The sequence below is a fragment of the Epinephelus moara genome, chromosome 15 (genome assembly GCF_006386435.1).
Source record: "Epinephelus moara isolate mb chromosome 15, YSFRI_EMoa_1.0, whole genome shotgun sequence".
In the NCBI taxonomy this organism is placed as follows: domain Eukaryota; kingdom Metazoa; phylum Chordata; class Actinopteri; order Perciformes; family Serranidae; genus Epinephelus; species Epinephelus moara.
The window spans coordinates 5969001-6110432 of NC_065520.1; the positions used below are offsets into that span (position 1 = coordinate 5969001).

Below are 141432 nucleotides of genomic sequence, written 5' to 3' on the forward strand. Positions count from 1 at the left end.
ATGCTGCTAATTGAATTGAAGCTAAAGCTAAGTGCTTCAAGCTAAATGCTACTATAAAGATGTCAATGTCAAGCATGTTTGTCATCTAAGTTTAACATGCTAACATTGCTATTTAGCAGTAGCCGCAAAGTACAGCCAAGGCTTCTTGGAATATCATTAGTTTTGCAGGTATCTGGGGCCTCATTTATAAAAGAGTGCTTAGGATTCATACTAAAAGTCGACGTGCGCCCAAAAGCTGAAAATGGCGTGTGCCAAAAAATAATCTGATTTATAAAACCGTGCGCACGCACACTTGCACACAGTGTTCTCTTTATAAATCACAGACCTCCTGGAGTTGTGCGCACCCAGATCCGCCTAATATTCCGCCCTCTACACGCCCTAGTTCAACCATAAATGGTCATGCAGATCACCTCATGAATGCGATCTGCATATAAATAAGCCGGCATGCGAGTGGTCTCTCGTTGTGAGTCACAGCGACAGGTGTGAGAAACGAACCAGAAAACGGAATTTCTCCGAGACTGAGCTCGAGACCCTTTAACGGGAGGTGGAGGACTGAAGGAAGATTTTATTTGGTGGCCACAGCAGCGGGATCACTAATAAAGAAAGCGAAAATAAGTGGCAACACATCAGCGCTGCTGATGCTGTCAGCTCTGTCTTTGGGACTGCACGGACAGTGCCATCTTGCGCAATTATGCACGAGGGTCACAGCAGTATTTATATGTTTATGGCAATTAGTCTGATCAGACTCCCGGCCTGAATTACAGCATGAACCAGTGGTATCCCTGTCCCAAAATACAATGTGTAATGTGAAATACAATTCAAAGATGAAAGTGTAATAGGCAAACACGTTTCTTCATGCTGGTTTTGTCATGAACAGCAAATGTCTTCGTAGGGCTGATGAAATGAGTGTAATGGTTGTGCTTAATGGCTGTATTTCGAGACATGATAAATGCACTGGAAATATTTAGCTAAATAAATAAATATATTCCATGCAGTCGTGCCATCCTCTCCCCCTCCTGTGCTCACAGAGTGGACAGTGAGATGTTAGAGGCAGTGCGGATTAAATACGTATTTAGAAAGAATTTCAATTCAGGATTTGAGTTGGATTTTACAACGTTTTTATGGAACAATTATCACTCACTCCAAGCACAAAATAAGGCTGCTGGATTTAATTTCAATGATAACGTGGATCTAAGGTGGATATAGTGTGACATTAAATTTGTGTGAGACATCAATAAAAATCTGACTCCACTTCTCCACCCCGCTGTCTGCGTCGCCACTTCCCAGTGTCTTCCAAAATGTGCGCACGCATGACTCAGAGTTTGCTTACAGGTGCGCACATTCTCCCGCCAAGTTTATTTTTATAAATCACAACCTTTGCGTGGTAAGTGGCGTACGCCACTTTCAAGCCCCGTTTTGTGCGTAAGCAAGCTTTATAAATGAGGCCCCTGGTCATTAAACAAATCAAAAAGTGTTGGACAAATTAATCAGTTGTAGTGTATTATCATTCACTCTGAAGCTTTGGAACAGATGACCAGTAAGGGGCTTAGGGTCAGAAGTATATATGGTCAGGGTCAAGAAGATATTTATGGCCCAGGGTTAAGGTTTGGTGAAGTCCAACTAGGGTGACTCTCTGTTGTCTGTTTGACTTTGTCTCACATTTCACAGAAACAACCGCGTTTATATAAAGCAGGGTATTTGGGGCTGTTTTTCAGAGCAGTTCACATTGGCCGAGAACCTCTCCAAGCATCCTGGATGCTTGATAGATGCTGTACTTCTTGCAATAAACCTTTTCTTTATGCAAGCAAGACGGTGTCATCGGAGTCTCCTTCATTACCTTCACATCATCGCTATTTAAGAAACAACACAGTAATTTTGACCTGATGATGGCAGCAGATGAGATTTAATTGTCATGTAACAACACATTATGTTCATCAGTTCATTGTAGAAAAAAAATATTGGTATAAGTAAACTTAACAAGCAGCAAGCTTGGGGGCTGAAAAATGAAACCAATGCTGAAATGCCAAAAACTGCAGTTCTCTGAATGGCCACCATGTTTAAATGCCCAAATTTACAGCAGACATTAATGTGTACAACCTGGTACAAAAAACTATTTTGTTTTGTGAAGATAATTTTTCCTTTCATGACAACTGTACAGGGGGTACATTTTACATAAATCATGCATTTATATGTTATTAAGGCAAAATTTTCCACGATTATGGGCACTGACACATTTATTGGCAAGTCGCTACCACAGCAGCAGCATTGGTTTGGTGACCTATCCATGGTGTAACCCCAGATTCACAGAGTAAAGGTGTAGCTGCAGCTTTTGCTATTTCAGTGTGTTTTCAGTTCATAAAAAATAATTGTAGCGTTTTGTCATTGTTGTCATCATTGTCATTATTTGATTGATTATTGGTTATTTTATCTGAAAGAATTCTAAATGGCAGTAAGTTGCAGCGCCTTTAGTTTTTGTGTACCGTTAATATACACATACATGGTCGTAAGGGTGAAGAGGGGGTTGTGCTTATGGACAGTAAAAGGCTTGTTCTGTCTCTGGTGTATAACATTAGGAACCTTTTTGAATGAAAAGGACACAAATAACGCTTGTTTTGCTGATACTGTGAGCGGTGACCCCTGGGTCACTAGCACACTGTGGTGTTTTGATGAACATGTGAAAACTGGACAACAATAACTCATCATCACACTGTGGTCCGTCGCTATACATAACCAGATCTGTGTTATAAAACCTATTTGGATGACAATACTTTATGCTGTGCCATCACACAGCTACTTAATATAAAAGGACAGCGGCGTGGAGAGTGTCTATTGAGCGCCAGTCTGGCCCCCACTAATGTAACAATGGGAAAGGTAAGCTCATTATGCGTTACTGAAAATACAGAATTCAAGCATGTTAGATGGTTTTAACAGTGGGAGTTGATCATTAATCGGTGCTTCGACAAACGTTTACAGATCATATTCTACGAGGACAGAAATTTCCAGGGTCGGCACCATGAGTGCGTGAGCGACTGTGCTGACCTGCACGCCTACTTCAACCGCTGCAACTCCATCCGGGTGGAGAGCGGCTGTTTCATGGTGTATGAAAGGCCCCACTATTTGGGCCACCAGTACTTCCTTCGCAGGGGGGAGTACTCCGACAACCAGCGCATGATTGGCATCAACGACTGCATCCGCTCCTGCCGCATGATTCCCATGGTAAGCCTAAAGATTGTATGAAAGAGGTATCAAGGCAGTTAATTAGAATGAAGTTAGTGATCTGTGTGTGCACACTGATCAGAGGTCAAGGAAAGAAAACCAAATGGTAAAACAGAAAAAACAAAAGCAAAGCAATCAAACACAAGCTTAACATTTGGTCTGACCTGTATTTTAATGCTTAGCTCAAGGAAGAATATGTGACAACGTTGTACAACTAAAAGAAATAGACTTCCGTGGATATGTACGTAGGTTTACATAAACATACTGAGTGTCTACATACTACAGTTCAGACACAAAACTTTAGCAAAATTGAACAGTAGCTAATATTTCCTTTTAAGATTGTAAAAACCAAGCTACTCAAATCTGAATCTGAAATCTGAATCTGAAAACAGTTTTGCCTTAGCTAGACGAAACTTTCTCTTGAGACTCGTTTAAAGGACTTTTGGGGGGGGAAAATCCTCAATAAATGATGTATGAATGAATTTCTTTATCAAAAACATCCTACTAGATGGAGATCAATACTTAAAGACTATTCATGGTTTGTTTTTTATCTTCACAATCACCAGAAAAGTACTACTCTACTTAATGGCCCGTAAGTGAGACAAAAACTGTCTGACTCATGAATGTTCTTCCTGCAGCACCGTGGTTCCTACAAAATAAGATTGTATGAGCGTCCAGATATGGGCGGCCAAATGCAGGAGGTGAGCGACGACTGCCCCAACGTCCAGGACCGCCTGCGTATGTCTGACATTAACTCATGCAATGTGGTTGACGGCCACTGGCTGATGTATGACCAGCCCAACTACAGGGGAAGACCCTACTACCTGAGACCTGGCGAATACCGCAGATACAGTGACTGGGGCGGCGCCAGTCCAAGGATCGGCTCACTCAGGCGAATCACTGACTTCAACTAGAAGTCTTTTGAACCTTCTTCCTCTCTCTGTTCTCAATAAACACTCTGGGCTTTAACTGTGTGCATGTGTCTCTTTTTTTTAAAAGATGTGAAGATGGTATGTCTCCACCATGTTTGTTTTTTTAGCATGAGTTTTGGTCCCTTTCCTGAAATATTTGATCCACTCATGAAATTTTAGTATGGCTTACAACAGTTTAGTTGTGCACCATTGGTCTTAGCCTTTTCGTGCTATTTTCTCCACTTAAAAAAAGCAATATACATAATGTACTGCCTCAGCAAACCTTTCAATCCTCTGACCCCCTAAACTCAAAGAGCTCAAAGAAAACAAAAGCAGCAGTTGGCAGAATACTGTTATTGGATAGATTTATTGACAGTACTTCACATAAACAGTTTCTGTACATGAGCTGTTCTCACACAGTAATACGTCTGATGGATCCCACCCTAGGACTCATGCTTCCCCACTCATTAAATCTCCTGTATTCACCAGGGCGCACCAGGTACTGGCGTCCCCTGTAATTGGGATGCTCATAGAAGATCCAGTGGCCGTCCCTCACGTTGCAGGAATAGATGTCATTGAAGTGGAAGCGTTCGTACAGGGAGGGAAGGTCGTCGGTCAGCTCCATCATCTGTCCTCCGAACTCTGGGCGCTCATAGATCATCATTTTGTGAGAGCCTTGGTGCTGCAGAAAAGACGAGGTGATTTATAAGCCTCTAGGTCACTGAAGGGTTATCAAAAGAAAACACTTTTTGTGAGGTGAAGCCTACCATAGGGATCATACGGCAGGATCGCACACAGTCGTTAAATCCCATCCAGCGCTGGTAGTCTGGATAGTCACCCTTCCTCAGGAAGTACTGGTAGCCCATGTAGCTGGGCCTCTCATACACCATCCAATCACCACTGTCCACTCTAATGGAGTTGCAGCGGCTGAAGTGGGAATGCAGGTCAGAGCATTCGCTGCTGCACTCATAGGAGCGACCCTGGAAGTTCCTGTCCTCGTAGAAGATTATCTGTAAAGATCAATCAAGGGAATTTCAAAAATAAAAATGAAATTGCCTCTAATGAGGAAAAGCGTGCATACTATACCACATAAAAGAAAGCTTCCAGTTCACCGGTTGCGGCTGAACAATCCACGCAGATATGCAGAAGCACAAAAGGTACACAGAAAAACAAGCAGCCTTACCTTACCCATTGTGCCAGCTAACCTTCGTCACACTGTAGAAGCAGCCGTGTGCTCCGTGCTGCCTTTATAACCCATGGATGACCTGTGTCATTGTGATTCAGAACAATGACATTGCTCGTCAGCTCTTTCTCAGAGAACAATATTTTGCTTTGTTATGTGTGGTCGATAAAGCAAATCAGCTTTTCTGAACAGAGGCCTCCCTTTGAATTTGCTCTGAGAGATGATAGGAACACTTGTGGATTCAACAAATAAACCAAAAGTAAATCTCCAAACATACATATAAAGTGGAGTGGACTCTTATTATGCAAGATTATGAAAAACACATGAAAGCATGTATTTGTTTATAAAAAGTTTATTTTTCTATCTCTTAATTTACATATCTAACATATGTCATCTGACATTAGAACATACACACATGTAAAATCCAATGCAGATGATTGTGGCACAGTACATACTGTAGACTGTATGGAGGCTGTAGTGACCGTGTCTGTTTTAGAAAGCACAACATTTGACAATTTAACATTTTAAACGCTGGAGTGAATATTCTTCATCGCTTGAGGTGAGCACAACCACTGCTTTGCCTCCGTAAACAGCTGCAGCTTTTATATGATTTACAATTCAGAGAGTTTTATTCATGTCAGCACAACAACTTGTTTTATGTAGTCACTGGTTCTGTCAGTTCTGCTTTTGTTGGCTTTCAATCCCCCCATATTGTGATCATCACTATGGACTAAGCTCTAGAACGGCCTTTCAGTGCAGCCTGCACGTGACCTTTTTTTTCTTTTTTGTACTGTAGAGCTGCTCAACTTGGAGCAATGACAACATCAAGTGTTTAGTAGTTGTTGAACACACATTCATGGGGTGTAGATATTGGGAGGGTGGCAGGGCACATGTCCCCCTCAGTATTTAGAACATGTGCATTTGTCCCTCCCAGTAAACCATGAAAGTAGCAGAGGACTTGTATTTTGACAAAATTAAAGACATTTACACCATAAATTGATGTGGAAAAAGGCACAAATCGGTGATGAAAATTCCCCAGAATGCAGGAAAGTTAGTGTTTGATGCTCAAAATTTTCTGGCAGAGGACCCCCAAACATCCGTTTCATGTGTCCCCCCAAAGTTGAAACAAACCCTATGCCCTTGTGCACATGTATCAAGCTAATTAATTAAGTTATTTATAGTAAAAGGCTTTGAAAATATCAGTGTAGTATCTGCCCTGAAGTACATGTGAAAATCTCGGGTCCCCTAACATTTAAAAGTAGTTTTTACTTTATTTATTTACTTTATTTACATGCATGCACAGATAGACCCATGTATGTCTGCTGTGCAGTGTGCACCTGAACTTTAAACTTTATGTGCAACTGCCTAAGCTTTAGTGAGATTAATAATTCTTAATTCAAGGTTTCATCAATGAGTCGGCAAACAGCCTACAAAATTAAGGTTGCCTTCCTCTGGTTAGGCAAGCTGCACAGCAGTGCACACGCCTGCCTGGTGGCAGCCATTTAAAGGCTCTGTGTCATCCGGTTCTCATTCCTAGGTTGTCAAATACTGATGCTTCATCATGCCCCTCTGTGTCTGATAGCGACTCACAGGGCACCTTTTAATATATTTTTGTGACATATAGCCGAAACCCATTGTAACAATGTTGTGAAACAGTTGAGGCTAGGTTTAAGCAACAAAACAGCTCGGTTAAGTTTAGAAAAAAGATCATGCTTTGGGTTGAAATGAGTACGTTTGTTAAGTAATTTAATATGACATAAGTGCGTGATGATCATACGTAAATTCATTTCAAACATTACATTTAAACAGCACCTCTCCTGGATGGATTTTCTTGCTCTTTATATAACATCAGTAGCTCTCAGTGTCACATATTGCAGTAGAGAGTTAGTTGAAAGCCCAATTTATCTCCTAAAGATGCTAAAGGTTCATTTGGCTCCAGTATCACACACCAAGGGGCATGACAAAGCGTCTGTATTTAACAACCTGGGAATGAGAAAGGGCTACTTCTGTAGGACATGGTGGGGTCCTGTAAAAAGAGGTGAGCTTTATGAAGCATTAGCTAATCTTGCAGAGAGATCAGATAAAACATTATTAGCTGATATGAGTTCTTGGCCTTTCATGTTTTTCCATCAACAACTAGCTGGAGGCTTGTTGATATAACAATTTAAACTAGCCTGAAGCCTAAGGTAGCCGCTGTTGTGCTCCCCTTCAGTTGTTCAGATGGATCCATATAACTGCCTTAAGACTAAATTGAGCTTGGCCTTCTTAACGTAGTAGTGTTTATGTTTGTATTTTTGAGACGAAGCCGAGCCTGAAAGCAATTCAAAGGCCATGTTGTTTGCCTTACAGTGTTAGCTTCATCTTTTCCTTTCTACTTTGTCTTGGTCAGCTGATGTTATATGAGCACACTCAGAGGTTTGCACAGAAGTATTCAGGCTCCTTCCCTTCCCTTCTTCTTCTAACGACCATTCATAGTTTTACTAAAGTGTTATTTGTGGAAATATACTGAACAAAAATTCATGTGCAACACTGTTGTTTTTGCTCCTTTTTTTTTTTTTTTTTTTACAATTTTAAGTTAAAGATCTAAGACATTTTTCATGCTCTCAATAGATAACGACTCCACCAGAGCTGTTGTCCATGAACCGAATGTTCATTTTACTACCATTAGACGTCTCCACTGTCATTTCTGTGAATTTGGGAGTCCATCCAACCAGCCTCACAATTGCACACCATGAGTGACCACACTAGCCTGGGACCTCTACATCCAGTGTCTTCACCTGGGAGATCATCCGAGACCAGCCACCTAAGCAACTGATGCAACAGCTGGTTTGCACAACCGAAGAATTTCTGCACAATCCATCATAAACTATCACAGGGAAGCTCATCTGCGTGCTCATCATCCTCACCAGGGTCTAAACCTGACAGCAGTTTTATCATTGTAACCAACTTGTGAAGTTGTGAGGTTGAATTGATATACTGCCAAATTCACGGAAACAACATTGGAGACGTGTTAAGGTAGTAAAAGGAACATTCAGCTCATGGACAACAGTTTTGGTGGACATCAGGGGCGTTGCACCTGTGGGGGATGGGGGTGTTTTGACACCCCCACTTTTACAGCAAGATGATTTCACCCCCCCCACATTTTCACCCCCCACACATTTTCCAAAGGTAAACCTGTTTGCCCACCCTGGCAGTGCACCAGCATACAAAAATGGAGCGTACCTCACCCCCCCTTATGCTGCATGAAAAGGCATTGGTCAAATTGAACGGACATTCACCCANAGTGCACCAGCATACAAAAATGGAGCGCACCTCACCCCCCCTTATGCTGCATGAAAAGGCATTGGTCAAACTGAACGGACATTCACCCAATCACGGCCACCGGCCGCCGGCCCGCGAAATTTGAAGTTACGTCAGTCGGAGCTTTTGTCACTCACCAATGGCTGACATTGAACAACACTGACACACAACAGAGAGAAGAAGGAGGCAGAGATGCCAAAAAGGAAGAGGCAGCAGCAGAAAATTTACTTCTTTTTCAAGTCAAGTTGTCATGTAAGTGAATGCAGAGGAAACCGGCTCTCCACCGCCCCCTCAAATCAACATCATCTCTCTGTCGGCGGAGACCCTGCTCTCCCCCGCAGCCCGCACCACACCACACAAAGGAACTTAATGGGGAAAACTGTGATCAGAAGCTTACTCTTTTGGCGATCTACGGTGGGCTCAGGACAATCTTTTCGAGAAAGTTTTCAATCCAGCCGTTAAGTGCAGAGATTTTTTTTTCTCTCCCATGAACCTCGTAGCCTAGGCTACAGTAAATCCACCGTGATAACTCCACGATAGTAATTAAATATTACATTTTGTGATTAAAAACGTGTAAATTATGATACCCGACCTCCATTGTGAGGCTTGACCTTTTTTATAAACAGTCTATGGGCTTGACATAAACAATGACAACTTCTGGTCAGTCTCTCGACCAATCAGATGCTACTATTTCTTCTTCTTTTGTTTTTGGACGGTAGCATCCAATCAGGAGCAGCCAAAGATCAACTTGAGGCAAGATAGTTTTCTGTCAGAATTGAAAAGAAAGGAATAGCCTAATAATCCTCCATGATAAAATAAAGATAAATTGATAACTGTTGATATGTGTGTTTTTTAAAAATAAAATTCTGTGAAATTCAATTCCCGGTTATTCATTCATTCATTGATCTTCTAACTGCTTCATCCTCTTGAGGGTCACGGGGGGGCTGGAGCCTATCCCTGCTGACATCAGGCGAGAGGCAGGGTACACCCTGGACAGGCCGCCAGACTATCGCAGGGCTGACACATAGAGACAAACAACCATTCACACTCACATTCACACCTATGGACAATTTAGAGTTATCAATTAACCTAGTCCCTAATTTGCATGTCTTTGGACTGTGGGAGGAAGCTGGAGTGCCCGATGAGAGCCCACGCTGACACGGGGAGAACATGCAAACTCCGCACAGAAGGGCTCCCACACCCGGGATCGAACCGGCAACCCTCTTGCTGTGAGGCGACAGTGCTAAGCACCACACCACCGTGCCGCCCTCAATTCCCGGTTAATTTTTTTAAAAATTTTTCTTTTGTTTTTGTAGTCATATAACTTTTAATCCATTCATGTGACATCATTAAATGATGTACAGTGGGACAATCAGCCTCCGTCTGAGGAGCAGGAGCGGGACGCTTGAAGCCGTCGCCGCACCACTTATATGTTTACTATGTAGGCCTAATTCAAACTATGTGATGAAGAGAGACTGTAAATGCACCCACACACGGAGGTAGACCTCACCAAGTTCATCCAATGGATCAATCAGTTGTTCACATGACACCTACTGTGTTATGACTCCACGCTCCATTTATGTGAGAATTCACTGTTCACTCTAAAGTCATACATATGTCATTTTGGGGTTGTGATTGATTGTTGCAGATGTTTATGTGTGGATGTCTTGTCTCAGTTCTCAGGTAGCCTACAATGATATGGTTTGGTATATGTTCATATTAAAAATTGATAACAGATTAAATTTGTTTTAATAAATATGCATGCTCATAATGAATGACTCTCAGTTCATAATGACCGACTCTATGTTGGAAGAACCTCTGAATACTGTCTGGGAGCATTAATTTTGGAGAGGGAAACAGCCAAAGGCAGGCAGGATGTGGTGCTCATGTGCCACCCCTGGAACACCCCCACATTTAAAATCACTGCTCCACCCCTGGTGGACATACTCTACCTGCAGTCAGCTGTTTAATCAGCATCTAGATATGAAACACCTGTCAGGTGGATGGATTATCTTGGAATAGGAGAAGTGCTCACTGACATAGATTTTACCAAATTTGTGACCAAAATTTGAGAAAAATAAATCTATTGAGTGCACAAGAAGTCTTAGATCTTTTACTTAAATCTATGTAAATGGGAGCAAACACAAAGGTGTGTTTAAGTTTTTGTTCATTCTTGTTGTGCAAAATTTGTTACAATCTAAGATAAATGGGCTAACAGCTGATAATGTAATTATTTGGTTTAGAGGGCCTGTAAAGGGAAGCAATACATGCATAGTTGAAAGACCCAGTGCTAATATACTCTGTCAACACTCATGGAATGTGTCTAGTCCAATCAAATTACTTGGTTAGAAGTAGCTGTTGTATAAATTTTGATTGTACTTTCTCATGGTAAAAGCAACAGTTGCGTTATATACCACTGACTGGGCCAAATAGTTATCACAAATTTATTTTAATTTAAAAAAAAAAGCCACACAAAATATGCATCAAATCATTTTATTGTGCGCATCACACAGTTAAAGAGGTAAATTCATCGTGGCTGGATTGCACAGTACAACTGGAACTACATGCAAACAGTGCACAAATCACAGTTTCAGGATAAAAACAAGGCTCCTTTTTGCCTCTCACTTCGACATCTTGTTAATGTTAATAAAACAAAGCATCTGCAAAACCTATTAGCTAAATAGAAGTGTTTAGACAGTTAAGATTCTGTGATGCGTCTGACTGAGTTGAACCTCACATCGTCGCTGCCGATCTCTGTGAGGTTCCTGTACTTTCCTGGCTTCAGATAAAACATCCTGCCTTCATAGTTTGGCTGCTCAAACATCAACCAGTAGCCGTCCATCACGTTGCAGGACTGCATGTCCGGCATGTGATAGTGATCCTGGATGGAGTCGCAGTCGTCGGTCAGCTCCTGCATCTGCCCTTCAAAGTTAGCTTTCTCGTAGATCCTCATCTTAAAGGGTCCCTTGTGCTGTTTAAATACAAAGTTTAAAATAAAATAAAATATATGCATGAATTAACAAGAGCTGTGGTGTTGTGTAGTTTTAGCTAGCTGCTGTGAAAAGCTAAAGGACTTACTAGGAAATACGAAGTAACTGTAAGCTAACTCTGTTGAGGACTGTACTTGTTAGCATGCTGAATGAGAAGTTAAATATCAGTTTACTCCTCATAAAAGTCATCCTGTTTACAAATGTGTGAATAAAAATGCAGCATTTGCTCAAGTGTTAACAATGCTTGCAATACTGGAGCAAACGCTAGCTAGCTAGCAATACATGTAAGGGTATTGCTTGCTAGCCCGCTAGTTAACAAGCGAAAACAGAAGACCGCTTTAAAAGAAAGTTGATCCATGTCATTTTTAGAAACAGTAGTTTGCAGAAAAACATTAACCTTCACCCTTTTCAAGAGCTTTCAACCACATCCCCAAAACTTAAAGTTCAAAGAAAGTATGAGGACTTTGAGCATTTTTTCAAGCTTCTAGTGTTGTCATAAGGCGCTTGTTCTCATTTCCAATGTTTTTTTTTTCTAATTTAGCAGTTTCCCCTCTTTTCTCCTCTTAAACACATCCTAGAAATATCAACTGGAGGCACAGAGGAAAAACATTCTCCTATTTCTGGGTAAGACAGCAACCAAACATATTTCTCATGTCCCTTTACATTACTGACTATCTTTGTCTCCTTGATTAATAATGAAACTTACCACAGGGACGACGCGGCAGGACTGAATGCAGTCATTGAAGCCGATGGTATTCTGATACTCGGGGTACTCTCCCCTGGTCAGGAGGTACTGCTGGCCAGTGTAGTTGGGCTGATCATAGACCATGAACACACCGCTCTCCACCTTGCAGGAGCTGCATCGGCTCAGATGAGAGGCGATTTCAGAGCAGTCGCTGACGCACTCATACGAGCGGCCCTGGAAGTTTCTCCCCTCGAAGAAGACGATCTAGAGAGAAAGACACAGATTGTTTTATGCATTAGAAAACTTCCAGAGCTCAATGTTCAAGTGAGTTATCTGATTATTATAAACACAAATCACACTGTTTTGCATGGCAGAAGTTATGTGCAAAAGTATTTGGGCACATTTACAACATAGAATTATGATTGAGGCAGTGTGTGCATCATTTAGTTGGCTGGTGCAGTGATCTGCACCCTTCATTACCTTTCCGCTCATGATCACGCTATTTCATTTCTGTTGTTCTTCTCACTGGCGCGCTGCCTTTTATGCATCATGTGACATCAAAAGAATCTGCCCCTCAATTGTACAAAATAACTGAGTCAGCTTATCTGCATGGAAGTCCCTACTGTATTATGCATCAAAGCTGTGAACAGATTAAACAGTAGTGGTGCAGCTTTCACAGTGACAAAGCAAACTCTAGTTATTGCATTACTTTTGTATCTTTGTGCCATCATTTTCATAATAGGACACATTTATGTTTATAGAACAGTATGCAACAGATCGGCGTGTCAACAGGGGCAAGATTATATTAAATGCTTTGATTTAAAGTGAAATATGTGACTTTTGAAAGCAGAAATAACACATTACATTAATCACAAAATGTAATATTGAATTCACCAGAAATAAAACACACTGTTGCTCAGTTAAGTAAACTCAGGATGTTTGCTGCTACAGCCTTACTTGGTCTGGTATAACCAGGAGCTTATGGTGGCTACTGTTTGCAAACGTTGTGATAGATAGATAGATAGATAGATAGATAGATAGATAGATAGATAAGTGCCAAAGAATTCCAATGTCTTTTGTGTTCTGCTTATCTTTCCTCCTGCGTCACCATGAGGCCAAAATGTCCACTTGTCCAAATTGTAATTGCCAGGTCACTCTAATGCTTTGTGAGCATGTTCATGCTCCTCAGAGGATGAAACCTTTGTACTTAGGACACATATGCATCCCTCTAGCACCACCCTCAGGACAAATTTCAGCTTTGTACACAGAATATCTCAAAATTTAACCTGCAGATTTCCATGAAATTTACGGAGTACATTCATGTTCTCAAGGGAATTATACTTTTTAAATTTGAGAATCACATGACCTTTCCATTAGTGGCACCCTCAAGAGAGACTTGGCATGTCAAGACCCCCAAAATAAAAATAATTATCACTTTGTTGTTGTTGTTGTTGTTGAAGTTGCGAGTGGTTCCTGTGAGTGCTATCCATCTACACTTACATTATGTATCAGTACTGAAGATTGAAACAAAACCCAACATGGCTCATACTAAAATTCACTGAATGCCATCCAAATGTAATAATTAATCTCACAGAAAGAAAAACTGCATTGTGAACATTTCATTTTTAGTTTTGGTAAAGGTGAAATACATTAAGAAAAATATATTATAACACCATTATATATGACATGTTTTTCCACTGGAAAACTATCTTCACAAAATGACCATACTACTGTGGTCAAAGTTGAACCAAGAAGTTGTTCTGCAATGCTCTAATGTAAAGATTTGTAATAGATGTTTACACTGGACAATCTCAGTAATAGATTAATGTCATAAACTGAATGAGAAGCAGTTGTAAGAATGGTTGGTGGAAAAAATCTTGGGAACATTCAGAATGGAGATGTGATGACTGCTGAGCATAGTACATAGTAATATTAGCATAATTAAAACAAACAAAACAAAAAACAACTTTGTGGTATGGAAGGACTCAGCTGCTGTCAAAGAAGTTTATATTTATATACTGAATGTACCAGCATAAACGATCACATAATATTAATATTCATATTTTGGGAATCTAAATTTCAGAGTCTCCATCTGACCTCTGTAGGGACAAATTGTGCCCCTTACACCACTGTCGTCATACCCCAGATAAAGAAAACTACAGAACAGCAGAAAAAAAATTGAAAATATAATTTTTATTTTTCATCCACAGTTTCTTTAATTTAACAAGAATCAGCACATATCCATGATGCGCCTGATGGAGCTGACCCTCATCAAGTTGCTCGCCCCTGTGTCTCGGAGGCTCCTGTACTCCCCGGGCCTCACGTACGTCATTCGGCCTCTGTAGTTGGGGTGCTCGAACATCAGCCAGTGGCCGTCCATCACGCTGCAGGACTGCATGTCGGACATCAAGAAACGATCCTGGAGAGACTCGCAGTCATCCATCAGCTCATGCATCTGGCCTCCGAAGTTCTCCCTTTCGTAGATCCTCATCCTGAACTGCCCCCTGTGCTGTTGGAGGAAGACAAGACATGATGTAAGTCCTTTGATTCTCTAGAGTACCTTTCTTAGTCTGGAGACTGTTCTGGAGACTGTGGGTGGAAACCACAACTACCAAAATGTCTTACCATTGGCACCACGCGACAGGAGCGCACGGTATCCAACATACCCATGCCCATCATGCTCCCCATGCGCTGAAAGTCAGAATACTCCCCTCTCTTCAGGAAGATCTGATTACCCATGAAGTTAGGGCGGTCGTACGCCACAAAGCACCCATTTTCCACCCTGCAGGAGTTGCAGCGGTTCAGGTGCATGTGGATGTCAGAGCAGTCGCTGCTGCAGTCATAGGACCGGCCCTGGAAGTTCCTGTCCTCATAGAAAATGATCTGAAGTAGAAAAACAATAGGAAACTTTGTCATCAGATGAAATACTTAAGCATATTTGCATCATACATCTGTAAACTATAAATTTATTATTATGACAATGGCACCGGATTTTTCAACATGATACAAACATATGATAACTATTACCCTGCCCATGGTGACACGTTTAGTTTTTGCAAATGATGCCAACCCAGCGCCACTTTTATATAGAGTATCAGCTGCAGACCACCTTGCGCACCTTTGTGTGAAACATCATGACTCATCACGAGGTTCACGTGGGCCTGCATTCATTTTTTACAGCACACCTCAATAGTTATTATTGTATGTTGAGTGTAGTTTTTGGAGGTCATGTCAGGTCATAACAGAAGCAAAACATTCCTCAAATTATGTATTTTTAATACATCACATTTACATTTCACATCCTACAAGGCCAAAGCTTTGTTTTGTAGTATTTGTTCAATTCCTTTAACCATAGACAATAACCATAAAGCTCAGACTCATCTTTTGATCAGATGTGCACACCACATAGATTTATACACAAAAGATACGAATTAAATAGTTGAAGTTTCTGGAAGCACATATAAAACCCAATATTGACAATAACTATTGCAGATTCTGACATACAGTGAAGTGTGTGCAGCACTATAGGGTGGCTGCACTGTGCCACAATATAGAGTGATGACTCAAAGGTTTCAGCACAAGCCATGTGGAAATAGTACGGCCGTGCAATGTATAAAAAGGGAAAAGGGTCGATGTTGAAGCTGTACACCTGAGATTAGCTCACAAATATCATGACCATGGGGAGGGTAAGTGAAATTTTAATAACTTCTGGCACACAATAACATTAAAAAGATGAAATTTCACAGACAAAATGTTAATCAGGCTCTCATCCTTGTTTGCAGATCATTTTCTACGAGGACCGTAACTTCCAGGGTCGCTCCTATGAGACCAGCAGCGACTGCCCCGAGCTCACCTCCTACCTGAGCAGGTGTAACTCCTGCAGGGTGGAGAGCGGCCTCTTCATGGTCTACGAGAAGCCCAACTTCATGGGCCATCAGATGCTGGTGAGGAGGGGCGAGTATCCAGACAACCAGCGCCTGATGGGAATGAGTATGAGTGACTGCATCAGGTCCAGTCGCATGATCCCCATGGTAGGTTTATCAGTTGCGTTATAGCCCAGTCATAACACAAATTATTGGAGAAATTCTTTCACGCATCTAAAAAGACTTACCAACCAGGCAGTAAATAACGCCCCAAAGAGGGATTCTGTATATTGATATGAAATGTACACTCTTGTCCATGTTGGACAACGTTAAAAGCAGCCTGTCTATTGGTTGACTGCATAAATTTGTAAGTTGAGAAGACATCTGTCAAAAAATATAATGAACTCAAGGTTTACACTTACAAGCATTCGACCTTATCTCGCAGTCTCAAGTAACTGAAGTGCCAAATTTCGATGACATGATAACTCCTGTGCCTTTTACGTTTGCTGAGGAAGGCTGTGAGATACGTCTGGAAGCTTCTGGAAAAGCTGGGACCTTGAGTTTTGAGATCCCAGTGATACACTGATTCTATCCAGAATTTGGTGCATTTTATATTTGCAAATCCACTTTGTGATTGAAAAAGTTGAACATTTTAAAAAATGCTCCTGTTTTACAAAATATTGTAATAACTTTTTGAGGTTGTTGGTATGGAGGCCAAGAATGGCCGTTATCTTAAGATGACACGTTATTACTACAGTTGTTTTTTCCTAAAAACGGGATGATTACCTTGATGAAACAAAAAGTCGTTCTCTCGAGATCATGAGATAATCAACTTGATTACTTGATCGCAGTCTCAATGTAGCCAGCCACCGTTATTCGTACACCAGTCTCTTCAAACAAGTGTCAAACCACAGCTGTGATGTGTAGATCCAAAGGTTGTGTTGATTTTCAGTTCAGAGGTCTACCGTCATTTCACCAATATTCCTTCATCCACAGCACAGGGGACCCTTCAGAATGAGGATCTATGAGAAGGAGAACTTTGGAGGCCAGATGCATGAGCTGATGGACGACTGCGACAACATGATGGATCGCTTCCACATGTCTGACTGCCAGTCCTGCAACGTGATGGATGGCCACTGGCTGATGTTCGAGCAGCCCAGCTATAGGGGCAAGATGCTGTACCTGAGGCCAGGAGAGTACAGGAACCTTAGAGACATGGGGATGGACAACATGTCGAGGTTCAGCTCCATCAGGCGCATCATGGACGCCTGTTAACTCTAAATGTACCAAGTGGAAAAATAAAGCAAGTTGATATCCAGTGTTCCTCATTCCTGCCTGTCATTGTGGTGCTTCAGAACCATTTTTTCTAAAATGAACAGTGACTCCTACTGGTTGGCAACCATTTACTTTCACTTCATGTTGGTATGTTGTGAAATTCTTACTCTGGTGCATTTATGGAGACTCTGGCATTAGTATTTGAGAGTCAGGTATGAAAAGCTTTACTGTTAGAAAATCTGTCCCACAGGGCAAACAATTTGCAAACAGGATGGTTTGAAATAAAGCATCATTGGATAATTTCCTCAAATAAAGATGTAAGCAGCTGAGTATCTCAATTCAAATTAGTTTCCTACAAGCATTTCAAAACACAGTTTTCAAAACAGTCACTAATGGCAGCACTTTGACTTAAGATTTAAGTTTCTGCAAGCTAAACTGAAACTCCTGACCTGGATGACAAAAAAAAAAGCTGAAGTGAAAAACCAAAGAAGAACAAAGAGATATATGGGAGGAAAATTGTTAGCATTCATGGGGTTTGGGTCATTACTTTACTTGCTACCATTTGTTTGTGGACTACCATTTTGAGGCTTGGAGTTTGGCATTTTGGCCATTGCAATCCTGGATTTTTAGAACGACTATTTATGGATGAGAGGTTGGTAATAACCCTCACGTTAACTGCTGTCATGATTAACAGTGCATTTACAGCTATGGTTAACTGTGATAATGGTAATGCTAATTTTTGCTAGCAAAAAACAGGTTTAAAATCATTAAAACAAATGTACTTACCAAAAACTGAATATCCGACTCCTTGGAGCTTTTTAGTACAACCATATTACCTAACCAAGGTTGCTGCAGTGGTAGAGATTTATCAGTGAACGGCATCCACCTGTCACTCAAAGCAGCTGTGCCCTTCATTGTTGTGTATGTTACGTTATATTACGTTACGTTATGTTTCAACAACGCTGTGGTTACATGTGATCTGGTTTGGCCCCAAAACTACTTAAATATGCTTAGGAACAGATCATGTTTTGGCTTAAGACATCAGCTTTTGGTGGCACAATCGCAGCAATGTCTTGGTAAAAAATCACCAATGATTGGTGCCTAAAAAGCTGCTGGAAATGCATAAATAATTGACTAAATCCCAACCAGTTTTGTTGTTTGTTGGTATTTAAAAGTGGTCTGCAGCTTGGCAGGCATCTCACCAAGGTTTCACACCATCAGCTATCTCTTCCATCTGTTGATATGATACGGATGAAACGTGCAAATGTAATGATTTGTGGTTTGCAGAAACGTATAATCCCAACATTTATTCTGGCGACTGGGCTGGGCCAAAAAGTCTCACTTCTCGTCAAAAACAGCAATTGTTGTCCCTTCCTTTTAACAGTAAATTCAGAAAGAAAATCTCCCATTGATTCCAGTCAATGTGAACATATAAACTAGACATTTTTGCAGACTCAATTTTAAACTGACAGCTTTTATATGAGGAGCATGACAGCAGAGAAATAACAGTTAAATTGTAGTTACAATGAACTAAAATTATATGTATTATTTAACATGCGACAACATTGCTTGCAACAGTAGATCAAAATGACAGTTTTTACATTACACATGAAACTATAGGTGTTTACATCTGTATTAAAATGTTTCCAAAGGAGAACCAACGTTCTGATGTTTGGGAAGTGTTTTAAACAAATGACGTTTAGAAAGCAGGGCAATAAAGTTAAAAGTAAGAATTTAGAAAATAAAGTTATTTTAATGTTGTCATTTGCAGCTGTCATGGATATACAGATCATTTAACACTGCAGAATCATTTCTTTCCCTCCCCGTGTGACTCTGACCCTCTGCCTTCACTGTTCCAGCATGGGGTTGATACAGAGCCATCATCAGACTGGAACAAAGGCAAATCAAACAGCACCAAGCCATTTTGCTGATATGTAAATCTACCTCATTTGGGTATCAAAGACTTGCTGCACTCTGCACATTTTGTTTATCGATAAATACTTTGATGGGGCTGCAGCAAGGAATGAGGTTTACAGTGCATCCAAATGGGGAAGGTAAGATAAAACCCACTGCAACTGGTGTGCTTTTTAAAAGTCCTTTACAGATATTCATGTTCAGAAAATACTCACATTGTGTCATTAAGGCTCTTCCTCTTACTTTCACAGATCACATTTTATGAGGAGAAGAATTTCCAGGGCCGCTGTTACAACTGCAGCAGCGACTGTGCCGACCTGCACACGTACTTCACCCGCTGCAACTCCATCAGGGTGGAGAGCGGTGTGTGGGTGATCTATGAGAGACCCAACTACAAGGGTTTCCAGTACATCCTCAGCCCTGGGGAGTACGCGGACAACCAGCAGTGGATGGCCTTCAGCGAGAACGTCAAATCCTGCCGCACCATAAAGAATGTAAGGGTCCTCATTCAGGGCAAATACAACAAAAGATTTTAGGTCTGTTTCTGGATAGTTAGAAAAAAAGTGTGTTTAGCGAAACCTTTGGCAGTGAGTGTTTTAGGCAAAATGTAATCTGTGACCTGAAGATACTGTTTTTCTAAGGACATAGCAGTTATCTCACACGTGTGATTTTGGAAGGGATGTAAAGGACACATCCCCTGCAATATTTAGAACATGTGCATGACAGTAGCTGCAGTAGCAAGATGTACTTTACAATTTTGTGTACCAACCAATGTCCATAGCACATATCTTGTGTTTTTAGGCTTATGGCACCACGTGGAAGCTGAGGCTGTACGAGAGGCCAGACTTTGGCGGGCAAATGGTGGAGTGCTCCGATGACTGTCCTTCAGTGTATGACACCTACAAGATGCGCGAGGCGTACTCCTGCGTGGTGACCGATGGCGCTTGGGTGTTCTACGACCTCCCCAACTACAAGGGGCACCAGTACCTCCTAGAGCGAGGCGAGTACCGCCAGCACAGCGACTGGGGGGCAACCTCGCCCGGTGTGGGCTCCTTCCGCAGGATCACGGAGTTTTAACTCTACCTCCGCTTTAGCTTTGACCAGATAAGATTCAAGATCTTTCCAGATGCCTGACGCGACATATCAATAAATGAGAAGCAAACTCTAACTTGTCTCATGGATTTACTGTAAATATGTCTCATGCTAGACCACTGATTGTAATTATTGACATAATTCATCATATAATTTGATACTAGTTTGAGGTAGCAAACACCAAAACTCATAATCACGACTTAAAGGTGTACTACAGTAATTTAGTTATGCACGTCTGTAAAGTTGGGGGACTTGCAGGAGACTTATTAAAGATTAACAAAAGATTAATAACCATGGTCAGAAGAGACAGAGGCAGAGATATCCCAACTTTTAGTCTTCCAATATTGCAAATCACCAGCCTTTTTGTTAGACCCTCCGTGCCTGGTAAATGCCCAAACCTTCAAACTCCATGACTCCAGTTTTTAACACTTCCTGTTATAAATTTGCAGGTTTCGAACTCAAACTAATAAATCAAAGACAATGGTTAAAATAGGTGGAGTGACTCTAAATGTCTCATTATCTCTGGTTAAGATTTGTTAGTGAGTTTCACCATGAAGGGATGCCTTTCGATCTTGATAAGAAGACAAGAACAGAGCAAAAATGAAGAAAAAGAATATAATTCATTTCTGATCACGAGATAAGTGTTTGATAACTTGGGATAATGCAATAATAAAACTGTCATCTGAGGATAAGTGGCTAAATAACACCAAAGGTTTTCATTCCAAACATCATTTTAAAATTTGTATAACTGTGACAAATGCACAATTCACGGCTTTTGCGGCCACTAAATCTGCGCAAACAAGACAAAAAGAAAACGTGTAAAGCACCTGCAAAGGATGAAATGCACCCCTAATTATGCCGCCATGTAAATAGCGTCTCAGTGTTTCTGTGTTGTTTGTATCTTTCTAAATGAGTATATGCAGACATTTGGCACAAAGTTGACCCCTTTTTATGCAAATAAACCTCACCGCAAAAAACAGTCCAGTTCACAAAGATTGGTGCTAACAGCCACACGCCATTACAGCGAAATTATTAGCATCTTCAGAGAGTTTGAAATTTGCCCCAAGTCCCCACTAACAGACAGTCGCAGCCGCAATGTTCATTACACTCTGCAGTATGAATATCAGACAAAATTAAGAGCATACTGGTGATTTACCTACAGTATTCTTGCACTTGCAAGTTTCACCTGATGGAGTAAGATATGAGGTCATGGAGTGTCCTCTCAGGAGCATTAATGTGCTCGGTAAACATCACTGCAATCTGATGCTTCGATTTTTATATTTCCTGTGTACCACTCCTGACTATGGCGCGAGAGGACAGGTCATGTGTGGGTCAGCAGATACTTTGTTGTCATTGCTTAACTTGACAAGTACTGACCCTTTACCTCTAGGGTTCGTCCTCTGGGGACCACAAATATCTACAGTATATGTCTCAATAATTATTTGAATGGATTTTTAATGTTTTTTTTGTTTTGTTTTGTTTTTTTTAATTGGTGCAAAGGGCAGTTCACAAAACCAAGGTTGTACATGGGGGGAATATAGACAAAATGAGGCAAAACAAACAAAAAATTAGGAACTAACCAATCCGATCTCTTTACCAGCTCGTGAAATACCGACACCTGGTCAATGGCGTCAGATACCGATGCGCAGAGGTGTCCTTAGCAGTTGTATGAGACACACCTAGTGGCAGCATTTTGTGACGCCCTGGGCAATTACTGTAGTATAAAGAGCAAGAAACTCTGCATTGGGCAAGTGGGAGAAGTGGTGGATGGGTAAAACAAACGTGTCCCGTGTGAAACCAGAAGTCAATCGAAGTCTTTTAAAAGCAGCGTAGTGTGCTAGCATGTGTAGCATACGACACTGTGGGCATGTCACTTGATGTACATGACCTTACATCACGTAAGTAACAACTGTACTTATTTTAAACCAGACCATGTTTTTTTTCTTAATCTCGCCACTTGCTTTTGTTGCTTAAACGTCTGAACGTAAAAAGTATTTTCACCTAGATTTTAATTTTATTTGAAAAGAGACTGCATGCGTTTAATAAGCAAAAACTGTATGTTTCCTGTAAAAATGGAATTTATTTCAAAAAGACAATTCATGTAACAAGCGTAAATTGACACGCCGTCCCTGTACGTGGAAAATTGACGCAGGAGGGGTACCTAGCATGTCATATTTTGACGTGTCGGGCCAGTGACTAAGCGTCAGAGAAAGGATGTGTTGCTATAACAATATTCTTGCTGCTATAAATATGCAAACCAGTCGTTACTGTGCTGAGCGTGGTTATGTCTGGCCAACGTGTGTATGAGCGTGTATACATTTGTATCTGATACAGAAGAGACATAGAAGAGGACTAAATATGCATATATATATATATACATATATATATATATATATATATAAAGAAACTAAGAATCATGAATAACAAAATTAAATTAAAAAAAAATACAGGTTTGCTTCCATAAAGTAATACATATATTTTAGTACCTTCAGAAATTTGACCCAAAAGAAAACTTCACTGTCGACTTCTTCAGAGTTTTTTCGAGGCTGTTCTCATGGAGAATCATCATCACTGTGACTGTTTTCAGTGTAAAACTATTTAACCTGCTATTTCTAAGGTCAAGAGTGCACCTTGTTTGATATAAATCAGTTATGCAGTGTGTAAAATCACGACTCACTATGTCCTGTAAAGTCTCTGGAGCCTTCCTGCGGTGTCACTGACTCAGCTCAACATGTTTTATATCAAACCAGATGTCCTGCAGTGCCCTTGTTTTTGTCAGCACGCTGTGCAGCATCCAGTGGCTTTGGGGTGCTTTGCACTTTGCGTTTGCATTGTTTAGGGAAACAGGATTCACTGCTTCAGAACAATGTGATAAGCCTGGATAAATATTTGAATCGCCAATTGAATAATCCAGTTCACACAAAGCAAACCATGTGCTTAGTTTTATTGTTCTTGTTCTGTATAAAGAGAATATTGGAGGTGGCTGCTTTAATGTTTTATATCACACACCAAACCAATTGATATTAACTATGGAGAAGGTACATTTCATTTATTTATTTTTAATGTGGCACAACTTAGCTTATATGGTATTTAAAGATAAACGAATGCGAACTATGTATTTATATTAAAACGTGCTGATTCAAAAGCCTCTTCACAGCCTTAAAGGTTTAATATTACGTTTATATTCCTTTTCCAGATTATTTTCTACGAAGACAGAAACTTTCAGGGTCGATTTCACGAGTGTGACAATGACTCGAGTGACCTGCACACATACCTTAGCCGCTGCAACTCCATCCGAGTGGAGGGAGGATTCTGGGTCATCTATGAGAGACCAAACTACATGGGCTACCAGTATGTGCTGAGCCCGGGAGAGTACCCAGACTACCAGCGCTGGCTGGGCATCAACGACACCATCCGCTCCTGTCGCATTATTAGGAACGTAAGTTAAAAGAGTAGTTCTAGATGTAGGGATTGGTAATCTTGACTCAAGGTCCACTTACTTGCCTATACCAGAGCTTTCAGCCACATCTCATGGTCTTTATCGGAGGATAAAGTCTACTCAATTATCCTAAAGATCTTCAGTTGCCATGATGTCCTTAAAGTCACTTGATAACAGGTAGTCATACACCCAAGCTCATATGCTGATGAAGGCCATGAGCTGTAGGTGAAAGCCCTGGAAGAAGCAAGTGATCCTTGAGTTGAAATTATTATGTCAAAATATGTTAAAACAGTTTTATGCTTTTGAATATTAGCCTTTTAGATTTAGCTTTTGGTTTGTTTCAAGCGTGTATATCTGTGGACAGAAACCAATTTTTCTTCTACAGTCGTTCATTGTCGCAAACATTCAATGTCCTCCATTTCTTTCTTCCAGGTGGGGAACTCATGGAGGCTGAAGGTTTGGGAGAAGCCCAACTTCGAGGGCCAGTCAATGGAGGTGACAGACAACATGCCCGTCTTCCACGAACGCTGGCACAGCCGCGAGGTCCACTCCTGCAAGGTGTTCGAAGGCGCCTGGATCTTCTACGAGCATCCCAACTACAGGGGGCATATGTACCTGCTGGAGAGGGGCGAGTACAGACGGCACACAGAGTGGGGGGGCATGCAGCCCATTGTTGGATCCATCCGCCGGCTTAAGGAGCATTAGCCATGTAATTTAGCAAAAATGTGTGATGAGGCTGAAAAATAAAGTCATGATGCAAAATTTATTTGCCATCTTCCTTTTTTTGAAACTAAAAACCTGCATTATTAAACATATCACGTCACATATTTATTATGTTTCACTTGTTAATTACGAAGTCAGTTATTATTTTGCCACTCATGCAAAGGTTCCTCGATAAAAGCACACGTGACGGTTCATATGATACCCTATGAATTAGCGCCCCACAAATGATGCTACATACTTAATGTAAAGTTATGTAATTAAAGTACAGTTACGGAGGTTAAGTTAAAGCAAGTAAATTTACTGTGGTTAGGTTTATGAAAAGAAACATGGTGACGATGCACCCTAAAACAGTGGTTGCCAACTGGTCCACCCACGGGGTCCAGATTTCTCCTTAGTCATTAGTTCAAGGTCCCTGCAGTTCATATATTCAGTGTCATATTTGCGTTCGGCCATGTTGTCAAGCTAGTTTGCTGTACTTCACTCACTGTACTTAAAAATAAAGTGTGTTTTTCACAAACTTGACACATTATTGAGAATGGACCCGTGACCCACCAGTTGGGAACCACTGCCCTAAAATAATTCAAAGCTCACTCGATTTCAAACACCGGTCTCCTGCAGAAAGTCCCAGTGCATTGGATACATTATTGCAGCCTTGCAAAATACATGGGTTATACACAAATTACTGGCTCATGATGACATGGGATATGTACAAATTTTGGTGCATTACATTTGTAGGAGAACAGCCTGCAAAATCATTCAGAGCTGTGACTGTTCCGACAGGTGATATTTTTTATCTTAGGCACACGAGTTATTGTCTTGTGGCCCTTTTGGGCCTTCGTACACTTACACAATGCTAACTTGGATATTTAATTGAATATACCATATAACTCTAAATGTTTGAAATGTTGCAGTGATTACATACGTCACACAGTTTTATAAAATTGACTAAATGGTCTTTTTTTCTTGTTTTTGTTCGTAGCTTAGCATAGCTAAAGAGATTTGACTTCAATAAAGATTTCAAATTCAAGCCAACATTTCATGGCCATAATGTACTTTAGATCTGAAAACAATCTTTAAACACATCACAGAATATGTTTTAATATTCTGTTTTTAAACTGCAATATCTTTATGTCTGTTTCCGTATGGTGATTGGAAATAGCTAATTGTCAGAGAGTAAAAGTATGTGCAATATAAATTATGTAAAATTAGTGAAAATGTATGTTATGTATTGCATACAAAAAGTTACAGCATGAACTAGTTAAACATGGTGACACCATCCAGTCCAAATTTCCTGCATCACCACAGGAGCAATCAAACCGAGGCCATGTACTTTAAAACAATTGCAGCATCAGCTAATATGTCAAAGTTAATGGGGAGCTCATTTGAATGACAATAAATCCACTGGCAGTGCATTTCATCAGCCTTTATATGAAAGTGGACCATCGATGATGCAGCGTGAATGAGGGCTTTGATTTGATGGGGTGAGGAGGAACATAAGGTGACTATGGAGCGCATGGGGAAAGTGAGTACTGTAACATAATAATATCATGATGCACCTGATGCTAACTGCTAAATGGTTGCATATAACATTCAAGAGCTATGTGCTTTGAGTTTAATGCTGAGATTGTGTTATAAATACTATGTGGTAGCTTTAGTAGGGGTGTTATTTCATTAACAGTTGGTCCTTCTTGCAGATCTTCTTCTATGAGGACAGGAACTTCAAGGGCCATTACTATGAATGCAGTAGTGACTGTCCTGAGCTCAGCTCACACTTCCAGCGTTGTAACTCCATCCGAGTGGAGAGCGGGGCCTGGGTCATCTATGAGAGACCCCAGTACATGGGCTACCAGTACATCCTCATGAGAGGGGAGTACCCCAACTACCAGAGCTGGAACGGCTTCAGTGACACCATCCGCTCCTGTCGGCTGATCACGCATGTAAGTCCTGGAAAAAAGCTTTTGACACAAAGCCAGAAATATCTCAAGCTAAGCATATGTTTCCTTTTTCCAACTATTTAAATCTGTAGATGAAGTAGCTGGAGCTCAGCAAGCCTCAGGATACACTTGGTCGTATCTGGGGTTACACTGAAGCCCGCCTGTGGTAGATAGACAATTGATACCACTTGCATATCTGTCTGTTAAATATAAAGCTAGGGCCAGGAGATGGTTAGCTTAGCTTAGCGGAAAGACAGGAGACGGGGGAAGGTTAGCCTGGCTGTGTCCAAAGGTGCCCACCAGCACCTTTAAGGTACGAAGGCCAAGAACAGCCATGTTTGCATTTTTTAAAATGCTTTATCTTGAGATCACAAGGTAATTATTTTGTTACCCTAAGAAAACAAGCTGTGTTAACTTGAGATAACACACAATATCCCATAATCAAGTGAAAACAATAGTTTTTTTGGTTTTGTTATCTCAAGAAAATGAGCTTTGTTGTTCGGAGATAACAAAATGATCAATCAATAATCACTAGGAAAACAAAGGGTCATGTTATCTCGAGATAATGAGATAATCAACCCATAAACAAGAGGTTGTTTCCTCTCATTACTCAAGATGTTTATTGAGATCAGGAGTGTCATGCCAGCATTGATGCAATCTTGCCAGCTGTAGCAGCTGATGTAGGCTGAAAATCAGATCAAGGACTAATAACTGATCAGAGCATCAGACTGTACTTCAAGCAAGATCTAACGCAGGCAGAAGTTTCATTGTGTCTTTCTCTCTCTGTTAGAAATATTATGTAGATCAGACCGAATCATTTAAGGAGAAGACTGGCTGAAAGAAGGCTGAAGTCAGGTGTGATGAAATGAACAAGACACTCATTTTTCTCCATAATTATCCCATGAACATGAGAAACCGACCTTTGCTATCTCATGAAGATAAAATCATTAACTTGTGATATTTAAGAGCATTAAATGAATACTTGGCCGTTCTTGGCTTCCATACCAGAACCTGCTAATGACCATGCTGTGCTTGTTTAATGTTCAAGCAATTTAGCGTGCACAGGATGCGCATCTACGAACGTCCAGACTTCAGCGGCCAGATGCTCGAGTTCAGCGAAGACCTGCCTAATCTGATGGACCGCTGGCGTTACCGTGACGTTCACTCAGCTCACATCCAGGACGGCGTCTGGGTTTTCTATGAGCATCCGAACTACAGGGGACGCCAGTACCTGCTGGAGAAGGGCGAGTACAGACGGCACGCAGACTGGGGCGCCCTTCATCCGTCTGTGGGCTCCATTAGACGTGTTTTGGACACATAAACAACATCGCTTCCTGTTTCTCACCTTCCTCCTCTTATTACCCTGAACTTAACTTATCTGCAAATAAAAGTGCACAAACTGCAACAGAGTGGGAATGATTTTATTGCTGTGATAAAACAAATCAGAATGGAGCAAATATATGTATAAACAAAAGAGAACAAGTTTTTTTTTATTTTTGAACATGGGCGTAACAGTGTAAACGTACAGGGTACATCCTCTGGGGAGCATTACATTTAATGACAACCTACCCATAAATGTTTATATTTCTTGTTCACACTAGAAACTTGGCCTGCTATTGGAGCTAGATGAAAGATCAGGGAGTCACCAAAAACATTACGATCCACTCTGGGGGAGGTGACTTTACATCTGGTGGCTGGCGAGGACCTGGCAGCAAAAGCCCAGTGATGATTCAAGAGAATTCACCAGCAGGGACCCATGGTATGCCGGCAGCCATTGTTCTTTAGATGACAGTCTGTGTCAGAGGAAAAAACAGCAGAACGGTCCAACAAATCCAGCAGCCAGCTGGTGCACAGACACAACAAAATTAAAAGATACAGTTCACCCGCTGGATTAGTTTGCTGATATTTGAAGCCACTTCTGGCTGCACTTGTTTTGTCTTTTTAGAACGAGTTTATTAGGTAAACTGCAGTGGATTGTTTGACCTCTGACCTTCTGTAAAAGCGCTGCAGAGCATCTGGACCAAACTCCATTTAACAACTGATTAACATTTACGATTAAAGCCTTTACAAAAGTCGATATCAATGTAATTTTTAAGTACAAATGGCTTCCTATCTTTTGCTGCGGGTTTATCAGAAAGTTAGAAACCTGTGACCCTAATTATTTATTTAATTACTTCTTTTTTTTTAATTATCTAATTAAATTATGTATTAAATTTATTTAATTATTTATTATTTATTAACATCCATACATGTATACTGTTATTTTTATTTTTTATTTTTTAGCAATATATGTATGTACATCCTACATCTCTTCTTAATCTCTTTTATGTCCACAAAGAATAAAAGTAGAGAGGACGAAAATAAGCAAGAAACATGATAATGATATTCAAAAAATAAAAGCACTAAAAACAAAAAAGGAAGGAGAGAGAGGGACAGAAGAAATTATTAGCTGTATCTTATTGAATCAGAAAAAAAGAGCAGATTTTTTTCAATAAAAACTTTTGTAAGAATTCTGAGACAATATTCTTGTGAATTAAAAAAAAACAACAAATAATATTCGTCTCAAGTGAATGTATTGCTTTTTTTGTAGTATTCATATATTTTGCTTAAGTCAAATTATCAATCCTGCAATTTAAAAATATAAGCTGCCCTGCATTTCTTGAAAATATCAAAGGTAAAATAACTCATATAGAAAGTGGTCCACACTAGTGTTTATATTATATTGTTGGAGTATTATTACAGCTACATGAACATGTACATTCATGAGTACAGGAGTCATTAACTGTAAGGAATGCAGGATGAAGGCATAAGAGCCACCTAGTGGTACGAGCGTGTCATTACACAGGCAGAATCTGGACTTTGTATGGAGTCTTATACTGGAAATATGGAAATAGATATAGCATTTGGGGTAAAACAAACAAAGCAATCTCAACAGCATCTTATTAAATCGACTTAAGTCAACATTATCTATATCTAACTTGCAAAAATAGATTAATCTCACCCCTGAAAAGTTATCTGATGTTTAGAGCTGTAAAGATGTAATTTGGGGGATGATGAGAATTGTAAGGTCTTAATTTATAAGTATGAGTCATAGATCATTATCGTGGATCAGTATTTCCACCTTTTCTATGAATTTGGTTTCTTTTCCTTTTTCTCTTTACCACTTGTTCACACTAAAACTTGTTACCAAAAAGCAAGTAACGTGATACCACAAAAGATACACACTCGTAGAGCTTCAGGAAGGAACAGAGGGAAAAACATCATAAACACAACCTGCAGACACGTTTGATAAGAAACTATAAGACTCCAGTGTGTAATTTCCTCACACAGGATATGTTGGATCATATCAGGCTTGTCGATCTGCCAGAGCGGATGAATAAAAATCTGTGCTGTGATATGTACACAGTAGTAGACGCGTGACGGCCGAGTAAACAGGAGATGTTGCAAATCAGTAACAGAGCTGCTGAGCTCAGCTGATGTTTGAACTAGAACTTTTATCACCACACAGATCTGTTCTGGCATCTCCCAGTGCTGATCGAGCAGTTTCTCAGGACACAAACAATCATTGCACCCTGCAAAAGGAAAAAAAAAAAAAAACTGAACCTGAACAGGTCAGTCGGTCTGAAGTCACAAAATGGGACTTTGAATAGTAAGAACCAGCAGTGGAGTTTTACAATGCAAATAAAATGACAGCTGCAAAAATGGGATGATGCAACCGTATTAAGGTGTGGAAATAAGTGTTGTTGTGGTTTTTTTTTTTAATTGACTGGTTCAAAGATCCTCCTTTGTGTTGTGAAAAGCATGCTTCCCTTTATGTCAACAGGGCCTGGATATTCTTTAACTTGCATTGAGGTGATTGAAACGTTTCTTAGCAGAGTCAGAAGTTATAAAGGTTTGCAGAATTTTAGATGCATAGACAAAAAAGAACATAAAGGAGACGTAAATGCTGATTGAATATGTGTTAAGTAGGTGTTGCAGCAGAGAACTGACATCCGAGTTGTGGATTCAAGTTGCACTCGACTTGGACTTCAATACCAATGACTCATGACTTCACATGGACTTGAGCCTTTCGACTTGAAAATACTTGATACCTTCCCTCAAACCCAAAGATTCGGAAGCGTGCTATTGGAAAATGTGTACGACGAATTAATTAATGTTCCTTTATTTCCTGGCTCAAGAAATGTTATTGTTATTACCAGCAAGTCGACACTCAATTCCCCAGATCCGCTTTGCTTGAACCAATCCAACAGCATCCAATCAACTTGCAGGAGAGAACCTTGACGAACTAATGTTACATAACTGAGCAGCAGTTAATGATAATTTTGTTGGAGTACAAAAACCATGTTATGGTCAACAAAAACAAATTGCAGTACGCAAAACAGACGGAAACGCAACGACTTCCAACTTTCCTATTTGAGTCCCCAAGACTGCAGTGTTCTATTACTGTNATTTCCCCCCGGGGATTAATAAAGTATTCTGAATCTGAATTCTGAATCTGAATCTGAACAAAAACAAATTGCAGTCCGCAAAACAGACGGAAACGCAACGACTTCCAACTTTCCTATTTGAGTCCCCAAGACTGCAGTGTTCTATTACTGTATGTTGTCTCACATTTTCAAGAACCATCAGTCCTCAGAGGGGCTCTGTATGAATGCCTCAATGCTGCCCTACGAATACACTGAATACCAGATTTAATACATAATTATGTGGCATGCTTGGTGATCTCTCTGCAGTAAATGTTAATGAAGTGGAGAGAGATCAAAGTGGAATTAAAAGTGGAGAAACTGCTCCGCCACCCACTGAGATGAGTGGACTTTGTAGCAGTCATGTGTTATGCTGGATTAAATCTATCAAACATGCAGCAGCTACAAAACTGCCTGTGTGTCTCTGGTGGCTCGTGATGACTTGGTAAAGGAGAGGAAGTACAGTATTTCTACACCGCAATGAAAGCATCCTGATTGATGTCACACATAGTTACACAACAAAAACAACTTCAAGTCTATTATGAACTGATGAAACATAGATGGATAATGCAGCTTCTTTACTTCACTTTACGTTAAGTATAAAAAGTAAGTCTTATATAGGGCTGCCACTAAATCTGTATGGTATATTCTATTCATCCAACCATTTTCAACTGCTTATCCAGCAGGCTGAGCAAAGCACCCCAGACGTCCCTCTCCCCAGCAACGCTTTCCAGCTCCTCCTGGGGGACCCCAAGGTGTTCGCAGGCCAGATGAAATATGTAATCCCTCCAGTATGTTCTGAGTCTGCCCCGGGGCCTCCTACCAGTGGGACGTGCCCAGAACATCTCCAACAGGAGGCTCCCAGGAGGCATCCTGATCAGATGTCTGTACCTCCTCAACTGACCTCTTTCGACACAAAGGAGCAGCTGCTCTACTCCGCGCTCCCTCTGGATGTCCGAGCTCCTTACCCTATCTCTAAGGCTGAGCTCAGCCACCCCACGGAGGAAACTAATTTTGGCTGCTTGTATCTGGAATATCATTCTTTTGGTCACTTCCCAGAGCTCATGACCACAGGTGAGGGCTGGGACATAGATGGAGCAGTAAACCAAAAGCTTTGCCTTCTGGCTCAGCTTTCTCTTCACCACAACAGTCCAGCAGAGCACCCGCATCACTGCAGACGCTGCACCAAACCATGATCCGTCTCACACTTCATTCTACCCTCACTCGTGAACAAGACCCTGAGATACTTGAACTCCCTTGCTTGAGGCAGCAACTCTCTCCCAACCTGGACGGGGCAATCCACCGGTTTCCGACAGAGAACCATGGCCTCAGATTTGGAGGTGCTGACTCTCATCCCAACCGCTTCACACTCGGCTGCAAACCGCCCCAGTGCGTGCTGGAGGTCACGGTGTGATGAAGCCAACAGAACCACATCATCTGCGAAAAGCAGAGATGCAATTCTAAGGTTACCAAACCGGACCCCTTCCTCCCCCTGGATCCTGTCCATGAATATCACAAACAGACTCAGAGACAAGGGACAACCCTGGCGGAGGGTATGGTATGTTCTTGGACACCATCTCGAAACCATGCCATTTATTTAGCCCTGCGATAGTCTAGACCTGCCTAGGCTGTACCCCACCTCTCGCCCTATGTCAGCCGGGATAGTCTCGAGCCCCAACTGGATAAGCGGTTACAGAAAATGAATGAATGGATGCCATTTATTTATTGCTATTTTTAACATTATTGTATTTGTTCATATACATTTCAAACTGGGATTTGATTTATTTAATTTAATTTCATTTCATTTTATTTTATTTTATTTTATTTTTACTTACTGATTTAATGGAATGGCGGTGCTGGCCCTTTAAGAGAGCTGTGGAACCATGAATGAAACGCAGCCATTCATAAAAAACACAAGGGACGGACGTCAGCGCAGTCTTGAAGATGATTGGCTGGCCCTTTGACTGACTTTGTCCTCCAGCCAATGGCAGGGCAGCACAGGGCTCGGCAGTGGATCCAGCCATCAGAGCTCTTCATTGAGAAAAATCCACAGCCGAGTTTTAATCCCAGGAGCTGCAGGGGATGTAGGGGAGGAAATCTGCGGTTATTTTTCAGACTAACAAGAAACTTCACTTCCCAGGTGAGTCCTGCATTGTTATTACATCACTTTTTACAAACAGAGTTCATGCGTGGGCTTGTTTTTGCCTTGTTTAGTTACATAAACCGTATCGTCGCGGTTTGTTGCTGGCTGTGAGGGAGCAGGTATGGGTTCGGAGGCGAACGCCATTTTCTAAAAATCAAAGGCAACATTGCGTCCATTTCCCCGCATCTGTCAGCCGTGCAGCGCGGTATATCCCTCTGCAGCAGCTGTCTGTACGGCCTGCTAGCATCGTGGATCTTAGCACAGAGGTGCTCTGTGACAAATTTCTCAATGGTGAGCTGGTGTGCCCCCCCCCCCTCCTCCTTCCCTCTCCTCCTGCCAGGATCAAGTTTCACTTCATTGAGAAAAACAAGGAGGCGCTTTCTCCCGTGCGTCACGCCAAACTCCATTCACAAATCTTTGATTTTTGTTTTTGTGCTGCTTACAGTCAACCTAACGGGTCGTAAACACCGCGAGTAAGAGTCATATGACTTCATTTAGTGTTTGCGTCATTACAGCAGATCAACCAAACTTTAATTACAATTTCTTTGTTGGTTATTTAGAGGCTATTCTTCCAACAAAATCAGTAGTAGGGAGAGGGTGTTGTTTACTTACGGAAACCACTGCTTTCATCAAAGGAATGTGACTTCCGTGTGCTGTGATACCATCCAACAATTATGAGATAAAGGTGAGACCTTTCATCTTATTCTGTAGCTTGAGTTTAGTCTGATTAACTTCTTGAAGATGGGCTTGGATTGTTTTTAAGCCTACAAAGAAATAACAAAGTTGAAATCTTGCTGGACCAGATTCAAAAGACTAAACTAGTGTTTTTAAGATTATAACCCATCTCACTGTCACCTGTGTGAATGGGAATCTTGTTACTGTCTGATGTTATAACAACACGTACAAATCTGAAACACTATTGAAGTTTGAAGTTACAGTATAATATCAGCTTTATAGCTTTACAGCTCCTTCTTTTCTTTCTTTGTCTTCCTCATCATCATCATCATGTGTTGATGCCTGAGCCAGCTCATTCACTCAAGCATAGGTGTAGCGCTCAGGGGGACACAAGAGACACATCCCCCTCAACTGAAAGTAGCCAAGGACTTATATTTTGATGAATTTAAAGACATTTCCACCATAAATTGCTGCAGACAAATGTCTGCATAGAAATCCACCAAAATGAGGAAATGAAGTGTTTGACGCTCAAAATTTCCTGGGGGAGGACTCCAAACTCTCCCATGTTTTTCATGTGTCACCCCCGGTGTTGAAACCAAACCTACTCCCTTACTAAAACTGTGAGTTGTGCTTGAAAGCTCAGAAAAAAGCTGGTACCTTCTGAGTTGAGATTATTTCGTCACACACAACAACGATTTTATTCTTAAACATCAGTTTTCTGTTTTATATTATTGACATATACATCATCATCCCCCTCCAGTACAACCAGATTAAGTCCAGCTGTGTTCCGGATACTCCCTTAATTGTGGAACTGTTCCTTTAACAGGATGTCAGCAGGTCCTTAAAAACGCTTAAAGGTCCAGTGTGTAGGATTTAGGGGCATCTATTAGCAGAAATGAAATATAATATATATTTTTAGCTACATATAGAGCGGGTCCTCTTCCACCTCGTCTGCCATGTTGTTCCTACAGTAGCCCAGAACGGACAAACCAAACACTGGCTCTAAACAGAGCCATTCATGTTTTTGTGTTGGCTACTGTAGTTCTCCTAAACCAGGGGTCGACAAAACATATTTGAGCCTCATAATAATTTTCCTAATCATCTCCTCAGAGCCTTTTAAGTTGAATTCGGCCTATCAACATCGCCAATAGATCGTAATAGGCATTTATTAACATGTTTTAGCACAAGGTGGCTATTCTGCAGTGGGCTATTTTTGATTATTTGGTACTTTGACTTTGCAGCGTTGCTGAGGAAAGCAGACATATTTGTCCACACACTATTAAATTCTCTATTTTCCCCTGATGCTTTTCCCTTTTTGGATTTGGAATCCACAGCTAGCCTAGCTAGGAAGACTCAAGACTACTGTAGACATGGCTAGTGATGTTTTTTCGGGGGGAAAAGGTGCCAGGCCAGCGACGTATGATGTATAAGCTACTCATTTTCACAGAATTAAAGAATCACTTTGGGCCCACAACAATAAATGAAAATGAAAATGATAAAAATGAAAATAATGGTTATTCATTTCCACATAATTTTCTGCCAAAACTTCAGGGAGCAACTGGAGAGGGGCTAAAGAGCTGCATGTGGTTGCCTACACCTGTCCTTGGCACACGGGAAAAGTTTCAGTTAATTGCAACCTGCGACCTCACCGCTAGATGCCACTAAATTCTACACACTCTGAAATTCAGTTTTATAAACCTTAAGCTTTAAAAGTCATTGTTCTTAAGTTTGAATTTGTAAAGTCTTAATTGCCGGAAATATTCAATCTAATTTTGTTTATCGATCTTTCAATTTCTTTTTGGTCAAAATGAGTTATGGTCTGATGTATGAAACAAGTAGGTGTGTGTGATAAACCAGTATTGATGATAACTGTGATATTTAGAATTGAAAATAAGAATAAAAGCACCTTTACACTGCACTTACCTGCAGTGCTTGAAAAAGAAAGATACTTTGTCCAATAATCTTTAAGTCTTAAATTTGGTTTAAAATCATCCTGAAAAGGTCATAAAATCATTAAATGTAAGTATCTGATACCTGCAGACACCTTTTTTATTTATCTTCCAATAAGACGATCTGTCACATCCACTTATTTCACTTATAAAATGCCTGTAGTATAATTTTGTTAACATTAAAAGAAAGATTTACTCCGTGATTAGTGATACCAGTCTGATGAAGTACACAGTAAAGTCTCCACAGTGCAGCCACACAAGAGGAAAATAAGAGACGTCACAGTTTATTAGATTATACAGCTGCTTTCTGTTTATCTCCTCAGAACTAGCATCACTTATGCAAACATGTTTAAAGGGACACGGCTCGTATTTATGATTTAACGTACAGGAGGTTGCATAACACTGTCACTGACGACAAGGCTTTTATAGCCACTGTAAACCCTGCTGTGATGTCATGGAGGTTAGAACAGCACAGAGATACATGGAAGAGGTGATAGTGATATGGATGGAGTAGTATTGGTGAAGATTAATATGATAGCTAGGCTAATGTGTTTTCTAATCTGGCCTTCCAGGGTGAAGACTCCTGCAACATGGACGGCTTTTATGACCAGCAGGTCCCTTTCGCAGTCCCCGAGAAGGTGAGTTCATCATCCCGTGCAAGTTGCCGATCAACCACTGATTACATTTTCAATTTGTGCTCACTGAAGTTTTTTAAACTTTTAGAAACGTGATGCCGAGGGAGCAGAGAGATGTCTCAGCGAGCGGAAAAGGAAGTTCATGGACACAGAGCTGGCTCAGGACACAGAAGGTAGACTCATCATGTCCACATGTGAAAGTGTTTACTGTGTCAGCTTTACTGGGCATCAGAGGGAGTGACATGTTTGTCTGTGAGAGGTTCGGAAAGTAACATGGTAGCTCTGTAAAAGTAATATTGACAACTAACATTACTAGTATTTTAATACAGTTTCATAACTGTGTTGCAGAACTCTTTCAAGATCTGATCCAGCTTCAGGAAATCTGGATCGCAGAAGGTGAGACCTGCAAGCATCACAAAACTAAATTCTATCTATCTAACTGTATCTGTGGGATTGAGTTGATGCACAGTATACAGAAATTCAGTGACGAGAGGAGTCCTTTAACATCCTGTTTTTATCCCTCTGACAGCTCAGGTTCCTGATGACGAGCAGTTTGTCCCAGATTTCCAGTCCAATAACTGTGAGTAGCTGCTTCTCCTCTAATATTTATAGAGAGCGCTCGGAGTGGTACGTCAGGGAGCGGATATTTTGTAGAATAACACACATGCTTTATTTATGTCTAGACATCTGAGTGACATCTGGAAATAGTCCTCAAGAAATGCACTATGTACACCTGTTTCAGTGAGCCTTACATAGAAACCTACGTGCTCGAGACTATCAGTCACAGATGGTGCTGACAATAACAAGAATGGCAGCTTTATGTCAAGTACAGTCCCAGTACTACAGAAATATTCCATACTCCAAATAAATTGTGGCCAGTCCCTAAATTTGGAGAAGCAGACAGGAGTACTGCCATGGAAGGCAAACAATGTGCTGCTGTGGACAGGGGCCAACATTAAACATATTTTAGCCAACAAAAAAATCTGTCAATTTAAGTGTAGCTATATGTAGATTATTTTCACTTTAATCATTTCACAGCTTCAATTTGTCAAAACCACCAGACTCCGCTGACAAAAACACTCATTTAAGCTTGCTGAACACAGGAGCTCCTTGTCTCCCACTGCCTCAATCAGCTATGTTTGTTTGTGTTGTTGTGTGATTTTGGCATTTAAAAGAGTTAGTTCAGATTCACCAAAGCCACACAATAACACAAGCAAACTAACCAGTCAAGGAAGTGGCAAAGCAGAAGCTCCCCTTTTCATCAAACTAAAATTACTGTTTTTGCCAATGGAGTTTGGTGGTTTTGACAAGAGCATAGTTGGGAAACTGAAACTGTTAACAGATTCCCTGTCAGATAGAGCTGACTGACGGAAAATTTAAGTGGTGAAAATATTCTAAATATAGCATAAACCTAGACTGGTATTGTTTTTTTGTTGTGTTTTTTTAGGTGGGACTTTTTTAAGGTGGCTAAAATGTGTTTTGCTGCTGACCCCATCCACTGCAGTGCATTGCTTAGCTTCCATGTTGGTACTCCTGTCTGCTTCTCCAAAGTGGGGGCGTGACGACTGCCTTTTACTGTAGATAGTAATTGGCTATGGATAAGTACCTCATACAACCCCACTTCAAAAAACCTGAACTATCCCTTTAAGTATCACTCCTCATGCAGAACAGCCATTTTGAGAGCGATTTTCTGTTTTGTTGGATTAAGATTTCTGATTCATAAACAGTAATTGAGCATTAAGCAGTATTTTGATGCTGAACATATGTTTTAATCACATAATTTGAAAGTACAAGTACCTCAAACTTTTACATTACTGAGGCTTTGTACAGTTTTTCCTGCAGTCTGTGCGAATGAGTACAATCCATGTACTCTCCAGGGCCAGTGGTGTAAATATGTCTGTGTTTACTCTCTTCAAGTTGTCTGGTATTACAGTATATGACCCTCACACGGGCGGTGGTTCTCTGCCAATTAAATTATGGTAGTCAATGGTGCAGGAAATAGATGGGGGGCTATAAAATGATTTCCAGACACTGTACCTGTACCTTAAAAAATGATGTCACAGATAAGACCTGGGGAAATGGTACATTTCGTGCTGCTGCCAAACATGTGCTGCATGAATTTATTGCTGTTTGATAGCTGCCTAAACTCAGTGACTCCGGGTGCTGACAATAAATGTGGTGGTGATTGCGTTGTGGATGGAAACAGCGCTTCAGAGTCCAGGAAGGCTGAGATCAGATAGGAGGATTTCTTTCTTCTGCTCAAACACAAATCTCACACGTAAGCTGCAGCACTGGAACCAGAAATCATTGTTTAACCTTTTGTTTTACCGTCACATCTCTGAATGTAAGACACAGTAGATATTGTATATGATATATTGTGACAAAAATGCCCCGAGTGGTCAGATTGCAGCCTGTTTCACGGCTGCCGGCTGCAGCGTTCTTGCTCAACACTGGACCCGTTTCAAAAAAGGATGTTCCCATTAGTCACCTAGACACAAAAATATCAAAGTTTCCTTAATATCTAAATATATAATGTTTAATACTATCTTAAAATTCAAATAAAAACATATGGATAAAGTCAGGAACAAAAGAACAAAATTATTATTATTCATGAGTGTGTTTGTGTTCATGTGTGTGTGTTTGCAGTGATGTTTCATGGACCACCTGTCAGCAAAGTGAAGAGAGAGCCCAGTCCGTCTAAAGACCTGTCTCCCTGCAGAACGCCTCACCCTGACATGTGCCTTTATAGTTACAGGTATGAAATCAATGTTTTACATCAGTGCATCTTATGATGAAATGTGATCTCCAGGAACTTGACATCTCCCCTTCTCTCCTCAGTGCCTGTGACAACAAGCCAGCTGGACTCAAAGATCTGACTCCAGCCTCCACACCAGCACAGTGTGGCTCCACCCACCCTGCTGGACCTCCACCTGTACAGAGGCAGCTACAACATTCTGCCCCGCAGCTGACCAACAACTGCCCTCCAAGCCACGTTCCTGCCCTGAGCCCCTCCCACCACCACCGCCCACAGCTCAACCAAAGCCAGCAGTTTGCTCTGCCACGTCCCCCCGTCAGCTGCCCCAGTGCGTCTTTCAGCACAGAGCAAAGGTCAGACATGATTAAAACTTTTATATGATTTATACTGGAAACAAAGTTCAAACCCTCAAACCTCCTCCTGTGTTCTTCCACACTGCAGGTTTCAGCGGCAGCTGTCAGAGCCCTGCTTGTCTTTCCTCCCTCCGGAGAAAACAGTGAACTCACAGTACCAATCTGCGAGTCGTGATGGTCGACCGATGTATCAGCGCCACCTTTCAGAGCCTCTAGTTCCCCACGGCCCCCGAGTTTTCAAACAGGAGCTGGTGGATCCACGATATCCTGAGCCAGGGACACCCACTCCAGGTCTGGCCCGGCCCCAGACTGCCTTCAACCATGTCACGATCAAACAAGAACCAAGAGACTTTGGCTTTGACTCAGGTGAGTGTGTCGTCTGCTACACCTACTTACAGTTGCTACATTTTAAATGTACTAAAAAGACATAATTAAATGGTGCATCATTTTAGTCGAGAGCATTTAGAGACCAGAAAGCTTGCTTTGTGTCTTCCAGAGGTTCAAACCTGCCAGTCCACGTTTGGGAAGTCTTCAGTCATGTACCAGAATAACAGCGTTGGTGAGTTTATGTGTTTGTCTTTGCTTTGATGTAAGTTTTTTCTCAGCAGAACAAATGTTAACTCTAATAATATTTAATTTTTTGCCCCACAGCGTTTGGTCATGACAGAGAGCCACATTTGTACTATGACGACACTTGTGTTGTACCAGAAAGACTGGAGGGTAAGACAGGATTTGAACTCTAATTACTGCTGCTGATATTTAGAATGAATTCTGACAATATTCATGCCCAAAATGAGTACGAGGTGTCCTCATTGTGTCCTATTTGACTCTGTCAACAGCCAAAGTGAAGCAGGAGGGTTTGCCGTACCAGCGCCGCGGCTCCTTGCAGCTCTGGCAGTTCCTGCTCACACTGCTGGAAAACCCGGCCAACGGACACCTGATAGTCTGGACGGGACGCAACATGGAGTTTAAACTAATTGACCCTGAAGAGGTCAGTCGTCGCACAACCCCAGGGCTGTTTTAAAAGGCTTTTAAGGATGAAAATGAACCTAAAGTTGACTGGTTTGGTAAATGAAAAATTAAATTATCTTTGTGTTCAGGTGGCTCGGCTCTGGGGGCTTCAGAAGAATCGGCCGGCCATGAACTACGACAAGCTGAGCCGCTCACTGAGGTACTACTACGAGAAGGGCATCATGCAGAAGGTAAAGGCACGTTTCACCTCTCTCCTCCAGTGCTCTTAAAGCCCAGACACACCAAACCGACGAAGGCCTCAAGTCGCCTGTGCCTCTTCCAGAAAGTTGCATTTGAACTCACCGCAAAGACTACAGCCGACGGCCAACTAGCATGTACGTTCTGCTCCTGCGTGAGAGGAAATAACTCTCGTGAGCTGAGGCGAACTGCCAGTCAGAGTGATGTCATTCACCAATGGGCTCCACTATCCCTGACACCCATTAATAGGCTGAATAGGCTAAAAAAAAAGTCGACAAGGGCCGACAAGAGCCAATGGTGCAAGACAGACCACACACACTAGGGCGACAGATGCTTACTGATTGCATTGACCGATGGCCGACCATCAGCTTGGTGTGTCAGGGTCTTTGTATGTGCTTACTGGATAAAATCTGAGTTCATGTAACCAAAATCACAAAACTATTGAAATTTGCATTGAATTAATCACTTTAAATTCTTAAAAAACATCCTTATTTTCTCTCACCCCTGATTGGCCCATCCTTCAGGTGGCTGGGGAAAGGTACGTCTACAAGTTTGTGTGCAACCCCGAGGCGCTCTTCTCCATGGCTTTCCCAGACAACCAGAGGCCGAGCCTGAAGGCCGACCCGGACGCCATCCCTCCCCCCAGCGAGGAAGACGGCCTCCCCCTGCCCAGCTACGAGGAGGAGGGTCCGTACCTGGCTGAAGGCGGGGAGCAGTGCGTCCAGGGACTGGCTTTCCCCGACAGCTACCCATACTAGACTCCACAGCCTGGCAGCTGGAGGAAACGGGAGGTATTTCACAGGTGGAGCCTGACTTACTGAGCAGTGTTTGAAATAATCACCACGTATACCCACATTATGTATGTATGTCACAGAAATTATGACTTTACGAAAGAAGTTTTTATTGAAACGAAACGTCTGTTTTGGCAAATGTTTTGGTTTCAACTTGAAGCTGAAAATCAGAGATGCAAAAATGCAATCCTTTGTCTAAAACTATTGTAACTCTGATTTGGTTTAGTTGTTATAATGGGTTAGAGCCAAAAACAGAAACGTTTGGAGATTTCAAGAATTAACTTGTCATATTTTTTCAAAAATTTGAAGAAATAGTTGTAATATTTCAAGATGAAGTTGTGACATGAAAAACGTCATAATATTATGGGGAGAAGTCAGTAATTTTATGCAAAAATGTTATAATGTGATTGTCATGAAATTTTGATTAAAAAGTCACAACCTTACAAGAAAATAGTCGTATAGTTAAAGTAATATTGAAGAATAAAGTTTTAAAAGTCTTTCAAATTAAGTTGTAATTTGAAAGACTAGCTAACAAACTATTACATTATTATTATTTTATTATTTTGTAAATTTACAATTAAACATTTTCTGATAAGAATTGCAACTGTATTCTCAAAATGTTACATTTTAAACTTTTGCTCATAACATTAGGACGTTTTTCTCAGTATTTATATTCCCCCCGTCACACTGACCCTACAGCCTGTTTGGTTGTAGTTCTGTAGCATGGTTGTCGCTGTAGTCCTTGCGTACGTGAACTCTGGGATCTGTATTTCAACCAAAAAGCATCTCAAAACCATGAGCGCTCCTTTATTAATTTACTTCTAATTTTATATTTTTGGGGGGTAAACCTTATACTGCTTGAAAGGGACACACGTGTATTTTCAAGATGTTGTAGTCCTCCTATAAACATGTATATTGAAATGTCTTTTGTGTACTTTTTCTTGTTTTCAAAGCTAATATTTTTGGCATTATATGGACTTGTAAGTTTTTCCTAAACTGTTTTTTGACAAAGGTACTGCTACTATTTTTGATTCTGTAATACTGCCACTATGATGCTAATAATAATAATAATTATAAGCATGGACTTTCTTACAAACGGCTTATTGTACTGAGATAGTTTTCTGCATTTTGTATAGTTGATTTGCTTCAATGTGTAGAAAAGGTGTATAATTATATATGAATATATTTTTGTTAAAGGCTGCGTTTGCTTGAAGTCGTACTATGAGCTGCAGAGTTTAGCCTGCTAACGTATTGCATCAGTTTCAGCCTCTCCAAGGTGCATGACTTACACACTTTGAGTCCTGCAGATAGAAATTGTTGTGATGGTATATTTTGATATATGATGATCACATGGTGGTTTGAGTGGAGGCTGGAGAGAGATACTGACACTGGTGTGACGTCTGCCTTCAGATACTGTATGTGTGCCTTCTGTTGATCTTTACTGATCCAATAAACTATTTTACTCTTTTCTTTCGCCTCATGGTGAGATCATTTAAAGGCTTTTCCAAGCTCTGTCTCCAGTGAAGGAGCAGCAGCGTCCTCTGCTGTTTTTAAAGTGAAAAGATACAGCACCTGGTATTCCCAGGCGGTCTCCATCTAAGTACTATGTAAGTTCCCATGTAGAAGGGGTGGTGGGGCCTTTTGCATGCCCAGGGGCCCACTGTCTTATAATCCGCCCATGCCTTTAGACATATTATAATATCAGGTAGTGTTAAAATTTTACATGTAGATGGTTTCAAAACAAGACAAAGCATTTTACTAAGATAAAGAAAAGTCCAATATATACACAGTGTCACCTCCCTGAGACTGTTACACTGTAAAATCTGATATTAAAGGATTTATTATCACTGATGCATCACTATGTTAACAGCATTTTTATGTTGTGGCTGAAACTACTTTTAATTCCATTGGTATATACTGATATACTGATGCTCCTGAGCAGGTAAATGTACACAGTTGTTCATAATGGACATCTTTAAAGGGCCAGTCTGTATAAATGCTGTTGCTTATAGCTGTACCTCTCTGAATACACCCCATCTCACAAATTTAACAGATCCAGGTCTGGTTTGAACTTGGGTGGGAATAGGTGCTGTAAGGGTTTCACTTCTCTTTACAAACAGCAGAGGACGCTGCTGCTTCTTCACTGGAGGAAAAAAGATGGCAGATAATTTATTCACCAATAAACAGAGATGAGTAGAAATAGAAAAAAAATACTTACACAATTTAAAACAGCATAGTTCAGTCCATTAGGATTTTTTTTATTTTCAGGTGTAAAGTTACTTCAGTATTTCCATTTTATGTGACTGTATACTTCTACCCACACCACATTTCAGAGGGAAATGTAGCGTTGTCGTCGACTTCATTTAGACGTATCTGACAGCTGTAGTTACTAGTTAATTTATACACCCAGTGTATAAAATATGATGCATTTTTAGTTCTTTGTGCATTTGATCAAATAAAACAACAGAGAGAAAAAATATAATAACATAAGCAAAATATAAAGGTGGGATGATGGAAAAAATCCTTGAGGGCTTGTAAAAGGATACTGCCTTACGCTTAAATCAAAGAAAGCTGTGTATGTTAACCACTTCTTTAGAAACAAAATTATTTTTAATATATCTTTAAAAAAATCCAATCAAGTAATATTATTGATAATAAAGATAAGGAAAAAAACGTAATAGAGATAATAGAGAGATGGGGGAAAAAAGAAAGAATATAATTTCCAAACAGGTGATAGGCTACTAGGGATTTTAAAAAAAGACAGGGGAAGAAAAAGACGGAAAAAAATCTAGAGAAAAACTACTAGATAGATAAAAATAAAAATAAAAAGAATAAAAAAGAATACAACTTGCAAACTTCATTTAGGCCTATCTGAAAAAGACACATAGACTAAACTACAGATTATTATTATTACTATTATTATTATCATCATCATCATCAATAATAATAACAATAATAATAATAATAAGAAGAAGAAGAAGAAGAATGATTAAAAATAATTTTTAAAAGATATGATTTCCAAACAAGTAATACCAGAGATTTAATAATATGGGAGGGAAAAAATAAAATATAATTTCTACTAAATACTAGTGATTAAAAAAATATGAGTTCCAAGCATGTAATACTAGACATTAAAAACATCAAGGAAAAAATAAAATAAAATATAATTTCCAAACAAGAAATACTAGAGATAAAAAGGAAGAAGAAAAAACAAGAAAAAGAAAACAAGGATCACAATTATTTACATTTATAATATACATGATATGCACACTGTATCATAACTCATTAACACAGTACTGTGTTTACTCAAATAAACAATCTGAATACTTTTTAAATGAATATTTTTTGATGAAGGCACCCATGTTTTTGCAATGACACCACACAGCGGGCGACACCCAGACACCTCCTTCTTCCTGTGCTGATGGCTGAGCGCGGCTTACGACGAACTGACAACAACCTGAGCGGATACCTGGCGCTGATCTCGGCTCTTTACGAGGCTGCTTCAGAAAGACGTCTGCAGGACGAGATGTAAAGGGAGGTGAACTGGAGGGAAATGGAAGCACGTGGAGTTTGTTGTGAGTTATGAGGTCAGTCAGGGACACAAACAAAGACAAGGTCAGTTGCTAGCTAGCTTACAGCTAAGCTAACAGCTAAGCTAACAGGTGTACAGATGATACATTAACTGTTTGGGGTAAATAAACAAACGACCCGGCGGTAAATGCACCTGAATGAAACGAGGCGAAAATGAGACATTACTGTGAGAATTAACAAAACGTTTTAAATCGATTTAATTACAGTTTTCCTGCTGCTATTGTCAGAGTAAATCATCTGCACCTGTGGATGAGCAGTTAGCTTCAGACTCTGGACATCAGGAGGAAAGCAAGATGGCGGCCGATGGACAGGAAGCCAACAGCTATAGTTAGATTTTTGGATACACTAATTAACCCATTATGCGATCCTCATGTCTTCACTGTGAGACCCTGATGCCATCATTTTGAGAGCCTGATATTTTTGGTTTGTTCTCATAATGACATGATTATGACGTCAAATTAAGAGCCTTATTCCATTATGACATCATGATTAGTTCCTTATCCATTATGACATCATAATGAGGTCATTTTCGATTATGCCATCATAATTAGTTTAAACTTTCATTATGACATCATAATTAGTTCCTTTTTCCATTATGAGGTCATAATGAGGTCATTTTTTCCAATTTGACATCATAATTACTTCAGAATTCATTATGACGCCATAATTACTTCCAGATTCCATTATGACGTCATTATTGAGACCCATAAGCCATTATGTGATCCTCATGTCTTCACTGTGAGACCCTGATGCCATCATAATGAGATCCTGACTTTTTTGGTTTGTCCCCATAATGGCATGATTATGACGCCAGATTGCTTTGAATGTGTTCAACATGGTTCAACTTGAAACTAATGCAACTCAAAATTCTGATGACTACAACATATAAGCTGTTTAATCAGTGTGATTTAAGGAATTACTTTGTCTTCTTTGTTGTTTCCCACAGGAAAGACACAAGGTGTTGGTGGAGGAGCAGCAGACTGGAAAGAGAAGAGGACTTCAAGGTGAGGAGAGGTGGACTGGAAAAACACAACCATTTCTACACAGCTGCAAACTGCAACAGTCAAATGACATGATTTTTAAATTTGAATGATTGTGTGTCTCTTTTTTTTTTTTGCATCTCTGTGCTTCAGAAAATACTTAAGTAGCAGGTGGAGAACCACAGGGACACAGGCAGAAGCAGCTCAGTCGCCTCTGGGACAAAGTAGAAGACAAGCAGAGGATGTCGGACGAACTCAGAGTAAGCAGAATATTCTCCTGATCCTTTTTTTTAAAGATATTTATGTGGCATTTCAGCTTTTTTGAGTGATAGTTGATGGTGGTATGTGTCAAAACCACTTGACTACTTGGACATACATGTTTTAATTTTGATTTTATTTTCTTATTTGTCACCTTTGTTACCAAATGAATGGACTGATAGACAGTGAAGGTCCCATTTAATCATTGTGAGTCATTTTGTCACTTAAAGTACCTCAGATGTGATAAATCTAAGTCGCTTTTAACTCCTTGTCACCATCATACCAGGCTCACTGTGATTACATGATCTGATTGTCAAAGTGTGACCCAGTATACATCTGTGTTTTGATCTATCTTGCATGAAAACTGATACAAAAAGTCTGTCTAAAAATGGCAAACCAGGATCTATTGTTGGAGCAGGAGAGACTTTATATATTTTAGAAATGTTGGTGTAAATGTATCTGTTTTCTGTCCAGACTGCTCGATGAACAAAGGGACTAAAAGGGCCTGAGAGTGACGAGTTGGAGCACATGGAGCAAACATTTGGTAACTATCAAATCAACTAGTAGTTGTTGTAGCACTAGTTTTTGTAGTTGTAGAATTAGAAGTAGTTGGAGTCATTGTAGTCGTAGAAGTAATTGTTGTAGCAGTAGAAGTTGTTGTATTAGTTGTAGAAATATTAGTTGATATGATAGTAGATATTAAAGTTCTAGTGGTAATCATGAAAAAGTATAATATGCCATAAAAATGTGAAAATAAATGTCATAGTATAAGTCATAGTTTGACATAAAAATTGAAAAAATTAGTATGCTATAAAAATACTGAGCAATAGATTAATAAATGTCAAAGACTAATAAAAAAAGTCATAATATAGTATGTCAGTAAAAGTGTACAAATAAGTCATAGTATGTCATACAAAAATAAAATAAAAAGTAATTGAAAAGTGGAAATAGTATAATATGCTATAAAAATGTTAAGAAATAAATGTCAAGTCAAAAAGTCATAATATGGTATGTCAAAAAAATCATAAAAAAACAACATAATATAGTATGTCATAAAAAAAAGTTTATAAAAAAAAGTCAGTATACTATGTCATAGTATAGTATGTAAAAATCATAAAAAGTCACAGTTAAGTATGTCATAGAAAAGTAAAAAAAACAAACATAGTATAGTATGTCATAAAAATGTTATAAGAAATAAATGTTGTGGTATGGTATGTAAAAGAAAATCATTAAAAAAAGGTCATAGTAAAGCATGTTATAGAAAAGTTATGGAAAAAAAGCCATAGTATAGTATGCCATAATAAATCATAATAGCATAAAAAGTCCAAAAAAATAGTACATTAAATTAGTCATAGTAAATTAAAAAAAAAAAATCATAAAAAGTCACAGGATAGTATATCACAAAAAGGGGGGAAAAGTCATAGTATAATATGAATATATGCCATAAAAAATTAAAAATGATTGTATGGTATGTCTTTAAAAGTGACAGATTAGAAAAACTAAAAAAAAATAGTATTTCATAAATTAAAAAAAAAGATAAATCTTAAAGTAATAGTATGTAATTAAAAATATAGTTTTAAAAATGATAGTATATCATAATGAAATTAAATTTTTGTCATAGTATAGTACCTCATAAGAAAATGTCATGCATAATAGCTGTTACATGTCATAGTTTTATTAGTTGTAGTTTGTAGACAAGTATGTGAAGCAAATTCTTATACTGTCCCTCCTTTTCCTCTCCAGACCAAAGCTCAAGAAGACCCAGCATCAGAAGTCCACGTCTTCTTCCACTGTTCTGTGTGTCTCCTGTACTCATGTTTGAAACGCTTTTTCATTAATTAAAAAAAACATTTACTGTTCCATAATCCCTTGTTTTTATCTTGCCGAAACACCGGGAGGAGACTCATGTCTCAACTCCCTTTTCCACCTCCACAGTGGCGCTCTGGACACAGTGCCCTCACAACGGTGAGAACCAAACCCGGCTCTGGCGCCTTCCAAACCGGGAACTGACAGACCACGCCACCATGCCACGCACACTTGGAGCTGTTCTCTTCGTGTATTTGTCTTCTTCATTTTGAGAATGATGCCTCAAAATTCACCGCACCAAACAAGTATTGAACTCTTGAACCTTTGGTATGCAGAGCAGCCTTCTACCACCCTGAGCTGTTTGATCTGACACTCCAGCTGTTTCATAGAACTTTTGGTTTCTTCACTTTGGGTGTAGGACTTCAAAATCCACTGCACCATGTAAGAATTGAACCCACAGCCTCCAGTCTGCAGACCAGTGACTTATCACACTGAGCTATCTGATCTGACACTTCACATGTGTTTCTTTGAACTTTTGACTTCTTCACTTTGGGTGTTACAACTTCAAAGTTCACTAATAAGAGTTGAACCCTTGATCTTCACTCTCGGGAACATCCTTGTATCAGCCTGAGCTATCTTTACCAACATGTCATTATTGTGTCTTGGCATACTTGTCTCCTTCTCTTTGGGTGTGTGACCTCAAAAGTCATTGCAATACAAGGCTTGAACTCTCAACCACAAGTTACCAGAGGAGTTGTCTTTCACCCTGAGCTATTTGTCCAGAGATGTTCTGCTATTGTTTCATAGAGCCTTTGGATCTTCATGTTGTGTGTTGGACTTCAAAACTCATTGACTTGCTTAAGGCTTGAGCTCATGTCCTCAAGATATCTGACTAGAGATCAAACACGATGGGCTACAGGGCCATGGGCACTGAAAGCATCATTTGAAGAACCTTTCAGTCTTTCCTCTGCGTGTTGAATGTCAACAAAGTTCCACACAGATCCCCTGAGACGTTCAATCAGAGACAAGTCACTGCTGCTTCTTAGCATATTTGACTCTCTCCTTTTACAGCTTGTCCTCTAGACAGCTTTTAGGAGCAGCTTCATAAAGAGCCAGGTTATGTAAAATATCTAAAATTTTGACTGAAATAAAGGTCCACTCAAGTTGTAGACGTGTCTTCGGATCAGTTCGCCAACCCAAGCTTCGCCTCGGCAAGCTTACCAACACAGGAAGGGGGTGTAAGTTTCTTTCATTGTATGGTGTCATCATGGGTGTCATTGCCAAAATAGGGTCCTATCATCAAAAAGCTATCATCTATCACTTATCATTCATCTTGATAGTGGTACATCTGACTGGGTTGTGCGCTTCAGTTGTTGGTTGGTTTACAAAGGGAACGTGCAAACGAAAATGTGGACTGACCAGTGCGAATTGCAAACTTGAGTGAGAATCATATTTTAAGTTTTCTTCAGTAGTAAAATAATCCAGTGATAGATGTGTGGGTACACTGCACACACAAACTGCTAGTAAATAATTTGGCGTACTTTTAATGGTGCAAATTTGCCAAAATGTGAACAAATGTAGGCAAAAAAAGCGAGCTCAAACTGTCGCCCACTGCTAAATCAGTGATTCTAAAGCAACTGAGTACTTCCTGTTGACAAGTGTCAACAATAACAGGTAGTACATGCTTAAAAATGTAAATAAATAAATTATATATGTATACAAACTTAAATATATTTATAATAATTAAGAAAAATTAAAAAGTAGCTGCTTGACACTAAAGTTTAGAGTTCGGTAACTGATTTTATAGTGGTGCACCCAAGTCCCCAAATTTTTTTATTTCCTTGTTACTGACAACAAAAGTATAATTTATATTTTTCTTGGTTAATGATTTGAAACTCAAGAGAATACAAACATCAATAAAATACAGCACACGCCAACATTCATTGCAGTGAGAAAAAAAATAAAAATTGCCGTAGCCAACTTTAGAACGACTCTTTTATTTTGAAAAAGAAATGTTTTAAGTCACTTGTTGCTTTGCCTTAAACACAATCACCTCCAATTTCATGTATTTTTCTTTATTCCTTTTTATAAATTAGAATGGTATATTATGCATGCAATACCGCATTAGCCGCTTAGGTTTTCATCTTCCACAGAAAAGAAAAAGATAAAACACAAAAATCCCTTAGAAGTCCAGATGAAGCTGCTTGGAAAAGGGTGGTTGGAGAAGCCACAGCATGAAGCGATGTACACAGTTTGCGGTTGCATAGTACAGTACATGAAGTTCCTCATTTTAAAACAGCATGCCGTTTTGTATTGCACATTACTGAAACTTTGTATACTGGACCTTGCTGTCGTTCCAAGTGTCCCACATGGGTCGCCGTCGTCGTCGTTGTCTCATTTCAGCACATGTATACAGCAAATAGCATCTCTCAAAGACATTATGTACATTTATTTGTTATAAAAATAATCGCCAGCAAATATTCATCTATTACTTTTCTACTGGAATAAATATTTGTTCTTTTTCTTGTTATTTTTTTTTTTTTTAACTCTTTTGTTTTACACTTCACCAAATAAAATCCTCCCCGTAAATTCTGTATTTTGTGGACACCTTGAGATTTAATCTGTGAGAAGTAAAATAAGTCATGACTTTCATTTTGAGACAAAAGTTTGGCCATAGGTAGAGGTGATAAAGGAAAAGAAAGCCAGGACGGACAGTTTGTTTTTGAGGTCTGTGAGTGAGCGTGGCGTTATTTTTGCTCCGATCAGATTCCACGACTCAACGGGGGCGAACATCTCTCATCATTTTGGGGCGTTCACAAAGAGAGGGATGGGTGGGACGCTGGTCTGGAAATCCCTTCTGATTGTCTCAAGCAGCCCAGCTCAACATTGGTTGGTTTGATTTTGGATGGAAAATGGCTCCCTGTTCAATCAACCAATGGGATTGATGCTATGGGGCGGGATGAGACAGAGAAGCGTGCGTGTAAACTTTGAAACTCTCATTTGCAGTCATGTTTCAGTCCGTTAACAAACAGTGTACAACAAGGGGATTGTGGGCAAAGAAACTTATATATATAATAATCTGTGCCCTTGCACCGGATTCACATTACGGGAACAGTTGCTCAAAAAACACTGTCGTTTTTTGCTTTTTCTTTTGTGCTATACAAGTTTTTCCCCTTTCATCCAGATCTATACAAAGTGACCTATTAAGAGAAAGTACCTTACACCTATTTGGCATTTAAACCAATAAACTAAGAGCTGCTTTGCTCCACAGGAAAACATCTTGATGTGAGGGTATAAAAAGGAGGAGTCCGTCAACGCTTTTTCGGAAGTTGCTCCAATTAGGTCTCACAAATTAGCTCCATTGAAACTGTGTCAGGCTGTAAAATTCTTGGGGTCAGTCAAATGTCTCTTAAATAGGACAGAATTTACATCTTATTTCTGAGGATTCAAATCTGAACTATTTAGACAGCACTCTGTATAGATCTCAAGACAAAAAATATGTATTATAGCTCGTTGTATTTTGAGGGAATGGATCCTCCTTCTGAGCGTTTTCTAAGGCACCAAGCTAATCTGGTGCTGCAGCGGTCACGACTGTACATCACGTTTGTCAGGAGGGTTTCGGTGTTACAGAGTGGCGTCAAAGAAAACTCTCCTGACAAATATGCTTTGTTCTATGGTACAATTCTGATATCAGAGAGCAAATGAGGACAATAATTACATGTTTCACTGTGATTTCTTTTCCGATACAAACACATTTTTCCTGGCAGTGTGTTTTTGGGAAGTCTGTCTCGGCTGAGGCTAGAACATGAAGGTTTGGTCTTGGTTTTGTCAGGTTTGGTCCTCCTTGGAAGATAAAAGAAAATTATTATTATTTTTTGTGGAATTAAGACTGAAGATGAGCTTGTTCATCATTATATATACCTTCTTCTCATCAAACAAAGACACACTGCCAGGAGCACACATGAATCAGTGACACACACCTTTTAACAATCTACGGAAACCATGAGCATCCACAGAAAGCCCCATGACCAACTGTTCAGAAAACAACTTATGTTCTTGTGGCTTCATATATTTTTGTCCCGCTACAATAAAAATGTAACCATCTCATCATTTCAAGATAACAAATGTTGCGTACTCTCTCCTGGTGCCTTTTCTCTCTCTATGAACTATGGAAGACCTTTGTCCTGTGTAATAAGACAAAAAGCAAGTGCTCTATTCAATTTAAAGTTCTATTTAGCCGAATGTTATATTAATTCAAGCCTGAAAACGGGCTTAAAAGTAGCTCTCTAGAACTGTTTGTTATCTGGAGATGAGATAATCAAGTCGTTATCACAGAATAAGATATATACAGTGAATTATGGGAATGATAACAAGCCTTAAAACATTATTAAAGCAGCTTCCTGCTTCCATACAAAGTGGGTAAGGTAAACTTTTCCTCATAATAAACCTTTTAGCGAGGGCTGTAAGACAATTGTTTCTATCTTCTAACATAATTCTGAATAATTATTATCATCATGGCGACTCCTCTTTGAGTCATGCAATCTGCTGAAACTCTAAACTTTCAGAATAACACAAACCAACACTTTCCTGTTTAGCTGCTTCAGTGTACTGAGTAACAAACTGCAGGGATCCAGAAATCATTTATCTGTAATTTGGGCCATCTTTTCTTTTCTTTTTTTTTTGTCTATTTGGAGAGATGCGCCCTATACTTCTACAAACATCAACTTGATTACAGTAGGGTTCTATTTTACGTTTGGAGGGAACATGCTCTGCAGTCAGGACAACATGCCAGCTACACAGAGAATGAACATGATGCAACCGATCCTGCCATGTCTCATTTTTAATGCTTTAATCCCCCAAAAACCACAGGAAGGAACTTCAACGGCTGTGGACCAATGGCATGACTTCACCACCATCTGTACTTTTGTTTTAACGCTGTTCGACTTTGAGTTCGATGCTTATAAATGCAAAACAACCTGTAGTTTCAGCAGCAGATGCTTTGTTAGGTCTATCAAACACAAAAAAACTGATCCCGGTCCTATTCTTCACGCTGGCAGGGCCAAAAACTGCTCAAAAGGCTCTCACAGCATTGGTTTATGCTCATCTCAACAACATCAAACGGCATCTCAAGTAGTATTTTGCTATTGTATTTCACTATACTATCTCACAGTCACTGCTATTGCCTTCTCTAACTCTCTAAGTGCTAGCTGTTAACAACAGAAGCAGTATTGCCTTCTCCTAGAGTGTAACTGAGATCTGATCCCAGCACCATCAGTCTGCTCTGCTCATGACGGTGAGGGTCAAATGAAATCCTAAAGCTATGCTACAGAAAAGCTGGCCTTGCTCAAATCGACTTTCAAATAGCAAAATAGTTTAGGAATGTGAAGCACCAGTTTTCAAAACTAGCAGCCAGATATCATCTGCACACCCCCACACAAACCCACCGCCTGACGCCACCTAACCACACAATCAGGTGATTTAGAAAATTGGACCTCCGTATCTACACCTCATTAGAGGAGAATCCAGAATGCTAGGTACAAAATATCGATGAAGTGGAGTGCGGAGGTTGATCATCTATCAGCATGCAATAAGCTAAATGGTGAGAGGATTTATACATGGCCCAGTGTCTGGGTCAGCAGCCTTCAGCAGTCTGTGTGCAGTGGACTCCCCTCCGGCCTGGTGCGATGTCCCAGGCACTTAGAAGCCCGTACACCATCACATCTGACCACTATCCGTAATTAGCTTGCTGACACAGGCAACAAGCTCGATCTGCGCTGCATGTCTGCTGAGCTTTGTGTTAGTACAATCCCAAAAGGTCCCAGGAACAGAAATTAAAGGAATTCATTTTTAGTTAATGTTGGCATCCTGAACCTCTCGGCTACTCGTGCTGTTGATTGACGGGGGTTACCCTGGCAGCTTGATTAAAAACAAACACCTGATTTTGTTGGACTTTTAAAGAGAAAAATAGCCAGGCAGACAAAACAAATTAACAAACTGAAACAAAAAGGTACAATTTGGGACCGCCTTGGCTCTGTTGCAGCGTTTATTTTGGAATCTGGGCCATTTGAGCCCTGGTGGTGACAGGAGTGGGCTCAGAGCCGGTGCCGGGAGTCATGGCTGTAGCTGCCCGGTGAGCTGCGATTGCGATGTGGCTTGTATGCATCCTGATAGGGGTCCTGGTAGTCCTGGTAGGGGTCCTGCTGCTGTGAGCCAGAAGACATGCGGTTGCGTCCCTTGTGCGCCCGCTCGTTGTGGTAGTTTTCGTCTGATGTCATCAGGTTGCGTCGTTCGTTCGGGGTGGAGTGGTCTCCCGTGTGGTTGCTCTGTCGCATTCTTTGGCTCTGCTGATCAGATGAACAGACCAAGGACACAGGTGAGGCTGGAGACAACACGACTCATAAAAGAAAGCATCGTCAAAGCACAGTAAAATCATTCTTTCCCACTAATTCAGGCAAAGCAAATTCATTTCATTTGCCCAGATGAAATTATACAAACTGTCATCACCTACGAAGGACCAATGGCTGACAATTCGTGGGAGAAATCTTTTCAATGGAGAAACTGACACACATACTGAGACTACAAGAAGCACAACCAGGAAGAAAACGGGAAAATGGCAAAAAAGCAAAAAGTAAAATTCATAAAATTACCATGAAATTGAAAATATCCAAAGCAGTCAGTGTTCCTTACATTTGAGGATATACCTAACAGCAAAGCCAGAACATGTTTTGCATAGGAAAATGATTCTCTCCTCTTATCTTTTTCTCCTCACAGCTCAGCACAGATAAACAAATGAAAACAATACCCTAAACATCCCCTAGGGGGCCCTGGGCTGACTGAATGTGTACCTGCAGTCCAGAGATGCTGGTGGGGTAGGGGGTGAGGGTGGTGGGACCCAGGTTGCGTCCCAGCAGGGGGTTCAGGGGCGTCGCCATCGAGGTATGGGTTGCTTTCCAGTAGGCCTCGAGGTATTCGGCGAGATGCTCACAGGCGTCCTCCAGCTGGTTCTCGTCCAGGATGATGTCAAACATTTCCTGTTAGCGGCAGATGGTCAGAGGGAGGAAGGCAGGGATGGAGCTACTGATGGAAATGAGATGAAACGTGAATGATCTCCACACTGACACTGAAATATGTGAGGTCCTGTTGTCTCACTGTGGAAAGACTGTTGTTGCATAATAGCAGTATTGTACATGTTTACATAGTGGAAACATATAAGGTGAAGATTTTGGAGCTGATTGGTTGGACTAAATACCAGAAACCTGCTGTGATTGGTTGAAACAACTTCATTTTTAAACATATAAAAAATAGTTAAAGTAGGAGAACAACAAGTACACAAACACAGTATATAATGGACACTTACCGGAGGACACTGGGCCAATTTGTCAGCTGCCACAAGCTGCACATTCAGGTGTTTGCTCTGGGACTTCCCTCTGGACTTGACTAGCCTCTGCAGAACCTGGACGACAGGGTGGGACAGCACATGATGCTCCAGTTACACTGAACCAAAAGGATCGAAGCACTGGGTACACTCGTTTCAGGTCACCCAGTACTCTCCTCATCACACCATGAGTGCACAAATGAAGGGATTCTAGTTCATTATGTGCAACGAGAGACATTTTTTCCAAGTGACACATAAAACAACTGAGGACTGTACTGTGTGTGCAGAGATTTAATGATGCTATGTTTGTTAGCATAAATATAGAGGCAGAAAAAAGGAACGTTTTACACGTCTATTATGTTTTATTATCTTTATCTTTTATGGACTGTAGGTTGGAAATAAAGTGAACTGATTGATTACCCATTTAATCATTTACTGCCTACTTTAGTGCATTTGGGCCCAAAACTGAAATGTTTAATGTGACTTGACTACTTTTAATACTTCTTAAATCCTGTCCTTAATCTGTAGACTGGTCAGTCGTCCTGGTCAGCTGTCGTAAAAAGAGCATTCTGCATGCTAGGAGAGGTGTGGTGTTAAACAAGTGTGAGAGTCACCTGACCAGGTTGTGACTGCAATAAAGTGCACCGTTTCAATCAAACTTTAAAGACACATCTTTACTGATCTGTGGGAGTATTTGGGACATTCTCTGTCTGCTCTGGTCACTGCTGTAGTCACAGTGTAGAGGGAAGAAGTGCAGCAGATGTACTCTTCCATGCAAAGGTGCCATGGTGCAGTCTAAATTAAAAAGCCTTGCATGTTAGTCAGTGGCTTTAAAGAACAGTATTTCATGCTGGTTTTGTTGGCAACGTTGTGCTCGTGCTGAGCTGCTACACCAGTGAAGAATAAATATCAGCCTATGAAGACCATTACCTTTAACATGTCTAGGTGTTCTGGTTGTTTGTCTCCACCGACTGAATGACTCTGTGGGACAGTCGCTGTGGAGATTATATCACATGCTTAATTTTCTTATGCTAAGGATTGTTTCGTCCAGGCTCCACATTTTGATTAGCCTTTGTAACCCAGAAAATAAAAAGGGATGTTACCAGATAAAGACTAAATAGAACCAGCTGCTGAGTTTGTATTTACCATCAAAAATCCCTTTCAGGTGAACCAGCTTCTGAGCTTGTCACAGAGAGTTACGCTACATCCACACTAATATGTGTTTATTTTGAACTAACATGCCTATTCATGTACACTGGGCGTGTGTGTGCCAATGGGGTCAGCAGCGCTTTTAAATGTCTTTGTTTAAGGGTTCCAAAATGCCGGAGTACTGTAGGTGCTACATGTAAACTTTGCAATAGTTAGGCATATCACAATGACAGTATTAGTGCGGATGTAGCCTTAAACTGATCTGAGGTGTGTTCTTCATGTTTGGCTGTGTCCTCCCCACACTCGGTACCTTTGGCGAGGAGACTTTAACATGAACAATTATGGGGGCCAGCGAGGTCTTGAGGAGCTGGGCTGGGTGGTTGATGGTGTCAGCGTCCAGCACAACCAGCTGCAAGGAGCGGGCCAACTCAAAGATCCTCTCAATCTCACTTTGCACCTCAGCTGATGAGACAAGATACCATACAAATTATGACATTTGCAAAGTCCTGTGTAAACAATGGAAATAACTCACCCACTGACCATTATCAAAACTGTTTTTTTAATTCCAGTCCACATTTTTAAGTTCTACATGTGCCAATGATGTAGAAAAGAAGTACTTTTTCATTTGAAGCAGACTAAAGTTTCTTACCTAAGCTGGAGCGAGTGTTGGATCTTTCAATGATGGCCCTCTTACTGGGGTTGTTGAGAACAGACCTCTTGGCTAATGATATATCTGCCGTGACTCGTGTGATAGATATCCTGTAAAAATGGTGAGAGATATTAAGCATGTTCATACCTAAAAACAGATTTGCTAAGATGAATAAGATGGATTCTCAGCAGTGTGCAGAGGTCACTTCTATCATGATTGGCAGGTTGCTGTGGTAGCAACTTGTCAACCACAGTGTGGCCACACCCTTAAACTTATGACGCTTTATTGTCTTTTGTACTCAAAATGGGATCATAATTTACAAAACAAACATCATGCTGTGTTGAAGAAGTCTTGAAACTAGCAACTGAGGCCATAAACACAATGGGAACATGTTCACTAAAGTATTAAATCAAGTGAGAAGTAGGGCCATTTTCTCACAGACTTGTATATTATCAGTATTGCGCATGCGCGGCTTCTGGGTGCATTTGATTTGCAACACAAGACAATGAGAGTAAACTGACAAGAAGCGCATAATCGTTTTATGTCAATTATTTTGTTTTCATAATCGTTAAAAGCCCAAATCGTAATCTAGATTAGAATTCGATTAATCGAGCAGCCCTAGGCTTAGGGCACTTGTGCATTCGGCCTCAGTTTTCAGACATGGAGGTTGCCCCCTATAAAAAATATTGTAGCCTCTTGCTCTTTTCTAAACCTGCCAATACATATATATATATATATATATATATATATATATTTCTGTGGGTTGAAAGTGCCAAAAACTGCAGTTCCTCTAATGGCCACTTGGGGCTGGCTCCAAAAAACAAGTCAAAACTTTTCCATGACTTTTCAAGGACCCATAATAATAATTAAAAAAATGCCCTACTGGCTCAGTATTTTTGAAACGTATCAGAATCAAACTCTTTTCAAACATAATTTCAGCTAGCTGGCATACATGGATGAAGAGACAGAACTCAGGGAGAAAATGAAGAAACAAATGTGATGGTAAACAAAACACTGTCACACAATGCATATCAGAGCTACATTACGTCGACAGCTTCAGAAAATACATTTGTACAATGTTAGACATGTAAGATTACGTAAGATGACTGTAATAGTTTAATTACACACAACAAAACTCAATGACTTTTCCAGTCCTGGAAAATGTGATTGTGAAATTCCATGACATTTCCAGGTTTTCCATGACTGAGGGAACCCTGAATTAATTGATAGCAGCTATTAATGTTAACTAGCAGTCAGCTATGTTCATTTTATCTTCTACATTAGCTTATGTTAGCAGTTAGCTAGGTTAATCTTCTCTCCTAACTTTTTTTTAAGTCATCCATTTCAATTTCAATAAGGCTTAGAGCTACACATAATTGAGGGTGTGGCTGCTTTGAGTGACGCTTTGACCACTTGCGAGGCGTCACCACAGTCTACGAGTCACATCCACCCTTTGCTCCTCCACAGCTCCACCCTCTCGTCCAAATACGGTCACCTTGAGTCACCTCTGGCTCTAAAAAACTGATAGCGACGGCCAAAATACCAAACTCAAGGCTTTAAAACAGGAATCCACAAACAAACAGGTGACGTCAAACTGGCTACAGTTATTATTTTTATACAGTCTATGTTCTTAAGTGGTTGTAATTTGTGTTGAGGTTCATAATTCTGGGAAATTTTGTGTTAAAAATATGACAAATATATTTGCCAAACTATCACACAGAATCACATTTATCTTACCTGCCATCGAATCTGTGCTTGAGGAAGTCAAACAGTGCCTTCTGCATCATGTCTGTAACCTGCAAAGAAAAAAAGGAGAGTTTGGCAAAAGAAGCAAAAGAAAAAGAGTTGGTCTTTGTTACCTGTGTAGTTATTGGGTTCCCCTCAGCTCTATGGAACATCCCTTAATTTATTATTTTGGTTTAAAAGCCCACAACCTAACTACTTTGATACTGAGTTGAAGCCCCTCTTCCACAGTCCACGTCTTTAAAAATCCTAAATCTAACCAGTCGGCATCAGTTTTTCTAAGCCTCCTCCAATGACTATTAATAGCTCTTGTACTCCCCTCATCATCTGTGTACACCATGACAATTACAGTGCTGGATGCTGTCCCCATTATTTGGTGCATTACAACAGTAGAGGAAGCAATGAGACAGTTAAAGGCCAAAATCTGCCAATTACAAAACATATTTTCCTCTGACCTCTTAGTCTCCTCGTTAGTCTGGCTGCAATCTGGATGTTACGTGGGTGCTGACACACTCACAATTAACTGCGCCAACAGCGAGCTATTTTGGGGGACTCAGGGAAAGACGAGCAGGACTCATCTCCTTTCAGTAATCTTGTCCTTTTTGCACTGGTAAACATCGCATGTAATAATCTCTGTTTTCTGGGTGTCATTCAGTGGCGCTGAATCAGAGCTATTTATAGTGTTTGGACAACAAATCAGAGACAAAAAGTAAAAGGACACTTCCGTTTTTCTGTCCAACCATAAGGATTGGCAGCTCACCTCATAACCCTTGAGCGAGGGTCCTACCAGCACTACAGGCCTCATGGAGGGAACCACGTCATACGGGGGGATGTGCTCTGTCTGTTAACGCAAACACACTTTAATCAGCAGCAGTCGATTCATCACAAACAAGACAATGGACCAAAAATAACTTTGAACCAAAATATTCAGAGCAGACAGCTGCAATGGGCTGCTGAGTCAGCTGACCTTGAACTACAATCACATGTGTTACATGGTGCACTGCCATGTTGAGGCGAGTAGCAAATGATAATGTAACTTGTCAAAATGTACTGTAAATAAAACGGCAAAAATGAATTGATACAATTCATTTCTGCAAAATGTGAAAATGTTTTAACTTAAATATTTTTCCTGATAATGCAGCACATATACTTTATACATTATACGTGACTTAATTAACATATTTTGACATATTTAAAAGGACACGTTGTTACATTTTGACAGATTAATACATTTTTTTTATCATTTACTACATTGATGAATGGATATGATGGCTACTCTGATGTTGCAAAATAGTCACAAAACTACAGTCTAACCAATTAACACAATACCAGAGCAAGTATCACGATAAGAAGTAGCAGCACGACACCATGCCAAAGTGGTAACACTACATTTTACTGGATGTTATGTAGTTACACCCTGGACTGGCTATGTAACTGAGCACCAAGTTGTGAATTTTAATCACAACTAAATATTAATGTTGAAACAACAAATTAAAATAATAATGGAATATTTTACTTTGTCTGTATTAATGTAATTATTGTTTGGAATTTATAGTAGGCATTTCTACAATTTAGGTAAATTAAGCATATGATTAAGGGCCACACAGTGAAAGGGCAGTTGTGAGCTCTCCACCAAAATTTCTAACTTTAACTAACAGATTCCTGCAACACTCGTGAGGTGCCGCTGGTTGCCATGCGACCAGTACCCTTCTACGGGATATCCCTAACTTGACAGATGCTTGTTAGGGGGGTGCAGTTTGATGCAGTTTTCTTGGAATATATTAATTGTAAGTACTGAAAGTGGAAGTATTGAAATGGACTGCAAATTATTAAAATAAAATGCATGACTTTTGGGCAATAGTGGTTTGAGGTAATAACTAATGATTAATTAAGTTTTCATCTTGAATTTTACCACTCCAATTACAGCAACTTGATTTTTTTTTTGTATTGACTTAAATTTTTAGATCCAAAAAATGGCCAACTTAGTAAGCAACTTAAATATTTATTACTATTATTATTGTACAGCTATATCTGTAAATTCAAACCACATAAATTCAGAGGGATGTTTTTATGAGTGCAATACTTTTATGCTGTAAACTGACTGGTATTTCAGGTTCACCATTAAATATTTTCCGTATGTATAATATTTCATTTCACAATTAGGTATTTAATTGCGTTTCTTGCTTCCATAGTGGCTGACGGTACCTTCATCGTCATGAATTCTTCTATGGGGGTCATCCATTTTGATTTTTAGGACTCCATGGCCTTTCTTCTAGCATCATCCTCAGGACACATATTTTTAGTCTCACTGCTGGCATGGCTTAAATAACAGCAAATATCTCAGTGTGTTGCTTGTTCTGTCCAGCACACCTTTGCCCTAAACTCTCAACGGGGAAATCTCAAAAGGATTTTGTGGCTTTTGTATCCATGAAGTCTTTTCAAAGCACCCGCAAAGGGTGAAAAACTCCCCTAACTGCGCTGAAAAATTCTTTGCCTGAAGTTTTGAGGAATGCCTCTGCAACTTGTAATTGTTCTTGTGTTCTTGGCATAAAGACAGCATTTATACTTTGCCACTTGGATAACTGCAATCAGATGCAAAAAAAGGGGCAAACTGCACTCAGCTGCAGAACTTTATGGCCGTGTTTGCGCGAAATCTTCTGTGAATCAGACAGGGCAGATGTTGGCTGCACGTGATGCAAAAATCATGGCGCTTCCAGCAGCCGCTCCATTCTTTTTGAATTTGCCCCTCAGTCTTGTTTATATTTAATAAGGTTTCCTCTGATTTAAAAGAGAGAGTTTGACATTTTGGGAAAAACACTTATCTGCTTTTTTGCTGAGTTTGATGACAGCATGTTAATATTGCATTTCTTTCTTATATGTTCTACACTTGGGCTGAAAAACACCATCTGATATAATGGATGTATCAAGCAACTTCAAAAACATGTACTGCTTTCCCCCAAAACTTTAACAAAAAAAAAGGAAGTTGCAGTTATAAACACTTAGCGCTACAATACTTTGGCATCACAGGAATGGTGATGACTTGGCGCTGTATACTTCAGTAGGGCTGAAGTATTACGTGCCCAAGGACGTGACATGAAGTTGCAACTTTCTGCCAGTGCTACTGGTTCCTGTCATTTCATAATGGCGGCAGCAACAAGAGTCTAGAGGATGGTAAATGAGTGGGTTTTACCGTCACCAACTTACCACTTTCTGTTTCTGCTTTCCTGCAGGAGGGGAGAGAAGACAGTGACAGTGTCGTCAGTAGCTGCTGCTAGAGGAGGCGTCACCATAATATCTCAGAAACATTCAAACATGCTTCATATAAGCAATTTTTCATCACAGCAAATGAAACCTAACAACCGGCATTATAAACAAATATAAAAAGTATTTCTATTGTCCTAAGGTTATATTCACAAAGTCACATGAGTGCAGTTCAGGGGGGGTTCATAGTCTTGTCGTTGGGTTCACACTGTGGTAAGCCCCAGTCTCAGAACGCCTGCAGTCCTCAACTGGAGGAAGAGGAGGATCATGGGAAAATGTACCAGCAACTCTACGCAGTGAACTTATGCTCTATGCAGAGACATGGGAAGGCTTTAGAGTCTTATTCTCTCTATGTTGTTGTGGCTCAGGAAGCTTGGCTCTAAGCTGGCAGCTGGCCATTAACAGCCCTCTCCCCCTGTCCGATGTCCTCACCTGCCGAGGATATGAGGGGTCGGATCGAGGCAGATACCTCATCCTCTACACTTGAAGAAGAGTTCCCTCCAGACTTACTGAAAAAGACAAGAGGGGATAAAGAAAGACAGAAACATACCGTGGTATTAATGTGGAAAATGTAAAAAAAAAATAAAAAATAAATAAAAAAATAAAATAAAATAGCCAAGACTTAAACTGAGACTGCAGAGGAAATGTGGAAGAAAAATATTGTTTATGATAATTTTATGTTGCAGGGTTTACAAGAGCACAGAAAGTAAAAAAAAAATAAAAATAAAAAAGTGGTGTGCTCAAGTTGTGCCAGATTGACAGTAAATATGAGCTATCAGCTGCAAACTGTTCACGTCTAAAGGCCTTTACACACTGAGGGTGTCACAATTAAACCACACAAAACCGCATTGCGAATATTTCCCATCAAAGCTATTCATACCAGTAGCGATGTAAATTTGCACCAGTTGTGCTTTTTCAATAAAAGGATTTTGATGCAAATAGATTTGCCGGCAGTGATGCGAATTTGCAACGGCTTCTGGGATCCTATTGACCCAGCACAGCGTCTGGCAGTCTGTCTGAGGTAAGTTGTTGTGGAGCCGAAACTACTGTCAGCTATTTTACTGAGTTTCTTTTTAATGTGCTGCTTTTGTCGAGGCTGACAGGAGTAATTAAGTTTGCCGTCTTGGTTTGGACTACGCTATGGAGCCTCAGTGTAGTTTTATAAGCCTCATAAATACGCGCAACAGGAGTGGTTGATGTCTTGATTCACAGTGAGTATGCTCCAAAAAATGGACCTTGCTCTGAAAAATTACGTTCCCTTTTTTGCCATGTAATAGTTGAATTCTACATGAAAGCATCATGACAAAAACAGCAGTTTGAAGAAATATAGCCGATTAATGTACAAATATAACGCCCCCGGTGTGGAAAGGCCTTTAATTATTACAATGACAATTTTTTAGGGTGATAACATCTTCTACTTGGCATCACAAAGGTTTTCAACACAGGCAGTAAATCCACTGATGTCAGCAGACCATGGTCATAAAAGTAAAGTTATATTCACAGTAATACTGACGACCCATGAAGACTTTTCGTCTGTAATTCAAGAGTAATTATGACTGAGACCTGGGCTGGCTTTACACAGGATGAGAGAATGTGAGCAACATGCGGTGAAAAGGCCAAATGTATGTAAGGCTGAGTTCCATACAGAAGTTGGAAGTCTGAAATTCACAGCTGATCAGTTACAGTTACAGAGGACCATAATCCAGAGGATTTTCATTTGGATGATGTAAAATGTGCTCCCCGTGCAGCAACTGAGGCCGACAGCTGAGCTCTCAAGCAGAGCTATTAGCAAGGACAAAAACAGTATGAACTTCATTAACAGGGCTCCAGTCATTTTTTGTCAAATTCTACTAAAATAAATCCATAATCACTTTTGACTTTGGTCACTTCTCCAATATGAGGATATTCATTGTTTCAACTGCAGCTGCACATAACCGATGTTTGTATGACTTTTATCAAAATCGCAACATGGCTGACCGTAATTTTCAAATTGCAGGAGGAGCATTACTTGTTAAAGGCTAAATGTGTGTTAAAATACCCTTTTGAATTAAATTTTGTGAAGCTGCAGAGATGTCCTGGGTGATGTGTGACATGAAATAATGTGTTGGCTATGTAAGTAATGCTTGCTCCTAAACAACCTAAAGCATTAGCGAGCTAAAACATCAGTAAGTAGGGCAGAGGTGGGGGCTACATTTTTTAATACAGCACTTGCAATCAATACTGAGTACATCAGTAATGGGTGAAACTGCTTGGGGCTTGACTATGAGCAGAAAATGTGGTTTTCTCAACCCCTACTGGCTGTATTTGGATGACTTTTCCTTCTTCTGTTTCCATGATGGGTAACAGGATCATTTCACACACAGAAAAAAAATTGGAGAAAATAAAACCAAAAAATTAAAAGTAACATACAAGTGCAAAATATAGTAAAAACAAGTATTTTATGCAGCAGTGTGGGTGAACATAAATGTATATAAAAAATATATATACAAAAAACAACAACAAAAACAAACAAGAAAACAAACAAAGACAGCTGGTATCTGAGTCATGTTTGTTTCTCCCACTCCCTTTTGCATTTACTCATTTCAATTTATCATTTACCATTTTACCTTTTCAGCTGTAACTTCAAATTCTATCTCAAGGGGCTTTTCCATTATTATCATTTTTAATTTCAGACTTCCAAACATCTCTGGAAGGCAGCACACCTCGCGTACTGTCGGGCTACTGTTTTCCAGTTAAAGTGAAAATGTAGTCCTCGTTAATGGGGTTCAAATGGCTCTCCTCGTCTGTGAGGCTTGGTGACAAAACGCCACAGAAGCCAGGCTAGTAAGTGAAGCGCTGAAGCCCTCCAGTCTGGTAAGATCAGTGTTTAACTCTATAACAAGACTCGGGGAAGAGCACGTGAGTTACTGTACAAACTCTGGATGACAGAACCTTCAACACACATTATACATACACACACACACACACACACACACACACAGACTAGGAGACTGATAGGACCGCTAATTACAGCTACTGAAACTGTTACACTGGTACAGTCGGCATGAGCAGAAGTGATGGAGTAAATAGTCATGAGCAGACCTGGGTCGAAGTAAAATTCAAAATAAATTATAGAGATTTACAGAACCTAATAGCTTACAAGCTTTTACCAATGAGATATTGGACAGATTTTATGTTACTGCATCTGAATAATTTTTTTTGTCTATATCAGTGTAACTCAGGTTTGCTCAGGAGCTGCAGGGACAGACACTGACTGTGACTGTGACAACAGAATAGAGCTTCCATAGTGTTTGTTCTTCATGAAAATGTGTAAAAATGTCTATAAAATGTCAGAAAATAGAAAAAAAAGATTGGCAAATGAATTAATTGTCAAAAATAGTTGAAGATGAATTGCCTAATTGTTTAAGCTCTAGTTCAAGGTTAGTTTTTGTAAATTTTATCTCTCATCAATAATAATCCTGCCCATACAGTAATAGTCTGAAAGTCCTTTTTTAAAGTGTCAAAGTTTGTTTAGATTTAAAGGGGACCTCTTTTGCTCAATTTGTGGTTCATACTTGTACTGTAGGTTTCTACTAAACATGTTTATATGCTTTAATGTTCAAAAACACTTTATTTTGCTTCTAAACACAACTGGCCATCTTCCAGCAAGATTATGATCCGAAATTGGGGAGAAATTAACAATATCGGCAACCAAGATTAAACGTTTTCCTGACGTTAGCATGTAGCTACATGTAGAAGTGTTTGTAATGTCAACACTTGCAGTCGCATGCCTGGAGCAGTTGACCATGTAAGGAAATCCATCACGAGCTGACGTCAGCTTGTCTCAAAGGAAAAAAAACTTTGGTAAAACTGTAAAATATAAACTTCACTTTAAGTCGTTTAAATGTCCAAATTGTCAGAAAACAATACTGAGGAAATGACCTCAGTGTGCCCAGTGGTAGCTAAGGCCCTGTACCAAATCAACCAATAGAGTGCTGCAAGGATGACCTTTTTCTGCAGGCTGACACGGAAGTTAGCGTCCTCAGATTTCCTCGGAAAAACGGCTACAGGATTTTGCATTGGATTTTGGATTATTGCAGAAAATAAGCTCTGTGGCAAACAAACATTTATGATACCTACACATCTTGTTCAACAAAAATAATCTTCACGAATGAACGCCACTTTCATGATTTTTGAAGCGTAAACACAATCGCTAGAAGTAAAAAGCTTAAGTTAGTCTACAAAGAAATGACACTGCAGTCGCATGACATCAATGATGTCACCATAATGAGGCTGTAAAGCCATGTTTGGCATGATGACGTTCTGTAGTCTCATTTAGCTACTTGTTTGCAACCACATTTTTTAAGACACATAAAAGCTTTAAAGTTCAAAAGTGACATATTTACTGATGTATTTTATGTCATAGAACAAAACATGAAAGTCTCTTAAGCTTGTGTTAACCAAAGACCTTATTTCAGGCATCTAACCAAAACTCATTGACCTCACGACGCGGGAACTGGGAGTGCAAAATGCCAACTCATTTCTGGGTTTTAAGACGGATTCTTGCACCACTCTAGTAGTGGCATGTTTCTGTTTTCTCAATCGGACAGTGAAAACACAAATCAACACCCATGGAGTCACATGACAAGCATCACAAGAGAAGGTAATGTGATAAGGTGGAGGTTAAACTGTGGTACCAAAAGCTGCAGTAAAGAGCAAAGCATAAAATCAGAAGTTGTTTGAACAGAAATGTAAAACATAAAGCTTCAGCATGGAGATGAAAATAAAGGCAATGAAAGGAATGGTTGGATGTTATTTTTGACCAACTGCAGGGGTCACAGACGGTCACTTCAGCCAGCTATTTAAGAGCTGCTCATAAGCAAGCAAAGTAAAATGTGTCTCTTTTCCATGGAAAAGACAAACTAATTATTTCCTTCCTTTCAGTGATTCTTACAAAGCTTGTATACACAGTTTGTTGTACTGTCAGTACATGATATTACCAAATATTTTAAAGAATGAAACACAGCAGCTTATAGTCTTTTTGTGTGTGTGTGTTTATCACAGCAGTTAAGTGTGACCATAAAACACTTAATTTCTAAGACAAACTGAGACAAGGGTGTTTTTCTGTTACTTACCCTTGGACTCGTCCTCTCTTTTGCTCCTGCTGGAGCCGGATGTTCTCGAGCTTCAGAGGGCTGGGGATGAAGCCGATCTCACAGCCCTCTTTCACTAACCGACCGATCCACCAGTCATTGTTGAACTTCTGAACACCGTAACATAAAGAATGGAGGAATAAAAACACAAGAAAAATCTTTTAAATCAGTGAATTCCCAGATTTATGTGTCAAAAAAATAATCACAGCAGCATATAGAGTAGGTTTCATATTTATAAAAAGTGCACATGTACCTCTTTTATGTGGAGGAAATCCTTGGCATCAAAGGAGATGGCTGTGGCTGGTACTGGAACATCCTCATCCAGTGCGCCACAATAGCTGACGTTGGTCCTTACTGCAAATGCCACAGGTTTAGTCTGGAGGACAGAAACACACACTTAGTGAGTGACAGAAAATACAATAATGCCCTTAAGCAGAGGTATACTATGCACGAATTGTCCAAAATTATGCAGAACTCAAAGCCAGCCCCAGATTCACTCTCGTTTTGCCTAGCTATTAGGGATGGGCATGAGTGCTTGAATACTCAAGCACTCCATTTGGATGTCAGTATTGATTTAATATGTAATCGCCATCCAATCTTGCACGTGTAAACATGACTTTTATATATTTTTCTAAAATTTAAAATGGCTAAATCTGTCGCTCTCTCTGTGTTTATCATGAGACGAACTGTTAGCATCATACGGCTAACATTACTTAACATATTAATGGGTTTAATGACACGGTCAAGTCATTTCTGTGTTTTTTGGGACTGTTAAACCATAAGCTTGGGCTAACTGGGCAGGTGTAGAACTGACCCATCCCTTCTCGCTATATTTGTGTTTTTCGACACTAAGTTGTTTTTTTAGGAAAATCCTACATAGCATCTCTTTAAGGACCACAATAACATTGACTCCAGGGCGACCAATACCAATACTAGTCTGTGTATGTGTAAATGAACATAGCCACAGATGAATTTGGCTATATAGTGTCACAGGTTGGCCACCTTGGCTCTCTCCAGTTGAATGGCGGCCTGCTGCTCCCTCTCCTGGCGGCTCTGTCCCGGTCCTTGGCTCTGGCTTGGGCTCTGGCTCTGGACCTGGGCCTGCACCTCCCGCTCCTCCTCCAGAGAGACATCTGAGTCTGATGGTCTGCTAGTATATGAATCAGCTGAGCCCTGCAAACAGAGATCACACAGTTGGTTACTGGAACTGTAGAGCTGGGATTAAAACTCACATGCTGCGATCTGCTTCCTCTTTCATTACTGGCGATACAGACTTGATTATTAGGGGATATTGTGGGGGGTATTGGGAGCATTTGGTCACCACCGAAGTCTGTCTCTGGAGCCCTGCTAAAGGCAGTTAAAAATAGTCAAGACCTTCCCAAAAAGCACAGTGGGCAAAGCTGCATTTAGAGCAAAAGGAAATGGCTACAGTCCTGTAAATGTGTGATCAAGGCTAATGCAGATTAACAATAGCGCACTTCGTCTTCTAGGGTAAATTCAGTGAGACGTGTTTCAATATCAAGGACTTAAAGTCAGAAAAAGGGAGGACAGAATGACCCAAATTGTCTGTGAAAAGACAAAAGCACACAGGCTCTAACAGCATAAAAGGAGCATGCACTGTAGCTTCATCCCACGAACAGCCAAAGGACCAGCGCTGAAAAGCACAATGAGGTCCACTTAAGAAAAAGCTTCTTTATGGGACCATTGACTGTCCTGAGTTTGGGATTCACATCAACTTGCGCTGCCAAGTCCAGAGTGGAGGCTTGGCACTGTGAATGCAGAACAGGTGAAATGGATGATGTGGAAAAGAGTCGACTGCCAGGAGCATCTCAGACAAAGTGGAATTTCCATTCCTGTGCTGTCAGCAGTTTGTATGACCACACACAGCCAATCTGACACTTCCAGACAATTCGGAATAGTGACGACTTTGACTGTTGCCCCCAGGAAGGGGTGGACCAATTTCTGCATCTTTTGGACCAGGATGTTAAGTTTTTCTTCTCATGAAATGCGACACCGACACCACAGTACAGTATCCATGCTCTGTGCACATTTTCTACACATTACATTGTACATAATCACTGAGACTAAAGTGTCTGTGAACATCAACGTCCTGGTTAGTCACAAGATATGGAAGACCATTTCCGCCAGGGAAGAAAAAAAATGAATGATAAAAAAAAATCCCTCTCCCTTCATGCAAGTCAAAATTACGGGATATTAAGTCAAAGTTATGAAGTAGTAAGGGTGTTTTCCTTTTATCAGTAGGTACAATTGATTCGTACCATGCTTCAGTACAATCTCCCAATTCGCCTCCACTCCCCTGCCACTCAGCTTTCACATTTGTAATATTATCCCATACCTGAGTACACGTGTATTATAATTTACATGACATTTGATTATGTTGTCGCTACAGCTTAGAAAAGAGCACCAATCACAAGATCCCAAGCCCATGCAATGGAGTCTTTTAGAGAGAATTGTAAAAATCACGTACCAAGTGAAAATTAAAATATAGTAGGTCAAAATTGTAAAGCAAAATTATGCCATACTAAGCCAAACCTTCCACTTAGTATCTCACTATCTGACTTAGCATGTTTAACAGTTTTGTTTTTGTTTTCTTTTTAAATTATGCCCAGGTTTTAATTTATTATACTCTTTTATTTTCTTGGGAAAAATTGGTGGGTTTTAGATGCCTCCTGCTAACCAAAGCCGACATGCACTGAGATGAGCAGGTGCAGGTGTGATATGAACATACAAAACAGACACACAGTAGGACAGGATAGGATATATAAAGAAGAGAGATGTGTTTGAAATGTACCCCTTGGTGAAACCTTTCATCCTCGGGCCTTTCATTCATAGACTGGCTATAATTTGACCTGCCAATATTTGAATTTTGGCTTTATTTTTGGAGATTGTGTAGTATTTTCAACAACGCAAGTAATGCCATGATCCGATACACTGACATGCAAAACCCCAGATCACAGAATCGACGTTGGATGCCAGAAAATTGGATTTTTAACATTGACGCTACAAGTAGTTAACCAGTTGATTTACAAGCTTTTTCAATTACCTCAACTTTTTTCCATCTATACAATAAATAAATAAATATAAATAATTTTGAAAGCCTTCTAAATCAAAATAAATTGCAAATGATGGCACACTGTAGTCTAGACTGATATAAGTTAAAAATGGGCTAAACAATCAATGATATCCAGCATGAGTAACATTATGGAAGCAGGAATAGCAGGATGACAAAACTGTAAAATAACCAAGACTTTTATCATTCAGTTTTTACATATCTCTGTATTAACCCTACACAATGTTGGCCAACAAAGGATGCAAGAGAGGCACCCACAGTGGACATGAAAAATGGTATTTTGCGTCTTGTGCTTAGATTTTTGTTTTGTTTCCTCGCTGACCATTTTCTTGCACACTGTCAGGGATTTTTTTTTTATCACTTTAGTGCCTTGAGACATGCTAGACTTGCAGTAGTCCGGCATCCTGCCACACAGCAAGAATTCCAGTAATGCAATTTTTTTTTTTTTTTTGCTGGGACATGACTGGACCAAGTGCTTCCTTCTGCTGTGTTAATCTAAACAATCAGCCACTAATGATGATTCAATTAAGGAAGACCATTAGTCTCGAGAAGATCAATCAAGCTAGTCATCACAGCTAAGCACTTTTTTTTTTTTTTTTAACAAGCGAGCAGCAGTATGGTCTGACTTCAGCACACTGCTCGTCTGGATCGTGTGCACCCAATCACAGAGTGGCACGTTTTGGCAGCTTAAATGTTGTCTTAATTTTAGGAAATATTTAGCGCACTGGGTCTTTGCATAATTTTCAAAATTAAACAAGGTGCCACAGAGTGACAGATTCATCACTGCCATAGGTTAACAGTCTAAATGTTTCTGCTGGACTGTTCATGATGCCGCTGCTGTTTTTATTAAAGGGGCGTTCCACCAATTTTACACATCAAGATTAGTCTCCTCGTCATGATATGTACGACTAGAGTTTGTAAAACTGGTTGTATTGTGTCTTCTGTCTTGCACGATATGGGTGTCTACCAGGCAGGGATGGTCGAGGAAAATGATACTCAAGCTGCATTATGGGAATTGTAGGATTCAATGCTTGTATGGTTTAAAGGCCCAGACACACCAACATCAAAGAACAAGTGGCAATGAAGGCCGATTGTTGCATCGTCTCACGTCACCTATGTCTTGGCCAAAAAGTTGCACTTGAACACACCGCAGAGACTACAGCTAATGGCTAACTAGCACATACATTCTGCACCTGCGTGACAGGAAATAGCTCTCCACACCAGCAGGCGGCAGTTGTCTGTTTTCATCATTCAAAAAGAGACTAGCTAGCCAGTTAATTCATTTAAAAATGATGTTTAAAGAACAAATTATATTTACTGAGTGCCAGCAATCAATGTCACAAACAATTATGAACCCTTTCTGCCGAAGAGCTTATCCTAATCTTACTTAATATAACAAGTTTGTTTAGATCTCACGCCCTCTTCTTTTGCGCTGAACTGCCAATCAGAGTGATCTCATTCACCAACGGACCGATAGGGAACATGCTTCATCAGCCGAAAAACAGCCGACAAGGGCCGACTAGTACCAAGGGTGCGGGACACAGCAAAAAATAGGGCAATGGATGATCGCTGACGGCCAACCATTGGCTTGGTGTGTCCGGGCCCTAAACCGTAAAAGGAATTAAAAGTGAGGACATTTCGGCCTCTGCTGCTTCCAATTTGACCAGTTTTTGTTAATGTGTCTCACGTCAGTCCACCAGTGTTATGGAAATGTAACAGTACATTGCTAAACTACTACTTTTACAGTTGCCTATAAAAGTCTAATTTTAAATACAACACATTCCGATTTGTGATATTACATATGCATGCACACATGCAAGCATAAGAAGTGTTGACTCCAATTATACAACAATAAATAATGTAATTTTTTTCTCATGATTATTTTGCCTCCATTTTTATAAATCCTTCATTCTGACCCTCATTTGATGCATCTGTGTGGAAGCTTTGGGGTTGCACTGTAGCATCCGAGCTATTATCCAATGGAGTAGCTTCAGCATGTGACTCATCAACATCACAATCCACTTAATGACATCACGATGCATGTTTCTCCGAGCCTCAGCAGAGCCTATACATCACGCAGTCGCAGGGTCAGATAAAAAATACCCAGCTGCATTTTTTTTTAAAGGAATAAATGCAGAAATGTGACACATGGGAATTTAACATTAGAATGTGACCATATAAAGGGCCTCAGGGAGGAAATGGGTGATTAACATGTTTCCATCTTCCTCTTTGAATCACGGCTCAGTCCATCTCTGAGAGGTACAGAGTGTGATGAACGCTAAATGGCTCCTCCTGGCTCTGGTGGTCTCCTGGCGTCCGTTCTTACAGGCTTATAGGCAGATACCAGCCACATACACTGAACCACATCGCATGCACATACAGATACAGAGAGATACATACATAACTGTGTGAATGTCACACGTCAGAAGCCATCTGCCTAATGTGCACCCCCCCCCCTTCACACACACCACCAACACCCACCCACCCAACCCCCTTCCAGCCAAGCATAGCCCACAATCACGCTACGCTGTACCGTTGGCTAACCCATCAAAGGCCTCCTATGTGTGTGTGTGTGTGTGTGTGTGTGTGTGTGTGTACACAGCTGAGCTACTTCCATCAATAAACACACAGCGAGGGAGCGCAAAAGCAGATTCACACACGCATCCAAACACTCACCGCCTCCGAGTCTTCAAATCCATGCAGGTACAAATTGTCATACATGGAGGTTTGATATTCCAACGAGCACCTCTAGAAGAATGAGGGGGAAAAAATAGAGTGGAGGCGAAGGAGGAAGGAGGGGGCACCACAGAGAAAAAAAAGGATGGATGGGGGGATGACGACAATCCCTTCTCTCCACAGCAGAGAAGAATAATTTTTTTTTTTTTTTTAAAATCTCCCCTCCCGTTGGATCACGCTCGGTCCTCCTGAGGCCCGTCGCTTGATGGATGCAGCTTCTCCCTGATCTCACAGTGCTGCTGGCTGGCTCACATTATAGGCTGGAGAGGCTCTCCCTGGAGGTAGCCCAATCCTGGCATTTCATTTCATCAGGCTTCCACGCACACACCCACACAGACACACACATATACATGTACACAACGAGCAGCAGAGGTGGCGGCAGCAGCAGCGGCGGCGGCAGCAGCAGAGCAGTGGATCCTTCCTCAATATCCAAGCCTGATGACAGAGCCAATGTGCAAGGAGCTGATTGGCTGGCTGGCTGTCCACTCAGCTTGGATGAGCGCTCTCCTTGATTTTTTTTTTTTTCTCTTTAGTGCAGGGAGGTAGCGAGGATCGGGGGAGGGAGATGGAGGAGTAAAACAGGGGAGAAGCATCCTCCATTTCCCTGTTAAAGCTCATCCTCACTCTGCTTATTTATTCTCCAGAGAGAGCAGAATGATACATTCAGTGTGGTCCTGATGAAACAAAGAGGCCTAATGAATTTATACACTGGATTAGATGTATTTAAAATATGGCAGTTTAATTCTACTGGAGAAGAAAATTATGAATTATTTTTTGTCTTTCTTATTGATTTTATTTCTCTTTGTTCAATTTTGCCTTTTTAATCTATTTTCGGAATTTTATTAATTGTTATTACTATCATTATCATTATCATTATTATTATTATTATTATTGCTTTTAAAATCAATTTTATTGTATTTCACTGTCATCATTTTTATTCTTGTTTTTCTTTTTAATCCAATGTATCTAGTCCTGTGGTCCAGTCTTTATTCCATTTTGTTCTATTACTACTACTATCATTACATCCTTTCATTGTCTGTTAATTTTTTTATTTAATTTAATTTATTTTTTGTTCTGCCTCATTAATGGCTTGTTATGCATCGTGAACTACTATGAACTGCACTAACCTGTATGAAAGGTGCCATACAAATACATTTTGACTGATGATTAATTGAAAATGTACATACTACTAAAGTAAAATTTCAAAAGTCAGGCATTACATGTTTTGGTCTCGACACGTACACACGTATTGATGTTTTAGGGATATTTAGTGTAAATAAATGGGAAACTTTGGTCCAGGACTGTAGTCAGGATTTAAGAAATACTGAAATCAAACTACCGCCACTGCACCCCACCTTTATGTTTTATTTATTTATTCAGATTTTTTATTATTTATTATTATTTTAGACTTCCAAATCTAAATCATAAATCTTTTCTGATGTTAGGATTTCATTAAGGCAAAGCCCCTTTTTTACTTATGACACTGATGATATCTTATTAAATAAAAAATCATCAAATAAATGTTTCATTTCCCAAGAGTAGAGTATTGTATTGACACCTCCTCTTAATGCTTTATTTATTTTTATTTTGTTGGCTAAAATAAGTTGAATTTAAGTTCATCTACACATGGTGGGATAAACCTGTGAAATAACCACCATGTGACAACTGTGTGATCACATGGTTACATTCACATTGCTTTTTAAAAAAAAATCAGATTAACAGTCCAACACTTCAATTATACAGTACTAATAAATAGAGAAAAGCAGCAAATTCTCACATTTGACAAGGAAGCACCTTGTTTGGTAAGCACCTTAAAGAACAGGTCCATTATTTTTTCAGTTTTTTAATGTCATTCTGTAGCTTCCCAGTAGTGTGCCTTACGTAATCAAGTCTGGACATTCAAGGGTCAAAATTCTATTTTCCAAGCCCTGCAAAAAAAAAAAGTTTCCCACCTACCTCCCTGATGTAGGTTTCTGCAGCATGATGCTGCTTCATACTATAAACCCAATAGCCCGCTCAATATGCCACTACATGACTAAGTCAAACCTTCTTAGACAACTGTGTCATCAATCCTCCAAGTTGGCTTTATTCCCCTAACCTGCTAACAACCATGGAAGCTAAACAAAGTACTGCTGCACACGCCATGTTAGTTCTGATCAAAAATGTCACAAAATAGCACAAACATACTCATCTATTGAGGTGGCGGTAGACCAGCAACTCCTGTGTTCTGTGAGGTAAAGTTACTGTTTCTGTCAAAGGAGTCTGGTGACTTTGAAGAGAACAGATAACGGCATCAGTTCCTCACGCCCCTCTTCAAACTTGGGGTGAACTGACTGCCATCTAGGTACTACAATGACTCGGGATAAATTCCTCATAAAAGCCATGTTAAAAAATTTGAGCGATTCCTTTCAGTTATTTTTGTTATTATCTGCGTTCGCTGCTTTAACTGATGTTACTGCCTCTTACTAACAGTACACTTACATGATTTTTCTTTTGAAAAACCCAGAAAAGACTGCAGATGAAATCGACCTTTAAAGTATTAACTGATAATCAAAATTGTTGATTATTTATGTGACGACTGACTAATCTCTATGTCATCTTTACACTTTACACTAATATCTCAAATAGCTGGTTTGTTGTTGTTTCTGAAAATATATGATTTCGGCTAACTTAAACAGAATACAGTCATTTTATTTTACAGTAATTTTTGCTTATAACACACACCTGCTGTAAATGTTTAACTTTTCTGTATGCTAAATCTTAGGGACAGCTCGTGTTATCAGGAATACTCCTGCTGTTGCCCTTAAGCAAAGCACCAGTCTCAGAAGTGAAGTTGGTTGTTAGAGACTGCCCACTGCTTCTCAAATGTCAGGGGAAAGATTCCTCAATGAGGATTAATAAATAACTTATGTCACTTTAAGGGACGGTTGCTTAAATAATGATACTAGATATAATTAGTAGCCAAGGGAAAAACACTTACATGACCTCAGCAGCTCAAGCCATAATGTCACAGCAAAAAACGATGATGACGAAACAAGATGTGACAAAATCAAAAGAGGGACCCAGATTCGAGTCTAACTAAATGCCAAACCTTTGTGCAATTAAGCACAATTAAAGCATCATCAAACAGAAAGCCACAGCAACCATTTGTTGGTGCTCTAAACCATCCTAGAACCCATTAAAGTCCATTAGTATCTGGTAAAACGTGTCAAAGACCTTTCCCAGAGGGTTTTCACTCACCTTCTTTGGATACTACTTATAAAAACCTGTAAGAAATGGCCATTAATTAAGCAGAGAGCAAAAGTCTCGCTCTTTGGTCTCTTCACTGGAGCACTGTACTTGACGTCAGTAGCCAGGGAAATAATAAAAGCATGTTTTTCTAATCTAAACAGAGAGATCACCAAAAGATAAATCTGCATTTAACCTCACTTCTACTGCAACATATTTTATATGTTTTGGGCCTATTTTTCATTTGAAAAATATGTGCAATATGTTTTTCTACACTGATGTAAAATCAATTCTACTTATCAAGGAAAAATCCTGTGTCAGTGTAAGACAAATCTTTGGGCTTGCAGTCTTCCTTGTCTCCTCCTTTACTTGCACTTGCTACCTTCTACTGACAGCAATTTACTGCCCTCTGCAGTCGACAGCCAGCAGTGTACATCACGTCACCCTGTGCTTGAGTCATGCACGCGCATAGAAAATGCATACAGCTCTGAATTATGCTCATCTAAACATTGCTGCTCAGTGCCGCAAGTGGCCACCAACTCCACAGGGTGCCTTTAACCATAAACAATGTGCACAAAAGGTTAACTGTCAGTGACTGTGTCTATGAACTTACTATGGTAACATGGCCTGATCATTAAACTCTCAAAATAATGACATGTTTTTAAGCAGGTCGTACACTCCTCTCAATGAAGTTACCAGCTGAACCATGGAAACAGTTTCAGGTCTCCCAGCTTTACCATGGCATTGAAATAAAAGTCATGAATTTGTTTTTCCTATGAATATAAGAACCTTGTCATCATTTCAGTTGAAAACCAATGTGTAATAATCCTAAAATTGAAGCTATAAATGTATAAAATCATCTGTCTTTCCTTAACTGGAATAAACACTCAGAAATTCCATTGACAATCCACAAATTTCACAACCAGTGACAGTCCCTGCTTTCTATTTTAGATCCCAGTCTTTCTTTGGATTTCAGTACCTGTCTGAGGATGAAACTGGTGGAGGTGGTGCTGCCATCAGACCTCTTGAGTCGACTCCTCCTGGAATAAGTCCCTCGATTCACCTGTATGGAAAAAACAACAACATTTCAACCTGCAGAAACACCTTTTTATCTACATGTGTCGCTGAGGTTTTCTTCATGACCTGTTACATCTGTAAGTTGTCACAAGACACATGTAACATGACCACACGTGGCTTATACTGGATGTTTTCGCATTATATGTTTGCTTTGCCTCCTTACTTTTTTCCAAACCGCCTGACTTTCTCGTTCCCTTCTAAATAGTCCAAATATGAAGTCCAAATATAACCAGCAGAGTTCATCTCTGGGGAGCCAAATTAATTATCTGCCAGTGATTTGCCCCATTTCTGTTCAAGTCTCCAGAGTTAATGACAATGTCACTGTTAAAAAGTCAGAGCCTACTTCCCTGAATTTATAAAACAGGGCCATTAATCTGGGTCACCATCTCTCTCCTGTCTCTCTCAATTCAAGCCAACAGCCAAAAGCCAAAAAGAGATATGAAGGATAAAGTTGGCGAAGTCTATGAATACCTTGCTATTAATACCAGCCTGCAGCCTCCAATGATCAATCAAGCTGAAGAAACACGAGTTATCTAGCAGGGGCTCATACATTCACATCTCTTTTTTTTACCTCTGCTAAAATCTACTGTGAGACACTCTACACCTGAAACAACATTTAAGCCCTCATAAAGATAATGTTTAAATACTCAGGTATATTTGGCACACACTGAGGTCCACCTAGCACCATTTGATTTCAATAAAATGTCAAATTTTTACAGCTGGTATTGGTCACTAAAGCCCACCATGGTGCTGTTTCTGAGGAAGAAGACTGTAACTGTTTAACCAACTGTAACTGAAGTGAAAATGCAGACTAATTCAAACGTCTGTGCGCATTTTAGTCCTCAAGTATAAGACTGATTCTGTCTTTTGAGACATCTAGTCAATTAATACCGTAACACTTTAAACTATGATCATAATAACTTCCATTATTTAAAAGACACCTTTACAAGATGCAGAAAATTTAATGTTGCCTTCTGAATGTCAAAAGATCAAAATAATAAAAGTCTAATGCCTCCCTTTTATCCTCTTGCTCCCCTAGACAATAACAATTAAACAGTTTAGAAAGGGTTTCGATCCCTGAGCCATATGCACTACTGTACCAGAAACATTTACAACAACTGTACATAGAAATCCTTGACACAAATTTACATATTTATGTCTGAGGCAAATAGGTGCACTACATCCAGTCATGGCAGCATCGACTTCCTCAAGTGTGCACTTTACTAATTTAACTTTTTGGTGTTTTTGAATTATTATTTTTTTATTATTTTAATACTCACACCTCTAACATAGTTAGTAACAGTAACTCTCTGCCTCTCTGCTATAAAATGCAAGATTTACACCAATTTAACAACAGAAGTTATGCCTATTTATTACTGTTTTTATGTGGAAAAAAAGTCTATTAATTTTATCTAACCTTTATTTCAGCAGCTTTTACAAGAGTGTCCTCGCCAAGACAGACAGACAGACAGACAGAACGCATAGACCAAAAATACAAAATGCAAATATGCAACTCCAAAACAAGAAATATAGAACACAAAACAAGAGAAAATTAAAAAAATACTGTACATGCATGCAGCCTCCTCCATTTTACGTAGCCTTGATTCATGCATCTCTGCGTTTTATTACAAATGCAAAGCCTTACTCATCACTGCATTCTTTGTAATTTGGTGGGTTGGACATCATTGACCACTCAACAGCTATAAAGCAATATTAGGTAAACTTCCAGCCTACCTCTGCTCCCTTCTGTGTGTCAAGTCTGGTAGTGGTTGCTTTTTAATGTACCCTAGTTTAAAGAGATCTGGGGGACATGGAACAATCTTCAAAAAGATCTGAAATTAGGAACACTTATATCCACTGATGAATTTAAGGGCATCATAGAGAATGTGGTGACAAAGACATGTGCTTGTGTTTCTTGAGAGGCCACCATGTTTGAATTGTTGTTTAATTGTGGATTTTTGTATTATAAGTTGCATTTGTTGCATCTTAATGTGTTTTAATGGCTGCTACCTTGGCCAGGTCTCTCCTGTAAGTTAAAGTTAAAAGACCAGTTAAATACTGAGACTCTGACATACTGAGGCACTTTAGCCAAACACTAAGTCTATGAATCAACTGAGACCCGAGCTAACGGTCAGGGCAAGTTGTCACAGGGAGTCATGGCGTCGTTTCTAGCTAATAACTTTTTTGTACACGGTGTTGAAATTTAAAAATGTACTACTTCTATCTAAAAACTTAATAACTGTAACAGGTAAAGTGTGTTAATACACGGGATAAACAGTGTTCATTAAATGTGGTGTGTTCTTGTGTTTATTTTCTGCCGCTAAGCAGGTAAACTCTCATATTTTGTAATTAGCATAGAAGCTTAGCTAGCAGGAGATGACCTACCTGAAAGATGGGCGCTTGGATGCCCTCGCCAATCTTGTTCCGTATGTAGATGTGTCGGGACATTTCGGCCAGGACATCGGTCCAGAGGGCTGGCTGCTCCGGTCCAGTCCAGCGGTGGGGTGGCGGGTTCCGGGCTGCGTGCTCCAGCTTCACACCACACAGCAGAACATGAGCGCTCGCGAGCTGCTGCTTCCTCAACTGTCCACCTCACGAGACAGGTGTTCCGCTGGCTCCTGCTGGCGCGCGCCGGGAGGTTGATCATGCACACTGCTGCCGCTCGAGCCACTCAAAACCAGATGATGGACGGAACTATTTTAGAAACGAAGGGGGGGAGGGAACCTTAAATTAGCCTGAGGAGTAGGATAACTGTCTTAAAGAGGAACAAGGTAACTATTTTAGACTGTAAGAGGAACTATTTTAGACTGAAACCACCAACATGGAGTGATTAAAGATACACATTTAAGCTACTTTTATTATAAGAATACAGACATTGCTAACCTGTAATATAGAGCAATGGTTCAAGTCTGTCTAACACAGATGTTTTGCTGTTGATGGTCACTGGCTCCCAAACTTTTTGGCTTGAGACCTCTTAAAATGAAGCAGCCCACTGTCAAAGGTTAATTCAACTAAATAGAAATGTAGGTATCTTAGAGGCAATATTAACCAGTAATTTACCAAAAAAGCAAATATTAGAGTAAGGTAGCTTTTTATATTCATATGTTGTCTGTTCCTGTTGTGTTCTGTTGTGCTGCATTGTCCTGCATCCCCTTAAAAGTTATTTGTCTCCCAAACCCCTAACCCGCAGACATGGGCATACAAAGAGACAATGGGACCCTGGGCACAGATATGTAAAAGGCCCCACCACCTCTCTTACATAGGGGCAAGACACACTAACATTTTTTACACAGAGGTCACGCTATTGGGCTGCTACGAATTCTACACAGAACCACACAATGGCAGCATCATTCAACCCCTGTGTGTGATTTTAGATAGCATGCTGGCATCACGGAGGCAAAAGAAGCGTGACGGGCATAACAAGTGAGACAACAACGTCAGCATCGAGTGTGACATATGACATATGCTTGGCAGTTCTTTATAAACAAAAACAATGGCATAACACGGCAATAACAATTACTCATTCCTGTTATATGGCGGTTGATCTCATCACTCAGAGAGTAAGGAGCTCGTGGAGCTCACTGTTTCCCAATTTGCGGACATTTTCAGCTGCTGTTCCTTGAGTTAGCTGCTAATTGCTACCAGCTACTCCCACGATGGGTCATGCATATAACATGTCATCAAAATGTCACACCCGTGCCGCCCATGATCCCATCCTGGCATCCTGTTTTAGGGCTGTTACTAACTCTGATGTTGGCTTAAAGGCGAGACAAGTCTGCGATTGTGCCTTTTATACAGAAGGGTGAGGTGGAATAAGGGCAAGAAATTCCTGCCTTGAAGAGGCAGTGTAAAAGGGGCTACAGGCTTTTTTGTTGTTGTTGTTTGCATCTCTTTGTAATCGTTTTATGTCTCATTTTGTGTCTCTGAGGTCATTTTGTGACTGTATCTGTCGTCTTGTGTCTCTGTGTTTGTTTTGCCCCTTTTTTGTAGTTACTTTGTGTCTCTTTAAGGTCATTTTGTTTCTCTTTGAGGTAATATTGTGTCTCTTTTGACCATTTCGTGTCTCTGTGGTTATTTTGCCCCTGTTTGTAGGTTTTTTTGTGTCTCTTTGCATTTCCTTTGCATCTCTTTGCGGGCAATTTGTGTCTCTTTAAGGTGGGTACATGTTCATTTGAGAAACATTTTGCAAGCAAAGGGCATGGGGGGTTTGCCACTTTGAGCCCCAGAGCCTATGCCTGGTAGGCCCATTCAGTAATCCATTCATGCCTGCAGGTTAGGAACTACTGGTCCAAGTGAAAAGACAACTCTTGCAGGAAATAGAATTATGCATATATGCAAATCTTAATCCACTATTACTCATTAGGTGCCTAATTTAAATAATTGAATATTACAGAAGCTGTCAAGGGACACCTCCAAACACCCCAGCCCCCGAAAACAGCTCACCTGAAACAGAAAATATCACTAATTTCAGGAGTCAGCTTCTTGAAGCAGGCTTACAGTTGCATTATGCTTCCCTGCCTCTCTTCCACTCTGAATGCTGCTAGTTCAGAAGTAGGCAATTAGGTCATGCATGTTTTGAGCTCTCACCGCAGGTTATCTAAAAAATCGTACTCCTTAATTAGTTTATGTAGTCCATGATTTATTTTTAGTTAAGTTTTGTCTTGTTGTAGCAAACATTTAGCTGATGTTTTACCCTCACCAGGAATATATTCTTCCCTTAACACATGCACAGTTATTCCTGTACCACTGGCGGACACACAAAGCATAATAGATGAATCCCCATGCTCAATGGCTGCCAAGAAGTTCTTTTATTCAAATCCTATTTTTCCCTAGACACACTGTTGGTGAGTGTGGCCAAATAATTCAGCTGTTGTTCTATCAGTCCCCACAACTTTGTTCCAAAATTTCCAACACTTTTTTTTCTCTGTGTTGAGATCACTGGCGAAGTTTCTGTCTGATGGTACTTCCGTGCAGATTGTGCTGTGGACAGTGGACTGTGCAGAACCTTCCTTTAGATCTTAGGAGCATTTAAGGTGGCTTCATTTTAGTTGCTAATATTCATGTCAGTAACAGAGGACAGTCTCAGTAAACTCCATGCTGTCTCTCCCTTTGCCCAGCAGATGGCAGCATTATCAAAATAAAAGCAACAATAAAAGCAGCTGAGGATGTTACTGCCCTTTGCATATTGCAGGACGAGGTGTGTTTTCACTGTTGCAGGTATAGAGGGAGATGTTGTTCCTTCATGGGCTTCATAAAGGTCCAGTCTCTGAATTAGGGCACACTAACTTATGCAGAACTTGAAAGCCCACAATCTATTGTTTGTCTTATGGAAGTGTAAGCCATCAACCTTGCTCACATTATCAGGACATTTTTTTGTGGTACAGAACATTTCTTTCGTGTCAAGAAGCCCTGCAGGAATTTAGCTACAGACACATTTTTTTTTTTTTTTTTTACATTTGAGCAATTTGTAGCTCTGACTTTTCTATTTCGAAACTTCCGGTGGACGAGAATAACCAAGAACACTTTGCCGTTGATCTGGCAAGTTCCTCCATCCATCTTCACTACTGAGTGCTTCTCTTCTGCTTTTTCTGCAAGTTACTGTACCTGAGTGTCTCTGCACTCACCTGGTCGACCAAAGCAGTGAGATGGACAACCTTTAAAATATCTAATGCTTTAAATAGCCATCTTCTCCTGTTGAACTTGTGTATGTGAAGGAATGGCCCACATGCAAACCACTTTGTTGCCTGACTCTGAATGAATCCCAGTTTAGACATCCTCATGGTCCAGTGGCACGGATAAGAAAAGTAGGCAGAAACTTTATTTGTGGCTTATATAGAAGAAGCGTGATATCATCCCAGAAGCTACAAATGTCGTGGTAACAGCTCTATATGTCTCTGAGCACTTTTATACATCGTTCATGGAACAAATGAAAAGCCCCTACTTTGGTTCATGGACTTATGTCTTCATGTATTCAGAGACACTTTGATCAGGCAAATCTCCTAAGGGTGGATGTAGTGGATTAGCTAAATTTAAAGAAGGAAGGATTAAGTTGTTTTTCTCTCTTTTTAGCCATGTCAGGAACAGGGTAGGTCAGTCGGTCCACTACAACTGGCTCCTTTATGAAATACATTTACTGTCATCAAACTGGAGCAAAAAACTATTGTCCTAGTAGTTTAACTGTAGAAATGGTTATGTATTATGGTACAACATTATGTTTAGGTAGAGGTTAAAGGTACAGTTCAGTCCAAAGTCATAGCTGTCTGCCTTCTCTTCAATGTAATTGAACAAGATGGCACTCAAACACCAAAAAATACCCTTGAAAAAGTCAACAGCAATGACTCTTTGCACAAATCATGACCCAATTACTCGAGATAATCCACACACCTTGTTGTCTTGTTGTGCACACTTTCATGTAGGAACTATTTTCTTTCTACCAAAGTACACTCGCCAACAGTATCATCGAGCAAAAGGAAGCGTGCATCTACTCATGGACAAGAGGCTTGTGCACAGTCCAAGATGTAAACACGTAAGCTAGCTCAGTTGTGTTCACAGTATATTGAACTGTAAGTTAGAATAGAAAGTAGATGCACACTTCCTTCTGCGCAGTGATTCGTCAGTGGGTGTAGTTTGGTAGAAAAAAAATAGTTCCCACATGAAAATGCTCACAACCATTAGGCCATTAGTTCTATTATACTGGAGAGAAGGCAGACATCTCTACTGCCGATATCTCCAACACTCTGCAACTCAAGCTAAATAAACTCTTTAAAAACCCTCTGGGATCTTCTGGAGAAAGCGTCGTCACAAAACTGAAAACAGGGCTGTTTTTCTGACACCATGAAAAGCTGACCTTTTAGAGATTCGTGGTTCTCACGGGACAGCCACGCTACACTACCCGTCAGTATATAAAGGAGTTAAAATTAGCACAACCTTAAGCATCTGCAGCACTAAAATGCAACGTACACATTAATGCAGCAGTAATATGAATCCAAAAACATCAGGTATGATGGTAAAACACTGAAAGGGAGCATTTTACTGCACAATTAATACTTTTTTCATAATATAAGTACAGTAAAGTTCTGAATACAGGACTTTTACTTAGAGTGGAGTGTTTTCACTGTGTGGAATTAGAACTTTTGCTTAAGTAGAGGATCTGAATACTTCTTTCACCCATGGGAAACACTCCCCAAAACTCCAGGCGTCAAATTTGAAGGGGAGCAGACTTTGTTGGGGGATTTTCTTGAATGCATCTTCTGTGTTATGTGTAATATTTATGGGCTTTTGCTCTATTTTTCCCCCGGTTGCTAAATGGAAGGGAAAAAAGACATTCAGTTAAATAAATAAATAAATAAATAAATATAGTGCATGGGTGACCCAGTGGTTTTACCAGCAGATTAAACTCTCAGATAGCAGAGCGGTGCTGCTCACTGGGCTATGAACAATAAACACTGGAGTGCAGTCTGTTCAGAGCAATGATGTGAGAACTAAGTGGCTTGAAATATTTGGCAGTAGATGGGCAGACACTGTTGGGTTTTTTTGAGTGAAAAATGTGGCTGTTAGTGTCGGGATTGGGCTGCACTGCTAAACCACCTGCCCAATGTCAAACAGAAACACAAACAGGATTACAGTCCCAACCACGGAAAGCAGGATTTCCAAGAACTGAGCCCAACAGTGCCCAGGGGCGTAGGTTATGTTGCAGTGTTTGGGAGGAACACATAAAACAGAGGGGTTGGGGGTTCTCCCTCAGGAGATTTTGAGCATCAAACACCTACACCTACTGCATCCTGGTTAATTTTCATACACTAATTAGTACCTTTTCTGCATCAGTTTAAGGTGGAAATGCCTTTAACTGGCAGTAAGAAACTGTATTACCTCCTGCAGAAATCATCCATACAGTATGAAGACATCTATAACACAGCATATATGTCTATGTCAGCTCCATGCGTGCCTATATGGGTTATGGGGCCAAGAACAGCAAAGTGGAGACTGTGTGGGCATTCATCCTAATGTACCCAATGGGCCCCCTGTGTCTATTTACAGTATAGTGACTATGGATTTGCAAAAGGTAGGGTGGATATCTGTTTGCTTGTGTGCCATTTTAAAAGATAAATGAGCGTCTTTGTTGTTGCTTTACACATTGTTTCTTCCAATCCCAGCCAAACAACTAATTAACTAATTTATATGACTAAATAAATAACAGGTAACTGTGTTTCTCTGGTTGCATCTACTCAAACTGCCCTTCCATCCACCAGGTGCTTCTATTATTCATCAGTGTCTTCTTGACCACATGAAAAATAGAAACATGGTATAGAGGACAAAATGGTGGACGTGACTTACCTGCATGTCTGTCTTCTCTCTTCTCAATTATTAAAGACATAAGGGAAGCTGAGGGAGTTAAGTCACTAAAAAGAGCACCTTGTAACCCTTGTCTTCCTGCTCGTGCATCAGTCAAACCACTTACTGTGAAAGACAGAAAAAAAAACACCTTAAACAACATCTGACTTGACAAAAAGCTACTGACAAAGAAACATCTCCGTGCCCATGTTGTTTGTTTGTCGCTTCTCAACTGTGAATACTTTTACCCTGTTGGAAAGTGCTGTCAGAGATACTGAAACTTCCCCTACTTTTAGTATAACTGATTATGCTTTGATACACTTTAAGTTATCTACAACCAAAGTTCTCTGGTGCAAAGATTAGGATAGTTAAAGCTAATGTGCATGTGTTCCAATACTTGTGATTAGGAATACCAATATATATATGTATGAAAAGCTTATCTTAAAAAGCTAGTGACTGCTTGTGGTGTGAAAAAAACTTCCCTTTCTCACTGGACAAAAAACCTCACTGACACCCACTAACATCTGGCTTTTGTATATTTAGTAGAAGAGGTTATAATCTGCACCAGCACGCAACGACACGCCTTATCATTGTATTGTAAAGGTACATAAAAAAGCCACTGTAATATTCTCACTGGCCTCCATGTTGCTTTCTATTGCTAATTTCTTATTGTTAACCTGTTTTCTGGCACACATTCGTCAACTGGAAATAAGAAAGGCATCTGCTACCTACTTTTAGCGGGGTTTAAAAGTTCAGTGTTTAAGATTTAGGGTGATCTGGATGTATTTAGTGGTGAGGATGGCAGATTGTAACCAGCTGAAACCTCTCCAAGTAAGAATTCAGTCAGAATTGATTGTTCGGGAGGTTTTTACTGGGAGTCAGATTATCTGCAGAGGTCTCTTTGTCTCCAAAACAAACTGACATAGTGATTTAAACCATGCAGTAAAAACACTTAATAAAGCAGTTTTGCATTAAAAAAAAAATCAGTGTTTTTCGGCACTCTCATCACAGAGGGGCTGCTAACTATTGTGGCCAATGCGAAAATGTGAAGGCCTGGTCTAAAGCCAGTGTTTGGTTTGTCTGTTCGGGGCTGCTGAAAAACATGGCAGTCAACAAGGACGTGCTCCCTACATAGAAATAAACAGTTCATTTGAAGATATTGGAAACATGAAAAAAACATGCTTATTATATCATATTGCTTTTCTGCCAGTATATCCCCCTACATCCTAAACACTGATAATTTAAAAAACCTGCATATACTTGCTAATTTTAGTGGAAAGAAAGGGCATTTGTAATTTTTTTCATTAAGTTTATAGCATGGATAATCAAAATATTGACACAAAGAATTGATTTATTCATCTTTTGTTTGTTTTTTTACAGTGTACATTATACAAAAATATAGAGTACCAAAAGTTCACAGTGTCCAAAAGGCAGTGTTTAGTCAAATTCACATCATATTATAACAGCAGAAGTGTCTCTTGGGAGCAAAACAAATCCATTTAGGGGCCCGTTTGAAGATATTTAAATACAAAACACAACCTTTTTTTGCCACAGCACAGGCTGAGGGTGCCTCTTTAAAAATTAATATTTCATTGTCTGGGCCAAACACATACGAACACATGTGTACACTTTACATAAACATGTACTGTGTATTCGCATAAGAGTGTCAGTGCATGCAGTCGAGCACCCAAACGTGAACACATATTATCAGGGCTGTTTGTTTCATGCTACATAACACTGCAGATGGTGAAAAACACCTGGATTCATTTCTTGGTATTTACAATTTAGAAAGAGAAGATATGCAATATACATTTTACAGCACGGAGTAACTTAAATATTAGCAATACTGTCCTGTTTTAATAGCCCACTATTTTGGAGCTATCTCAATGTAGAGCTTGTGAAAATATTTTATTTACTTCAATATGTAATTTCAGAATAATGTCCAAGACGTATCCTGTAAAGAACTATGTCATTTTGGAAAATGGAAAATGTTTTAATCAAGGACATTCCCCTATAACTTGTACCAAACTACAATGTTTTATCCAGGATATTTTTTGAAATTATTCTGAAATTATTGACCCCTAAAAGAAGGTGATACTAAAATTTGAATTACAGGGGGCATGTAAAATACTTGCACGCATAATGCCTCCATAACGACAGAAATATGACAAACATATTTATACAAGCACCAGTAATGTCACCTCGTACACAACACATATAGACAGGCAGCCATTCACACTCACTTTCAAATCTATGGGCAATTTAGTATGGCTAGTTCACTGAACCTGCATGTTTCTGGACTGTGGGAGAAAACTGAAGCACCTGGAGGAAATCCATGCAGATACAGAAGAATGTAAAAGGTCAAATTTGTTGTGTTTTTGTTCTTGCAAATTTTTACACATTAGTAGTTGTATTCAGAAATGTAAAAAAAAAACAGTTATGGTCCTCCATGCTTTTCTTAATTGTCAAAAAAACAGTGTTTGCCATATTTTCATCTATTAAAACCTCAGTTATAACTTATTACATTAATGCAGAACATTTTCTACATACAAAAGCTTTTCCTGCCTTGTTTTCCCTGCCTTTGAGCAGCCATTGTTCCCCATTCATTTCAGTACACTATAAAACAAAATATAGGGACTTGAGACCTGCTTGAGCAAGTAAATCCATCACAGTTATACACATGGTTGAGTTAACTTCGTGATGCATGGCACTGCAGTTGAAAAGTTTGTGTCTGATTTATGGTGTGTTCATGCTCTGGTGAGAGGCTCTGTAAAATACAGGTACAGCTGCATTATATTTGGTGATCTTTGAACAATAATCTTAAAGGGATACTTCACCCGCAAAGTGATCGTTTGTGTATCAATTACTCATGGCGTGTTACCTCAAATTCTTACAGAAAACTTTGTTTTTCTTGCATGCCTTCATGGTGAACGAAGAATCCAAAAAAAGGCGAACATTCTTCATGAAGTCATTGGGGTCCACGTTTGACAACAGCAAAACTATATTAAAAACATCAATTTACAAACTGTCACACATCTCTAACAGTATAATCCAAGCCTCATTTATCCAGTTGTATACTCAGTACTTCCCAAACACATGCTAATTTTCGCTAATTGTTGTCCCTGTTCACTTTGAGTAATGAAGAATGTTCGCCTTTTTGGATTCTCCTGTCAACGTGGTGCCACGCGAGAAACAAATCTTCGCAAATTCAATGTAACTCGTGTCGAGTAATTGATTAACAAACAGCCATTCTGCTGGTGAAGTATTCCTTCAATGCATTAACATCCAGAAAATATGAGTGTGACTGACAAAAAAATAACCCACATGTTCGCAAAATTAAATCATTTTTTCCCTCAGCAGATACAGATACAAATACAAACAGTGACATCTGTGAATACACCTAAAATAACTCATATAATCTGCTGTCAGAGAAGTCAACAGACGTTCATTTTTTTAACACAGTACAGTACGTAGTGAGGTGTGTCCGAAATGTCCTCTTCAGTGTTGTTGTGGTTTCTGCTAAACATGAAAATTAAAGCAAATAATTCAGAAGTCTGTAAGTCTCTGTTTGTTTCTTCACTTCATTCACATCACTGTCTTTTCTGAGGCAAACCCACACTTAAGTGTCCAAGCTACAATATCTTACAGTGTCACTGAGTCCTCCGAACACACCTGCTGAAAATGAGGAAAAGGAAAATCCCCCAAATAACAACCAGCAGATGAGTCTCTTCTCAGTCCAGTGGAAATCCAGGTACGCACATTGTCCAGGAAGTCTACCAGAAGGCCTGGAGCTCTGGGTCCTACCCTGCTCTCAAACTGCCCTGAGCACAAACAGAGCACCTCAGGGTGGGTGACGTAAGAAGGAGGGGGGGGGGGGCACCTGAACTGTAGGTGCTGGTTTCATTTAGAGAACAGATGAAAACATGGGGAGGTAAAGGCTGCTGCATACCTTTTGTGTTGGTTGTGGCTTACACGCAGATGCATCCTGAAATTTGAAACAAGGACAGTGGTTGTCCTGACTACACTCCTTGTTACTAAACAACTAAAATGACACCCAAAGTCACATTAATGCTACTGAATAAGATTTAATGCAATGATAAATTCAAGAGTGTTTCGGTGTGTACCCAAGTCTAACTTTTGTCTCCCCCCTCCGGAAGTAACAGTAATTACACAAACACTATTGACGCGCTTATGACGTTTGCCTGCAGATGAGCTCCCGCGATCACTTTCTTTCTTTTTTTTTTTTAACTTAAGTCCATTCTCTGAACATCAAGGTTTTTTTTTTTAATGGGAGCACCCAATCCAGAAACTTTTCCTGGGCACTTCTTAGGATTTTCTGCCACAATCCTAGCTGCTGCTCTGTCGCTATGGACTCTCCCCCTCCCGGTTGGGTACTAAACTTGGTATTTTTGAGGGCCCTGAAACACCACGCTGATGGCTGGCCGTTGGTCAATGTCAGCGCAACGGTGAGCGTCTGTTGCCCTAGTTATTTTGTTGTGTCCTGCGGAACGGAAGTGAGGACAGCAAACAGACAGCCTCAGTCAAGACGGCGTGAGATTAACACAAACTTTTTATATCAGGTAAGATATTTTTTTTTAGCCAGTAGGCTATGTATTTGTTTGTATTTATGTTTGCGAGTGCACAGTAAATATCATTTGTTCTTTTAACAATGTGTTGTGTTGTTAATGTGCTAGCTGGCTAATTAGCATCTTTAATCTGTCCCGTCGGTCCTCTGGTTTCCCTTTTTTTAATCACAAATAGAGACTACCGCCGCCTGCTGGTATGGAGTTATGAAACACATTACTCCCAGTGCGCCAGTGTGGCAAAGTTGCCACAGACACCACAGCTCTGCTATAGTGAATAATACAGAGAGCTTTACCAGACGGCATAGGCTTGATGAGCACTGTGTGTGAAACAGACGTTATTTATATGTAATAGTCCTGCATTCCCGCTTTAAACTTCTCTGCTGTCGTGACTCACAAACGAAAAACTGCATGTAATGTAGCAACTGTGCATGATGGAAAGAAAACAATGTTTCTGGAAAAGATGATGAATTGTTTTAAAATGTAATTTTTAGTTGATGTCGGCGCAAGAAACGAAATTCTGGTATCATAGCACCTGGGCAAATCAAACCAAAACCATCTGCATGGCAAGATACCACAAAAAATAAGTGTAATTTGGGTGAAGCAAGACTTTAAGATCTCATTAACAGATCCAAAAATTTGTGAGGAACATGAGAGCAATTTCAGTGTTTACTTCTGGAGTAACAGGATCAAAAATCTTGGTGTATTCTTTGAATGAGGAAACACTTCAGGGTGGTGTTTGGGTGAGTGAAGAGGGCTGGTTTGTTTTCAGAGCCTGGCCTCCTCTCAGCTGTGCATGTAGGTCCTGCAGGGGGAGTCTGGATGGAAGTCGTACTTGCTCAGGCTGGGTGGGTAGTAGGTGGTGGTGAACATGTTGCTGGAGGGCAGCGGGGAGGGGAAGTGGTTGCACGTCTCGTCGTTCACGTGGAGATTGTTCTTGTTTAGAGTCTGTAGTGTGGAGACATAAAGACAGTTTGGGTCCTTAGATAAAGGCACAAAAAAAAAATCACCTTTCCAAAATGGATTCTTCCGTAACGGTCTAATGAATGTGACAGGAGAGTCATGACACAATGGAACCAGCCCACCTTAAACTCCATGGGGATGTACTTCTCATTCTTTGGCGTGGCGTTGCCCTGCTTGTTGTAGGTGAGGTGGTTGGGTGTGCTGGGGTGGATGACCGCAGACTCTGCTGATGGTCGGTTCAGCTGGTGGCAGTAGGTGTAGGCCAGTGCTGACAGTAATGCTGCTGCGAAGAAACTGGCCGAGCCCACAGCTACTAACTGGAACAAAGTAAAGGCTGGGAACAAAACAGGGGGGTTGGAGGGAAAGAAGACAAAGAGAGAGTTTAAGACAAACACCAATCGTCTATTCAAATTTTTATACTTCTTGTGTACAGTGGAAGCGGAAATTGTGGAGCGAGTAAACACAGCCTCCCTCTTTCATTACCTCAACCATGTTCTCAAAAAGGTCGGAGTTGCAATATTTCTGCATTTCCAAAATTCTTTTGGTATCCAAGTTTTTCATAATGTTTAAAAGAAGGTGTGTTTCTCCTCAGACCAGAAATGTGGGCTTTTCTTTAAGGCATGCATCTCGACCACAGCCTTGGTTTGTGTACAACGTATCCATGACAACAAACAGAGCTGACTATAAACAGGCAAGACACGCTGTCTAACGAACTGCAAGAAGTCCAACTGTGATGCATATTCCAAATGCACTGTACACGTGTCCAAAGAATGCTCCTAAAACCCGAATAATATCATCATATCCCACATGTTCTTAATCAGAAAATGCTACTTTCAGAAAAAGGCCTACTTTGCAGTATCTAAACTAAATATGCACTGTAACCAAACTTTGTAATCTGAACAGTATTTTAATGTAATATTACAATAAGATACTGTGAACAGTACATACAGTATGTTACTGTAAATAGCAAAGCATTGTGGGGAAATACTTGGTCACAATTGTAATTCTTGTCTACCGTAAATCAATTTACAATAGTATGCCTGCCCACAAAAAAAACACTGTGCACGGGTATATTCAAAAAGTACTGCAATTGGATATTTTTTTACAGTAACATATTGTCATTTCTCAGTAGAAACTGTAATTTCAGTCATGTACTGTAAATTTGTTAAAAGATAATGAAACTAATTGTAAATAACAAAAAACAGTGATAATACTGAAGTTAAAAAACAGTTAAAGTGCTGTAAATGAAAATACAGCAATGACACAAAATTAAATTACAGTATTAATACATAAATTATGTATCAAATTTGTATTATGTCATATTTGCAATAATTGTGGAATATTCATGTGCATGACATGTAGTCACTGTGATTCATCCTCTGGGGACCATGAATATCCACAGCAGATGTCTTCAGGGTTCTCGCACATTTTCATGTTCATGGACAAATTTTCAAAACTTTTCCATGATTTATCAAGAACACTTTTTTTCCCCCCCTTGCCCCGCTTGCTGGTTATTTTTCAAACATATCAGATTCAAATTCTATTCAAACATAATGTCAGCTAGCTGGCATACGTGAAGAGGGGGACAGGGAACGCAGGGTGAAAATGAAGAAACAGATGTGACAGTAAATAGTATTAATAGTAATTCCATGACTTTTCAAAAACTATCAATGATTTTTACTAACTCCATGACTTTTCCAGGCCTGGAAAATGTGATTGCAAAAAATTCCATGACTTATCTAGGTTTTCCATGACTGTGGGAACCCTGTGCCTTACTACTCTCATAGCTTTCAGAGGTTTTAAACAGGGAAGCTTTTGTCAGATGGTGACTCCAGACAAACTTTCAGGGATCAGGGGGTCAAAGCTATTATGAGGACCCATCTTTGGGGAGCCATGCTTAACCACACCAAGAATCACTACGGTCCGGCTAGTAAAACATGAGATGTCTTGCCTTGAACTAAAGTCAAAGAAGGACAAAGTGCTGGACAGACGTCTGACAGTTATTGGCATCCTGAGGACCTGCTGCCAGTGATGCAGGACAGGAGAAACCACCATCATAATTTGACTTGATGTCACCATCTGGCTGCTATCTAACTTTATCAAAAGACCAATACTAATCCCACACTTTGCCCGGTCCCATGTCGTGTTGGGGAAAAAGCCACAAACAAAAGTCAATATTCTACCAGCTGTGTGGGACGCATCAGGTGATGAGGAAAGCCAATAACTTTGCAACAGTAACTTGGTGCTGCTACATGCTCAGAAACTGCAATTAAATCAAAGTGACATTGATTTACTGTGGATGCAGGAGGACAGTGAAGGCATAAAACCCGACAGAATTTAAGTGGAGAATTGAGGAGGTGTGTGTGTGTGAGCTGGGAACAAAGAATAATAACTCTAGGAGATTGAATAGAGACATCACTTGTTTTCACTCACTTCCACAGCTCTGGTCCTCCTGTCCGGGTAAAATAACTGAGAGGAGACAGAAAGGAATGAAAACAGAGAGACGGAAAAAAACATCAATGTAGTGAAGTAAAATCATTACAGCTCCGAGAGATCAAACAACAAAAAGATCTGTTAATTTCTCTCAAAGGCTTCACTGTTCTCGAGGTAGGCAGAATGCTGACATCTCCATTAATTCATCTTTTTAATTTCGACACAGAGTGAACAAGTCAGCATTTACTGTGTCTGATTAAACTTTTGTATAACCGGATTTTTCCAGCTTATATCAGCAACAGTCCGCAGCAATTTACTATATGCAGCAAATTTGTCCCAGCAATTTATTAACAAAAGCATGTGCTTACCTGGCACCTCGTGAGGCTGGCAGGGCCGGGACTGGGTGATGTTACCCTGGCAGAGGCTGGCCTCAGCCTGCTGGTCCTCGCTGCAGCGACGAGTGCGATGCTGCCGACCGTCTTCATCACAGTCCCCCCACTCTGTCCATTCACCCCAATCTGATGAAGAGTGGATTTGCACATTGCATTATGTTGTTGGCTGTTGCTTTGCAGTAAATCCAGGATTTATTTTGGGCAAAAATTCTAATTTTTCTTCTAATTTAATGTCAATAAATTAGTGTCCAGCCTGTTTTTAATACCTCACTCCTCCAACGACCATTTGTTGATCACTTTTCCCCGTTATGTTGAATTTGCCAGACAAAGCCTTGATAGAAACACTATAAATTGTAAAAATGCCTGAAAATCTTTTGGCTGAGGTAGAAAAGTTGACATACTCTTAAATATAACATGCAGGACGCAGATGTTTTGGGACCTGCTTCTGTGTCTCTATCTCCCTGTTTTATTTCCTGTAGTATAAAAGCAGCATCAGCATGTCACTATCAAACAATTATGAAATATCTCTCCACTTCAAAAGAAAGTCCCCAGGATTAAAAAACAAGGGATTTAAGAATGTAATTAAATTATGTAACCAGACCCGCTATCTATGACAGGGCTCAGGAAAAGCAGAAGGTGTTTTTTTTGTTGTTTTTTTTAACTTCAATAACATAATATTATTCATGTCAGGATCACCAAGTGTGCAGGACTGCAGGTTGAGAAATGTTGGCCAGGGCACAGTGGTCATCATCAGTCAACCACCAGTCACAGTTCAGCCTCCTTGTGTTCCTTTGTTTATTGAACAAAACCTTAGAATAGATGAGTAGTTGATGACACCAATCTGCTTTCCAGACCACAGAAAAATGAAGGTGCACACAAGTTGCATGCCTCCATATCGGGGTGAATAATAAAAAATTCAGGCTACTTTATAAGCTGTCTTTTTTCCTGTTTATTTTCTGACTTTCATCCAATGCATGCTGGGATGGGCTCCAACAACCTCAACCCAAATATTGATTCACCATTTGCTGTGTAGGGGAGATTTCCCACCAGTACCCATACAAACACCATTATTTAATCTGGAGAGACAGGGTGAATCTCTGGAGTGTATTTATGGTGTAACAATTATGATAAATGACAACAAACTTGAAAGCACTTTTGGAAACAAACTTACAAAGTACATGACAAAGAAAAGCACCAGAGCAGAGATTAAAGGGATAGTTCATATTTTTTGAGGTGGGGTCGAATGAGGTACTTATCCAGAGTCAGTGTATCACCTACAGTAGATGGAGATTTCTATCACGCGGCCTGCGCAAAACTGGAAGAAAACAAACATCTGAGGGTGAAGAAGAAGGGTTACTTACACAAAGACAGCAACGAAAATGTCCGACCGGAGAGATTTGGGAACTTCTGCCGAAGCTGAAATCGTCAGACAAATTAAAAGACTGGCAAGAGACTCTGTTGTTCGTGACCAAATCATGAACCGGCTATGTGACCGTGGTGTATCCGCATCATGTCCTGCTTCGTGCAAGCTCTACCCATGCACCAACCCTCAACCACATCGAGTACCTCCAGTAGGGGAGAACACTTTTGACACGAACAATCTCCTGCTTCATGTGTAAAACAGAAACTCCAGATAATGCCTGGACCTGATTCTGCGGGCATTGTCTGGAGTTTGTATAAGAATATGAATAAAAGCTTTGGATTTACTGGTCCATCTACGTCCCAACCCTCACCTACGGTCATGAACTTTGGGTAGTGACCAAAAGACTGACGTCGCGGATACAAACGGCTGAAATGAGTTTCCTTTGTAGGGTGGCTGGGCTCAGCCTTAGAGATAGGGTGAGAAGCTTAGACACCCAGAGGTAGCTCGGAGTAAAGCCGCTGCTCCTTCATGTTGAAAGGCGCCACTTGAGGTGGTTCGGGTATCTGATTATGATGCCTCCTGGGTGCCTCCCATTAGAGGTTTTCCTGGCACGTCCAACTGGTAGGAGGCCCCAGGACGGAGCCAGAATGTGCTGCCCTGTCCACAGTAGTTTACTGCTTAGCTTCTGTTGCAATACTCCCGCCTGCTTCTGCACGCAAGGGACGTGCCGACCACCATCTACTGTAGGAAATACACTGATGATGGATAAGTACCTCATACAGCCCCACTTCAAAAAATCCAAACTATCCCTTTTACACATAATGCAATGATTCACGTTATTTAAATCAAAAGCTTTTTTTTTTTTCAGCCACATTTTGTGATTAGAAGCCAGCTAGTTTTACATGAAAACCTGATGAACTTGCTGATTTACCTTCGCAGGCATGTGTATTACAGAGCGCCTCCTCAGTGTGCAGGCCTATACAGATGTCTCCTCCGCTGGCGGGTGGTGGGTTGCTGCACGTCCGAGTCCGCTGGTAGTGTCCGCCCCCACAGCTGGCCGAGCACTGTGACCAGGAGGACCAGCAGGACCAGGCTCCACTCACTGGAACACATAATTAGCTTTATTTATGTATTGTTTATAGTCAGAACTACACTGACAGACTGAAACTTCCTGTCACCTGGGCACGGTTTAGTGTTGCAGTCCTGATACTCCACTGGGGATCCTACGCAGGCGCTGGGGTTGGTCCTGCCCTCTGCGGTCGAGCAGCTACGTTTGCGGGTTCGGAAGCCTCTGGAACACTGCTGAGAACAGCTGGACCAGGTTTCCCACAATCCCCAGCGCACACCTTGGGGCTGGGACAGAGTTCGCCCACTAGTCTTCACCAAGTCTTCAACCAGAGCTGGAGATACACAGAAAACACCTGTCATTTGCTTTATTAATATCCAGATGCCTTTAAAATGCACCATAAAAACTGATTTTTAAAAATCCCTTTCACATGCAGCGCTAAGGAAGAGAAAACATGACTGACACGACTTTGATTCAAAAGAAACGACTGAAAGTTGATTCCAGCATCTTTTGATCCGCCCTGCTGAATGAGTGAATCGCTCAGAAAATCTAAACTTCTAAATTTTCAATGAGCTCAAACATAAAGCGCAGGATTTTATCTTTTCATTGCCAAACTCTGCAGACAGACAGCCTGTTATGAAACATTAATTAGTGAGGTGTAATCTGGGCCACGTTGGAAAATGAACTCGTTTTCCGTTACACCCGCCACACCGCACACACACAGGCATCCACAATCAGAAATTATTTACATATGAATGAGAAGTGCTTCCTGAGGCTCTTAATGGGGACAGCAGAAATATTTCAGGACGAGAGCAGCGACAGAATATGAAACAATAAAATGACACTATCAGCCTGTCAGCTTCATCTATGTCGGAGTAAATACCTAAATATGATTTTATTTCGCTTGGTTTTGTTTGAAAAATTCAGTGAAAGGAAAGAAGGAAAAGCCATGGACATGTGTGTCCCCATAACGGCTCAATGATGTTTAATCAATCTACCGATTGATGTCTACAAAACAGTTTGGCTGCATCCTGCTTTTGATGAGACCAGCTGTGTTTATTGTGGCAAACTGGGAGCTCAGCCACCAGCAGCTCTCCTTAAAGCCCAATCAGATGCTGCTCGAGTTCAGCAGGTTTTACAGATACAGTATATTAGACTGGTCTGTAGAGTTAAACCAGGGTTCATTTTGTTTTTAGACTGCTTTCATCCAAAAATCAAGGCTCACACTCACAGTCAGTCTGGCAGGCTCCAGACCCGTCATTGGGGCAGAACCGGGTTTCCATCTTCTTCTTGCCCAGCTGGAGCTGCTGGGGGTCGGGGAGCAGTGCCCGGCAGGTGTACCTGAATCTCTGCTCCTGCCTTGACCCATCTTGACTGACATTGACTGGCATCCAGGGGGTCCAGGGGGTGTTGCGGCGTACCTCAGGGCAGGCCTCCAGATTACAGGCCTTATACTCCTGCAAACAGGATGGAGGGCGCATATCACCATTAATGTAGAATAAACTGAGCTGCTGCTGCCCTTTGTTTTCTTTACCTCCCAAAGCCATAGGATCACATTGTTTCAGTAATTCACTGTAAACAGCTTGCAGAGACACAATGCTGCCTTAATAAACAACACCAAACAACACAAATATTGCATTTCTGTCTGGAGGGACTTTATTATGCAGCCAATTACTGTGTTTAATAGAACCTCTTAAACTCTTCTGGTGGCTGTGAAGAGGCAAAACTTAAGGTGGCACTAAAGGCTGCATCTTGCTGCAGACACACAGTGACTTCTCCTAGTTCTGTCGTGGGTTCAAGAAACACAGCTCTCAATGTTTGTGGGTGGGAAGCCAGTGAGGGAGCATGCCACTAGCAACTACAACCTATAGATCAGGGCTCATGAGAGGAAAGAAGTGGATTCTTGGAGGGACAGTGTAAACGGCAGTTGGCCAGGCCATGGCACAAAAGAATTGGTCATAAAAACCAGGGAGGAGAAAAATCCCATAATCCATCTGGTTACAATTTACGGAGCACATTCATGCCCCCAAGGGGATTAATCTTTTAATTTCATAAACCAATTATCCGTCCTGTAGCAACTAAAGCCTAAAGGACCGATTAAAACTAAATCATTTATTCTCTGCAGAGAAACATAAATAAGAAGCGGACTGCGATAATAAATATCGCAAGACTCTTCAATTTAACATGTATTTTAACAAACGTTTCCAGTTTGAAAAGGCCGGTAGTTTTTTGTGATCAATCAGACACAGAGGAGAAAATTAAACCATATTTATCTTACAGAATATACTTAAATATTCAGTGTAAAAGGACCACTTTTCAGCGTGGTTCTCAACATCTTAACCTCATTTCTTTAATTCCAAGCACTACAGTACCGTGGAGCATCCAGGACAGCTGTTGCCATTCTCGCAGGTTCTGGTCCTGGAGTGGACGCCCCCTCCACATTCAGCACTGCAGTGAGCCCAGGGGCCCCACGCTGTCCACAACACGGGCAGGGGACACGGCTTTTTCTCATTGCACAGCCTGCAAACACAGAGAGATCAATCCTATACAAAGTGGTGATATTTTAACTCTGTTGTGTACATTCTGCCTCCCAGTGCGAAAACATCACGTGAGCATATTCCTCCTCACCTCTCCTCTCGACCCTGGCCAACACAGATTCGACCCCCGTGGCGAGGAGAGGGGTTGTTGCAGGACCGCTGCCTCACCTCAAATCCGATACCACAGCTGCTGCTGCACTGGCCCCATGAAGACCAGGGAGTCCAACCGCCATTCCTGAGGGACAGAATTGGAAATCCATGTTTTTTAGGATACACAAAAGCTCCACTCTCTTTAAACTTGTTTCAAGCACCAGCAGTTGTTAGCTGTTGTTTCAGGAATACTTCAACCCCCAAATATACATAAATATAGAAATGGGCATTTTGGGGACATTTTTAGCTTGGAAATGTAGCAACAATTCAACATTATCAAGATTATGAGCCACATATTTCACAATTAGCTCATTCATCTTCACAGACTACACAACTAGCTTTACTGTCATTCCAACTTGCCCACTTTTAAAATGTTTATTAGTCCAGTATTAACTCGTAGCAGGTACTTTAATGATCAAACGGTAAGGTCGCATTGGTTTAACTATTTCCAGCTTTGCCCTGATATAAAATCAGCAGCTTCCGAATGACTACCCCTATGTTTGGATATTTGCATAAAGAGACTGTACCTGGAACAGTTTGCCACCTGGATAGTTGGGCCTTTACATTCGACCCCGCCACATCGGGCCAGAGGTCCATCACACGAGCGCGACCGGCACACACAGCTGCTGACGGAGCCCTCACCGTCATCATGGTTACAAGGTTGCCATGGCGCCCAAGAACCAAAACCGCCATCTTGTGTCAAGTTCCTCACCTCGAAGAGAGGATTTAAGGGGATTAAAGTCCACACCATGCGCACATGAATATGTCACATTTGCCTTAATGCACCAAATTGGTCTAAATCTACTGCTTGATGCCCTGTAATTATAAATATTGCCAAAATATTATTACTTAATATAGCACTGTGTAATAAACAAATACAAATTAATTTAAAGGGGACCTTTTATGCTCATTGTCAGGTTCATACTTGTATTTTGAGTTTCTACTAGAACATGTTTACATGCTTTAATGGTCAAAGAATGCTTTATATTTCATACAGTCTGTGCTGGAACACCTGTATTCACCTTTTGTCTGAAATGCTAAGCTTGTGAAAAATCACAACTAAAAGATTTTAAACCAAAATCTTGACACCTGGAAATTGTTCCAGCAAAAACATGATCCGAAACTGGGGGAAAATTAGCAATATCGGCCAGCCAAAATTACATGTTTCCTTGATGTTAGCATGTAGCTACATGTAGCAGTGTACATGCAGCTGGGAAATGACTGTAGTGTTGCGTAGAAGCACTTTTTACAATGAAAAATTACCAATAAAAGCTTCTATATAGGGCACCCCGGTAGCTACACCTTATTTATTATTAAGGCTAATTCCTTACCGCAGCGCCCAAGTCAGGAGTCCGGCCCATTGCCCTTTGCTACAGGTCCTTTGCTCACTCCTCCCTTTCACAACTGTCTCTGTCCCTCAGTAAAGCATGAAAACTGCCAAAAATCTGTAAAAAATAAAAGCTTTTAAACACATCCGGACATGTTCCAGCAGGAATAAGATCCGGAACTGGTGGGAAATTAGCTCCACTGGCAACCAAGATTACATGTTTCCCTGATGGTAGCATGTAGCTACATGTAGCAGTGTATGTAATGCAAATACTTGCATTCACGGGCCTGGAGCAGAAGACCATAAAAAGAAATCTGTCACAAGCTGACGTCAGCTTGTAGGTAAAGTAGAAAAGAATGTTGTAAACAGTAACAGAGTATTCAGAATTATCTGAAGCCTGAGGTTTTTTGCCCACAGGGATTACTTTTACATGTGTTTACCTCATTAATTAAAACTTTGGCAACATTTAATATGGACATCTGACATTGCAACATTTTATATCGGAGAGAAAATAAGGAAAAGCATAATAGGTCCCCTTTAATTCATTATAGATTATAAGATTGCTGACAATGTTTTTTTTTTGACAATAACCTCACGGAAATCAAAGAGCAATTCTTTCAGACATTTTTCATGAACTCCTCCAGTATTTTAAAATACAGTGTTAATAAAGTAAGGACCAATGCACCAGACTGACTGTGTGTGCATCTTACTGGGCACTCAGTGATGTTTTGGGTCCACTGGTTCATGTTGGAGCTCTCCTCAATGGTGGTGCAGCACTTCTGTTTGTGATCCCAGCCGCAGTAAGGGTCCCGAGCTTCCATGCACTGACTAATGTGAGTGCAGACAACCATTTGTTACAGTTGCATAAACGTCAAGTCAAAAGCTCCGATGGTCTTCACATTTCTACAGTGTGCATTCAGCAGGATGTTTCAAGATAATCATTGTTTTCCCTGTTTCAAGTGGGAGTGCTGCTGGAGGGACTGATACTGAGACATCATACAATATTTTGTAAGGTTGTCAACATATTCTAGTAGCGTCAACAAACTCATTTAATGCCTGCTTATGTAATGTCTGCTCTGCCAAAATATGGACTGACAGTTCAAAAGCAGTTTCTTTACGGGGGAAATAAACTGGGCTCTTAACATAATCATCTTTGTCAGCGTTTATTGCGGGCCTTTCAGACTTGGCCACCCACATGTGTTTGTCTCTTTAATGGCACTAACTTCATCAATCTTTTTAAGTATTTTCAAGTTGAGTTAGTAATTTGCACACCGGCACTAGCAGTAGCTGCAAGCCTGCAAAGTGAGATGACTCCCAAATTTGAAACTGCAACTTGGACCAAAGGACTGATTGCAGAAAAACGAAATAAATCCAATTCTCATTACTGAAAGCCTCATTTACTTTTCGGAAATATTATGTTGCAGTTTTGTACATTGGGTCATACCGTTCAGTTGGATAGCTGGAGCAGCGCTCTAATGGGATCTTCACCAGTCTGTCATCAAGCCCAACTATCAGAGATCTGTCACTGTGGAGGATCTGCAGGCTCTTGATTGGTCCGATCTGCCCTTGAGGGAGGAGCCTGAGCTCCTCCAGGTAGCAGCCTTGAAGGCTTTTATTGGTTGTGGAGAGAGTCTTCAGGATGGTGCCGTACTCTGATTAGACAAATGAGAAAAGTTCTGGGATGAAACTGATCTACTCTCTTCATCTGAGTTTATTATCACTCAATTTTACCCCAGCTTTCTCCCGTCTTGCTCACCAGTGCCAATGTACATGACATGGTAGAGGGTGTCTCGGCCCTGCACGATGTCCACCACCAGCTTGGAGAATCGCAGGTTGTCCTGGGTGAGCAGAGGGTTGATGGTGACCGGCTGGACCACATCGTTCATGAGGAAGAGTCGCTGGGCATCCTGGAGGCTGCGCTCTGTCAGGTTCCCCCCGGGACCTCCCTCCTCCAGTGTGCCACACTGAGGGAGTAATGTCAGGTATTAAGGACATAGGCTGGTGGTTTTCAAACATGTTTCTGATATCTTTTTTAACAATCCTTCCTCTCAAAAAACAAATCCTGTGCGCACAAGCACAAATCAAAATGCACGCTAAACCAAAAAGTGGCAATATAACCATAGCCCCTGAAGCCATGTTGGCCAATCATGCAAAGAAGTAGAGGAAGAGAAAAATGTTGGACAATCAGAAGTCTGAAAAACAGCTATTTCCAGAAGGCTATCTGGAGCAGTCACCTCTGTCGCTCCTCTGACGCCTGTGTTTTTCTCAGTATAGTGGAAAAGAAAACACTGACTACAACTAACTGCACAACAACCTGAAGCTCCAGGAAATACACCCCACCATGATGAACCCGCTGTAGCTATGGAGGATGCCTGTAGCCCTACGCTGGCTAAACAACCAAAACTGGATTTTACTTGTGGACAGCTGCAGGCTACAAGCAACAAATGACTAATGAAGCTTGTTGCTGGATATGTGGTGGAAGAAATGTTGCGTATCTCCATGATGGATTCTCCCATCTTTCAGACAGATCCTTGGGAAAATACCAGTCACAGGCAACAGCAGACCCCCAGGTAAAATATCATTTGCAAGCTATGTAGCCTTGGCTGTGCTTACCGGTGATTACCCTGACATTCACACAGAGGAGCACATGCAAAGTCTGAATCTAGAGGAGAAAGGAGCGTGAAAGCTGCAGGAGGCCATCACAGTGTATGTTAAATAAAAGCAAATCTGAAGTTTAAAATAACAAAACTACCGCACATGAAATGCAGAGATTACATAAACTGAAATGTCACGACAATGTCCCTGCAGCCTGTATTGGGGAACATTTTGTATATGCGTTGGGAAACTTGCCAAGCACTTATTGTTGCAGATATATTTGACAGGGCTGAGCTAGAACTTTCTTTGTGCCACACTGCAATAAGCTATCTCTGCACTTGGCACCGTAACACGAAATGAGTGTCAGTCTTTAGAAAACTTCTCGGAGGGAAGGATAGGAAACTGTGGAAGGACAAGACTTCCTGCTTCACATTTTCTCAGCTATCAACACCATGTTGTCAGAGAAGAATAGCTGTATGGAGCCAGGTTGTTTAAACATGTGAGTTACCTGAAAATTGGGTATGGGGTTTGGGGTGGAGAGCCAGGCGGTGCGGGGGTTCTCCTGGTAGCGGAAGGGTCCGTTGAAGGCCTGGGTGATGGAGCTCAGATTGAAGGCACAGACGGCAGAAGCTGATATACTGTTCCTAAAGGACGGGAGGGTGTGATTAGACAGGACAAAACAACAGCACTCCCATTTTCTGTTTGAGAAAGAACGTTAACCCACAATGAACATTATTACTCACACGTTAGTGGTGAAGATGCCATAGATCAGGTCCTGCTCTGGTAAGTAAAAGGTGCTCTGCAGCTCGTTGTAGTAAAAGGGGATTTCTCCTGAGCGTGAGCAGTTGAGTCTGGCCTTCATGAAGGTGGTCCAGGTGTCCTCCAACAGGAAACGTCCACCCATATCGTTCTTACAGACCCGGGCCACGCGAGAGAACACTATCTTCCCACAGTCGTTTTCAACAGCAGTTTCTCTCAGGAAGAAGTAGGCAAACCGACCGATCTCATACACAGACACGAAATTAGGCTCTAAAAGACACATGAGAGGAGGAATGAAAACATATGACACCCACACACATCAAGAGAAGACAAGAGAAGTTAGTGTTTGTTTACCGTTGAGCCATTTGGAGTTGTACTGGGCGGTGCGCAGTGGCGGCATGTTCCCCAGGCTCCTGTAGATGACGGGGTCACGTCCTGAGAAGTCGATCACTGTAGCAGCATACAACTCGCCCCGCTCTGTTACCATGGCAGTGGAGTTGTGGCGTGGGTCATAGGGACAGCGGGCAACACCATTCACTGTGTCCAACACCTGGCTGATGTTATCAATCTGACAGGAGGTGGAAACGTATAAAAACACAACTGAATTCACAACAAACGAATAAATGAAAGAGTGCTACGGTGATACAGTTTATTTTAAAGCCAACATGTAAGTTAGCGTCGGTCTGGTTCCCTCGACAACAAGCCAGTGGTATTTTTTCACTGGATTTTTTTTTATCATCGCAGAAAATTAGCCCAGTGGCAAACAAACGTTTATGATACAAACCCGTTTTGCTAAAACAAAACAGTATAGTCTCTGAAGCTTGTTTTACACAGACCTTATTTCAGGCATCTAACTTTAAAACCAGTTTTAAAAAAAACATTAACTTTCATGGACACCAGGAAGTGCTAAACTGCTAACTTATTTTTGGGTTTTAGGACTCATTCCTGCAGAACTCTGTTAGAGGGAAATACAGAATCTGCAGCTTCTGTTTTAATATTTGATTCGCACTGTGGGTTGCAATTTAATTTACTTAACTTTTGTGGTGGTGAAAGGTGTCTTTATAAAAACCTGTTATTTATGTTAATAACTTCTAGGGTCATAAAGCCAACAAAACCAATTATTCATAAGCATTCATTTCACAGAAGAAGCCTCCTTTTTAGGGCTGAAATGATGAGTCATTAATCATTTTTTTTTAATTGCACAGAAATGCTTCACAATTTACTGGTTCCATCTTTTCAAATGTGAGGATTTTATCCATTTTTCTCTTTTATGCCATGTAAATGGAAAATCTTTTGATTTGAAAGAAATCTAACAGGAATTTTTTTTAAACTATTTTTCTATTCCATAGTCTAAGCATTTCATTAATCAATAAGAAAAATATTTGACGGATTAATCAAAAATGAGAAATGAAAATAACCATCAGTTTCCACGATTTTGAAAAAAAAAAGACTTTCTATTGACAGTTTTCAAAGATTGCATAATGTGTTTTTTCTACCTTAAGGCAGCACTTAGTTTGAATTATTTCATTACAGTACAAAAAATAACTTATTTAACTAATTTAAAGAGGCTTTAAATTGTCTTGAGATTCTGTTGTGAATGAGTTCTCACTTGTATTTTTTCTGATTAATTTTGATCCCGATGGCTCAACAAAACTTGCTTCATCACATCTCATGATGGTCAACTGTTGTACCAACCTGCCTGGTTATGCAGACTGGGGTGAAAGCATTGGTCCCACACATGAAGAGCGTCCCCCCACTTATAAGCAAAACCCGGATGTAGTTTTGACACTCCTCCTGCAGACAAACACACCACAACTCAGCTTTGTTCATCATTAGCCTTTCACACAGCAGACATTTTGACTTGTCGCAGCAGTCACAGTACTTGTGACAGTGAGGAAGCATGCACAATACCAGCAACATGTGATTAAAGCAGCTAAATGGAATTCAGCCATCATTATTTTCATTATTTACACCTGTGCTTCTCGAACTGTGACATGTCAAAATGTCCTCTGTGAAAAAGGTCTATTAATAAAACCTTATTTCAGGTGATCCGCATGTTGAATAGAGTGAAAGAGGACTGTTATATGACATGACACACTACCTCAGACTTCCCCTTGCTCTGACATGAGCGCTTTGTGTCTTCATCGGGCGCCCATTCTGCCTCCTGGGGAACAAAAATATTAATGTTTTGGTTTGTTTACAACGAAATTAACTTATACAGCATCACAGCACAGACAGAAGTTTAGGTACCGGCACTTCATGCTACATGTAATAAGAAAATCAGAAAACACACCTGGAACATTTGCACAAAATTTAAAGGACTGGTTAAACATTTTGGTAAATATGCTTATTCACTTTTTTTGCCTTTGGACAGAAGAGCTGTTTCCCTCCTACTTCCAGTCTCTATGTAAAGCTAAGCTATCACACCTGACAGCTAGTGATGTGTGAAAGAGACCAAACAAATCATTTTTAACGACTGTTTTTTGGTGTCCAGTATTAACCGGGTCAGCCTGAGGAACGTCCGAGCGTTCATGAAACCCAACTTTTCCAATTCGCCCTCTTATCATGGGGTTCTGCTCACGCTGCCCACTATGGTGGGTGAATGAGACGTGATTAAATCGGACTCAAGTCCCGACAGCCAGGCAGCTACACTCACTGAACGAGAGCAAATGAAGTGTGAACGAGCCAGGATCGATTAAATCGGACTTGAGTCCTCGAGAGACCTCCACTAGCCAAAGTCAATGGTGCATTTACGTGCTACTTCAATAAATCTTCCAACTTCAGTGTGTTCATGTGCTTTAAGCTGTAATGTGGAAACAACATGGATACTACAAACTAGGAGCATTTAAACAACACGTTGGTAACAAAGAGGAAAGGAAACAGTTCAGGTGAGCCATGAAATAGGATGAAGGGCTCATTTTCCAGATTACTCCAACAACACATGAATGCAACACAAGGCTGAAGAGGTAACTCTCATGGTATTGATCTTAAAAAGCCAGACTACATACATGTGGGATGCTGAATCAATACATTACAAGCAATGTATTTAATTTTACTCATGTAACCGTACACATGATGGCTATATCTTCCTAAAGTATCAAAACTCAAAAGGTTTGAAAGGTTGAAATGATCACTAAGAGCGGCAGAAAATATGCCCAAAATGTTGAACTATTCCTTTAAGCAAAAAACGTGTGTGTGAAACAAAAACACACATTAAACACATTCACTTAAAATTTTTAATAAATATTTACAGAATTTTTTTCACCATATTACTTTTTAAAAATGTAAAAAAAAGTATTTAAAGTACATATTTAAATAAATCAAATATAGTTTTATTCATTTTTATCAATTCAAATTTTTGCTTGTATAACAGAGAAATTAGTTAAACTACAAACTAAAAGGTGTCACATCTCTTATCTCTTACAACTTACGCTCTTGGCTGGGCTAATGTTACCTGTATAAGTGAGGCGTCGCTCAAATTCAGTCTAAAGAGGAAGTTTCTGTAAAAGAGATGCTTCATGTTAGAGATAACGCAGCAGACAACATTGTACATTGACAACATGTTGACTGGATGCTGTTTGTCCGCTTTAAGTGTATTTATTTGTCACCTTGCTCCCACAATCAGCTGGTTTCTGCTCAGGTCCAGGGCCAGCTGGGAGAAATCCTTCACTCCTGGGTGGGAGAACTCCGACATCCACGGCCTCAGCGCTGGACAGAGAGAGAACAACAGGATGGTGGGACATGTAAGGGAGAAAAGTCATGCAGAGTCATGATAAAAAAGTGTGTGGGAACCCCTGACCACCAAATGGTACCTGGCTCACAGCTCCAGGCCCCTCAGTGTTTTACTGATGTGTCACATTTCTCTGCAGTGAATCACCTGATCCCTCAGCTCTGCGACTTCCTGTGAGCTATTTGACCTGATGCCAGAATGGAGGCTCAGGACAAGGCTTCAAAAAAGGCTGGTTGAAATGATTACAGTATCAACAGGAATATTAATAAAAGCAATGCCCTTGGTATGACTTTTATTGTACTGCAGTACATTTCAATTTAATTTTATTCTCTCTGTTTTTATTTGCCTGACTTTATTTAATTGCACATTGTTTTTTACCCTGGAAAGCACGCTGTGACTTTGTTTATGAAAGGTGCTCTATCAATAAAGTTTATTATTACAATAGATTAAATTAAATGGACTTGATTTAAAACCTCTACCCCGGGCAGGATGACAGCAAACCAAAAACTGAACAGTAAACAAGCCACTGGCTGTTTACATCATCTTTGGGTAGTGTGTGAACAAACCACATAAAGTGCAACAAATGAATCCTTCCCACACTGCTTCAGAGCAATTTACTGGTGTCTAAATTAACGCTGGTCCCTTTTATTGGACGGCCTAGCTTGTGGGACAAAGTATCCAAAACAATAACAACATAGTTTGCCAGTGCGACACTTTGAGCTGAATGGAAGATGACATCCTGTCAAAATAATATCATCACAGACTCTTTCACAGTTGTTAGACAGCTGAATAAGGACATTTAATGAGGCCATGCTGTAGACACTCAAAACATTTATTCATTTCATATAAACCTTTCTGTCTGTTGAAATGTCCAAACATAATTCTAGAATAATAAAACCTATAAATTTTAACTGCGAGCATTGATGCATAAGATAGCTCTTTAATACAGATTAATGCCACCTGAGAGCTTTTAACACTGCCGTGCTTTTATTGTCTCTATTAACTCAAGCCTCGTGTTTCATAATAGTTATTCTTTATTCGTCTCATGTTAAATGTGAAGCAACACTTTGAGAGCAACGACTAAATCCTGGTTCTTCCATACCATCATTTTTGAGGTCTCTGTTCCACTTTGAACACCATTAAAGAGGGCAACAATATGACATAAATACAAACCATCACTTAGACGACAGAGAATTTCAGAAGGAGCTACTGAATTCAAATTAATTTTGTGCACATGCCTGTGGACATAACGATCTGTGGCAACCAACACTGAGTCCATGCACACACTTATATTCATCAACGTTATACCAACAGCTCAGTAGGAGACATACGACAGCGTATTAAGGACATTGGAGGTACACAAAAAGGAGCTGGGTGAAACAGGAAATTTTTTTTTAGATTAAAGTTGGAAAAAACGTAATATTTTCTGAAATTAGAGTATATTTAAGAGAAAAAAAAATTCAGATATTCTCTGAGATTAAAGTGGTAAATATACAAGAAAAAACTCTGATATTCTCCAAGATTAATGTGGTAAATTTTCGAGAAAAAAAATTGGACAATCTAATGGGAAAAAATTCAGGAAAAAAAAAGAATTATCTTTGAGATTTAAGTGGTAAACTGACAGAAAAAAACTCAGATATTATTTGAAATTAAAGTGGTAAATTTCCAAGAAAAAAACTGAATATTCTCTGAGATCATCATGATAAATAAACAGAAAAAAGACCCCAGACATTCTTTGAAATTAAAGTGGTGAATTTATGAGAACCCCCCCCCGGAAAATCTTTGAGATTAAAGCGGAAAATGTACGAGAAAACACTTCTCAGAGATTAGAGTGGTAAATTAATGAGGAAAAGAAAAGAATATTCTCTAAAATTAGAGTGGTAAATTTACAGGAAACAATTTTGGTTATTCTCTGAGACTGAAGTGGTAAATTTACACACACACACACAAAAGAAAATTCTCTGAGACTTAAGTTGTATATTTACAATAAATAATGTTGGAAATTCCTTGAGATTAAAAGGCTAAATTTCTGAGGAAAGAAAAATGGATATTCTCTGAGATAAAAGTGTTAAATTTACCAGAAAGTCAGGTGACATATTAAAAAGAGTGATAAAGTCACTCATTTAGCAGCTTTAAGTCAGCTAAGCCTAAAACTAACAGCTAACAATGACCCAGGTGGGACACAAACTCTGGTCTCCTGGGTGAAAGTCCTGTACAAATTCATCCATCACAACTGTCCTCCCTACATGGTCTTTGTTACTCTTTATACTACGTCACCTGACTTTCTGGCAGCACATTTGTGAGTTTTTTTCTTGGAAATTTACCGCTTTAATCACAGAGAAAATCCCATTTTTTTTCTCATAAATGTATAACTTTAATGTCAGATTTTTTTTTACCAACAAATATGTGCAGCTGAAGGAAAAGCAGACTGATGTTGACGCACTCACCTTGGTAAGAGACAACAGGATGCTCCTTTCGACTACAGTCTGCTGGTTTGATGTGAGGCTGCTGGGACAGACACACAGACGAACAGATGATCAGCACGAGGCCACAGGGGGAGAGGGCCCACGCCCCCCACCCTGACGTAACCATAGTTACAACCACATCCAGTCTTCTATCAGGTCCTCAGGAAACACCTGTCGGAGAGGAGAAGTCGGTCAATTTAAGCACATTAAACAACAAGGATGACAACAAATCTTGTGACCAAAATATAAAGCTTAAGCATCTGTAATAGCACTTTACACTTCTGCACACCCTTCCTTGCTCTCTGTCCGCCTGTCCATTCATTTAAATTAGTTTTGCCAGCCCAGCAGTCTTTCTGCTGGCTCTGTCTATCTGCCCTGGGTGTCCAGCCCCTCAGTGTCAGCAGGACTCGGTCATGGCTAATTCACCTCAAAAGGCCAGAGCCGCCAATCTCTCTAATGCCGACTCTCAAACCGAGGGTGCCATCAACAGAGATCTTTATGACTGAGGAGAGCTATTCAAAGACGAGCCTGGGCCCGGAGCCAAACAGGGGTGTGAACTTTGAACTGTGAGACACATGAAGGGTCTTTGTATCAACATCAGAATTCATTTATACACATCAAATCTGCTCAGAGACTATGATCCGATGATGACCAAAGGCCCAGGGGCCAGAGCAAAGGCTCTTTTACGTAGAGCGTGTCACAAAATGGCACAAAAAAAAATTAGCTGATGATTTAGGCTGCATCAATGCCAGCACCTGTGTCAGGCATACTGTCAAACATTTGGTCATGATGTTAAACAACCTGCAGTGAAGAGCTGAGATAGCAATCTGAGAAGTTCCCTCAGTGATGCCAAACTCGAAGAATGAGGCAAACAGTTGAAATACAGCAGACAAATGGAGCTCTTCTCTCACCACTGTGTGAACATACGGACATCCAGGTCAAAAGGATGACGCCAACTCTACTGTTACAGCATCTCACTGTTATTTTTAGCATGAGATACACACAGCAGGGGATGACATGCCCAATCCCAGACTGCTGACTGAATCTGTAGCTCGCCCCTCATCTCTGCTTTATGGCTGATTTATGGTCAGTGTTACATGCGTATATGGACAGAGCCATCTGCGTTTTCTGGGTTCAAGTCATCCATAGTTGTGAATGTTTTCTAAAAGCTTACAGATATGGACAATACACAGCAGTACCACCACAAATCATGGGGGCAGTGTAACATGTGCTGTATTTAATGAGCTCGACGACCTCCTCCACCGTCGCCATGTTTGTTATTGTCAGAAATGTTTGACTCTGCCCTCTCTTGCCATCAAGTGGATGTATCTATGCCAACTAAAGTACGATCACAACGTTTGAATTGAAGAGACCTATTTTGCTACATAAAAGGAGTATAAATGAGCATTTAGGCTCGAGGCTACATTAGCTTTTCCTAACACAACACAGAATCTATGACTGAAGTGTTTCTTTAACTGTGCAGCCTGAATCCTGTTTCTGTGCTGTTTTAATACCTGTAGGCAGTTAAAATGTCCATCAAACAGTTGAAGAGCAACAGCTGAAAGCAGAAGACGTGTCAGTCGATGTCTTAGCCATGAAAACAAATTGCACCGAAAGCAGTTAAACTGTCAGCTGAAATCAGCAGAGAACAATAAGTGGGCCTAGTGTGCACCGTTCATTATCAAACTGAAGGATACATTAGTTTAAATTTGCATGATAATCAAACCATTTATTTATTTTTAAATTTCACATTCATTACAAAAAATACTTCTTGTGAGCTACAGTTTAGCAGGTTTGTTAAATGTCTCCCACCCTCCTTTAACCCTTTAACTAATTTCCTCGCAGCTCTGGATAGTGGAGGCGGTGAATGTGTGCCTGTCTACTGCTCACCAGGAGGACTGAATGTGTGTGGAGGCAGAGGTTTTTCAACCTGCTGGGTCTGACATTGCTGCTTAACGAAGCGACAGGAGCAGAGCCTTCACCGCTGGCCTCGCTTTTGTTCTGTGGCCATGCTCCTCTCACCGTGCAAAGGCCGGCCAGTGAGAGGCCTAGTGTTCGGAGACTTGTCTATTCAGTACAGTGAGGGGGAGCAGCAGCAGACGTCAGTCAGATTCTTCAGGGGCATTAGAAAATGTGCAGATGGGTTCTCACTCTGTAATCAGCCCTAGTTAAAAATGAAGTCTGCATGCTAATTTTAACAAGTCCTCATATCTGAATAAGAAAATACGTTGTTTGTCTGTGCCTTCCAAATGACTCATATGAGCATTTTCAGGAACACCACCTCTGTTAAGCTCATGCTTAATCAATTAAAAGTACTTAATTAAGGCTATAGAATGATCATAGTCATGGTTAAAAGAAGACAACACTGACTGTTGGTAGGAGATGGCATGCAAACAAGACACTTGAAACTTGGTGTCCGCCCAATCACACACCCCGAACATCTTCCTGAGAGGTTTTTCAGCATTTAAATAATATTAAAGCACTTCTGCCTCGGTGTATGAGAAAGGACAGCCATGGCCAGAATAACCACAAGAGGTCCCTTGTCAGGAAAATGTAAATACAAGTCCTCTTAAAGTTGGAGTTTAGGACTTTAACATATAAATGAGCCTCTGTTACATTCAAGCTTTCGCCAAATGAGTTCACACAATGCTGATTAAGCTTACTGCCACCAGGGAAAGCTCTCTGTTTCTCAGTATAGCAGAGTTTTGGTGTCAGTCATAGACTATATAATAAAGACAGACAACATGACAGCTCAATTTAATTTTTCCCAAAGATGGTTTCTGTCATTTTTGGTAGTTCTTATCACTCTGGTGTACATTCAAGCGTTTGCTTTTCTTTTGAGTTCGGTTTTAATTAATTTGATGATACAAAAAGGGGAAATGACATCATGACTGACAACTGTGTGGGCCAATTGGTGTTCTCGCGACTGGTTGGATGGGTGAGAACTTAACATTGCTGAGATTGCTACTGCGCAGGCTCCAAATGCTGTTGCCAGTGCAAGATGGCAGCAGCCATGTCCTGAATATATGGCTTAATTTATGCACAGTGGGAGGAAGAGGAGATGTGTTGTCTAGTTTTATATACAGTCTTTTTTGCATAATTCTGATGTTTTCTTCTGGTACTTTGTATGTTGACAGTTTGAAATGAAAAATTAAGAAAGAAAAAGAAGTGGGGACAGACCATAGTGGCTGAGCAGCAGCTAGGAGGAGCTCTGGCAGAAGCTATGCTAGAACATCCTAGGAAGCGTCCAAGAAAAGTTTCTGGAGAGGATGCTTCCGATAAAAAAGAAACAGATTAAAGGATTAAAGTAAAAAAAAAAAATACTTGAAGGGAGTGCTCCTACAGGTATTCATAGTCATTGTGTATGTAATTGCTTTTATTGCCAGAGGGGGGAGACAAAAGTTCAGCACTCCAGCTTTAAAATTTGAACAAACAGTCTTAAATAAAGACCTCAAAAGCTTGTTTGTGTTGTCAGCAGTAGAGACTACAAAGTTGATGTTTCCAAATGTAACTTGAGTGATCACAATGTGTTCTCAATGAGTAAGATATTTTAGGTTTGGGAGCAAACCAGCGTTGACCAGAAAGTAGGAAGTAAAGGCGAAAAACATTCAAGCCTGTTTTCCCAGAGCCATGAGCGTGTCAGAACACTCAGTCATTCATGTAACAGCCTGTGTTGGAAAAACACCATAAAGCCTTAACAACCTGTGGGGAGATTAGAAATACAGAGTCTCCGATTCATGTGACCTGTATGTGTTTGGACTGTGGGAGGAAAACCACAGGAACACGGAGCCAACATGTGACCTCCACACAGAGCGGAACACTGCCAAGGTTTTAACCCTCCTGTAGCCGCCGTGAATAAAGTTTGGTTCACTGTATCACTACAGCAAAATATATGACAGGTGTATACTTTATCTTTTAGCATCCATTGCAGCTGCAGTTATGGTTACAATTCTCGTGGGATTACAGATCCTTTGAATGTCTTCCAGAAACTAGAGCCACTGAAAATGAGTTGTGTTGACCAAAGCGATGATAATAATTGGCCTAAAGTCATTAAATGTGTCCTACTCTGCAGAGGGGTCTGTTATCCATCACATGTGGAGACCCTGCAACAAAAACAGCTCACTGCTAACTACTTTAAAGCCTTTGCCCATATATAGACAGCTTACCGGTCCTCTTATTTCACTTTGACTTTTATCACCAGCATGTGATTTGTTGCAGTGACCAAGTCTACAAGCCCTGTATGGGAAAAAATATATATTATAGTACTACCCCTATGGATGTATGTACACATCAGGATAGCTTCAGCCCTTTAAATCAGCGGCTCCCAAACTTTTTGACTTGTAACACCTTAAAAAAGAAGCTATATTTACTTGTGACCTCTTGTCACAGGTTGCATATATCGACGGATGCTGGCTGGTACAAGGAAATGGTGATTTGTCTTTCTCAGATTCATTTATTTATAGGGGAACGTCGGTGTATACTGGACCCTATTTGCCCATGTTTTTGTGTCTTGGTGACAAATGGGAAGACCAGTTTTGGACACTAGCCCAGTATTGAGCGAGAGAGCTACAGCTGGCAGCCACAAAACAGGCTGCAATATAACCACTCGCGGCAATATGCACTGTCAGTTTACGTCCACCAAAAGGGATTGATTTTGCCACTGACAGGCTCAGATTGCTATCTGAAGTGTCTGACAACGTATGGAAAGGATCCCTACAGAGACAGACCTGTTTGTTACAGAGTAAGATCATTTTTGTTCAACCAGAAACAGCCAATAAATTACCATCACCACAATCACCTGATCTTACTCCTCAACAAAAAGGTCCATCTCTTTAAAAATCTTTCCATAATGTTGTCAGACACTTGGAATAATAATCAGAGCCTGTCAGTGACAAAAACAAACACCTTTAGTGGATGTACATTGACCCGAGTGGTTACATAGCAGCCTGTTTTGTGGTTGCAGGTTGCAAGACTCTCACTCAAGACTGGACCACTTTAAAATATTGCTGTTCCCATAAGTCACTGAAACGACACAGAAACATGGGAACATTGGGTCCAAGTTGAAAAACACCAAAGTTGCCTTTTAAGTCCTTTTTCAGGACCTGTGGCTGTGAAATTAGCCAGTCATTCAGAAGCAAAAGCAAAGAGTCAAAAAATAAATTGCATGTTTATCATCTTTAATGCTTGCGCTACAAAGGTTAGCAGAACTACCTGCAGCCTCCGTGGTCTCTGTTGAAACTGCTGTGACACATTAACAAATGTTTGGACACTGCAGCAGTGTTTCCGCAGCCCTTCATCAAAGTTTTACAAAGTTTACACACTGCAGAGGTTTTTGTGAAACTCTCCATTTTTCTTCCAGAAGCTGACGTCTAGTTATTGGACTTTAGAGTTGGGAGAAAGAAATTGAGAATCTCTGAGTTGGGTTTTTTTTCCGTGTGTGTCTGCAAGCTCCAGAGACAGATACTGATCTTAAGATTTTAAAGCATGCTTGCAAAATTAAAGCAACATGGAAGTTGAGTGTTTTCGTGAGCCTCCCTTCTTTATTTCAAGAACTTTCTATTCAAACACTCTTGGCTTTGTCTTCAGACAAACTGAAGCAGTAGAACATTTCAGTCTTTTCAGGAGCCAAAGGGATGGCCCTCCCATGGTGTGTGTCACTTGGATACCTTCACTGCTTATAGATGAATGAGTTGATTCGATGGAGTGGAGAGTAAAGCATGGATGAATCTCCTTTGTGGCCATGTGACCACTAAGCTCGCTAAGTTTGAATGCGCCAACAGGGCAGCCATACTGACACTGTGAAGGTGCTATTTCTTATTCTGTCAGGATGAGTGAAACCCCTTCAGTCATTTCTTACAAATCAGCCATTATAGGGAATTATATGTCATGATCTGATGACAAAAGATACACAAAGACCTTGAAAATGCTTAATAACACTTACACCAGGATTACACAGGCTACAAAATGAGCATGCTGAGACATTGGGTTACATGTTAAGTGTGCTTCATTAAAATCCTGACAAATCCTCTTTACTAAGGTGATATATGACAGGGAAATTAATTACAAGTAATTATTTCCTCATTCAGAAGCCTGGTAAGTTGTTCCTCCGTGGCATTAAAAATAAAAGGAGGGAGTCCAGCGTTTGACCTTTGTGTATCAGCCTCTTGTCTAAACTCTCTTGTACTTGGACGTCATCCAAATATCATTAAAAGAAACAGTGAATCCACCCCACCTCCCTACACCGAAAAAACCTGGGATCCCAAATTCCTCCTTAAATAATGACGGCTCACAAAACAACAGCTGCTACCAGAAGCAAACTCCTAAAAATCTCTCTGACTGTTACAGCAGCAGCTCCCACATGACAGCAGGTCTCACCTATAAAGTAGTAATATTAATTACCAATAAAGTCAGTTCGGTTGGAGCAAACGGACACTGAGAGGGCATCCAAAGTCTCTCCATCAAAATATTCAGAGAGGACCATTTCCGAGGCAGTGTTCTCAGCTCCTTCCTACTGGGGTGAATGGCCTCTCTGTGCAACCTGCCAACTATCTGCCAATGGCTGCTCTCTTTTACAAGTGAATAGACTGAGTTTAGCCACAGTTAAAAAGACACACTAACGTGCCATGGCTGCGCCACAATGGCCGCTCGGGTAATTTGCCAAACCTAATGATGCCGGTTTGGCCCCGGCTAGAGGAGGTAGAGAGCAGGAATCCTAAAGAGGCACACAGCTGCACCGATCCCTCTCTTCCTATCTCCACTCGCTCTTCTCCGTCTCCCTCTGTTCTCTTATCATCAACTCTATTTCTTATGCTGTCTGGGAGAAAGACATAATGACAGGGCGTAATAACCAAATGCATACCTTTTGCTTTCTCTGAAATGCTTCACCATCAGGACATTCTGCCTCTGGAGGAAAGTCATTAGACATGACTGAAAATGTCTGCCCAATCATCCCTTACAATACCTGCCCTGCACCGCACAGCAGACACACACAGTTGGGAGAACGCTGGTGAATATGTTGCAGCATTTAGCAGCTAAAAAGACAGATATTTCCCTCAGGAGTTGCTGGAACACAATACAGAGCGAAAAGGAGACTGAATATTGGACTTAGATTAATCCACTGCTGATTTAACAGCACGGGCCAGACAATGTGACAGAGCCCACAAGGAAAAAAAAAAAATCACAGGGGAAAAAAATATGCTTGACTTTGTGCGGTGCTCTGGCCTGTACCTTTTGATGTTGCCATTTCTGTATTGCCAATAAATGGGCTTAAAATGATTAGATGACTTGTATTTGGTGCCCTAACAGTCATAAAATTAAACATCAGTCATGAGTGCTTTCTGATTCATCATTCTTGTTTGCAAATAAGGCGTGGCTGATGTTTGTCCAGGTTTGACAGGTCGTGAAGGTGCCTTTTTTTCTAGTTTTAGGTGGCAGGAGTGAAAATTAGTTACACTCAATACTAGTTGTGTTATGGTCTCAGTGTGATGGAGACAGCTAAAGTTGCCTGATATCAAACAGAATCATCAACTCATCAGCGTTTTCCATCTTCAGTCAGACACTGTGTTCACTCTCACAGATTTACAGGGGGAAGGGGGGTTGAATTTTACCTAACCAATCACTAGAGACCAACATACTGGCCTCAATCTAACATCATTTTAAGTCCACACTGATGCCAACATACCTATTTTAAGAGTACAGCCGAGCAAAGCAAAACAAACTACGATGTCAGGTGATAATGACAAGATATGTCAACTTAAAACAGCCTTGATAGCAGCGTCTATCTCGTCTATAGTGCTCGCCATCTTTGTTATTACTCCTCATTGGTTCTGGCACACCGCTTGACAATGCTTGACAACAGCTAGACAATGCCGTTAGTCCTGCCTGTGGCGGTGACTGGTTAATTGTGAGTCCCCCAGCAGCACTCATTGTTTGTTTTAACTTAAAAACTGCCGTTTCATGTCACGATGCCAGACCAGAATCAGTCAACTCGAACCCAGTTGGAGAACTGTTAGATACAAAATAGGACATAGGCTTTACAGGACATTGTCCCTGCGGAGGGCCGTGAACAAGTCGTAGCCCTGGGGCACATGGTACTTTAATGCCATCTTGCATTTATCAGGTGGCCAGAAACACAGCTCTGTAAAGTGTGAATGAAGTGTGTTTTAAGATGATTTAAGAAGGCAATTGAGCTAACATTAGTCTTTGGTGGAGAGACTTGAATTCAGAAGATGTACGGTTGTATTTTTCTGTTTAATAATGAAATAAGTGGAAGAATTATTAGACTGAAAAAGCTAAGGGAGCTTGCAGAACATCATAAACTTGCCGGTCGGGAGGGGAGTTGGGTAACGCTGCACACAAATACCGTCAAATATGAAATATCCGAGGAAATTTCAGGAAGGCATGAAGGTATAAAAAAATTCATACTACCCAAGCCTAGCTCAGAGTGAAATGATGTATTTGCCTCAAATTTAAATAGACAACAGCTGTAATCAACAAATAAGACACTCTGCAGAGGCTATAAATCCTCTTGTCATCACATGACTGATGCTCCATCTTAAGGTCATGTGATGCCAACTGAGCCATCTTCTTGACAACTGGCCAAGCACCATCGAAGTTCAAGTATTCTTATCATGTTATCAAAGAAGCGGTCGTCTCCCTCCAACAATGCTCATTAAATATCTTTAAAAAATCACACAAGTAAAAGCAAAATCTGAATCTAAGACTTAATTAGTACAAGATACAGGGCTTAAATATAAACAAATGATAAAAGTAATATAAATTTGTGCAGTGGTACGTAAATGAATAAACGAAACATAAGTGGAATTTAAACAGGAACGTCGCAAGTTTATATGCATATTGAGATAAGATGAGATGAGGTTCAAAACTGTTTCCAAAACTAATGAGTTCAGCTCTGACAGTCTTCAAAATAGAGTCCCAAATAAGCTTCGCAGAGGTAATATGATGTATAGCTATTGTATTGGATTTAATTAGATTTTAACAGTGTTTACACAATACTGTCCACCCCATGAGGAGGTTTTGTAAATGGAAGAAAAATATTCCAGGCATTATTTCTTAAGTGTATCTTATTATGGTGTGCTGCAGAATACAAATGATTGCTTTGAGTTTTATTATCTCAGTATGACGGTGAGTTTGTGTTCCAGAGCTCTCCTCGCATTTATTCTTAAATGTACCTTTGAGTGGATGTTTTGCTTTTCGTTCTGCTGCCCAGTACAAAAAAGTGCAAGTCTGGGTCAGTCTAATACTATCATACCAGCTGTCTTTGTCTGTGAAACTCTTGGGTGACTAACAGTCGTAGTACATCAACGATTAATCCATTGCATCGAATTAATTGATGCTGTTGTCATGGAGAGGGAGCTCATAAAATCTAGTCCTTATTACAGACTAAAGCACATGTGAGAGGATTACTGTGATGCCAGATATGACTAGTGTTTTCCAGACATGCTCCTAACTCACTCTCAATAAAAATGCCATAAAAAGAAAACCAAATTAAAGATCTGTAAGTCTATCTTGATCCTATTAGTCATCTATGAGGGTGCAAGCCATGTTGCAAGCAATTATTTTTGGGGAAAATGAGAGAATAATTGCAATTTTTACATACAAATTGCCAGGTGCTGCTTCTAGTCAAAAATATTCCCCAGTATCCGAGGTTATAATCAGTGCAACATGTGGCTCCCACTTGACAAAAAGCCAATTGTGCTTATATTGAATAGTCAGGCTCCAGAAATTACACCCATTCAGACATAATGTTAGAATCCAGACTGGAGCTATTGATCCAAGCTTTTCCTCTGTCTCTCCTCTGCCTTTCTCTCCTAAACCATCCCCATGCCAATTTCAGCACCCATGCCTCAGACAGAACAAAGGAAATATCCACTACACATTACCTGAACACCCCCCCACCCCACCTCCTAATGTTAACACATGTCTGTCCATGCAACATGTAGTCTCCGCAGGGAGAGACAGAGCGACATGCGCTGAGGATGGGAATGAAAGGGTAGCAGGGAGGGAAGGAGAGGTCGGGGGTCATGTTATAGATCATTAAATCAGAAACTAGCCTCCAAGGGGGGGAAAAAGACAAACTGACAGACAGGCAGAAAAACAGCCACAAAAAGTGGGCGACTTCAACACAAAGCCAGAAAGGACACAACACAAAAGAATAAGTAATTGCATTGAAACAGCCAACCTCCACACACACTGCACACAGAGATACATGCGGGAAAATAAACTTACTTGCTCACCATCACCAAACTGATCCGGGAGACAAACGGCTGGCACAGATCCTTCACATGGTGAGAGGGAAAGAAAGAGGTATGAGAACTTGTTACACATCGGCACACAGTGGCACGCTGACCAGAGTGTGTGCAGGGAGGTGGAGGGGGGGAGTGAAGGGGTGTGTGTGTGTGTGATGGGGGAGACGGGGGGGGGGGGAGCAAAGCATTCCTGTTTGTGCAGAGCAAACTTAACTCTCTGAATAGAGAGGGATGTCTGCCCTGTGTGCGTGTGTGTGTCTGGATTGTTATCCTAAGGAGATCCAGTTTCAAATTTAGGCAAAAATTAGGTCAGATTAAGGTTGTTAACGGCCAAACCGGCTGCCAGTGACATCCTCGCCGCAATGGATTCAGAGGGCCAAAAAAGTAACATCCAAGAATCCAAGGAAACTGCAAATACCTTGTTGATAACACGATATTTCAAACATTTAATCTGACTTTGCTATTTCATTCTGGCCTTGCCTTTAGTGGCAGCAAACGACTTTTGAAGTGGTTTTACTGCTGCAGACAAATGTTCAATGTTGGAATAAAGTCATGAGAGTTTTATCTTTGTTGGTGTGCGCTGCTGTGATCTCAATCGTTCGGTGTAAGTTGGTCAGAAAACTCTTTTTCTTATCTTGATGCTCCAATAAAATCAAACATGTTTATGTAATTGAAAGTTTTTAGTCTTGGCTCTGACAAATGCTGAAGTGCAGTGACGTGAACACTGTCAATAACCAATAGCTGAGCTCTCCCCAGCACCAAACAGGAAGCAGCAAGCCAATTCATGACATTTTAGATCAGTTTCTCTGAAGCCTATTTGCACCGAACAGACAGCTTGAATCATGCGTACACTGAAGTTACTGTTAAGGAAATTTCCCATGAAATTTCATGGGATATAAAGTAGTCAAACTAGGCTATATCATCATGGATAGAGGCCACATAACACCTTTTTTGCTCCAGTTTTACAACCACTTCCAGTCAAAACATTTTCCTATGAGAAACTCTCTGCTGTGAGAAGAGCACAGTCTCTTTAAGTGCAAACCAGAACCCTAAAAATGTAGGTTTACTTATAACAATTAAAAGGCATTGAGTAAGTGAGCTGCTGAAAACTGTGGGCTAACTTCTTTAAACCAACTATCGACATCTGAATCAGTACACATAAAGTGATCTGAGGTTAATTCTAAATAATTTGGATACAAAATGAGTCTCAGTGTTGGTCGAGCACAGCTGCAGTATCATCAACGTGCAAATGAACGAGGATGCAGAGTCAATAGCAAATGCCATTAGCTCAGACAAACATTTTGTTTGTCTAAACAAAGAAACCCCGTCTGGCCTCCAGAGTCACCTGATGGCCAGCAGAAAGAGTCACTGTTTGCTGGTACAGTCGATTGACTGTGACCCATCAAAGACAAAAAGAGTCTACTCCCTGTATGTGTTGACTGAGTTCCTTTAAGTCCTTCAGGTTCATTCAAATTAAGCTCTTTAATTGCACTTTTTTTCCTCATGCCGGAAAGGTTTTTTGTTTGTGATATATTTGTGATATTTACTTAAGCAAGCCAGTGCAATGGTGACATGCTTCAGTTGTGTATCATCCCTGAACGCAGCTTTCACAGTGAGTAGTGGAGATTATAGGGATGGCTGCAACCAACACCAGGAAGAAGAAGATTTTTCTTTTATTAAAGGAAGAGCTTGGATCTTTTGAAGTGGTGCTGTATGAGGTACTTATCCATGGTCAATATATTACCTACAAGAGATAGCAGTTGGCTTGTCCCCAGTTTGGAGAAGCAGACAGAAATGCTGACACGGACACTAAGCAACGTACTGCTGTGGACGGGGGCAGCAGCAAAACATATTTCAACCACCAAAAAAAATCACTATTGGTTTATGTGTATGCTACATATAGAACATTTTCACCTCTTTAACTTGCGGTCAGACAGTAATTTCTGAAGGGTAACTGAAGCCACTCTCTTCGAAACCAGACTCCATAGAGAAAAACAGTAATTTAACATCACTGAACACAGGAGCTGTTGGTCTACCACCACCTTGATCAGTTAGTTTGTTGTGTTATTGTGTGACTGTGACGTTTTCACGGGTTAATTCTGATTCATCAAAGTCACACATAACACAAACTAACTAACAGATCAAGGCAGTGGAAGACCAGCAGCTCCTGTTTTCAGTGATGTTAAATTGCTGTCTTTGTCAATGGGGTCTTGTGGCTTCGACGAGAGCAAAGATGGGGGACTCAAGCTCCCCGTCCAAAGGGCTGTCTACAGCAACGTAAGGCAGTAAAAATATCCTTAGTGTAGTGTACACTTAAACTTTTATTTATTTTTTTTAGCTGGCTAAAATACATCCGCAGCAGTGCTTTTCTTTTCTTTTGTGTCGTACTCCTGCCTAATTATCCAAACCAGGGACACGCCGTCCAACATCTACTGTAATGTACTGACTATGGCTAAGTACCTCACACAACCCCACCTTAAAAGATCTGAACTATCCATTTAATGCATGCAAGATAAGTCTAACATTCCATATTTACAGAGGAGAACCCTCGAACTATTTTAGACCTCAAAATGCAAAGCGTCATCAACATTCAGTGATAATCTAAAGTGCTATATCATAGCCAGCTGGATTTGGTTGAGTTTCTTGAAGATGTTTCACTTCTCATCCAAGAGGATTCACTTCTAAACTGAATTGAATCGGTATAATTGCACTTTTTTCCCCTCAAAAAGTTGTAAGTGTACCTTTAGTTTGGACTATTTTATCACATATACAGTGCTTGTATGCCACCGAGATACGTTTTCTCTCTGTTTTCACCTTCTGTCCACTGCACACAGTGTCTGAGTATTTCAAAGATGGCCTCTGAAGTGGATAAGTCTGGTGACGGCGCCTTGGGCTTTGTGGCATGGAAGGAGAAAAGAGAGCTTTTGGAAGGAGACTAGGTGAGCTTGGTCAGGAAGGGAGATCTTCACACTTCAAACACTACAGTGGACACATGTCCTTTTCACACATGATGTTTCCAAATTAACTGTCTTAACATGGACATACTCTGTGTCAACAAGCAGAAGGTGTGACAGGTTTTCATACTGTTGACAGCGACACTAGCCATGCCTGGCTACACAAGTGCCAATCTGAGAAGGCGAAGGGGTGACCTCCTATTCAGCAAATTAATGGCACTAATAAATCATATCCACTGAAAAACGACAGGATCGTTTAGCTTCCCGTGTGCCCAGCAGAGCATAAGAGATAAATAACACTTCCCGGCCTCATCCCCAACCTTTACAGAGCAGGACATTCATCTCTCTCAGCCTCAGTCTTACCACAGCAGAGTACCAAACCCCCCTGAGACGATGAATGGCTCGTTCCTGTGCAAACTTCAGAATGACCTCCTCCGGCTCTGTTTTTACAGCCCTCCTGTCACTGCTGAGGCTGAATGATTACAGGCACAGTGAGACGCAGGGGGGTGCTGAGCGAAAACCAAACCACGATCGGTGAGAGATGGCCAGGTTTGAACATTACAGAGAACACTTCAGGGGAGCAAAAAGACGGCCTCCAAGCTGTCAACTTAACGAGTGAATATGATAGTGACTTCTATATCACCTTGTATGATTCTGAAAATTTATCACTTCAAGTTTAGAGCATATTCAGCTACCTCTGATGGCCTCTAAATGCCAGCGTCTTTTGAAAAGCTCAAAATATTTATGGTGCGTCCACCTCTGAGCACATTAGGTTAAACTCAAGTAGCTGTTACGAGCATTTTTGTACCATTTGTGGTGTACGTGTTTGATTATCTGTCCTTTATAGCGATCATTAAAAAAAAAAGCGTAAAATTAAGCATTAAAGCTTAAAACTGGACCAGTATTAAGCGAGAGTGCTGCAGCCAGCTGAAAAAAAGGCTGCAATGTAACCACTCAAGACAACTATGTGCCATCAATGTAAGTCCACTAAAAGTGGTTGTTTTGCCACTGACAGGCTCATACTGTTATTCTAAGTGTCTGACAACATTATGAAAGGATCCCTACAGAGATAGACCTTTTTGTTCATCTTTCCACTGTTCCAACAATCACCATAAATACCAAAAATAGCAGGTCTGTGCATTTAATTCTTCTCAGGCAGGCTCAGGTGTTTGGTGTTGCCGGAGCCCACAGGAATGACGCTCCGCTACGCTTTTTTTTCTCCAAGTGACAATAACAATATATGCAGTTCACACAACCCAGACGAAATTAATATATCTTTTTAATGCTTGGAGATCCACTCATTATTAAAAGTGTAAGTCATATAAAAACTAATTAATGGTCAAAGATGTCACAATGAAATTTAAGGTGTGTTGATGGATTCCCGTCATCAACTCATGCATTTAGTAACATTACAAGTTACCAAGAGGCAGCAAAAAATCCTTCATTTTATAGTTACAGTCTACTTATATATGTATAATTCCCCATTGTATGATCAGTGGTTACATAAGTCTCAGAACCAGCCACAACTCAGCCCTGAGCAGAGTGACCATCCGCTATTAACTATCAACTGACTGCAGTGTTCACAGCTCCACCTGTTAGTACCAGATCTGTGTGCTAGGTACCCCAACAGAGGGGGGACCAAAAATGGGGACGGTACTGAACAGTTCCATTGGTACCATCCACAACTTTTCAAAACGGAAAAAAGTGTACCGAACTGAACCGTACTGTACTGCTCAGTGGAAATGGGGCAGGACTACTGGATGGTGGAAGTGATGACAAGCCCAGTTTTAAAGGCTGTTGTTCCTATAAGCCACTTCGACAAAAAAACATGGGAAAGTAGGGTCCAGGTTGAAAAATACTGAAGTTATCCTTTAACCATATATGCAAAATGCTAATCACGTTTTTGCTGTCCTGTGTATTGTACACCCATCCACCTCTGGAGCTAAAACATCACACGTTCTGGATTAGAAAAGACATTGCGGGTGTATGTAATCAAGACAGGAAATGTACAGCTAATCACAAACCTACTGTAAGTATTTATATGAATTAAGCACATTAGTTAATCTCCAATGACTTCCATTAATCCATGACCAGCTGCAAAGGAGGCCTACAGTGGTTACCCAACAACTCTTAACCCCCAAAAACCAGCACCTGACCCCCCACCGCCAGCCTCCCACACGCGTCACAGCCCTCAATGGATGCCTTGTCCGGCACATAGCGCTCCACTGTGAAAATGGTCTGTGTGTCACAAAGAAATATTGACTTTTAACGCTTCAAACATTCAGCTCGCTCCTTTTCTAAACAAACCTGGCTGTGTTGATTTTTTAAAACCCAGAAGTCACTGAGGTTTACCTTTCTACTGGAGCAATAAAACTGTGCTTACAGGAGTCTCACACACACACAAGTAGAGGAGCAGCGTTGAGGTTAGACAAGCAGCCCAGTGAGGACACTCAAGAGTAAATGGAGAGTTTAAAAATTCTGGGGAAAATGTTAATGTGAAAAGTTATGAGAAATATGCTAAATATGACACATCAAATTCCTCTAGGTTAGTGTAGGTCCAGGACGTGCTTTGCCTAACTTAACATGAGCTATGAGCAGGGGGGAGCTGCTAGACTAGGCTGACCAATGTGGGGGAAAATCTTATTTACACTTCCTATGTTGTTTATTTACTTGTGCAGAAATAGAAATGTAAAAATGAGAGACTGTGGTTTTCAGAGCAGTTAGCCTTTGAGCTATTTCTTGACTGGGGGTTAGGTTAGCATCTCAAAACTCCTTACTAAAACTGTCACTCACTTGTGATTAAAAGATTGGTAGTTTGAATCCCTTAATGACTGCTCTGTGTTTCTACTATGCTAAAAGGCAAAATCTCAAATATTGTTCAAAGACTGCGGCTTTCCACTGAGTTTTCCGAGAAAATCACATAACTTTCCCTGAATAAATAAAGGTTAAACACACTCTCACTCTCACACATACACACACACACACACACACACCGTCTCAAAGACTAAATTCTGGGGTCTGTGAGTAGAGAAAACCTTAACGCCCGGCCGCCTGTCCATCAGCCCCTCAGCACTAAACTCGCTCTTTCTCTCCTCATCCATCTTTCTCTCCTTTTCCACTTCAGCCTGACCTCATGTGAAACTGCGGAGGTCTGTGGGTAACACACTCAGGCGTCCAGTTTAATGATTTAACGCCACTTCCATTTAGGGGGATATATTAGCAGCCAACACTTGTATGTAGTGAAAGCTCTTAGCGGCTCTGTTTCCAGTAAGCTTGTGTTTGAAAAGTGGTGGAAAATATGATAAAAAATAAATCTCCTGTACAGTAATGTCTTTGACCATAAAGTATCAATGAATACATCTAATATTTCCTGCATGGTTGGTCCTTGTCTGTTTATGATCACTTGCTAACTACTTTTTCTTAGAGGTTTCTGGATCTGTTTTTCATCCTCAGCCTTTGGCTTCCATTCATTTTACTGGGGTACGAACAAAAGCATGGCTGACGAAAAAAGGAAACATGATGGATTAAAGCTGATTAAACTGGTAATTACCTGCATTTTAGGTGCAAAATTGTCATGACCCTAGCTATTCGAGAGCTGTCACCTTGTCATGTTTTAGAAAAGCACGGTAGGGGAGCCTAGTCTCTTAAATAGATTTATTAAGTTATTATTACCTAACAGAGTGAACAGTAGGCATGGGCTGTGTCAAGGTATTAAGGTTTACTTGGGTATTTATAAATCCCAAAGTTATTCAATACCGTCAAAAGAAGAGACGCTCCTCTTTTTAATAAACTGATACGAAGATGCTGTATTGAGGCGATTTGTTGTAGTACACAGCACGCACCACCAGAGGTCAGTCTCTACTGGCAGAACAAGCAGCTGAGCTGAGAACGATGGCGACTGCGAGCGGTCAGAATAACATTACAGGACTAGTAAAAAAGAAAAATGCCTCTGCTTCTGTTTGGGAGTGTTGTCACATATAACTTTATCTTGCGTTTACGTCTTCCAGCTACAAAAGCAACTCATTAGCTACACGATTTTATTCAACAAATCATCTCCATTCAGCCCACCGATGTGTTGGTATGCGCTGTGGCAACAAGTGTCATTAGGTCCTCCAGCAAGAAGGGCGTTTATTTCCTATTTATTCATTATTCTATAGGCCATTAAGCACTTAAACCTAGCAACACTTGTCTAAGTAGGCTAATTGCATATTAGAAACACAGCACTGTAACGATTTCAATCAGCGGTAGCTCAGCTTTATTGTTTTGTTGTTGTTGTTTCATTTTTAACACAAAACTGTAATATACCACATACCCCGTTAAAAATGTCATGAAAGTATGAAGATATGAGAAATTAGACTATTTACCCACGCGTAGTAAATAGTGCATTCATCAGTAAAAATGTGAAATTAAGGGTTTAACATATCTTTAAACTGAGAAATACCATAGCAGAACAAAAAATGGGACAAGCTGTTCCTCTAGTTTTGTTGCTCACTCTGTTACCGTATTATTTTGTCTAAAAGGGTCCTCTGACAAGGAGGATGGAGATAATTCAGGTGTATGTATTCATTATGATAGTTTAAATGTGAAGGCAAAATACTGAAGCAAATCACAACTGTATTAGCTTTTAACAGGATCAGCCAGTGTATTCTGACATTATCATCTAAAACTTGTCATGCATAATTTACTGTGAAATGTGATTAATAGTTACTGCAGCTCTGCAAACTGCCACTTTAAACAGGTGGCATGCCAGTCTCCATTTAATCTGTATTCATACCTTAAAGAGTACTTTTTGTGTTTATGAATGCTGATGAAGCTTCTGCAGCTGACATTTTAATTTAACTTTTCGTGTAATTCCCAAAACCTTCCTCTGCACTAATACACCGCGGTGCAACAGCATGATAGCACTGATATAAGAAGTACTTATTTTTCACTGTAGCACCACAGCATGCGTTCCGATGTGTTTTTCAGAAATACATTTTACTGCATTAACTGCTGCACGGTACATGTAAGCCGAATTGGAGAGCGGACCCTAATCATGGATTTCATAAATGTTTTAAGGTTATTGATGGTTCCCTGAAAGCTCCGCACCATAAAAACTTAATTTTTGAATTGAGTTCGGTGTTAAGTCTTTGACCGCCGGGACTAAATGGAACAAAAAGCGATAAGAAGTGTGGTGCTGTCTCGCAAAAGCTCACTCGTGAAATTAAGTTTGTACAACTAAATGGTTCTCGAGCTTACCTTTCACTTTTTATTCATCATGGAAGTCCTGCTGCGAGATTAATCAGTCAGGTTTCAAAGACGGGAGGTGGTGCAGGTTCACAGCAGCCCGCTATCCAGAGGTCTGGACTCTGCTGCGGCTCTGTGAACGGGAACAAGTTACAGGTTTAATTCAGACCAGTAGGGGTGCTGTCAAGAGCCAGGGTGGACCTAAAGTGTTATCAAGTCTGCAGCACCATCTGTTAGAGCAGGAGTGAGGCTCATCTGTATGAAAAGTGAGCAGCCAGAATATTAATAAAACTGAAGGATTTCACATGAGTGTGTGTGTGAGATGTGAAACAATCAGTGTGAAAAAACTGAGTTAACACTGCTGGCACAAATTTATGGTACAGATATCAATGTTAAAATAATAAAACTGACCCTTTGGTGCATTTGAAGACAAGCCCTGAGTAACCTAGTGTAACCTTTTGAATGTTGGGAGAGAACAATAAAATGGGCAATGACACTGGTATAACAAGTTAAGACAAAAAAGACAAAAATCTACTTAACACTATTAACTTTTTCTTGTCCCGAAGGCCACCAAATGTCTTCCAAATCTGTTGCAGCTGTTTTTTACATGGCCGATCTGATCTGCAAACACACAGGTGACTTCACTGGCAGAGGAAAAAAAAATGCATTGCAGTCATCACTGAAAAAGCATGACTGCCATCTGCTGGAACATTGCTTGCAACCTGCACTGACATGGTTGAGCTATTAACACAACTTGCTGTAATCATATAACTCACGTGGGCAGTATACTAAGTTTGTATATGAAGGCTCTTGTTGTGCATTTCATCCTAAAGTTTCCAAAGACACCAAACATGTCAGAGTAAGTGCATAGATTCAATTAGGTGTTGGAACGGTTGGAACAAGCAGATATAATATGTGATTATTTCTCACAAACTTTCTTTTATGGTTTAACATTTACAGAAAATAATACTTTTATTTTGTATTCAAAACTCAATTAGAAGTTCAAAATATAATGTCCATAGAAAAAAAGGCAAACAGTCAAACAAATTAATTATAAGGTTTTTTTTTATCAATTCCAATAATATTTTAAAAATGTTCAGTGTAAGTTATTATTTTTCACTTGAGCCTCAGCCTGTCTGAGGACATATTTACTGTGTGGGGGAGCTTACGTTCTGCAAATGCAATTAAAACTTGTGCTTTACAGGCTGATCCCAGTTATCTGAAAATGAATACAGTAAAAAATACCCCTCAACACTTTATTATATTAAATTGTATGTGTGACATAATGCAAACCTACACATAAAGGCTAATTTAAATTCTGTATATTTGCATTCAAATTGTTCTTGTGACATTGTCAAAGGGTTTTCAATAAGCAAAAGAAGTGAGATTTATAGAAAACATGACAGAACAGCTAACTTCATATATGGAATATGAAAAATCCAAATTATCTAGTATGATAAACTGTAAGCTATATTTAGTATTTATTAAATCTTGGCTAAAAGTAGGTCCACACTTACAGCGTAAATCAAGCTAACCATCATCTTTTCTACGAAGTCATAGACAACAGTGGAAGAAGTATTGAGATACTTTATTTGTTAATTAATTAATCAATTTTTAAAATAATAAATTAAAAGTGGAAGTATTAGTGGCAACATACATTTAAAATGCATTAAAGTAATATTACTATAGAGTCCCCCTGTGGAGGACTTAAAGAGTGTCAGCATATTTCAGCAATCTTTACAGACACAATTTATCAAACCAAACTATCATAACCCTCTCCAAAAACAAGAGAGTTATAATTCAATGTTAGATCATTACTTTTACATTTGAATGCCTGTTTTTAGTTTCCTGGTGGACATCAACTGGAAGGGCTAATTTTGCCCTCTTCTTCTTCTTCTACAATGTTACAATGTTTTAGTAGACTATACAGTGTCATAGCCTGAACTTTATTAAAACTAACATTATTTAACTCATCTAGGTGAAGTTGTGGAGGTAACAAGAAAATTATGATAACTGTTATGCACTTAAACAGTATAAACCTAAATACATCACACCAAAAACTGTCATGGTGGAGCTCCATAAACTATGGTGTTCCTTGAAGGCAACATTTGAATTTTGACAATTTTGCATTACTTAATTATCAAATAAAGTACATTTAACAATTAAAATTGACACTTTAGTTGTCTATTATTGCAAACCCATTTTATCCAGATTGTAAAATGACAGAAAGAGATGTTTTCAGACCATTTTTGAAGAGAGAGAGTTGAAACCCCGAAAAAGGGACTCAACATGGCCTCCAGGAAGTCAGTGCAATTAGTTTCCTTAGGGCCATGGCTCTTTATTTTTTAAGTATTTCAACATAATTAAATATGTAGTGTGTGTGTGTGTGTGTGTGTGTGTGTGTGTGTGTTAATGGCCAGAAATGGGTATGCTATATGTAGGCAACATGGTATAATAGAGGGATAAGTAATGGTGGAAGAAATTACAGATACTTTATCTAATGTAACGTTATTAATTTCACAGTGAAAATACTCCATTACATAAATCCCACTTACTTCTTTAAATAGTAGCTCAGAGAAGTACTAGTGGCAAAATGCACTTAAAATGCGTTAAAGTAATATACTTTACTTAAATGTAACTAAGCTAGCAACTGTAGCTACAAAATATAACGTTAGTGGAGCATAAAGTACAATACTTCCCTTTAAACTGTAGTGAAGTACACATCTAAAGTAGCTTAAAATGGAAATACTCGACTTAAGTAGACGTATCGTAACATAGTACTTAAATACGGTACTTGAGTAAATGTACTTAATTACTTTTCACCGCGAATATACACGTACAAAAGCAAAGCTCTGACTCTGTTTTGCTAGCAGTGATGTGGTAATTTCCCGCGCTTTAGCAATTCATTATTAGCTAACAGGAACAACGCATTCACTTTTCTGTGTGGCCTCCATCCAATAGGAGCCGAGAACCCGTGTGAGCCAATGAGATGCGTTTGACACACGTCTCTGGTCCAATGACTGACGAGTAGAGTTGATAAAGCAAGCCAATGGGACGCTAGCAGCATTGTGTGACCGAAGCAGGGTCTGCCGGGCTCATTTCGCCGCTTCTCCACCCGGCTGGTCTTTTTGGATCTCACTGCAATGGCGGAACAGCAGCAGCAGTTCTACCTCTTGCTGGGCAACCTGATGAGCCCTGACAACAACGTCAGGAAGCAAGCAGAGGTGAGAGAACGAAACGGAGCCGATTTTGTGGGTGACAAGTACGGCTGTGGTAGAAAACAGTGCGATCGGGGTTAGCAAAGGCTAGCCGCCTAGCTGCCCAGTCTGGCCGCGCGCGCAGGAAGCTTTCACGTCAGGCTCGGTAGCCCACGTGCAATGTGAAGCCGACACCGAGTTACTAGTCAGCTAAGGCTAACTACCTCCACCATGTTGCGTAGTTATGTGAACATAATGTAGATCACAATGATAGGAGCCCAGTCGTGACTCCGTGGGGTTGTGCGTGTTTGTGTCACACTCAGTCGGGCTGATTGAAAGCGAAATGTTCCGTTTGTTGGGTACCAATCCCAAATTCTCCAGCTGACAGTGAAGCTAGCCTTCTAGCTGGTGGAGTACAGGAAGTAGCATGAGGCTAAGGAGCCTATACAGTGTTGCTAGTTTCATTAGCTAGCAGGCTAGCGCTAACAGGGTGTTCCTTACAAATACGAGAAGGAATTCAGAGATTAAATACCGATATATATGTCATGTTATTGACGTAACGGTTAACAAACAGTTGGTTGCGTTACAGGTGAAGTTCATTCAGATAGCAAGACACGTTAGCAGTGCTTGAGCAATGGCCTTCAGTCATTTTATCCGAAAGTCTGTTCAACACAACTGTTTAAAATGTGATGTCCTCCTCGTTTGGTTTAACGTTACACACGAAGCAAATTATCTCAGTTTCAGTCACGTCACCATCACAGGCTCGTCCCGGTTCATCCCCTCACACTGGATTAGTTCCTCCAGGGGATTTGTTTGGGCTGAGTCTAGCTGGCCTATTCACTTTTTCTCCCACCACGATTAGCCTCTTGTCGCGGCAACGCATTGTTACCACAGTTTACCTCTTCAGCACCAGACTTTTGGATGGGGTGGTTGAATCTTATCACACTGCCCCCCCTTCACTGGCCGTCAGCGGTTTTCTTTATAAACCACAGACTGTCCGCCGCGATACTAAGCTCATTGGATTTCATCCTGTATAGAAACTCTCCCTTTCTGTCTTACACGCACAATGGGAATTGATCCATCTGTAGAGGAGTTTAAACCCATATATTAACAGCTACAGACCACAGCTACTAAACATTTGTAGGTGTCCCCAGTTCACCCCATTCAGACATGAGAGGGATGGCAAGATATGAAGGACAATATTGTTGCGTTCTTAAAGTTGTGAGATAACACAATCATCTTGACGTTGTGTGGGTTTTGATTAGTATATTTATAGATGATGGCACTTTGTCCTTTTTTAGACTGGCTACTTAAAGGGACAGTTCAGTTTTTTTTGTTGTTTTTTTTAATGGGGTAATATCCATAGATAATATATTACAAACAGTAGATGGCAGTCAACATGCCCACAATTTGGAGAAGCAGGCTGGAGTCTGACACAGAAGTTAAGCAATGTACTGCAGTGGATGGGGGCCAGCAACAAAACATAGCCACCCAAAAAGTCAATATTAGTTAAAGTGTATGCTATATTGCGAGTATTGTCACCACATTTCATCAATGTCACACAGTGATTTCCAGCTGGAAAATGTAGCTGTTACATTACTCGCTTCACAGCCAGACTCCATTGAGAAAAACAGTGATTTAACGTCGCTGAACACAGGAGCTGCTGGTCTGCTGCTGCCTCGATCCCTTAGTTTGTTTGGGTTATTGTGTGACTTTGGCAAAACTGGGGTCATGCTGAATGCCATCTACTGTGCAACTCCACTTCAAAAAATCCTAACCGTTCCTTTAATGATTGATAAAAGCATTTGAATGTCATTTGATGTCAGGCAGATGAAGGAAATAACTTAATTATAAGTCAGACGTTGCCTTTGTTTACAGTTTCCATTAAAATGTCCCAGGTCAGCAATCAGGTTTCTCTGCCACCATACTGTTGCCACACTGATGCTCCTCCCTGTCCTGTCTTTGTCATGCAAGTGTGTACTCTTTTAAAAACACAAATGGAGGAAACAAAGTTCTTTGTTTACCATTAGCTCTATTGCACATGATCATCTGTGATTATATCCGTGGAGCACACACCCAAGGTTGCACTGCATCCCTACATAGCATCGTGTGTTTGCATTTCTTTGGTGGCTTTAATGAATCAGCTGAAGACCAAAGCAAATGCATCAGAACTGCAAGCCTTATTTATGTTATATTCCCCCCTCTGAGAGATTCACGTCCCATGATATTGAATATTTGAAGCGTCCAAACTGCTATAATCACTTTGTGGGTGCTTCTTTTCGTCAGTTCTTGCTTTGCTATATTTTAACTGATCCTCTGATGGGGAAATGTCCAAATCTAGATGAAGTGAAGTTTTTAATCAAATAAGGAGTTGGCAGTCAGACGCAAACTTGAATGATTAATGAACACTTTCAAGCTGCTTCACAAAAAGTCTTCCGGTGTCCTGTGGAAAACTTTAATGTGACGCAGCCTCATGGTATTTGTGATGAGTTCACTCAGCAATGAACGTCAGCTGGAATGGAAACTAAACCACAAACATTGATTCCCACATAAATTGCTTGTTCTTATCTATGAATTTAAAGTTCTATTCTGTTGTCATTATGATACACAGCTCGAAAGTGTACGTGTGTCCCGCTGAGAATAATTTCTTGCCTACCAGAGAAACCGATTATAGTGCAAGTGTGAGGCCTATTTTACAGTCAAAGTCATTAACACTCAGGGAATAAAACCAGCTTTTTAATAGCCACGCCCATGTTTTAATTCATCCATAAAGACTGATGAAACTGTGAAGCAACCCCAGCATCTGTTGCAGTGTGGCAAAATGGCGCTTCTGTGACTGCGACAACGTGAACATGACACTCTCACTGGTGCAAATTCATTTTTCACGGGGCTAAAGTCATGCATCTGCAGTGCTTACATCTGTAAGGCATGACTCACCCACACCACTGTCCATTCATTTTCCTTGCAGGAGACCTATGACACCATCCTGGGCCAGAACAAGATCACATTCTTGCTGCAGGCTATCAGAGATGCATCTGCTGCAGAGGAGGTTTGTACACGTAACACTTGACATATCTGTGGCTCCTCAGTTTGTTTGTCTTCACATGTTTAAGCTTTGATGGACTGTGTGCCTCGCTTAAAGCTTGACTTTAAACAGACACCTGCTAGCCAATTAGAAACGAGTATTATCACCGGGCTTGGTATGAACTTTTGTCACGTCGGGAAGGAAGAGGGGTCAGAAGCATTCATACTGTCAGTGTTGAAGAATAGTGCAGAGGCCATGTGATGTAGCATCCTGTCCGCATTACTGTAATATCTCTGCTTTGAAAAGGTGCCACATTGACGGCATTTTAGGAATGCGGTCCGGCCATCACACGTGGTCCCTCGCCACGGCCTGACACCAGGGCTCGTTATGAGTCACGGTTTTGGCATTTAGGCAGTTTACTCTGAGTCCAGCAGCTGCTTGGTCCCTCATGCTTCCTCTCCTTTTCTTTACCTCAAGGCTGATATTTTTAGAGCCTTGAAATGGGAGCAGGCAGAGAGGTGCTTGGCCCAGGGAGAGTGACTTTGCTTTTTGAGATGCTGCTGGTTTTGTCTGTGTGGTGAAATTATTTTTTTTTTTAGAGTGACCATTGACTATAAACATTTCATTACATGTTTAGCAGCTGCGATCAAACTGTCTGTCCAGTGACACTTACTGATATCATTGTGTTTTATTAAAGGAAAGCTGTAATAAAATGGGGTTAAAATCATATTGGGATCAAATAAATACTAGAAAAGCCGCTCTGCCTGACCAAACCAGAAACTAACAATCTGTTAAGTCATGGTGTCACTTTGGGGCTGTGGAAAGAAGCATTGCATAATGCTGAAACCAAATATTCTGTCCACTCAGGTCAAACAGATGGCGGCGGTGCTGCTGCGGCGGCTGCTGTCATCGTCCTTCGAGGAGATCTACCCAGGCCTGACCCTGGAGATGCAGACGGCCATCAAGACGGAGCTGCTGACCAGCATCCAGCAGGAAACCTCGCCAAACATCCGCAAGAAGGTCTGCGACATTGCGGCAGAGCTCACCCGCAACCTCATCGGTAATGCCCCTCTTCTCCTTTATGTACTGGTCTTGTGTGGACGATTTTAGCCATCATCACTGCTCATCCTCTCACTTTGTCTTTGATCCAGATGATGATGGGAATAACCAGTGGCCTGAGGTGCTCAAGTTTCTCTTTGACTCTGTCAACTCGGACAATGTTAACCTGCGAGAATCTGCTCTGCACATATTCTGGTGAGCCCCTGTTCGCTTTATCTCAAATCTTCTATTCAGGCCATATAGTTACACGATTAAGTCAAACTGTTTGTATGTTTAAACTGAAGTGCTGCTGGCTGACAGTTTTGTGTCCTGACCTGTTTAGGAACTTCCCAGGAATCTTCGGCAACCAGCAGCAGCACTATATGGAGGTTATCAAACGCATGCTTGTTCAGTGCATGCAGGACCAGGCAAACCCACAGGTACAGTCTCACAAGAGCGGATTTGGGGTAGTTCGATTCCTGGTTTGTATTCCTGTGCATTAATTTGTTTTCCACTTATCCTTCAGATTCGCACCCTGGCTGCTCGGGCTGCAGCATCCTTTGTCCTGTCAAACGAAAGCAACACAGCACTGCTGAAGCACTTTGCCGACCTGCTGCCAGGCATCCTGCAGGTAAGACACCACAGCGACCTCTCAATTAGTTACTGATGCTATCTGAGTTTTCCCACAAGTTTATCGTCCAGAGCAGTGTTTTGTGTTGTGTGTTTTTCTACTGGCAGTAAAGGCTTTTAAGCAGTCTGTAAAGTTTTCTACACGAGCCTCTTGAGACCGAGTAATGCAAGCTAAATGTTACATGCCCTGTAGTTTGATATGTATGCATTAGCTAATGCTAGTTTGGATCATACAGTAAAAAGTCCAGGGGAAAATGACACCCCGTTTGACTTCTAGAGCGGCTTGTTGCTCTCTATATTGTTTGCATAATTGTATAAAGTCATTATGTGGAAAGTAAATAAGGAAATTCATCTGCAAATCTTAAATGGAGCTTCAAAGTAAGAGCTGCAATGCTTGTTTGCCGTTACTGAGAGGCGTAGCGAGGCTTCTAATTCCTACTCATGCTACAGTATGTAGAGATGACACTGCTTGCATTGAGGAAAGAGCAGCTAAGCTCTGTTGCAACAGTGTTTCGTGAGTATTTTCTTGTTTGTGACTCATGATGGTAGGTGGAGGTTAAGCCCTCAGATTGCGGTGCTGGTGTAAATTCAGCAGCAGCAGCATGCCCCTGCCGAATGAATGCATTTGCAACACTAACCCCAGCGTCTGTTGTTTCTAATCAGGCGGTGAACGAGTCGTGCTACCAGGGAGATGACTCCGTGCTCAAGTCCTTGGTGGAAATTGCAGACACAGCACCCAAATACCTGAGACCCAACCTGGAGGCCACCCTGCAGCTCTGTCTGAAGGTGAGAGATATTATGTAACATAGCAACGTTTGTTTTTGCATGGAAACTTAATTTAAGGGCTTGTTTGGCTGTCAGCTCTGTGACCGACATGTTGCCTTGTCTCTTCAGCTGTGTGCCGACACCAACCTGACAAACATGCAGAGGCAGTTGGCGCTGGAGGTTATTGTCACCTTATCTGAGACCGCAGCAGCCATGCTGAGGAAACACACAGCCATTGTGGCTCAGAGTGGTGAGAGTCTGGATCCCTTAAATGACTTTCGGTCACCCAATGAAGTTGTATAGAATAGTTGTAATACTTGCGCTTTGTGTCGTCAGTGCCCCAGATGCTGGCTATGATGGTGGACCTCGAGGACGATGACGAGTGGGCCATGGCCGATGAGCTGGAGGATGATGACTTTGACAGGTAAGACACAAATCCACAGTTTTTATAGTGTATCTGCAAAGTGCTCAGAGGTTTCAGAATGTGATTGTACACTTGTGTTGAGTGATTTTCTTGTCACTCACCAGTAACGCTGTGGCTGGTGAGAGCGCCCTTGACAGAATCGCCTGCGGTCTGGGAGGGAAGATAATTTTGCCCATGATCAAACAGCACATCATGCAGATGCTGCAGAACCGTAAGTTAACCCGCTGATAATGGAATATATTTAGTCACACATGTAAAACATGAGCATGAGATCAACCCACTGTTTGTCGCCAGCTGACTGGAAGTACCGCCACGCCGGGTTGATGGCGCTGTCGGCCATCGGTGAGGGCTGCCACCAGCAGATGGAGGCCATCCTCCAAGAGATTGTCAGCTTCGTCCTCCTCTTCTGCTCCGATCCTGTAAGAGACGACTTGATTTACTTATTTAGTCGCTCATATCACAGGACTTGTGTTCACAGTTCTTGTATCATGGTAGTAAGTTTGGCTTCCTTTTCCCTCCTCAGCACCCAAGGGTACGCTATGCTGCCTGCAACGCTATTGGACAAATGGCCACAGACTTTGCACCGACCTTCCAGAAGAAATTCCACGACAAGGTAACCAATGCATCCGTTTAATTTAATGCCATAAATTTGAGGGGAAATGTGATGCAGGAGGAGACTCTGACCCTGCGTCCTCCTCCCTTCCAGGTGATCTCAGCCCTGCTTCAGACCATGGAGGACCAGAGTAACCCTCGGGTGCAGGCGCACGCTGCCGCCGCCCTCATCAACTTTACAGAGGACTGTCCCAAAACACTGCTGATCCCTTACCTGGACAGCTTGGTGCAGCACCTTCACGTCATCATGGTAGCCAAGCTGCAAGAGGTACAAATAATCCATACATTTGATTTGCTAAATTAATAGGAACATTTATTTTCTGTTTATTGCTGTCAGAATTCTCAAGTGCGTCCTCCTCTCTCTCTTCCCAGTTGATCCAGAAGGGTACCAAACTGGTCCTGGAGCAGGTGGTGACGTCCATCGCCTCGGTGGCCGACACAGCCGAGGAGAAGTTTGTGCCATACTATGACCTGTTCATGCCCTCCCTCAAACACATCGTGGAGAACGCCGTGCAGAAGGAGCTCCGGCTGCTTCGCGGCAAGACCATCGAGTGCATCAGCCTCATCGGCCTGGCTGTCGGCAAGGAGAAGGTACGCCTGCACTGGATGTGAAACTCTCCACAGAAATCTTAAATTAAGGTGGCTGCCATCTTCACATGTCCTTTTTGTTCTGTTGCTAGTTCATGCCAGATGCCTCCGCCGTCATGCAGCTGCTCCTCAAAACCCAGACAGACTTCAATGACCTGGAGGATGACGATCCTCAGGTGGGGACATAACTTTTAACCATCCATTTCTTTTTGACCACTGGAATATGGTGAACCTGTCGTCACGTTTTCGTTGCTTGTGGTTTAGATCTCGTACATGATCTCAGCCTGGGCCAGGATGTGTAAGATCCTGGGCAAGGAGTTTCAGCAGTACCTGCCTGTGGTGATGGGGCCCCTGATGAAGACGGCCTCCATCAAGCCTGAGGTGGCCCTGCTCGACAGTAAGTAACACAGCAGTTGTTTTTAACTAATAGACTTTTGGAAAATGCAGTATCTGAATATGTTCGTCTCTGCCTTGTAGCCCAGGACATGGAGAACATATCAGAGGATGACGGCTGGGAGTTTGTCAACCTGGGAGACCAGCAGAGTTTTGGCATCAAGACGGCCGGCCTGGAGGAGAAAGCCACTGCCTGCCAGATGCTGGTGAGTAGTTCAGTCCACTACAGCAGGAGAGCTCTGAGACGCATGAGTGTTATGCCAGACTGTCAGGATCCTGAGGGGGGTCGAAGGCAGATTTGGAATAGAACCAGATGTTACTGAGGTCATTGCTCGTGTTTCAGCCCTCTGTGTTGTGTTCCAGGTGTGCTATGCCAAAGAGCTGAAGGAGGGCTTTGTGGAGTACACGGAGCAGGTGGTGAAGCTGATGGTTCCTCTGCTCAAGTTTTACTTCCATGATGATATCCTTTCGTTCTGGACTTTTAAACCTTTTTAACTACAAATGCCAATATTTATAAAAGAATATGGGATTTGATGATGGCGTTTCCTTAACTGTCTCACGTGTGCGGGTGGCTGCAGCCGAGTCCATGCCCCTGCTGCTGGAGTGCGCACGGGTGCGAGGACCGGAGTACCTTACCCAGATGTGGCACTTTATGTGCGACGCTCTCATCAAGGCCATCGGCACCGAGCCAGACTCTGATGTCCTGTCAGAGATCATGCACTCTTTTGCAAAGGTAACTTTCCTGAAGTTTTCCATTTGAATATATTAAGGAATGTGGCGCAGTTTCTGACCTGACTGAGGGTGTGGTTTTTTTTATTCAAAGTGCATTGAGTTGATGGGAGACGGCTGTCTGAACAACGAGCATTTTGAGGAGCTGGGCGGCATCTTGAAAGGAAAACTGGAGGAGCATTTTAAGAACCAGGAGCTCAGACAGGGTGCGTCTTCACTACAGTCGTAGAGTTGAATTTTTACATTTATCCCTGAAACAAAACTCATACGAGAGGTGTGTTTATACCCAGTCCTCACAGAACACTTGTTTGTCCTTCACAGCCAAGAGACAGGATGAAGACTATGATGAGCAGGTGGAAGAATCGTTACAAGACGAGGTAAAGGAACTGTTATGAAAACCTTTCGTCCAATAACTGTTCCATCTGAAACAATGGTGAGCCATCAATTTTCCCTCGTCTTTTTTTTTTTGCTATTCCAGGATGAGAACGACGTGTACATCCTGACCAAAGTGTCCGACATCCTGCACTCAGTGTTCAGCAGTTACAAAGAGAAGGTGCTGCCTTGGTTTGAGCAGCTGCTGCAGCTCATCGTCCAGCTAATAGTGAGTACTTCCTGTTTTCAGATCGGCAATGAATGAATCAATATATCTGTCTGCAGTGATGTTGTGTCCATTAGTATTTATTCTCTGTATCTTCACTTCAAGTCCAGAAATTGAAATTGTTCTTCTTCTTGTCTTTAGTGTCCCAACAGGCCGTGGGCGGACAGACAGTGGGGTCTGTGCATCTTTGACGACGTGGTAGAGCACTGCAGCCCCGCCTCCTTCAAATACGCCGAGTATTTCCTGCGGCCGATGTTGCAGTCACTGTGCGACACGAGCCCAGAGGTTCGGCAGGCAGCCGCCTACGGTGTCGGTGTCATGGCTCAGTATGGAGGAGAGAATTACCGCCCATTCTGTACAGGTATGTCCTGCCGCTTGTCTTCACCTGCAGTGTTGTTGGCAGTTTATTGCTTTTCGATAACTCAGCGTCTTTGTGTCTCTGTGATCCAGAGGCCATCCCCCTGCTGGTCCGAGTCATCCAGGCAGCTGACTCTCGCTCAAAGGAGAACGTCAACGCTACAGAGAACTGCATCTCCGCCGTAGGAAAAGTCATGAGGTTTCGGCCGGAGTGCGTAAACGTTAACGAGATCCTCCCCCACTGGCTCGGCTGGCTACCGCTCAACGAGGACAAAGAGGAGGCCGTGCACACGTTTGACTTCCTGTGTGACCTCATTGAAAGGTAGAGCTGTGGAAATACCTTTTGTTGTTATTAGTTTT

At 40.8% G+C, this 141432-nt stretch overlaps 12 protein-coding genes and 1 long non-coding RNA gene across 22 annotated transcripts in view; 8 read left to right on the plus strand and 5 right to left on the minus strand.

Annotated features, from left to right (window-relative positions):
• The first annotated feature begins 2406 nt into the window (after positions 1-2406).
• LOC126401965 (gamma-crystallin M2-like) lies at positions 2407-4341 on the plus strand. Its single transcript, XM_050063565.1, has 3 exons — positions 2407-2871; positions 2974-3216; positions 3855-4341. Exons 1-3 carry the CDS (start codon positions 2863-2865, stop codon positions 4128-4130), a joined length of 528 nt encoding a protein of 175 aa, XP_049919522.1. The 5' UTR covers positions 2407-2862; the 3' UTR covers positions 4131-4341.
• A 134-nt stretch (positions 4342-4475) lies between these two features.
• Positions 4476-5393, minus strand: LOC126401966 (gamma-crystallin M2-like). Its single transcript, XM_050063566.1, has 3 exons — positions 5311-5393; positions 4895-5137; positions 4476-4809 (listed from the first exon to the last, which is right to left on the minus strand). The coding sequence occupies exons 1-3, from the start codon at positions 5317-5319 to the stop codon at positions 4540-4542; spliced, it is 522 nt and encodes a 173-aa protein (XP_049919523.1). The 5' UTR covers positions 5320-5393; the 3' UTR covers positions 4476-4539.
• Positions 5394-11308: 5915 nt separating this feature from the next.
• Positions 11309-12777, minus strand: LOC126401849 (gamma-crystallin M3-like). Its single transcript, XM_050063366.1, has 3 exons — positions 12766-12777; positions 12307-12549; positions 11309-11581 (listed from the first exon to the last, which is right to left on the minus strand). Exons 1-3 carry the CDS (start codon positions 12775-12777, stop codon positions 11309-11311), a joined length of 528 nt encoding a protein of 175 aa, XP_049919323.1.
• A 1738-nt stretch (positions 12778-14515) lies between these two features.
• On the minus strand, positions 14516-15336 carry LOC126401839 (gamma-crystallin M3-like). Its single transcript, XM_050063355.1, has 3 exons — positions 15313-15336; positions 14911-15168; positions 14516-14794 (listed from the first exon to the last, which is right to left on the minus strand). The coding sequence occupies exons 1-3, from the start codon at positions 15319-15321 to the stop codon at positions 14516-14518; spliced, it is 546 nt and encodes a 181-aa protein (XP_049919312.1). The 5' UTR covers positions 15322-15336.
• A 535-nt stretch (positions 15337-15871) lies between these two features.
• On the plus strand, positions 15872-17467 carry LOC126401834 (gamma-crystallin M3-like). Its single transcript, XM_050063351.1, has 3 exons — positions 15872-15971; positions 16068-16316; positions 17145-17467. Exons 1-3 carry the CDS (start codon positions 15957-15959, stop codon positions 17421-17423), a joined length of 543 nt encoding a protein of 180 aa, XP_049919308.1. The 5' UTR covers positions 15872-15956; the 3' UTR covers positions 17424-17467.
• Positions 17468-19283: 1816 nt separating this feature from the next.
• LOC126402070 (gamma-crystallin M2-like) lies at positions 19284-20414 on the plus strand. The gene is made up of 3 exons (XM_050063771.1): positions 19284-19322; positions 19589-19831; positions 20139-20414. Exons 1-3 carry the CDS (start codon positions 19284-19286, stop codon positions 20412-20414), a joined length of 558 nt encoding a protein of 185 aa, XP_049919728.1.
• Positions 20415-21732: 1318 nt separating this feature from the next.
• Positions 21733-24573, plus strand: LOC126402071 (gamma-crystallin S-1-like). The gene is made up of 3 exons (XM_050063772.1): positions 21733-21749; positions 23595-23868; positions 24301-24573. The coding sequence occupies exons 1-3, from the start codon at positions 21733-21735 to the stop codon at positions 24571-24573; spliced, it is 564 nt and encodes a 187-aa protein (XP_049919729.1).
• A 1522-nt stretch (positions 24574-26095) lies between these two features.
• On the plus strand, positions 26096-27846 carry LOC126401896 (gamma-crystallin M2-like). Its single transcript, XM_050063451.1, has 3 exons — positions 26096-26113; positions 26286-26528; positions 27574-27846. Exons 1-3 carry the CDS (start codon positions 26096-26098, stop codon positions 27844-27846), a joined length of 534 nt encoding a protein of 177 aa, XP_049919408.1.
• Positions 27847-32987: 5141 nt separating this feature from the next.
• Positions 32988-42967, plus strand: LOC126401942 (ETS translocation variant 5-like). 3 transcript variants are annotated; one of them, XM_050063523.1, is made up of 13 exons: positions 32988-33128; positions 36328-36393; positions 36479-36563; positions 36739-36786; positions 36920-36970; positions 39037-39145; positions 39229-39498; positions 39587-39864; positions 39995-40057; positions 40150-40218; positions 40338-40489; positions 40599-40706; positions 41232-42967. In XM_050063523.1, exons 2-13 carry the CDS (start codon positions 36346-36348, stop codon positions 41463-41465), a joined length of 1515 nt encoding a protein of 504 aa, XP_049919480.1. In that variant the 5' UTR covers positions 32988-33128; positions 36328-36345; the 3' UTR covers positions 41466-42967. The 3 variants fall into 3 exon arrangements, with proteins under 3 accessions (XP_049919480.1, XP_049919481.1, XP_049919482.1); XM_050063524.1 differs by having other exon boundaries at positions 32989-33128; positions 40599-40700; XM_050063525.1 differs by lacking the exon at positions 32988-33128 and adding an exon at positions 33516-33816.
• Positions 42968-44733: 1766 nt separating this feature from the next.
• LOC126401929 (uncharacterized) lies at positions 44734-48356 on the plus strand. 2 transcript variants are annotated; one of them, XR_007571138.1, is made up of 5 exons: positions 44734-45085; positions 46036-46093; positions 46223-46329; positions 46802-46871; positions 48071-48356. It is a non-coding gene; the product is annotated as an uncharacterized LOC126401929 (long non-coding RNA). The 2 variants fall into 2 exon arrangements; XR_007571139.1 differs by having other exon boundaries at positions 44734-45073.
• A 1758-nt stretch (positions 48357-50114) lies between these two features.
• On the minus strand, positions 50115-80115 carry LOC126401941 (voltage-dependent L-type calcium channel subunit beta-4-like). Of its 6 annotated transcripts, XM_050063522.1 has the most exons (14): positions 79960-80115; positions 77477-77560; positions 68445-68615; positions 67696-67818; positions 67425-67552; positions 62743-62819; positions 62254-62273; positions 59810-59890; positions 59044-59102; positions 57307-57416; positions 56968-57119; positions 55491-55586; positions 54979-55164; positions 50115-54474 (listed from the first exon to the last, which is right to left on the minus strand). In XM_050063522.1, exons 1-14 carry the CDS (start codon positions 80020-80022, stop codon positions 54226-54228), a joined length of 1599 nt encoding a protein of 532 aa, XP_049919479.1. In that variant the 5' UTR covers positions 80023-80115; the 3' UTR covers positions 50115-54225. The 6 variants fall into 6 exon arrangements, with proteins under 6 accessions (XP_049919479.1, XP_049919475.1, XP_049919474.1 ...); XM_050063518.1 differs by lacking the exons at positions 77477-77560; positions 79960-80115 and adding an exon at positions 73210-73759; XM_050063517.1 differs by lacking the exons at positions 77477-77560; positions 79960-80115 and adding an exon at positions 73210-73756 and having other exon boundaries at positions 50115-54477.
• A 7123-nt stretch (positions 80116-87238) lies between these two features.
• Positions 87239-128849, minus strand: LOC126401969 (semaphorin-5B-like). 2 transcript variants are annotated; one of them, XM_050063572.1, is made up of 23 exons: positions 128729-128849; positions 120525-120566; positions 110251-110439; positions 107682-107781; positions 107528-107573; positions 106175-106237; positions 105769-105867; positions 104428-104641; positions 104058-104343; positions 103823-103958; positions 102476-102683; positions 102164-102371; positions 101430-101547; positions 99920-100104; positions 99334-99477; positions 99078-99225; positions 97937-98162; positions 96818-97039; positions 96571-96741; positions 94253-94402; positions 93885-93920; positions 91574-91785; positions 87239-91436 (listed from the first exon to the last, which is right to left on the minus strand). In XM_050063572.1, the coding sequence occupies exons 3-23, from the start codon at positions 110393-110395 to the stop codon at positions 91275-91277; spliced, it is 3279 nt and encodes a 1092-aa protein (XP_049919529.1). In that variant the 5' UTR covers positions 110396-110439; positions 120525-120566; positions 128729-128849; the 3' UTR covers positions 87239-91274. The 2 variants fall into 2 exon arrangements, with proteins under 2 accessions (XP_049919529.1, XP_049919528.1); XM_050063571.1 differs by having other exon boundaries at positions 120517-120566.
• Positions 128850-131781: 2932 nt separating this feature from the next.
• The window catches only part of kpnb3 (karyopherin (importin) beta 3), an 11749-nt gene continuing 2098 nt past the window's right edge, over positions 131782-141432 (plus strand). Inside the window, exons 1-24 of the mRNA XM_050063042.1 lie at positions 131782-131940; positions 134882-134962; positions 135806-135998; positions 136090-136192; positions 136320-136416; positions 136503-136607; positions 137270-137392; positions 137501-137621; positions 137708-137795; positions 137900-138006; positions 138090-138214; positions 138319-138408; positions 138502-138675; positions 138780-138998; positions 139088-139171; positions 139260-139392; positions 139473-139594; positions 139752-139848; positions 139949-140121; positions 140212-140323; positions 140439-140494; positions 140596-140718; positions 140857-141076; positions 141166-141394. Coding sequence (XP_049918999.1) covers positions 131860-131940; positions 134882-134962; positions 135806-135998; positions 136090-136192; positions 136320-136416; positions 136503-136607; positions 137270-137392; positions 137501-137621; positions 137708-137795; positions 137900-138006; positions 138090-138214; positions 138319-138408; positions 138502-138675; positions 138780-138998; positions 139088-139171; positions 139260-139392; positions 139473-139594; positions 139752-139848; positions 139949-140121; positions 140212-140323; positions 140439-140494; positions 140596-140718; positions 140857-141076; positions 141166-141394 — 3056 coding nt within the window. The 5' untranslated portion in view covers positions 131782-131859. The remainder of the gene's footprint in view (positions 131941-134881; positions 134963-135805; positions 135999-136089; positions 136193-136319; positions 136417-136502; positions 136608-137269; positions 137393-137500; positions 137622-137707; positions 137796-137899; positions 138007-138089; positions 138215-138318; positions 138409-138501; positions 138676-138779; positions 138999-139087; positions 139172-139259; positions 139393-139472; positions 139595-139751; positions 139849-139948; positions 140122-140211; positions 140324-140438; positions 140495-140595; positions 140719-140856; positions 141077-141165; positions 141395-141432) is intronic.

Bases quoted from the DNA above. Each gene is read 5' to 3' on its own strand.
- LOC126401969 (XM_050063572.1), bottom strand. From the start codon at position 110,395: ATGGTTACGTCAGGGTGGGGGGCGTGGGCCCTCTCCCCCTGTGGCCTC. The intron at 100,105-101,429 runs GTAAGATGCACA...CCTCTCTTCGAG, and splicing joins AAAACATCACTGAGTGCCCA to GTGAGGAACTTGACACAAGA. The intron at 91,437-91,573 runs GTGGGCTGGTTC...TCCACACTACAG, and splicing joins ACATCCCCATGGAGTTTAAG to ACTCTAAACAAGAACAATCT.
- LOC126401896 (XM_050063451.1), top strand. The intron at 26,529-27,573 runs GTAAGTCCTGGA...TTAATGTTCAAG, and splicing joins CCTGTCGGCTGATCACGCAT to CAATTTAGCGTGCACAGGAT.
- LOC126402071 (XM_050063772.1), top strand. The intron at 23,869-24,300 runs GTAAGTTAAAAG...TCTTTCTTCCAG, and splicing joins CCTGTCGCATTATTAGGAAC to GTGGGGAACTCATGGAGGCT.
- LOC126401849 (XM_050063366.1), bottom strand. The intron at 11,582-12,306 runs GTAAGTTTCATT...GTATTTAAACAG, and splicing joins CCTGCCGCGTCGTCCCTGTG to CACAAGGGACCCTTTAAGAT.
- LOC126401966 (XM_050063566.1), bottom strand. The intron at 4,810-4,894 runs GTAGGCTTCACC...TCTTTTCTGCAG, and splicing joins CCTGCCGTATGATCCCTATG to CACCAAGGCTCTCACAAAAT.
- LOC126401839 (XM_050063355.1), bottom strand. The intron at 14,795-14,910 runs GTAAGACATTTT...TTCCTCCAACAG, and splicing joins CCTGTCGCGTGGTGCCAATG to CACAGGGGGCAGTTCAGGAT.
- LOC126401965 (XM_050063565.1), top strand. The intron at 3,217-3,854 runs GTAAGCCTAAAG...TTCTTCCTGCAG, and splicing joins CCTGCCGCATGATTCCCATG to CACCGTGGTTCCTACAAAAT.
- LOC126401834 (XM_050063351.1), top strand. The intron at 16,317-17,144 runs GTAGGTTTATCA...CTTCATCCACAG, and splicing joins CCAGTCGCATGATCCCCATG to CACAGGGGACCCTTCAGAAT.
- LOC126402070 (XM_050063771.1), top strand. From the start codon at position 19,284: ATGGGGTTGATACAGAGCCATCATCAGACTGGAACAAAG. The intron at 19,323-19,588 runs GCAAATCAAACA...TTACTTTCACAG, and splicing joins ATCATCAGACTGGAACAAAG to ATCACATTTTATGAGGAGAA. The intron at 19,832-20,138 runs GTAAGGGTCCTC...TTGTGTTTTTAG, and splicing joins CCTGCCGCACCATAAAGAAT to GCTTATGGCACCACGTGGAA.
- LOC126401942 (XM_050063523.1), top strand. From the start codon at position 36,346: ATGGACGGCTTTTATGACCAGCAGGTCCCTTTCGCAGTCCCCGAGAAG. The intron at 36,394-36,478 runs GTGAGTTCATCA...TTAAACTTTTAG, and splicing joins CTTTCGCAGTCCCCGAGAAG to AAACGTGATGCCGAGGGAGC. The intron at 40,058-40,149 runs GTGAGTTTATGT...TTTGCCCCACAG, and splicing joins GTACCAGAATAACAGCGTTG to CGTTTGGTCATGACAGAGAG.
- LOC126401941 (XM_050063522.1), bottom strand. From the start codon at position 80,022: ATGTCCCGACACATCTACATACGGAACAAGATTGGCGAGGGCATCCAA. The intron at 67,819-68,444 runs GTGGCCAACCTG...TCTGTCCTCCAG, and splicing joins TTCAACTGGAGAGAGCCAAG to ACTAAACCTGTGGCATTTGC. The intron at 62,274-62,742 runs GTGAGGACATCG...CCCCTCCTGCAG, and splicing joins ACCCCTCATATCCTCGGCAG to GAAAGCAGAAACAGAAAGTG.